The sequence below is a fragment of the Hypomesus transpacificus genome, chromosome 19 (genome assembly GCF_021917145.1).
Source record: "Hypomesus transpacificus isolate Combined female chromosome 19, fHypTra1, whole genome shotgun sequence".
In the NCBI taxonomy this organism is placed as follows: domain Eukaryota; kingdom Metazoa; phylum Chordata; class Actinopteri; order Osmeriformes; family Osmeridae; genus Hypomesus; species Hypomesus transpacificus.
In genome coordinates this window covers 2,600,284-2,741,751 of record NC_061078.1, presented here as the reverse complement: position 1 = coordinate 2,741,751, position 141,468 = coordinate 2,600,284, and the positions used below count along the sequence as shown (strand labels likewise).

At 42.9% G+C, this 141,468-nt stretch overlaps 11 protein-coding genes and 1 pseudogene across 20 annotated transcripts in view; 5 read left to right on the top strand and 7 right to left on the bottom strand.

Moving 5' to 3' along the window:
• Positions 1-24,311, bottom strand: part of LOC124481774 (insulin-like growth factor 1 receptor) — a 48,003-nt gene extending 23,692 nt beyond the window's left edge. The window contains exons 1-2 of the mRNA XM_047041978.1: positions 23,261-24,311; positions 19,887-20,447 (exon numbers count right to left, since the gene is read on the bottom strand). Coding sequence (XP_046897934.1) covers positions 19,887-20,447; positions 23,261-23,351 — 652 coding nt within the window. The 5' untranslated portion in view covers positions 23,352-24,311. The remainder of the gene's footprint in view (positions 1-19,886; positions 20,448-23,260) is intronic.
• A 2,297-nt stretch (positions 24,312-26,608) lies between these two features.
• ap3s2 (adaptor related protein complex 3 subunit sigma 2) lies at positions 26,609-32,414 on the top strand. Its single transcript, XM_047041836.1, has 6 exons — positions 26,609-26,782; positions 27,156-27,247; positions 29,925-30,036; positions 30,235-30,306; positions 30,972-31,079; positions 31,256-32,414. The coding sequence occupies exons 1-6, from the start codon at positions 26,714-26,716 to the stop codon at positions 31,379-31,381; spliced, it is 579 nt and encodes a 192-aa protein (XP_046897792.1). The 5' UTR covers positions 26,609-26,713; the 3' UTR covers positions 31,382-32,414.
• A 143-nt stretch (positions 32,415-32,557) lies between these two features.
• LOC124482199 (aminopeptidase N-like) lies at positions 32,558-42,386 on the top strand. The gene is made up of 21 exons (XM_047042626.1): positions 32,558-32,782; positions 35,335-36,076; positions 36,233-36,375; positions 36,535-36,677; positions 36,767-36,893; positions 37,028-37,182; positions 37,273-37,386; positions 37,546-37,689; positions 38,453-38,518; positions 38,650-38,715; positions 38,808-38,983; positions 39,096-39,172; positions 39,365-39,498; positions 39,587-39,642; positions 39,720-39,867; positions 39,977-40,068; positions 40,284-40,394; positions 40,474-40,641; positions 41,234-41,374; positions 41,594-41,675; positions 41,839-42,386. The coding sequence occupies exons 2-21, from the start codon at positions 35,475-35,477 to the stop codon at positions 41,989-41,991; spliced, it is 2,898 nt and encodes a 965-aa protein (XP_046898582.1). The 5' UTR covers positions 32,558-32,782; positions 35,335-35,474; the 3' UTR covers positions 41,992-42,386.
• A 404-nt stretch (positions 42,387-42,790) lies between these two features.
• On the top strand, positions 42,791-48,965 carry LOC124481725 (aminopeptidase N-like). Its single transcript, XM_047041911.1, has 20 exons — positions 42,791-43,437; positions 43,723-43,865; positions 44,137-44,276; positions 44,537-44,663; positions 44,752-44,906; positions 44,984-45,097; positions 45,203-45,346; positions 45,447-45,512; positions 45,698-45,763; positions 45,839-46,017; positions 46,114-46,190; positions 46,278-46,411; positions 46,590-46,645; positions 46,747-46,894; positions 46,982-47,073; positions 47,478-47,588; positions 47,845-48,012; positions 48,098-48,238; positions 48,349-48,430; positions 48,589-48,965. Exons 1-20 carry the CDS (start codon positions 42,833-42,835, stop codon positions 48,751-48,753), a joined length of 2,913 nt encoding a protein of 970 aa, XP_046897867.1. The 5' UTR covers positions 42,791-42,832; the 3' UTR covers positions 48,754-48,965.
• Positions 48,966-49,063: 98 nt separating this feature from the next.
• On the bottom strand, positions 49,064-55,771 carry LOC124481517 (UDP-glucuronosyltransferase 2A2-like). Of its 5 annotated transcripts, XM_047041519.1 has the most exons (3): positions 55,509-55,756; positions 52,546-52,716; positions 49,064-50,794 (listed from the first exon to the last, which is right to left on the bottom strand). In XM_047041519.1, exons 2-3 carry the CDS (start codon positions 52,645-52,647, stop codon positions 49,202-49,204), a joined length of 1,695 nt encoding a protein of 564 aa, XP_046897475.1. In that variant the 5' UTR covers positions 52,648-52,716; positions 55,509-55,756; the 3' UTR covers positions 49,064-49,201. The 5 variants fall into 5 exon arrangements, with proteins under 5 accessions (XP_046897475.1, XP_046897476.1, XP_046897477.1 ...); XM_047041520.1 differs by lacking the exon at positions 52,546-52,716 and having other exon boundaries at positions 55,509-55,771; XM_047041521.1 differs by lacking the exon at positions 52,546-52,716 and having other exon boundaries at positions 49,064-50,723; positions 55,509-55,755.
• Positions 55,772-55,827: 56 nt separating this feature from the next.
• Positions 55,828-58,653, bottom strand: LOC124481518 (annotated as a pseudogene).
• A 944-nt stretch (positions 58,654-59,597) lies between these two features.
• chrna5 (cholinergic receptor, nicotinic, alpha 5) lies at positions 59,598-65,311 on the bottom strand. Of its 3 annotated transcripts, none has more exons than XM_047041525.1 (8): positions 65,052-65,311; positions 64,619-64,768; positions 63,130-63,281; positions 62,802-62,846; positions 62,073-62,182; positions 61,700-61,877; positions 60,869-61,576; positions 59,598-60,600 (listed from the first exon to the last, which is right to left on the bottom strand). In XM_047041525.1, the coding sequence occupies exons 2-8, from the start codon at positions 64,689-64,691 to the stop codon at positions 60,442-60,444; spliced, it is 1,425 nt and encodes a 474-aa protein (XP_046897481.1). In that variant the 5' UTR covers positions 64,692-64,768; positions 65,052-65,311; the 3' UTR covers positions 59,598-60,441. The 3 variants fall into 3 exon arrangements, with proteins under 3 accessions (XP_046897481.1, XP_046897480.1, XP_046897482.1); XM_047041524.1 differs by having other exon boundaries at positions 65,150-65,311; XM_047041526.1 differs by having other exon boundaries at positions 63,130-63,248; positions 65,150-65,311.
• Positions 65,312-66,287: 976 nt separating this feature from the next.
• Positions 66,288-72,074, bottom strand: LOC124482307. Its single transcript, XM_047042840.1, has 14 exons — positions 71,958-72,074; positions 71,803-71,838; positions 71,366-71,665; positions 70,833-71,153; positions 70,647-70,745; positions 70,523-70,547; positions 70,402-70,454; positions 68,612-68,642; positions 68,463-68,512; positions 68,335-68,360; positions 68,157-68,175; positions 67,806-67,853; positions 66,735-67,419; positions 66,288-66,498 (listed from the first exon to the last, which is right to left on the bottom strand). The coding sequence occupies exons 1-13, from the start codon at positions 72,007-72,009 to the stop codon at positions 67,376-67,378; spliced, it is 1,104 nt and encodes a 367-aa protein (XP_046898796.1). The 5' UTR covers positions 72,010-72,074; the 3' UTR covers positions 66,288-66,498; positions 66,735-67,375.
• An 804-nt stretch (positions 72,075-72,878) lies between these two features.
• chrna3 (cholinergic receptor, nicotinic, alpha 3) lies at positions 72,879-79,976 on the bottom strand. Its single transcript, XM_047042838.1, has 6 exons — positions 79,822-79,976; positions 78,897-79,036; positions 76,939-76,983; positions 75,452-75,561; positions 73,920-75,096; positions 72,879-73,720 (listed from the first exon to the last, which is right to left on the bottom strand). The coding sequence occupies exons 1-6, from the start codon at positions 79,880-79,882 to the stop codon at positions 73,592-73,594; spliced, it is 1,662 nt and encodes a 553-aa protein (XP_046898794.1). The 5' UTR covers positions 79,883-79,976; the 3' UTR covers positions 72,879-73,591.
• Positions 79,977-81,714: 1,738 nt separating this feature from the next.
• Positions 81,715-87,403, bottom strand: chrnb4 (cholinergic receptor, nicotinic, beta 4 (neuronal)). Of its 2 annotated transcripts, none has more exons than XM_047042079.1 (6): positions 87,244-87,403; positions 85,161-85,306; positions 84,340-84,384; positions 83,951-84,060; positions 82,688-83,753; positions 81,715-82,297 (listed from the first exon to the last, which is right to left on the bottom strand). In XM_047042079.1, exons 1-6 carry the CDS (start codon positions 87,287-87,289, stop codon positions 82,202-82,204), a joined length of 1,509 nt encoding a protein of 502 aa, XP_046898035.1. In that variant the 5' UTR covers positions 87,290-87,403; the 3' UTR covers positions 81,715-82,201. The 2 variants fall into 2 exon arrangements, with proteins under 2 accessions (XP_046898035.1, XP_046898034.1); XM_047042078.1 differs by having other exon boundaries at positions 81,715-82,209.
• A 14,500-nt stretch (positions 87,404-101,903) lies between these two features.
• LOC124481716 (ubiquitin-conjugating enzyme E2 Q2-like) lies at positions 101,904-112,537 on the top strand. 2 transcript variants are annotated; one of them, XM_047041898.1, is made up of 13 exons: positions 101,904-102,516; positions 103,465-103,569; positions 104,699-104,821; positions 105,117-105,173; positions 105,342-105,482; positions 106,144-106,228; positions 106,344-106,404; positions 106,557-106,647; positions 106,785-106,843; positions 107,111-107,159; positions 107,256-107,351; positions 108,697-108,763; positions 109,027-112,537. In XM_047041898.1, exons 1-13 carry the CDS (start codon positions 102,358-102,360, stop codon positions 109,056-109,058), a joined length of 1,125 nt encoding a protein of 374 aa, XP_046897854.1. In that variant the 5' UTR covers positions 101,904-102,357; the 3' UTR covers positions 109,059-112,537. The 2 variants fall into 2 exon arrangements, with proteins under 2 accessions (XP_046897854.1, XP_046897853.1); XM_047041897.1 differs by having other exon boundaries at positions 105,342-105,497.
• A 22,265-nt stretch (positions 112,538-134,802) lies between these two features.
• The window catches only part of LOC124482184 (SH2 domain-containing adapter protein F-like), a 74,425-nt gene continuing 67,759 nt past the window's right edge, over positions 134,803-141,468 (top strand). For both annotated transcript variants that reach the window (XM_047042596.1, XM_047042595.1), the window contains exon 1: positions 134,803-135,500. In XM_047042596.1, coding sequence (XP_046898552.1) covers positions 135,066-135,500 — 435 coding nt within the window. In that variant the 5' untranslated portion in view covers positions 134,803-135,065. The remainder of the gene's footprint in view (positions 135,501-141,468) is intronic.

The window sequence follows — 141,468 nt, the reverse complement described above, 5'->3', positions numbered from 1 at the left end:
TTGTTATCGTCGCCTTCAAGGGAGGATACAAAAAACACAGCAATATTGTCGGATAATTAGGGCTTAAGGAAATGTTGAACCCATTTCTGAATTACTTGTTTGTTTCCCATGACAACAAATATCAACAATTATCCACAAACTGGAATCTTTTAAATCCTATTGTGTGGTTTATGATCATCTCGGAAAAATCTCAAATGATCTCTCCGAAGCAAAGAACAGAAACAGACAATAACAATCAATGAGAATGGTTTGACACTCAAGCGGGTTTACAGTTGCTCTAAACATGGAAAACATCTTTTGAAAGTACTGTGACACTAAAGGAGGGTTGTTTTTCTGCCCCAGATCATGGAGGGTTTGGTGGTCAGTGGCATCTGAGGGGTACTCTTGGAGCAGTGTGCACGCAACACCCCCTTGCTGGAATCCACACTTCCTTTCATGTGCAAAGCATGTGTTGACACATCCATGCAACGTCATGCTGCCAAAACCCTTTTACCAAAGTCTTTTGTGCTTACAATCCTAAAATCAGGAATTGTTTCCCACCCTATCCACCAGGCCAAGCACGGGATACCTGTGACTGCTACAGACTGTGTACATTTGGTTTGAAAATATAAAATGTATCTGGGACGACCCATGATTCTCACTTCATGAAAAGAACCCACTTATCAAGGGAGTGGCAAATTGTAACTTCTCTTGGAAACAATGTGCAGCCTTGCACTGTAAATGCTGAGAAACAGGGAAACATTTTGGCCTGAGGGTGGTGTAGAACAAACACATTCCTCAATAGTGTAATTCAAAGATGAAGTCATTTCAAATAAGCTAGACACGTGGACATCTATGGTGCCAGAAAAAAATGTTTATTTCATTCCCAGCAATGGTAAAAAAAAAAGAGGACAGAACTGCCAATCAGTGTCTTCCAAACTGCGCTTAGATGGATAGAGCTCAATACAAAGTACCTGGGAAGCAATAGCCTGGCCATTCAAAAGTTATCGAAGTTAGTTAAATTGGAAACCTTGCTTCTGCAGTGCCTGGGAGTTTTCAGCTGTGACTGGTTTTCACTCACCCTCATTAGAACCAGTGCACCTTCACTCTGCATCTCATTATCTCCAGTCTGCATCTCCCCTAACTGTGGGAACTCACCTGAGCCAGCACATTCTGCCTTTCTAACAGCCCCATATCTCTCAGTCAGTGAGAGAAACCAGACAACGGTGGGCTGAGCTGAGGCACAGTCACAATCAACCACTCATGACAGCCCAGTCAGCCAGCACACCACACACACAGTCTGTCTGGCAAGGTCAGTTGAGGCCATTATGAGAGTATTTTCGATGTGTGCTGCGGGCGGGCGTCCTGGAAAAAAGTTGACCATCACTGGGTAACAACTTGGCTAATTTCACCAGAGTCCCTCTGGCTTGCTATCCAGCTGGGGGGGGGGCACAGGTGGCATGCAGGGTATGCAGGTGGCATGCAGGGTACACAGGTGGCATGCAGGGTACACAGGTGGCATGCAGGGTACACAGGTGGCATGCAGGGTACACAGGTGGCAGGCAGGGTACACAGGTAGCAGGCAGGGTACACAGGTGGCAGGCAGGGTGCACAGGTGGCAGGCAGGGTACACAGGTGGCAGGCAGGGTGCACAGGTGGTAGGCAGGGTATGCAGGTGGCAGGCAGGGTGCACAGGTGGCATGCAGGGTACACAGGTGGCAGGCAGGGTACACAGGTAGCAGGCAGGGTACACAGGTGGCAGGCAGGGTGCACAGGTGGTAGGCAGGGTATGCAGGTGGCAGGCAGGGTGCACAGGTGGCATGCAGGGTACACAGGTGGCAGGCAGGGTACACAGGTAGCAGGCAGGGTACACAGGTGGCAGGCAGGGTACACAGGTGGCAGGCAGGGTGCACAGGTGGCAGGCAGGGTACACAGGTGGCAGGCAGGGTGCACAGGTGGCAGGCAGGGTACACAGGTAGCAGGCAGGGTACACAGGGTGACTGACCAGCGGAGGGCAGTACGAACAGGAACAGGCTCTTCCCACAAGTACAAACTGCTGCTGTAATGATGCCCCAGGCGTCGGTTAGCACAGACTGTGCTCACATTTACACAACTGCCAAATCAGCTGATGAAAACAGCACAAAGGAAAAGGGGGGAAAGGGCAGACGTCTAGACATGTCAGGCTGATGAAAGCATGTCAGTAGCCCAGAAGACAGTGAAGAGAAAAGGACTCCAGTCTTGGTTTCAGTACAGCAGGTGACGGCTGTTGCGAGTTGAGAAATATATATATATTTTTTTTTTAATCAAATTATTAAGAGCACCATGCCGCTGGCTGACAACGTTTAAATTTAGAACATCCAACTATAACACGTTCCTATTTAGTGCTGTGAAAATGGAAGTACTGGGTGTCCAACGTCTAGTGAATCATCCAAAGGTTGGATGCTGAGCCTGCTGGCAGCGCTTAATAAACGCACACACACGACGACGGGCAAGGGGGAGAGGACGAGACTGTGGCTGCGGTCCCCATGTGTCACCCAGGTCTCTCATTACTACGCAAACTATGTGGAAGCACATGCTGTCACCACGGGGACAGGTGCAATGGGCAAGGAGGGGTGGGAGGTGACCAGGACTTGCAACTAACTTTCCCCCCCCCTCACTGTCCCAGTACCATCCTGAAGTGCAAAATAAACTGAACTTGACCCGTCCCAAAAAGTAAATTCTCGTGTTTTAGCATTTTGACATCGGTGTACGTAGGTTATTTGCAACACTATTTAAGTAATCCATACAGTCGTAGGGCTCAAATGAATGTCTGAATAGTCACATGACTGTATCATTCACAGAAATTGTAACTTGAAATAAACAAGATGAATCTGTTGGGGGGGGTGAACAAAGAGAGGAAAAAAACAAGGTTGAACTTGGGACCAGACAAACCCTTTGAGACCCTTCCCCAGACACAACAAACCCTGTAGAGACTATAAGCAGTGTCTTGCTGCAACACACCACCTGACCCCGCACTCTCTCCACCCCTTCCCGCTCTCTCCCTCCCTCTCCCTCTTCTCCCTCTCATTCATAAAATGGCCGCTTAACAACTCCAGCTGCTGACATGGGATTTATGGATAAAGGGTTGGGGCACCGTGGGGACAGGGAGAGGGGAGGGATGTTTTCATTTTCCCATTTCCTTTTTTCTCCTTGTTCTATACATGTCTATGCCTGTGGACATATTATTTTCATCACTCATCTGAATAGTTCAACTCAATCTCCTTCAGGGCTGTAACGTCAACAGAATTTTAAACTACTGTTTTTGTTATGTCGGTTCATGACCCTGTAGGAGAAGATTACTAAGTTGGGCACATACAGTATCTAGTTACAGCGAGAGTGTTCTCATATCGTTATCATTTGTATGAACAAAACTTTTTTAATTAACAAAGATGTTTTTTCCTGACAACCCATTTCATTTAAGGGGGTAAAAACACAAGAAGCCTAATAGCCCATGCAATTTCAGTTTGTACGTCAGTCCACAATTGATTATGCTTAAGCCCTACCAGCACCTACCAGTGTAATTAACGACTATTCTACTCATCCCCAAATAAATATCCAGAAATATTCCTTTATCCTTGTAGTGTTCATGCATAAACATCACACTTGAATGGCAATTAACTGTTAGTGCAGGGGGCTAAATCTGTACTGAGAGCACATTGACCTGTTTGGCGTCCCGGTGACAGGGCCTTATGATCAATGGCCTTACGGCCGTGCTCCGCTGGGACAGTGCTAGGCCCGCAGGAACAGCACTACTCGACTGAGGCTTTGCCCCAAGTATGACCTCCACTACCATGCATCTGTGAGGCAGGTTCCCAAACATTGCATTCAGCACTGTCTTGCATCAAGCATTCAGCCATCGCTTCCACGTCCACACATTTTAAATTTTGGTGTAAAAATATTTGTATTTGGGGTTAGAAGAATAATATGATTCTAAATGGAAATACTGGGTGGCTTCTGTATCAGTATAGCCTAATACAGCATGGGTATAATACATCTGAAGTAGGCCGAGGATTTCTTTTTCATATCCAGAAGCGTGGCTTATTTACGAAGTGTGGAGCCTGAATCTTTGAGTGGTAGATGGAATAGACAGCAGAGCCGGGTAGCGCACGTACACACATAAACACAGATACGCAGGCACAAATACACACACACACACACATTTATGAAGCCGTATAAATATTTTAAGTACTAATTATGGCTGGGTCAGGCGAATAGAGGCAAGGGGCAGCTGTGTGTGTTTTCATGAACGAGAAGAAGGGGATGCCGGGAAGCGTGTCAACAGAATAGTGGGTCACAACACATTTAAAAAAAGCCATTTTCAGGCCTAAGGAGAGCGAGCAGAGTTCCGAAGCCTTTGTGGGCCCCAGTGAGGTCACACAGGTCCCTCTGTGTGGGGGAAACTAGGCCGCTTGTTCGTGTCACACTCAGATGAGGTGAGAGAGGGGCCTCGGTGGGGAGCCTAGCCAGAGGAGAGGCACCCCTTTACCCCTGAAATCGACTCTCCTGCCACATACCTCAGCCCACCTCCTCTCCCCTCAGCCCACCTCCTCGACCCTCAGCAAATAAACTGGTAGCATGCCATGTCTGCGAATCTATTCAAAATGTATTATGTTAGAAATAGCCTACCACTTTTACCATCTATGAAGATCTCTGTTCTGTGAGGCAATAAGACATGTGTGCACAAAAACACACACACACACACACACACACACAATCACACAGGTCACTGGTGACTGAGCCCATGGTTCTGCTCTCAGCCCACCCTGCAGTCTGTTTCACTGACTGCGACATCTCCACACACTCACCATTCTGCCCTTACTGGAAACAAAGGGGACATTCACTCACTCCATTGAGAAGTCTGCATGACTGAAGATCATTTATCCCGACAGCTAATCTTTCTACCTCCCAAACAGCCCACAGGGGGAGCGAACGCTTCCAGTCTGAGTGCAGTTAGGGACATCATCCTCCCTCTCATAAGCTAGTGCCATCTGAGGTCTTACTACAGATGCTCTGGAACATCGCCACAATGCATTTTTCTATCAGACACGACAATTGAAAGGTCTGTCAGTATTTATGGCTTTCCTGTTTGGTTGTGGCGACATAGTTCAACAGATAGATCCATCACTGCAGGCAAACGGCGTGTCACTGAGGTTTAGTGTCTATGCTGCAATTTCTCTCTGAGGTAATGTCATTAGCCATGGGGGAAAAACCCCTGGTTCAATCAAGCTGGGAAAGAGCAACAAAATGGATTGTGCCTGCGTTGTCTCGATACTGCAATTTCTGCTTCATCTTTTAGGACTTTAAGCCTTTTCCTAGCAGATAATTCTAGTGCTCCGGTCAGGTGAGGGGTCTATCCATCAAGAGAGAGCATGACACGTCTAAACCTTCTTGTTGTCAGCCTGTAAGACTGTGGTCCTGTGGCACTACCACTGCCTACTATCTGGGATGATACCAAATAGATATCTGAAAATATGGAAACCTGGCTGCCCCGACTCGACAAGTTTGTCAAGGTTAGGATGTGGAATAATCTTCGGCTCTTGGCTTACGTACTACAACTTCGCATCAGTTGTGCTATTGTATGGTTGCTGGTTTGGAGATCAAAGGACTGTTGGACCCTCTCCACCCTGTCTGAGTATGCTCCAGAGGCTCTAGCGACTAAGAGGTTTTTATTAAAGAGCAGGAGAGCTTCCTGGTGATAATTACAGCTTGTGGAGATGCTATAAATCCTTCCAATAGGATTTCTGAGGTGGAAGCGGAGAGAGAAAACACTGATCATTTAGCGTATCACTCCTTGGTGAATCTTGTGCTAAAGTATCTCCAGATGAAAGTTGGAGTCTGTGGGAAAACGGAAGCGGCGGGAACTGCAGCTTGTCCTCGAAAGGTTCACTCACATCGTTGATGTTCGTCGCAATTAGAAATACTAACAGAAAATGGATCCGTTTCTTTCGCAAAATGAAAACAAGACTCCCTTGCACACTTCAGCGCTGCAGTATGATAGCTGAGGGGAGTGGGAGGAAAAAGCAAGGTTAATAGAGCTCTGGCTCTATGAGGTGTGAAACTGCCACTCTGTGTTAATGGGCACATTCTCACGGGAAAGACCGGACTCCCCTGAGACTACAGAGTGGTCATGTGCTTCCGCTGAGTTCTGCGCTGTTGCTCAGAGCCGCAAAGGCCAGGCTTTCTCCGCCGCCACAGGCCTGTGGTTAGTCCATCTGGCCACGGGGCATTGGACTCCTGAAGTCAGCCCTGGAAACACGCCCATCCTGCCACAACAACAATGTGGATACTGGACACCGATAACCCACAATCCCCGCCCCATCAAAGAAAAGTCACAAAAAAACAACATTTTTATAAACAGACTATAGTTGAATAAAAAGAAAGTGTCATTAGGAACAAGCCCAGAGGTTCTGAATTAATACTCACAATTTATTCACAGGTGGTAAAAACTGAAAAAGATAAGAATGAAATGCCAGTGGGAATAACTTGGCGTTCAGGGAATGATTAAAGAGATATGAGGTAATTAGAATAACAAGAAATTCTGTGCCAGACACTTCTGTTACTCTGCATCTGTTCCTCAAATCTTCATGTACAGAAAAGCGCTTCTGTTCTGTGCCCTTTGTGAAGTGGCATCATGAATAGAGTATCACATTTCCCATCTCTGAGTCCTTCCAGTAATCTAGCTATATTGGCAAAACTGGTTATCTGCAAACAAAAGAAATTCTTAACCCTCCCCCCAAAGCCAAAAAAGACAACACAATCAAAACATGGATCCCCCAGGTGCATCCAGAGAGCAGGTATCAAAGAGTAACATGATGACAGTACAATGTACAGAGGAACTTTCAAGTTCTCTTTTTACCAAGCATGCATGTCCCATTTGAGTGGAAAAAGTGAACTCACAACATGACCAGATATCTTTAACATTCCAGCATCTTTGATAGGCTGCTTGTTTGGATTCTTATCTTGCAGGATATCTAAAAAATCTGTGGAATTTCTTGGAAATGCCAACTAGAAGAGGCTTAGGGCAAGATTAACATTAAACCCTGAGTAGCTTGACCTAGCAAGCCATGCTAATGAATAGAATAGCTTGAATGACAAAACATTAAATGTTATGTTCCCAACATATGTTGTTTTTATATCTTACATCATTTATGACCTGAGATAGAAGCTTAGCTTGACCTTCAGTTTCACACTTTATTGCAATGAACCAGGCATGTAAAGATGTCAAATGTAGTTAAAAGTTAAGCTGTGGAGGTACACTAATCATGGAGATTACTGAATCCCTGCTTGAAGTCTTTCCAATCTCTTACCTCAAGGTGAAGACCTATACAAGGCCAGTCCTGCCACAGGACATTGGGTAACCAACAGTTTAGAAGTAGAAGAGGGAGGGAGAATAGGGAGTCAGATAACTGAGCGGTAAGGGAGTCGGGCTAGTAATCAGAAGGTTACCAGATCGATTCCCCGCCGGGTCAAATGATGTTGTGTCCTTGGGCAAGGCACTTCACCCTACTTGCCTCGGGGGGAATGTCCCTGTACTTACTGTAAGTCGCTCTGGATAAGAGCGTCTGCTAAATGACTAAATGTAAATGTAAGAAGAGATTGAGGATGTGTGCCTTTTTATTTTGAAAAGGTACGCTTATTGCATGGAAAAGAAAGAAAATCACAAAGGCTAGCCAAAAACGAAGGGACAGAAAAAAAGACAGACATGATTGCTAGCGAACCCCCAAGGCTTTCTACAGCCACCAAAGCTCATCTCAATCGAATGTTGATAACTGTGCGGACAGTTACAGGGTACATAGACCAAATTACAGTGAGCAGTAAATACAGTCAAACCACAAAAGTTCTTTGGGGATTCCTGGAATGGGTGTGACAGTGAAAAAAGGAAAGGAAAGCTAGTCATAGATGTGCTTGTTTAACAATGTCATCCCTGCAATTATAGTCTCTAAAAGTCACAACCCCATGGTGCCCTTCTTGAGTTGTCCTTTAACTTTGGTGAGAGCAAGCTATGAACCCACATTTAAAATGTCTCTCACTAAGCAAATGTAAGTGTTAGTCACATATTGAAATATCAACAATAGTCTTGTTATCTCCTCACCAAATACAATTGATACACTTAGCTTATCACGTCCAATGACAATGATCTTGCGACCATTGTTTTAGGGGAATTGCATAAACGTCCTGTATTGTTGTCTGTTAACATTTTACCTTGGAAGATGTCGCAACGTGAAGCCAGAGGCTTCGCTTATGTGTGTGAAGTCACGGTGTGTTTGCGTGTGCCCGTACATGTTTGTCAGGCACTGAAAGAAGTGGGACCCCAGTTCTGTCTTGCACTGACCTGGTCCTTGTGCCCAGCAATGAATCACAGGCTAATGCACTGCCACGTACATGAAAAGACATTGCGGTGCCCCATTATTAGAGCTGGGGGGAACATTTGATTCACATTTAAATCGAGATTCAGTCTTCTAGCAATTCACAAATGTAAAAAAAAGATTTTATTGTATTTTCTTTTTTATATTTTGTTATTTTAGTTTTTTTTATTAAAAAAAATTTAAATCGCAAATCGCATACAATCGTGAATCGATTTTTAATCGAATTGTGACCCCAAAAATCGAATCGTGAGGTAGCAAAAGATTCCATCCCCAACCCATTATACACGTTCCAATCACTACAGAGACAAACTCTATTTTAGACTAGCCACTGCACCCCCAAACAGTACCCTCTCCCAAACCCTGGCCATTGTGCTGCATAACTCTGTTTCCATGACACTGCTGTTAGCTGATGCTATCTACATAGACAACGAGGGAGAGCTGCGCTGCAGGGCTGCTTCAAATGGAAAATAGCTGTGTTGCCGTTGAGGGCTTCTTCCCCGTCACCATTCTCTTGTCTGTTGGGATGACAGTTGAGATCTGGTTGACAGTAACGTGTTGGTGCACAAGCATCACACCTGTCAGTTCCTGTATGTGTGGCTTTCACTTTCTATGTTCTCCCTGGCTTTCGACAACCTCTCCGCAGAACATGACAGTCCATTGTTGGTGTTTCAAAGAGAGTCGGGATTAATATTTAAGATGTTTCCGTGAGCCCTCAAGACAGCTGAAGTTCTACAATTTCCTTGGCTTTAGAATGTTCTGGAGTGAGAGACTAGGCGGCAGGTGTCTCTGACTGAGCCCTGTGTCATCCATCCACAAGCCAGGTCAACGGTCTTTCACTGCCACCTCATCTAATAGTAGGAGCATCCACAGTCCAGCTGGCTGGCAGTTCACTCTTCAAATTAGCACCTCACAGTTATCTCCACGGCTCCTACCCCCGGATGAGATCATGTCCTTTAGCATTTGGAGTAGTACTCACTGTCTCTTTTTTTGTTTGTTTTTGAAAACTCAACAGTAAGCTTGTGGTTTACAGAACAACGTGGATATGATGATCGAGGTTCAGATTATTATCTATTTTAACAGGAAGAGGAAAACTATTCTTAGAATTGTCAGGGCGGAAATTCTCTATAAGGCTTAGGCTAAAGGCGGAACAGATATTATATTTACCATTATGACTCCTGCTATACAGGGCAGGTTTAGTTCAATGGTTTGTCATTTGTATGGTTCAGGTGAAAAGATGCACTACAAAAACAAAGTCCTCTTTGGTGCCAATATTCCTAAACACTGGGATTTATCTAAAAAATGATCCACGTTTCTGTGAAGAACAGATTACCTCTCTTGTCACATGAATGCCATACAGGTTATAAGAGTCACGACAGGAACTACTTGCAGGACTCAGTTTTGTCATGTCACAGCCCGGCCAAAAGCCTACAGTACACAACCTTGACTGTGGAGAACCCCTCTGGGGACGATGATGCCACCAAGGCTGGTGGTGTGCTTTAAATTAGGAGGCCAGCTACCTACTCTCTCCAAACCCCCTCAGGAACAGGAAATGCCCCAGAGACCAGTTACAGCTGACCTCCACTGGAAGTCACGTGAGAGACAGACAGACAGAATGAAAAGGGAGGATAGAGGATGACAGTAAGACAGAAAGTGAAAAAGAGCGAGAGAGACACACACACACACACACACACACAAAGCTGTGAAATATTTCAAAACAGCTAAGGCTAGGAATCACGAGACTCTAGTGAGTGGTTTCACACCACCGGACCTCGGAGATCCCCTGTCAAGTCAGAGCCAGCGGGCCGACGACAAGCGGGGAACACCTGCGCCGGATGTGCCCCCCCTGTGAACCTTAACACCTGTCACACCTGCTTCCAGACCACGGCAACAGGGTCAAAGCAGCCTCACACGTCATCCTTTGGGGCTTCTGTCGCAAAGAGACCTGTCAGTCAATGGGTTGACTCAATGTGTGGGGTTCCTTTCAGTTGTTAGGAGCTTTTGAAGACCTGAAGTACGAAGCCACACGATTCAATTTGTTTGTTTCCTTACGAGAAGGCAAAGCGTGACGAGTCAACTATGTGGGCACTCCCTTACACATTGGGAATTACAGTAATAGATTAGGCCATCGAATGTATGTGGGTCCTTTCCGAGTTGTGTGTGTGCACCAGTCTGAGGTGAGTTGACCGAGCTATGAAATGTTGAATGCTCTTTTTTAGTCCTGTCAGTTTGTGGCTGGGTCCACTCAGAATCACCCCCACTGGAAACTTGGCCACCAAAGGCATTCATCACAATCGGCTCTCAGAACCTTAAAACTGCTGTCCAAAAGCAAAGAATATAAAAAATTAACCGATATATTGGAACATTTCAGGAGGCCAAAGTATTGAAACACAAAATTGAACAGAAGATGGTGATAAGCCATTCTGGAGGCAGTTGCGTGAATGTGAACCTGGTTTATGTATGTGTGTGTGTGTGTGTAATTGATGTCCTGACGAGCGCGGGAGGCTCCACAGACTAGAGTTTCAAAGGCTTTCTCTCCAGCCTGATTAATGAGAGAGGGGCTCTCCTCACACACAAATGGATGCTCAGATGAAAAGCGGCCCCCTAATGCACCCCCCAGTCCGCTCTGGCCTACTCCATCAACACAGTCCAAAAACAAATGGATGTAGGCCTGCCGTCGGCGAACGCACGCACATCCACAAGTGGAGCCACACACACACACACACACAACACGACCGAGTCACAGCCGCATAATTAAATACAAGCACAACAATTAAGACCTCCGCCAAAGAAGCACGCGAGCCACTGTTACCGTCAAACAAACACGGAACTCAGAGACAAGCCGTAGCATGCATCTTCAGTCGCCTTTGTGCTCCGGAGAAGGCTGACTCGGATGTTTCGAGGATACAGGTCCTTCGTCACCCTCTCCTCAGGTGAATCCCTAGCCATTGACACCTGTAGATCCTACAGTACAGGCTGAAGAGAAGACAAATAAAGCTTGTTCCTAAGCAGGGGCTATTATCCAAGAAGACAGAGGGTACTTGCACCCTGTCCGGTTCAAACCTCTTTCTGTCCTGCTATAATGAGCTGACGTCTGTGCTCAACACAAGTGAATGGGGCCGGATGATAAATACAATCCAATCAAATCTGAGAGTGGACTAGACACCGTGGTAGAAATAGACTATGTGCACCGGTAGCCAGCAAAGCAGTCAGGCACCGCAAAATGGCACACAATACCTGAAATGCAATGATAAGAATGAGGATCACATTGGGAAGAACAGTGGGGGAAGCACAGATCCTTTAAGGTGTTTGCCCTCGTCAGAAGAACCGCTACCACGATGGAACAGGGCATTAGCGGGCTGTCCGGTACAGAGTGTACTCCAACTATATTTAACTGACACTAAGTCCTCACTTGTCTGATGATGAAACAGCAAAACACCCCCCCCCGATCCTCAATTAATCTCTAACCTTACTAGAGCCCATGTGACTAGAGTCACATCCGGTTAAAGGCTGCAAACTGCTTACTTTCACCTGTGGAATATCTCAGCTCAGACTGTAGGCTGCTTATCGTCCATCAATCCTCCCCCCCCCCCCCCCACACACACACACACAACACCACTCACTCCAAGTCACCCCTCCTTTCCCTTAATTTACTTTCAGCACAAGAGAATGGGCGGGGTAAGGTTCTTAATGACATAATACTGGCTTTGCTGTGCTGAGGTTTCCTGGGCTGGACACATGCTGCATTACAGTTGCTTCAGCTCACTTCAGCAAACAGCTCTTTGTATGGCTTCAGTCCTGTCTATCTACACCGAGGCTTCTGGTTAGATTATTTTGTTTCCTTGCTGCTTTGTCTGGGTATAGGAGAAGTTTTGTCTCTCAAATAAGGTAGTTTGAATAAGCCCCTCCTCTACTGTAACATAAACTATAGAGTTGACTCCAGAGTAGACTGTAGACTCCAGACCTTAAATAAGCCGGCTAGATCAGGGGTTCCCCAATTTTTTGCCTTGGGAGAATGACCGGAAATACTTTTTTCTTTCAGCTTTTCACTGGTCCTCGAGGAGCTGGGAACCTCTGGGCTAGATGACTGTTTTTATAAAGATTTAGAAAGTTCATCAACAGTTGTAAGAAGGGCTGCTAAGCCACTGAGAAATGTTAAGATATGAGCAGAATGTTAATACAAAAATAAGAACTAATTTTAAAAGAGGGCAACCGGAAATTGCTAGTACATGTTGAGCAAACAATCCGAGAACTACAAATTCTCAAGACAGGCTCCAATTCAGAGGGATCAATCCTAAGCTTTGGACAAATAAATGCATATAATACACACTGTGTGAGAACAGTGAACCGTAAACAAAAATGATACACAATACGCAGTGTATATTTATTTCCGGAACCAAATGTACAGAACAAGGGAAGTCTAAAAAGGGGGAAATGTGTTACACATGGTCCATACATGTGGCCTACTGTTCTGGTGTCCGCTGGGTGTGGTGCTGATAGGCCACCCTCCATTCCACTGCGGACTGATCTGGCATGGCCGACCACAGTCCTTGTCCCCTATGACCCCCAGAGAGCCAATGCATGATTGGCATGGAGCTTGAGCAGAAGTGCTGACAAGCATTTGTGTTCCCTGACCAAGAAAAGCTCCAAAACAAGGAAAACCCTAGAAAATAGTTCCACTTTTCTAAGATGGGAGCTAGTTGTCTTGGACTCTTTGAAATGGTAGTTGATGGTCAAACCTGCATGGAAAATCTTGCATGTTGCTTGGTAGGTTACTGAGGTTAGCTGCTAGTTGTGTGCCAGCCCAGCTCAGCCTGGAATGGACTGAGACTCGCTGCAATGCAGTACTTGCATGTCTGTGTGGGAGAGCTCCATTGTTTGAGTTGTGTTTGCAAGAGGCACAGGGTGCTGAGCCGAGCTTCCTATGCTGGGAACAGAGGGTTTTGTGCCTGCTAAGGGGGAACAGATAGAGCTCATCTCCCTCCTACACAGTCAATAGCCTGCTGTCACTAGCAGCCATTCTGACTGCCAGAGGGGTGTTGAGAGTCAGAGAGGGGAGCAGGCTGTCTTAGAAGCTAACCATCCAATCTCCATCCCTTCCAGTGAACATACGAAAAATAATTTTACCACAACACCGTATACAATCCCCAATTAGCATGTATTTACCCATGATATATTAATTTAAAAAGAAATTGCCTACTTGGTTTTCACATTTGTATAACTTTGTATTCATACCAAGTTTCCAACAAAGTACCAGGTTGAACTGTCGCTATGCAACATTGCCAAATACTGACGAGCCAACTGACAACATCCCTCTGTAGCCTAATCTGCAAAGCCTACAGCAAAGGGTTAACAAAACCAAGAAGTCATTCCAGAGTCATTTGAATTAGCTAAGTAACCCCGAAAGACCTCCTTTGTAATTTAATGATCTGCTTTTATCTCTACAACCCATACAACCCAAGAGAGAAAAGCCCTCCCTGCTGTTCGCTCTGTGTGTCCGTGTGTGTGTTTGTGAGTGAGTGTGTGTGTTGCACGCTTCACAACATGAACAGACAAGGCGCTCCTTCACGGTCTTGGCACCGCAGAAGCCTGAGTTATTATAGAGATAAAACACTTTAAAAGAAGTTCCCTCCACCCCACTCCAGAAGAGAACAAATGAGTGAGAGTAAACACAAGGGAATTGGTTTTCCACGCCTTTCCACAAGAGAATAGTTTGAACATCCTCGCCTTTCAGATCTTACAAACATAAAAGGCAAAACGCAACAGTTTTTTTCTGAATGAGCACTAAGACTAAAACATAAGCTCTCTATTGATTCAAATGGGACGCCGTTTTCCCTTACGTCATCGGGGTTGAGACAGAAATCAATAGGATGAATGAACGGAACGAAAACATAGATGGTTCAATACTCACTGAGAATGTTCAGGCAGGCAGGAGGCAGGGGACACTGTATTTAGTGGATGACTACTAAAGACTAGCCAAAACATCAACATCAAATCAAGCCATTTCAAACATTAAAACTATGATATATATATTATCTTTGATATGTGTAGCTAATGGCCTGTTGTTGATTGATCAAGTCTACAAGTAGGCATCACAAACAACCATTAAAGTCACAGATGGGATTAAGCCTTTTCCAGCTGCGTTTGTCCATCTCTTCTGCAGGTGACCACAGTAACAACGCTACATAAAAGAGGATGATTCCCGGTAAAGCTGTGTTTAACTTTTCCATCCGCGGACTAACTAGAAACATACAGACGTTAAAGAGGGGGGCTTGCGCAGAATAGCAGCCTTGTTGGTCTGTAGGTGGTCTCGCCGCTGCCAGAGGATGACCTGGGGGGTTGAAACCCTTTGTTTTGACTGCCAAGTCAACCATTACAGTTATCTGACTTCCTTCCTCTTATTGAGTTCAGCTTCACTGCCAGTACATTGCACCTATAAATAGTAATAAATAGCATAAGAAAGTGGGAGGTTTTGCACTGCAGCTAGGCAAGTGGGTTGTGGTCTCTGAAACAACAAGTTCTTTGAGAGTAATTCACTTTTAAAGGCACTGGCGATTGATCGCCCGTTTGCCCTGGGTAACACACTCCCTCAGGAACTTGAGAGGTTGGCTCCATTGCCCTTCAATGGTATTCTTTGAATCACTTCATTAACTCCACTTAAACTCACTGAACAACAAAACACTGGTTAAGATCCCAACCTCAAAAGACGTAACTCAACTTAAAAAGGTACAATAAGTAAGTATTGTACAGTAAAAAATAATATAAGGTTTTAACCCCTATAAACATGTTGTGTAAGCTAATGAGGACCGCTGTTGCTTAGCAACATATATGGCTTTGTGCCACTGGAATGTCAAATTCAAATTTTTGGACAAGAATTGGGGGTGCCGTTTCTCATATTTGAATTCAGTTTATATTATTACCAAGTGCAGCTTTAAGTCTAACTTGATGAAAAACAAGCTTGGACTTACAACTAAGCTCTGTAGTGAACACCATTGACAATGGTTGTCCAGTCAAACAGTTCCTAAAACATGTTTGTGTTGCGAGTGACAACTTTTGCACTTGTTTAATCCTAGTGGCGTTGTATGTGATGAATTTAAGGCGTTAAATGTACGGTTTTTCACACAAGGGAGTTACGCTTTCTCATCATGATCGCACTGCCCTCAGTCACCAGGCTGGTACTCGCCAGACATAGTGGGAGGAGAGAGGACAGAGAGGGGGTGGTGTTGGCCTGGCTGACCGGGGCAGCGTACACCCCGACAGGATAGACTGAGTCTGTCTGGCAGGGGAGGAAACTCCATCATTGCTACAATTTAGTAGAGACCGAAAGGAATCCACCACAGGAAGGGGCCAGCAAGCACGAGGGGAAAGGAAGAGGTTGCTTAGTAGTAGTTGTACTCTGGAGATTTTTATGAATGAGTGCTGTGAGTATTGGATGAATCACCACTCCCTGCAACATTAGTCAGCATGCAGCTCCACACCAGACCTAATTGCTTCACACACACACGCACCACCAGAGCACAGTGCAGGGAGGAGAATCAAAGTGTGCGTTTATATAGCCTAGCTCTCTCTCTCTGTTTGTCTGTGCAACCACAACCGTAACGCCATATCTGCTCATGATCTGGAATGATGGCTTCAGAACATAGCCCAGATGGAAACTCGATAAGACACCTAGCGTGAACATGCTGCCGAATTTAATCCAAACTGAGTTTTGTCAGGGCCGTGAGTAAAAGGTGAGGTAAAAGAAGCGTATACGAGTCATCCTTCTCTGAAAGAAGCTTCAGGTGGTTCTCACCCCGGCCCTCCCTCTACCCACCCACCCACCCACACAGGGACACAAAGTTACGAGCTTAAGATGCATCCTGTTTTCTCACCCTCACCTGTTTCCTTGGCTGAGACCATTCCATTGCATGTATGGGCAGAGGCTCGGAATTCTGTTTGGTTTTACTTAAGGCACCGAGATCACACGATACACCCGCTTTGCTGCCCCCCTCGCAGCAACCATCAGCACTGAACATTCGAACACCGCTCCAACACCCCTCCAGAGCACCCCCACTATTTTCACACACATTCTTTGACAATGACAGAGCGAGTCAATGGTGCCTGTAATGGCCGAGAGCGTCGCTCTACCCCCCGTTATGCTCCCCCCATCCAGCAATGACTAAGCCAGCTGGAATTCCTGCCTAATTATATGCCCACTTAAAGGGACAGCCACCCCTTCCTCTTCTCTCTACAACTACCAGAAACTCAGCACTAGCTGACAGTTGCTTCTGCAAGTTTGAAGAAGCTTACTCAACTGGTACAAATTTACTGGCCAAAATCTTTCCCATTTTGAATAGACCAAACATCCTGTCAGCTTCCGTCCCTTAGTTTTTGGCAAAAGTAAATATTCTGTCTTGTTTTGGGCTGTCTTGAGATGAGATATCAAGTCTGTACTGAACATTCGTAGAAGTGTTACAGACGAGCAAAGCTACGAGCTGTTTTGGAATAGAGGCCAGAGTCGTCTCGGCAACCCTGTTTCCATTGGGGGAGGTCAGCAAGAGGCCAGGCCTACTACAGGATACACTCGTAAGCAGTCGCTGTGACCTTGACTCTGGCATTGAATAACTCTGACACAGACACAATAACAGCTCAGGAGAAGGCTTTATCACTACCAGAGGAGCACTTAATGATGTGTGTGGGAGAAGCAGGGAGACAGACACAATAGCCACGTCACATCATTGTATCGCCCGTTGAGGATGAAACCTTGTCTTTTACTTTTAGCCAAATTAATGGTGGCAATAAAAATGGGAGGTTCATTCTGTTGTCTTTGACCACTCCCCACCTCCCCCTTATCTCTGTTTCCGTTTTAGCTGAATGTTTGCTCCCCTGGTGCCGAGCGGATGGGATCACTCAGGGCCACTTCATTAGTTGCTGTGTGCTTTCCTCTTTGCACTGAGGCCAGACTGCCTGAGTGGGCTTTAAGGCCTCATTCCCAGTCCCCTGACACATTTGTCTACTCCCAACACTGGGGGAGACTCCATGTCAGTATCCCCCAGCTACAACAGGCCAGGGAGAGAGTGTGTAGAGGAGAGGAGGGGAGGGGAGGGGATAAAGCGCCCAGGTTAATGGAGGGATGGAGTTGACTGAGTTCATGTGGACTGGCAGTTGTGTTTCCCCACTGGCTAGGGGCACAGCAAACAGCTCGAGCCTATCCCTTTACCTGCCAACCAGTCATTCTGGTTTGTTTTTCAGTGTGGCCACTGCCCCCCCCCTCCCTCCCTCCATCACATCTAGCAGCACAAGCCACAAGGGGGGAGGAGGGGGGAGGGGAAGGAGACCAGGCCAGTCCAGCAGCAGCCCCCAGTCACAAGACTGAAAACACCAACACGCAATGTCAGCAAGGCCATCCCCAAGTAAACAACTCTGTTAGCAAGAGACATACAAATCTGTCAAGCCAAAACATGGCTACTGTGCCGCAAGGCAGCCTCTAAACTCCAGCAAAGAAAGGAACAAAATTGTACACTAATGGAAGGCGGTAACAGTACTGAAATTGAGTAGCTAGTTAAGTGTGCCATCATCAAACGTTATCAGTCCCCTGATAAAGGCAGATGAACAGAGAGTTTCAGCAAGGAAATAGGAAACAAAATAAAATATGACAGGAGAAAGCGCCGAGCAGACATCATGGAAATCTTTTCCCGTCAGTAACTGACGGGTCTGAAAGTGCACACAACATGCCTTTTTCACCAGAACTTCGCATTTAAACATTGCATAGGCTAACATATCTTGACACAAACTCCCATTTTCTTTATCCAAAAAAGCAAAAGTATATATCTTAAAGATTGGTTTCTTAGACAGAAATATTGAAAAGGTATCATGGTCTACCTGAGAAAAACACTACCTGAAATGTCACCTAGGCCTGGCTTGGCAGACAAAACCTTCAGGCAGGGTAATTAAAGAGAGGCAGCAGAGAGTGAGTGCAGCTCTGGTCCAGACTGACTGGAAACTACCACATGCCCTTGAAGAAACATCTGTGTTAGGAAAAACAAGGCAATTATATGAAGGGGGAGGAACTGCTAGAGCATTTTTCCTTCAAAGCAAACCTAACCATCTACTGCTAAACCATCCCTTAGATGAAACCAAGCTCCGCTACTTTGCCCACAACACTGTCAGGAAGGGACTTGGCCACCCTCACCCATCCCACCAATTATAAACATTGAGCCGGCCTCTGTTTCTCCATAGCTGATGGTCATACGAGTGAGGCTAAAAGAAGCAGAACTAAAACTCATTACTGTTTATACTCACCACGACAATACTAAATTGGCTCGTCACTTCAAAAATATAACAACACCAAAAATATAACACGGCTGTAAAAACAGTCAGGCTGCAAACATAATAGGCTGTGGCACTGTTGGGTGAAGTGGGTAAAACCAGATCTGTTTGACGTGAACTTGGGCAATCAAGCACCTAAGGCTGAGATTTTGGAACTGTGGATGCACCAGGGTTGCATCTAAGGCTCCGGGATATGGTCAACTCTCCGGGGCAACATTTTAAATCTTAACGCAATTTACCTGGAAGTCGGTAAGACCAGAGTTGCGTGAAAAAGAAGTGCGCAAAAATGCAGAGATTAATTAATTCACGAGGCTGAGATAGAAGTTCAATCCTAACCCATAAAAATTAAAAGAATACATGAACATCCCCCATGGACACGTCCAAGTAGGAAACCACATTTAGGACAAATGGTCCCGATTTACCGGTGCTTTGGGTGCAACATTTGCTACGGGCTCATCTAGGTCTCCATTACATTGCCTACAGCCCAGCTGTGTCACTTTTGTAATTTCCAAGTTGCTTTCATTGCGCATTGCAATACTGTTCAGAACACAAAGGAAGCACTGGATTTGTAATAATATATTTAAATTACAACTCTGGACGTTGATAGTATTTATTGAATGCGTGTTGTCTCGAGAGGTGAGGTCAAAAAGGTGTTCAGGGGACAAGTTTGAACGATTTCCAATTTACTGAGGGATATTTTCCCACCAGTTTGTGGGCCTTGAGTGGGAAAAGACAGACAGATTTGAAACCTTCAAGTCTGGCGAGTTTATGTCCTCACCAGATTAAGGCCAAACTGGAGACATGTGGGTGCCAACTGCTTGTCTTTCCACAAGCATGGCAGGTAACATACAAATGAAAACCCCAGCCTAATCTATTCTCACCCTCTGCATGCTGTATTACACAAGGCGCAATACTCAAACATAATATTCTACGTGTGACAAATCCCCCCACTCTATGATACGAGCAACAGATTTATTGAATAAGCCACATGAAAAATATTTTGTTGTATTAACTACCGAACATACCAATAAGCTCTATCAGTATATGTAGGGCTAGTAAACAAACATCATATTTATTTACATTGAATATCTGTGAAGGCCATCTCAGTTAGCAGCATTTCTCAAGGGTTAGAGCGGAACTGCCTGTCGTGGTTAAATTAAATACAACTCTTCATAACCAGTATGTGGGAAAACTCACCTTTCTGGCAGTGGTTGGACGTCCAGCAACGGTAGCTGTAGTTATGGAAGTTGGTCTGCTTGCAAAGGGGCTTGTCCTCATTGATTCCAGGACACACATCCCCACATTCTTTGGACTGCTTATTCCCATCAATGTAGTTGTTAAATTCAGCGTCCATGATAAGCGACCAGTCCACCGAGTCCAGATAGCAGAGCTCCGGGTTTTTCTCAATCCGGATGGAACCTCTGGTGATGTTCCTCAGGTTGTACAGGCCGATGTCCTTCAGGCTGGTCATCTCGAAGATCACCAGGGCATAGTTGTAGAAGAGGTTGCGTCCTCGGATGACGGTGAGGTTGGGGAAGAGCGTGCTAAGGCTGTCCAGGCCGGACACCCTGAACAGGAGCAGGTAGTCGGTGATCATTGTGAGCTTGGGAAAGCTGAGGGTTCGGAAGACATCCTGGTTGGCATTATTGTTCTTGTCACCAATGAGGAGGATCTGCAGGTAGCCCTCAACCACCGTGCAGTTCTCCAACCGACTAAATTCTCTGATGTCATTGCCAATGTCGATGCTGGGACCACAGACTGAACAGGAAATAAACAAAAAGAAATCATTAGAATAGCACACACATAACTGGGTAGTAGTAATACGACAGGTCGGAATTTGCTTGCTATAAAAAGATCACTTGGCCATTCACAAGTTTGCCTGTGCATTTATTTTTATTACTAGCAAGTAATTCAAATGTGTGAATGTACTATGGGCATGAAGGTTTCCCTACTCCAATTACGTAAGCTAAATCTACACAATTACCATATCTATTTTGTGAAAACGTTTTCAGTATTTTCGCTGTGCACTCATTCTTTTGTAAAAATGTCCTATGACAAAGCAAATACTTTTTTACTGATTAATTGAGCCATAGGCAAATATCACCCTTGATAATCAATGTAGGCCGAATAGTAAAACCGTAATGAAATCCTACAAATATGACTGGAATCATATAAATATTTGACATGATCCAGGTAATGCTAGTAAGGTTGTTGTCCCTTTCTACACCATCCACTTGTCGTCACCTACTGTCATCACACTCTGCCTGCTGATGCCACCCAACACTCGCTGACCTATAAATTACAGGGGAGAGGGGTGATAGAGTGACTTCTGTACAGCAGACAAACATCTTAACCCCCTGCAATTTCACTGCATGTCATTTTGGAAGGCTTTCAAGAGGATGAGGCCGATCTTCATTACTGAGAATTTGAAAGTGGGGTCAAAATACACCTTTCCTTGACCATTCACACTGCTAAGCAAACAGAATATCTCTATTGCATGTATATGCCTCAAAATCACATATTTACATTAGATAAGTTTTCAGGAGGCTGTCAGACACTGCTGCAATGCTGTGAAACAGCTTTAGTGGCTCATATAAGACCTACACCCATCTTAATAGAGCCAAGCAGTTTATCAGTTAAATCTGACTTTGCGTAGGAACTTTCAAGTTAATTGCACTCTCAAGTTCCAATTGATAAGTCAGACATGAGCAGCCCTGGGCAAACATAGTCACACAAGGAATCTTTACATTGCCCAGTGCCAAAGTGAGAATAAACTTTTTCGGATTTCGATGGGAGAGCCTTGCTGCTACCAGCTTGTCCAGTAACCACTAGGGTTAACAGTAAAACCCAATAACACACACTTCACAAACTCCTCACTCTTTCCAATCAACAGAACCAACTCTGTTTTGCTTGTGAATGTATTTTTACATGTTCTATTTTAAAAGCCTGGTCTTTTTTCCACACACTTTGAATTGGATGAATCGGGCAGGCTTGTTTACAGTATACTTGGAAAAATTGAAATTTTGTGGTGACACATAAAAGGAGGTAAAAATTGCATGTTTTAACTCCGACCGACCTAGTAAAACACACAGGTTTGCACATCTACAAGGGTTTTGAAGATTGAATAATAACTAGACACAATGAGATCAATTATTTTTTATCAAGAATGCTGCCCATTTCCTCAATTAAATACAATTAGTCCTACCTTCCAAAGTTATATCTCCTCCATTTTAATAGCATGGCCAAAATAACATCCCTTTTGTGCATCCAGGAGTGTGCTTTTATTTGATAAGACTTTCCTAAAGCAAACATTTCAAGGTCCAAATAGACAGTGTTGTTCTTCTGGTTGGTTCTAATATTCGGAGATTGTGCTGTGCCCCAAGTAAACAAATACTTGTGAATGACACCACTACAAAAGGTCAAGTGTTAAGGTAATATTCTGCATATTGGATATTTGGAGTCTTTGCTGGCCAACAATTGCTGGCCATGCAACACCACAAAAAACTTGGCTGGATAGCACAGGCTACACTATAAAACTGACGACTCCTGTTTGCCATGCAACTGAAGGTCGTTCCCAATACAAATATTATTTAATATAATCACCCCCCCTCTCGCTCTGTCTCTCTCTCTCTGTCTCTCTCTTCCCCCAAAATAAAAAAAATCCCATTCAAAGTCGCTTGTTCTCAATGTAACTTATTAAACTTTCGCAAGCCAATGCAAAGTTGGAAACTGAAATTGCAGGAACGCAGTACATTCGTAGTTACAATACACCACGTCCATGTGCAGTCTGCATGAGCAAAAATAGGCTCTATTCATTAATCCTGTGGTCGTCTACCTGCATCAACCTAGCCTGCTGCAAAACCTAGCCGGCTATCCCTATAATACTCTCATTGGCTACCACTGCAAAACGTTGGGACAAACAAGTATTGTCTCATTTTTATACGACGTGATGTTTGATATCATGTGATGAGGTACTGCAATCGTTCACAAATACAATTGCTAAATAAAATTATACTCTACCTATCTACTACCGACACAAAAAAAGGTTTGGACCAGTTCATTGTGAATTCAATAAATGTTGCATTTGCGAGCACATTTCAGTGACTTTTATACAACCTCGGTTAAAGTACGTTGTGGTTGCCCTTGGGTCTCATTATATAAATGTGTAAGTAAAATGTACCCATCATATGATCTATGTTCATCACAAGCATAACAACGCTCTAGCAATGCGACTTCCCCGGCACGAGCTCCGAAGTCTGTGGCGATGCGTGGCTGTGAGCATGGGTGGTGTAGCCTACAAGTCCATGTTTGAGAAATGATAACATTAAAACGAATACAAATATATCCATGTGTTGGTTTGGATTGTTTTAGCAATTGGTATTTAACAACAAACCCATTGATTGTGATAGCTAACTATGGTATTTAAACTGATTCAGGACGTAGCCGAAGAAAGGCGCATTGCTAGCTTGCTAAGGTTATCTTTGTGTTCCCAATCCCAAACAGGGAATAACTAGCTAGTTGCAAGAGCAAGCCTGCTAGCTAGTAGTAGTAGCTAGCCATTATTCACTTACTTTCTCCATTCGCGGGCCAAACGCAGATCGTAGAGACGCACAACAGACCACAAAACAAGGTCAAATGGTCCTTTTCTGTACAAGACCTCATTCCTGTAAAATAAATCCTTCCCGGCCTGATAAATTAAAAAGGTTAATGTATAACCCGATTAATTAACAGTGCCAAAGACAGACACTTCTGGACATTCGCAACGGTCCACGAACGTATGTTCACTGATTTAAAGTAAATTTCTTGGGGGGGGGAAAAAACCTTGCCCAATGTCGTGTTGGTGCCACAAATTAACTTGTGGCTGGCTAGTAGCAATGGGAAGATGAAAATCCCAGAAAGAGACTGGCAACACGCAGGCAACCTAGAAGACGAATGTTTCTCATGTGCTATGGAATTTCTTTGAGTCCGCTGCAGGGTGAACTCAATCCAGCAGAAAATTGGAGATTTGTCTTCTTCGGCAGATAGTATATGATGATCATAATAATACATCAGTAGCCTATCTGATCATTCTTGAGAACCACCAATTGATGTAAGAGATGTAAAAAAACATGCGGTAGAAATGTCTACCCCTTGGTATTCCGCATCTTCAGACTCCATTTCTTAAAAACAAATGGCAATTTGCTCGTTAAGGCTCCTCACAAGCTAAACTGAAATTTTAACAGTCCTTGATGGTCAAAAACTATCAGATTCATATATGATGACCATATGCTTTCCTCGCACGTGAAAGGAAGAAAAACGCAAACACCCTCCCAGAGTGTAGGACACGACGTTTGATCCGAAATATCCGCCAGGACAAAAATGGTTTCAACAACTGCACCGTTATCTGCCTCCCACCCTCCTCCGTCTTCACACGCTCATTAAGTCAGACCACAATTTCAAACTGAATCCACTTTTGTCACATGAGAACATAATAATTCAATGTATCCGTCTACTCGAAGTACATTATCTGATATCATTGGTTGATTTAAGACTATCTTCTGGCTAAAATCATATTTCAGTCTGCAGTGTGGTTGTGGCCACCCTCGTCTGCTCCGTAGGCTCAACGCTGTAAACAAGGCTCGATTTCTCAGTCACACACACGACAGACTACGTTCTACAAGGCTGGAAAGAAAGACTGGAAAAAAAACTCCAGTATTGGGATTGTTTTCCAATTCCCCAAACCATAGCCTTTTATGAGAACTACTGTGAAAGATACACAGAATATCAAAAGCAGATCACATTTTAATGTAAAATTGGTTAATTATGCTATGCCATTAATACGTATAGGCATATAGCAACAACCGATAAATGAATTTAGCTATGCAGCCTACCTGAAATGCTTATTGGAAAATATAAAGAAATAGTGTGAATTTTAGAACGACCTTAAATGTTTAGTTAGTGTTCACCACGATAGTTTAGATCTACAGCGATTTGGGATTATTTTGGCAATTTGAGCTGAAAAGTATTTGGAATGTTGATGCCTTGATTTCAATTCCCTTGCAATCTTATGTTCAAATGTGAAGGCCTAGTCAATCATCATCAGCCAATCATGCGCAACAACATGTTGATGTGCATCAAGTGTTCAACAGCCTAATATATGAATAGGCCTACTCATTTATTCAATCAGTTGTTATGTAGTTTTGAGTAGATGCAAAAACAGTTGTCCTGCTTTTTACAATGTTATTGTGACTGTTGCCACCTTGTGGCATGAGCGTTCAAGATTGCGCCAACAGAGCACAAACTCTCTTCTAGATGTGTAGTGTACACCTGATTGCAGTAGTAGCCTAGGCAATGATTGAAACCAGTTAAGGTCAAAAAGCAATCTATAAGAGATGATTGCAGTACAATTTGAATACAGCTTAACTAGGCTATATAATATTAGTAATACATATTAGTAATATTATTAATTGACATTTTCCTAAATGGAATATTTCTGTACATTTTGGGGTGATGTTGGGCATTGGGATGTTACCAACAGCCAATTATGTTAACCAGGGTGATTTCAGATGTAGGCTATTCTAATCTTTTTCATTATAAAATCAGCATTTTAAGATGTAAAATTCATAAAATGATGTTACAATTTTCCTTGTTGAATTATGAATTTAATCCAACAGATTATTTGAGCAGGAGAAGAGGAAATGAGACAAGATACTTCTGACTGTAGGTGGTCTTTAATGCTGAGTGAGAGAGTAGAAGCCAGATAAAGCAGTCCCGTTGAAGAATCCCTGACAGTTTTGATTATCCCCATAATTATGAACTGCTTTCATCAGAGAGAAGAGCACAAAAGCATTATTTGAACGCCACCGATTACCTCAACTCTGGCGAGGCGAGTTAAGCTTCCGTCACATTCCTGCAATTACCGCACGGGGAAAAAAATAAATGAACTGAATATCAGTGCCCACCCAAGACTACAAATACAGTGAGTCACCCTTCAACAAGTACGCACTGTACCAACATGACCCCCTTTTGCCCAGTAAATGTTGTGCCTGTCCACTTCCATTTGTTAAGTCCTCATAAAAGTACCGGCAGGCCCACCTACCTTGACCGCCTCTGATGGTTTAATTCTCTCACTGCACTCATGTGGAAATAAACGTGTTTACCACCAATGGGTCACACATGCTAATGAGCGTCTGTTTGTTTTTCACTGTGTTCATGCAGGAGGAATGGAATTTTTGGGAAAACAGGGAAAAAATAATAGATGATGTTCACAGCCTAATGAACATGTTTTAAAGAGAAAATTGTGGACAATAAATCTGAGGACATTGTTGTTGTTTTGTTTTTCCTTATTTTGTGTAAAATCCAGATTTTTAGTGTGTACTGAAAACAATACAATTTAAGATCGGTTGAATACTTACCTCAATATCATTTAAATATTATTTAAACTGTAGGCCTATATTTGTAAATATTCAAAATATGAAGGTTTTTACAGATTACGTCTAATTCCACATGCAAATAATCTTTTCACCTAATAACAGGGTCTGTCTTTACGTGACTCTATTACATGCAAACAGTTATGGCAGAAAATATTGGTTACCAACACATTTTTTATATTAAAAGGTCGCTGAAAGATTTTATTTTTCAGGAGATGCATATTTCCTATCTTACCAATAGAGGTCCCTGTAAGCATTTAAGAAAACTTTTCATTACCTCATGCTACAATGTACAGCCCAGTTCACAAACGCATCCTTCTGTCTTCTCTGAGAAATAACACGTGTTTTTTTTTTTTTTTTTACTGGAGTGGATTGCTGACATCAATGTAATACCAAGCCATTTTCAATGAATTATTTTCATTTCAAGAAATGCTTTTTGATTCGAGTGGTTTGTGCGCGCGCTCCGCGAGGGCGTGCTTTTTCAGATGGGGGTGCATCTGGGAGCACAACACCGGAAACGACCGAACACATCCGCCAGCTGTCAGGCAAGCTACTACAGTTAGCTAACAACTCATCTCTTGTGACTTCTGAATTTATCTTACTTATCAGTGAAATATGATCAAAGCTATTTTAATATTTAACAACCATGGGAAACCACGGCTCATTCGATTTTACCAATATTTTGTGAGTACTGATATAGACGATGCTTTTGTCCACCAAGTCAAGTGAATACTACAGGCTTGCTAACGTTAGCTTTGCACACTACCGGCTCGGATGATATGATCTTTTATGAATGATGTGATCACCCACTGTGTTATAGGAATAGATACAGATATACTAGCTAGTTAGGAACTATCCATCTGTATGGAACAGATACAGGTATCCCGTGCTAGTCGAAATGCTAAAGTAACGCTAGTTAGCTGGCTTGCTATCATGCCGTTTCTTTAGATAGCACTAGCTAATTAGCTAGTTATTCATCTGTCATTTTAAGTTTTTGCTTTGACTGTTTAACCAGCAATCCTAGACATAAAGCTAGCTATTATTTTCGTTTGTTTAGGCGGAAGATTTGCAGCAACAGATCATTCGAGAGACATTCCATTTGGTGTCTAAGAGGGATGACAACGTCTGCAACTTCTTGGAGGGCGGAAGGTAGCCACTAACAATCTTTCAGCTCCTAGATAGACAAAGCAGTTAAACTGCACACGAACAAACGGTAACGTTATGAAGTTAACAAACTGGCTGTGTCGATCATTTCAGCAACAGTTCTCTCCACACTACTAGTCTAGCTATCTGGCAACGGTGTCGTACCCCAACAATCACAAAATAATCTTCTTGTACTTGGTTTAGAGTTCTGCTCCCTTCAAGTTGAAGGGAGCAGTGACTTAAACAATTTGCACTGCCATTAAATATCGACAGAGAGGCAGCTAAATCTTTTTTTGCGTTTTGGACGTCCATATGGACGTCCATAGACTGACGGCGATGGCTGCTGATCTTTGCATGGATGGACGGACGGCGATGCTGTTCAGAGTGCCGTCCATAGAGGGAGCATATATTTTGGACGGCGTCATAGCCGTCCATATGGACGGCGATGCTGTTCAGAGTGCCGTCCATAGAGGAAGCAGATATTTTGGACGGCGATGGATTAGCAGGGACGTCCCTCGTGCCGTCCATAGAGGGAGCAGATATTTTGGACGGCATCATAGCCGTCCATATGGACGGCGATGCTGTTCAGAGTGCCGTCCATAGAGGGAGCATATATTTTGGACGGCGATGGATTGAATGTTTAGCAGGCTGTTGAGCTAACAGAACTGCCGAAGGCTACCATAGCATGTAGCTAGCTACATTAACTTTGGATGACTCAATCTTTTGTCAAGTTAATTTGTATGAATTGCATGTTAGTGCAATATTTACGCCTTTATTCTGTTTTTTTTACATAATCAGCAGTATGATCTCATGACAATATAGACTTGAAAAACAATATGTTATGGTTTGGGTTTGCCTATAGGCTACATATATTTTAATTATTTCGAGAATTGTTAATAAAGACTCATTTAAAATTTTAAAATTTGGAGTGTTAGGCCCATAGGCTATTACGTTTTGCATTTGTCTCCGCTCAAAGTGGTTCGTGCGCAACATTGGAGCTACTGACTGGTGGCTCCAAATCCACCCATAAAACACTTTAAACTGACGGCTTCAAAGACCTAAAGGGCAATGTATTTCATAGGGTCATAACACAATGTTAAAATCTTAATTGAGTCTTTATTAACAATTCTCGAAATATTTAAAATATATGTAGCCTATATCTAGGCAAACCCTAACCATAACATATTGTTTTTCAAGTCTGTATTGTCATGAGATTATATTGTTGATTGGCCTACTTTTGTATGTTAAAAATAAAATAAAGGCGTAAATATATAGCCTTCACTTAAATGCAATTAATACAAAATAACGTGACAAAACTTATTGAGTCATCCACGGTTGCTGTAGCTACATTCATGGTAGCCTTTGACGGCTTTGGTTTGGCTCAACACATCGTATTGTGTTTTGCATTGGTCTCCGCTCCAAGCGAGTGTTTGTTGTTTTGCGTTTGTCTCCGTGCGCAAAGTTCGTGCGCAAGATTGGAGCTACTGACTGGTGGCTTCAAATCCACCCATAAAACACTTTAAACTGACGGTTTAAAAGACCTAAATGGCAATGTATTTCATAGGGTCATAACACAATGTTAACATTTTAAATGAGTCTTTATTAACAATTCTCGAAATAATTAAAATAAATGTAGCCTATAGGCAAACCCAAACCATAACATATTGTTTTTCAAGTCTATATTGTCATGAGATCATACTGCTGATTATGTAAAAAAAACAGAATAAAGGCGTAAAAATTGCACTAACATGCAATTCATACAAATTAACTTGACAAAAGATTGAGTCATCCAAAGTTAATGTAGCTAGCTACATGCTATGGTAGCCTTCGGCAGTTCTGTTAGCTCAACAGCCTGCTAAACATTCAATCCATCGCCGTCCAAAATATATGCTCCCTCTATGGACAGCACTCTGAACAGCATCGCCGTCCATATGGACGGCTATGATGCCGTCCAAAATATCTGCTCCCTCTATGGACGGCACGAGGGACGTCCCTGCTAATCCATCGCCGTCCAAAATATCTGCTCCCTCTATGGACGGCACTCTGAACAGCATCGCCGTCCATATGGACGGCTATGACGCCGTCCAAAATATATGCTCCCTCTATGGACGGCACTCTGAACAGCATCGCCGTCCGTCCATCCATGCAAAGATCAGCAGCCATCGCCGTCAGTCTATGGACGTCCATATGGACGTCCAAAACGCAAAAAAAGATTTAGCTCCTACTGTATCGACATCTAAAAGCCTTTATCGAGTCCATTGAAAACTATAAAATAAAAGCAAATGCAGTGGAGTTGTGGTGTTTACACAGTACTGATAGCTTTAGTAGTTACTCAAGTCATCCTGAGTTTGCCTAGTTATAAATAACAACTGTTTTAGACATTTAGAAACTTTGTGTGCACACAAGGAACAGCAGACAAGTAGGGGGATGGGCCTTTTGGCCTTGATTTTCAGAATGACATCATCCTAACCATAAACTATGATATGAGAGACATCTCATTGTACAGTTAATGAGCATTTAACTGCTGAGAAGGATGGTTGTAGCTCAGTGGTAGAGCAGGTGACTGTGGATCAAGAGACTCATTGCTTTAAATGAAAGGCCTTCATATTAAAAAGTATACATTATCACTAGTCACAGCAGACATGCTGTGTTTTGTCTAACTTTGTTTTGTCTCTGTCTACAGTCTAATTGGCGGCTCAGATTACAAGCTGATATACAGACATTATGCCACACTCTACTTTGTGTTTTGCGTTGACTCTTCAGAAAGTGAGCTTGGAATTCTTGATCTTATACAGGTGAGTTGCACTCCATTGCTGCTTGAGGCAATATACAAATCTGCTATCCTAAGACTTAACTTGACACAGGAGTAGGTTGTTGTGGAGTTGTTTCCTGCCAGTGTCGTTATGCATATTTTTGGAGTTTAAATAACAGTTTCATAACTGCAACTGATTCCAATTTTAAAAGCATGGTTTTGACATAGCCTATCATTACAGGTGTTTGTGGAGACCCTGGATAAATGCTTTGAAAATGTCTGCGAGTTGGACCTTATATTTCATATGGATAAGGTGAGGTCAAATAAATAAAATACATTCCTTCATCCTAAAAAGTTTGCTGTGTGGATACAAGGATTATTATGTGGTCCAACTCACATCTTTTCTAAATATCTGATATTTTTCAAATCAAGAAACCAATATGTCATTATATATATGTATTACTGTATGGAAACAGTAATATTAAGATGTGCATGGCTGTTGTAGAGTTCAGCAAGATAAGGTTAATGACAGTAGTTAACTATTGAAAAAAAAAATATATATATTTTAGACAATGCACAATTTGCTTCTCATAGAGGCGGTCTTTTTTTTTACTCTTCCTTACACAGCCTTGATGACCTAGTTGTGGGTAACAATAAAGGGCTGAGGAGGGCATATAAAACCCATCTTGATTTAATTGAACTCGGCAGGAAATTGAAGTCATGTGGCCCAGTGGTATTTGAGAGCGGTATTTGAAGTCAGTACTTTGAGCTGCAGAAAATATAAATGCCTTGTGGCGGAAACATGGAAAGAAATTACCCTGCTGGAAAGGGATTTAGGGTTACCCAGGACAGTGAGTGCTCTCAAGTGCAAGCATTGGTAATTCCAACCCTAGTATTAGTAGTATATTGACAAATCAACAAGTGCCTTTCTATCCCTTTCCCTATCAGCTGGAATTTGTTCATCTTTTCAATTTTCAGGTACACTACATTCTGCAGGAAGTAGTGATGGGTGGTATGGTGTTAGAGACCAACATGAATGAGATTGTGGCCCAAGTGGAACTACAGAACCGCATGGAAAAGTCAGAGGTGAGCATGGCCTCGTATCACCTGTTCTCCGTCAACCCCTTCTGTCATCATTAGTCAAAATGCGTGATTTACAATGACTCATTTCATTGGCAACAGTAGGCTAACCTTTTCCCAGATGATGTAGGTATTTTCTTGCGAAGAACATGTGTATTTTAATCCCTTGTGGTTTTGTTCAGGGGGGATTTTCTGCTGCTCCGGCACGTGCTGTCTCAGCTGTGAAGAACATGAACCTCCCAGAAATGCCACGTAACATCAATATAGGAGACATCAATATCAAAGTTCCCAGCCTGTCACCCTTCTGACCACAGAGAACAGCAGGCCATGCTGTCGGGCCATAGGAGAGATTCCTCTCTCACAGTCTGCTCTAAAGATGTAATGTGCTACTGATCAATCAGGCTAACTGATAATATTCTAGAAATGAGAGTATTGATTATTTTGTCTTTAAGATGAAACCGTAACCGCTTTTTCTGCAGTCATTCATTTATACCTGTGGGCAGGTGTATGTAGCATAATTCTTCCTGTACATTTCAATTCAGATTTCTCCAGTTTTGTGATTTGCACAGCATTTGCAGGTTTTGCTTCAAAACTTAGAGTAGCAAAAATGTCATTTTTGTTTTGTATTTGGTGTCATGTTAATCAGTTGTGGTTCATTGTACAATTAGTCACTGTTTTATAAGAACGGTCACATATGTTAGTGTGTTGGGTTGTTGAGCTTTTTTCTTTGTATAATTTGTCCAAAGCTATTACTGTGTTTCCAGCTTTTGTTACAACAATCCTCACTTTTGTCTGTTGAATTAACCTGATTTATTAGAATCTACTCAATTTGTGTCCAGACATAAGCCTGTACATTTATATTTAACTAGGTCAATGTGTTTCAACACTAACTATAATCCAAGTGGAACATATGTCATATTTTTCTTTTCCTTTTTCTAAATATTGACATTTTTCCCATACCATTTCAGTTTCTGCCACACAATTATGACAATACAATTTAGTCATGTCTGGAAAGATTTATTTGGATTTGAAACCTCCATGCAACATCGCTGAATAGAGACAACAAGCATACCTTTACTATGTGCTATTTAATTAGACAATTATATGCATTCAAGCCAGGGCCATGGTTGTATCTACTATACAATATTTTTATGATAAAAAAATGTATACTTTACAACATTTCTAGGAAAAGGTTATTTAAAATGCATGCGCTATATAAAGGTTCCTTGCATTGTAAAACTGACAGTTGACAGAATTCTACTGGTGAAAAGGCTCAGCTATATGATACAGTAAGAGTTATTATAATATACTTGAAAATAAAGAAGTTGTTTGAAGTAGCTAGTTGCTGTGCTGTCTTCTTGCATACTTGTTGAACATGTACAGTTGTACATTTTGTACCATATGGCGTGATTCCTTCTCCTTCCCATGGGTTACAATCTTTAACCACAGTGAGATCACTGGTTTGTTCATACATTCTTTCACTCCCCCTCTCACTGAAGCCCTTGTAGGATGGTGTTTTTTTCAATCCTCACATCTTTCTAGTGTAGTACTAGGAAACACTGGAAGCCCCCCCCCCTCATTCTCACAGATGGGAATTTAGGGAGAGAGTCTTAAGTATGCTTCACATCAGCCACATCATTTTAGCTTCATGTTCTTTTTAAAGGCATACTTGCATTGGATATCCAGCTGTAACTACAGTACAGGAACTGGTATGGGTTGTTTTCTAACATATAAGTAGGAAATCGTTTTGTTATGCACTCTAGCTTACATTACCTGCATGGTGTTTGAGGTTGAATTGTATAATTCCCAACTGAGTTAATGTACATTGACAGTATCAGTGTCTTAGCTGCAGGGAAGTGTAGTTGATTACTGTTAGTGTTCTAAATTAGATTTTCACTGACTCTTATATTCTGCTATAACTCAAAATGTCTGATGAACCATGTTAGATTTGACCAGTTCCACATGTGTTGCAACTGTGATTCTGTTTCATGTGTGAGCGGTTGCTATCGTAAACATGTTTGTTTTTGTTGAATCGAAGCTTCACGGGAACACCAGGTGTTAACAGTTACAATCAGTTCACTCTGAAAAGCCCCAGATTTCCTGGAATCCAGATCCCTAGAAAAATCATGGTGAACAGATCCTTTCTGAGGCAGTGGTCCCTCTGTTAGAAACATTATGGAAACTGCATACAGGACATGAACACACCGAGGATAAGGACAAAACTCACATTTAGGAATTCTTTGTAGGATAGCAAAGCTTTCAGATGGATATTATGCCAGCCATATATACATATTTCATTTGAATATAATCATACAAAAAGATATGAACAAAATATGTTCACATGACAAATAATATTCCCAGACGTTTATTCAAAACTATTTTTTGGTCTGTTTATTGAAAGTTTCAATAAAAAATAAGACACAGTTAAATTCAGAGATAAATACTATTTGATCTTCTTGACTCCATCTTTGATTTTTGTAGCTCAGTCAGTCCAAGAATAGCAATATTCATTATATAGTGTGCTCTCCCCTCTACTCTACAACTGACCTGTATTTGGTCTTTGGCCTGTGGGGATAGCGAAATGAAATGATTACTAGTGTGCAGTATAATACAAGGAAAATATTAAGACAATTCTTTCTCATCTCACAGTGTGCGAGTGACCTTGGGTTTTTCATTGTTTAATAGGGAGTTCACAGAGGGCACCAAATTTGAATCATGAGACCTCAGCACTGTTTTCTACCAAGTGATATATCTGCACTCACACAACATCCTCCAATGAAGGGGCAGAAAAATGTGGTGTTTAAGGAGTGAGAAGAGTTCAACTGGGTTACTGATCACACACCTCTCTCATTGCATTGTTTCTCTAAGGAAGTATTGTGACTTTTGTTCCTAAGAAAAACACTCCCACTCTCAAACCTGAACCTCTGTTTCATCAGCCCTTGGTTAGGTCACATGTTTTGGATTAAGGTTTTCTTACTTACCATCTAGGTAGTTGTATATTTATTGTTGGGATCTTAGGCAGTTTATGAAATGGAATGTTACAGTAGTTGTTCCATCGTTGTCTAAAACAACAATGCAGGAATTTCTGAAAGACATTCCCACATTCTTGCTAACTTTGTTTCTACTATCCATTCTTGTATTTTTATTTTGATGACATACAATGCTCAAATGGGTATCCGCTATAATTTTTTCGCTTTAAAACCTTTTTTTTGTGTGTGAACTCAGTGAACCAACCGGACCATGTTGGTTACAGTGTGTTTCTTATTAACTGGATTCTTCAGGGAGATGTTTGAACAGATCATTGACAACTACCCCTCGAGTTTGTTTAGTCTCAGCTAGAGACTGGATGAAGTTCTTTTCATTTTTGCCAGATGTTAAGGGTAGGTTAGCAAAAGGTTGTGAGGCATACTATTTGGCTGGCATACCATTCTACCATTTTGGCTACAAATAGCAGGAATTGCTGAATCATATACTATATTTATGATTGTTCATTAACCATTTTCCCCCCAACAACCATAGCTAATGTTTGTGATTTCTAGGGATTTCTGGGTGCCTTTGAAGCATTTTGGAGAGAAAGCTGTGCCTATCACACCTACAATAAGTACAAATTCAAGTTCAATAGGTCGGTTTACTTAGTATAATAAAAAGGATGTGGGTAAAATTAATGCATCCCAGTTTTAAACACTAATCTCTATTTATGTAACTGTGTTGTGCCTAATTAGCCTTTATCATTGTTCATAATTAATATGTACTGGATATGATTAATAGAGTGCCTACAAGATTGCTTTATGACATTATCAGAACATGAAATAATCTAATCAGTTATAAATGCTGCCTTTTACAACAAGATGTACTGTGTCATGGATCAAAGTGGCTCTTTAATGGTCAATGACTCATATGCTTGCTTTAGGAAGAGAAGATGACTCTACATGTGTTGTAGTGTTTCTTTGGTTTTCTGGTGGCTCAGCAGTAACCCAAAAAACAAAATGTTCACAGTCAGCAGATTGTGGCAGAGGATGTGAATCTTAAAGCAACATGTCCTTCACAGGTTCCTTGATACTCAAAACTCTTACTCAACTCCGGGAAATGGAGTCCATAATGTCTCATCTTCATTGGAACACACAGGTTTCCATGAAACTGTACATTGCGTATGAACGTTTACAACACTAGACACAGACTGGATAGAAAAGACTTGTAGTCATAAAGTTCTTACACTGCAATATTTCCAAATTTACTCATTTCTTCTTTTCTCCTCCCCTAGGCATTTGATACGGGAGAAAGCTTATTGGCCACCCCAAACTATGCCATGTTCATAGATCAACCATTGACTAAAGAGAGGAGTGACAAAATATCCAAAACATTAGATAGTCCTCCACATATCTGTGTTGACCGAAGCTGAACATGGGGAAAGGCTACTATATCAGCAAGAAATTTGGATTGGCAGGAATTGTGTTAGGTGGTGCATCTTTGGCCACCATTATAGCCTTGTCAGTTGTATATAATGAGGAAAAGGCCAAGAACAGTAGTGGACCAGGGGATGGAGCACTGGGGAGCACCCCTCTGCCAACAATCCCAACCCCAGAAAACCATGACGGAGTCTGGGACCGCTACCGGCTGCCTGACTCTTTAGCACCCGTCTCCTACAATGTAACTTTGTGGCCTCGACTGCAGATGAACCCAGATGGCCTCTACATCTTCACAGGACATTCGACTGTGGTTTTCAAGTGTGTGAAGGAGACAGACCTGATCCTCATTCACTCTAACAAGCTTAACCTGACCCTGTTTGAAGGACACCATGCCAAACTGACTGGGATAGGTGGAGCTACGGCACCTACTATACAAAAATCTTGGCTGCAACAGAGAACAGAGTACCTTGTTATTGAGTTAAATGGAAAACTGGCTGTTGGAAAGATCTATGTACTTAACACAGAATTCCAAGGAGAGCTTAGCGATGATCTGGAAGGATTCTACAGGAGTGAATACATTGAGGATGGCCTCAAAAAGTAAGAATACTAATGTATTTTACATTAAGCATTTTAAAATAATACAAATTTTATATTAAATTTATATTTTTAAGTCTTAATTGTGAACTTTTGAAACATTGGGTGGATGGATGTTTGTTCTATGTTCTAATATTTACTTTGGACTATTATCTACAGAATTGTTGCTACTTCGCAGATGCAGGCAACGTACACCAGGAAAACATTCCCATGTTTTGATGAGCCGGCAATGAAAGCAATCTTTAACATCACCCTTATCCATGACCACGGGACTGTGGCCCTGTCCAATGGAAGGGAGACTGGTTAGTTAATGTACTTCGGTCATTGCTTTCAAATGCAGTGTAACATTTGGCATGACTTGTTGCACAACTAAAGAACATAATAACTGACAGAAATAATGTTTACAGTTAGTTTTACTTTCCATCTTGAAGGGTTTTACTCTTTCCTCTCACTTCTCCTAGATGTTGCAAACACAACCAAAGACGGCAAAGAGGTCACTGTAACAACATTTGAGCCAACAAGCAGAATGTCAACGTATCTACTAGCATTCATTGTCAGTGACTTTGCCATGATTGATGGATCAACGAAAGACAGCCCTATTGTGGTAATACAAATCTAGTTGTTACAGGGCCTGGAAGATACATTAAGCAGTTATCACTGAGGTAAATCTACAAATCAGTTTGGCTTTTGCAGGTTCGAATCTGGGCCCGCCGAAAAGCAATCTTGGAAGGACAAGGACAATATGCCTTGCAAGTTACAGGACCAATACTTACATTTTATGAAACATACTACAATGCTAGCTACCCGCTCTCCAAATCTGGTAAGTTACATGTCGTGTTGTCTCCTCACTTAATAAATCACATCCTCCTGATGAACAGTAACTCCTTTGGTAGAGGAAACATCTAGAGTTGAACAAAGATGAACGAATACAGGGAAATGTCTTGTTTAATTCAGACCAGATTGCCCTGCCTGACTTCAATGCTGGAGCAATGGAAAACTGGGGTTTAGTCACTTACAGAGAGACTGCTCTCCTCTACGACCAAACCATCTCCTCTAACGGAAACAAAGAAAGAGTAGTGACTGTTATCTCCCACGAACTCGCTCACATGGTACTGTATGTTCTGCTAGTTGCAATATTTAAAATCCCTTCCTGTGGAGACACGTCTGCTGGTGACTGAGTGTGGTGTTTCCCTCTGCAGTGGTTTGGGAACCTGGTGACGTTGCGATGGTGGAATGACTTATGGCTGAACGAGGGCTTTGCCTCCTATGTGGAGTACCTCGGGGCTGACCACGCAGAGCCTACTTGGAACATGGTGAGACCCATCCGCCACCTCCATTACTCTCAGTCTGTACAAGTCGTGAAAACAACCAAGGTTCCAACACTTAGCAAACATGATCTCTAAAGTCTCTCTTTGAAGAAGCCATGGTGTGTGCAGACATTTATCTCACTTCGCCTGTGCCTCCCTTGACAGAAAGATCAGATCTTACTGAATGACATCCACAAGGTGTTTGCTGTGGATGCCCTGGCATCTTCTCACCCTCTCTCCCGCCGAGAGGAGGAGGTGAACTCTCCCGCTGAAATCAGCGAGATGTTCAACACCATCTCCTACAGCAAGGTTCTGTCCTCTTACACACATCCACTACAGCAAGGTTCTGTCCTCTTACACACATCCACTACAGCAAGGTTCTGTCCTCTTACACACATCCACTACAGCAAGGTTCTGTCCTCTTACACACATCTCCTACAGCAAGGTTCTGTCCTCTTACACACATCCACTACAGCAAGGTTCTGTCCTCTTACACACATCCACTACAGCAAGGTTCTGTCCTCTTACACACATCTCCTACAGCAAGGTTCTGTCCTCTTACACACATCCACTACAGCAAGGTTCTGTCCTCTTACACACATCCACTACAGCAAGGTTCTGTCCTCTTACACACATCCACTACAGCAAGGTTCTGTCCTCTTACACACATCCACTACAGCAAGGTTCTGTCCTCTTACACACATCTCCTACAGCAAGGTTCTGTCCTCTTACACACATCCACTACAGCAAGGTTCTGTCCTCTTACACACATCCACTACAGCAAGGTTCTGTCCTCTTACACACATCCACTACAGCAAGGTTCTGTCCTCTTACACACATCCACTACAGCAAGGTTCTGTCCTCTTACACACATCCACTACAGCAAGGTTCTGTCCTCTTACACACATCTCCTACAGCAAGGTTCTGTCCTCTTACACACATCCACTACAGCACATCTACTAAGATACACTCGTGGGTGTAGCAAATTATAAAGGAAGATGCACAATTTTGATGAACCGTCACACAATAAGTTGCTAAATTTTAAGACAAGCTTTCTGTTGTGTTATACCAGGGGGCAGCAGTGCTCAAGATGCTTTCTGAGTTTCTCAGTGAGCCTGTGTTTGCCAGAGGACTGAGTGTGAGTGTCACAACTCTTAACAAATTAACCGGATTCACACATTCATTAGAGAATCTGGACACACACACACACACACACTAACAGCTCTCCAAACAATTTAAATAGTTAATTGTTTCTCCTTCTCTCCGTAGTCATACCTGAATGAGTTTGCCTTTAACAACACGGTGTACACTGATCTCTGGGATCATCTTCAAAAAGTAAGATGAAAATCACACATAAATTAAACATTGAAATGATTTGACTACATATGGGTTGCTTTAAGATAATGATTCTGTCTGCGTTTTCACAGGCAGTTAGAAATACTCCTGGCATGAGTCTCCCATGCACCGTACAGGACATCATGAACCGCTGGACCCTCCAGATGGGCTTCCCTGTTGTCACCATTGACACTCACACAGGACTCATTACCCAGAAACACTTTCTTCTGGATCCTGATTCTGTTGTGGAAAGGCCATCTGAATTCAAGTATAGTTGATCTAGAGTACTGAAGGGGTTGCCTTTTCCCAAAATTTTACTGAGCAACTGAAAACAGAAGGTTGGTTTTCCTTCTATCTAAGCATTTCCCTTCTGTCTCTAGTTATACCTGGTTTATCCCCATGAAATGGATGAAAAAAGGAGGTTTTTCTGAGCAACACTGGCTTCTCCAGAAAACAGGTGCCAGTATCTAATGCCAGTATCTCTCATCTTCATGTCACATAATAAATAAAGTTAGAGGAAATTATTTGGATGCATTACCCCCTTCTCCCCTCTCACCCCCCTTCCCAGTCCAGATAATATTTCATCAACAGAATGTTTAAATGGAAACAGCACAAGTCATGGTTATGTGTTTATTTTTGGTACAAACAGGCACTCACCCTCCACTCAAGACCAATGAAAATGAATGGATACTGGCCAACGTAAACGTTTCTGGATACTACAGAGTAAACTACGACCCCGACAACTGGGAACGCCTGCTTAATCAACTGAGTACAAACCATCAGGTGACAAACTTGCCAAAGCAGAAAATACCTTTATTATCATAATTTTCTAACAGTATTATCATTCTTCATCCTACCATCTTTTCTGCAGGTCATTCCTATACTCAACCGTGCTCAGATAATAGATGATGCTTTCAATCTTGCCAGGTGCGGAAACATCTATTTACAATCCTCCAAGATCCCAGTTACTTGTATTACTAAATCAACCTTGTTTGTACCTCAAGGGCTAAGGTGATCAACACAACATTGGCTCTGAGAACCACAAAGTATCTTTCCCAGGAAAGAGATTATATTCCATGGGAGTCTGCGCTGAGAAACCTGAACTACTACATCCTCATGTTTGACCGCACTGAGGTCTTTGGGTCTCTGCAGGTATGGTCAATGTCATTAGACAAGGTTAGAATACATTATAACTGTTGTTGTATTCCTATAATATTTTTCTGGATTCTTCAATATTCCTAAATCATTATTTTCTCCGAAGGCATACCTCAAGAAACAAATTAGACCTCTTTTTGAACACTTCAGAACTATTACATCAAACTGGACAAGAGTACCTACAGGCCACAATGACCAGTACGATCAAAGACACTCATATTTTTCATTTATAGATACAAAGATCAATTATAGCATTTATAATTTGCACACATACAGTAACTGTACTATATTTATCTATTACCTGAAACTTTAGATATACAGCGAGTTATTCTACCGTATGTTGAATATGTATACGATGACAATTTTATGTATGGTCCTTCCTGAATCTATTCCCACTTGTTTTCATGATTTAGGTACAATCAGATCAATGCCATATCAATGGCATGCAGAATGGGAGTCGAAGGCTGTAGGAGTCTCACTCAAAGCTGGTTCAGACAGTGGATGCGAGACCCAGACCACAACCCGTGAGCACAAAGAATAATGATCTTGATAGACATCAGACAAAGCACTATGGGATATACTCTAATTCGATTGTGTCAACAGGATTCATCCTAATCTGAAGACGGTGGTGTACTGCAATGCCATAGCAGCAGGGGGAGTGGAGGAGTGGGACTTTGCCTGGAAAATGTCAAAAAAAAGCACGGTGGCCACTGAAGCTGCCAAACTCAGGTCCTCACTAGCCTGTGCCAAGGCACCCTGGCTGTTGAATAGGTACAGCACAGTTCAGATATGCACCTGTGATTTATGGATCCAGTCGCTGTTGTGGAAATTGTTGTCTGTTTCAGGGAGAAAGGTGTGACTAAAAGTTTGGGGTTTGGGGTTGCAAGTATTAGACAACCAGCTGTACAATAAAATAATAATGATCTGTTCAAACACATGGTGGTAGTAGCAACGTCTCTCTTTGAGGCATGAAAGTATTTGTGAAAAGAGAAAAATGAAGACAACACACAGCCAACAGATGTCTGTTATTCAATCAGTTGAACACTACATCATAGATATGTGTCTGTCATCAGTACACAAGATATGTTACAGTCAGAACATATTCTGTATATATCATAAATTAATGAAAAATAATACATTATCCAGGAACAGATAATAAGGCAATAGCTAATCTACTTATTGTGATTAACACAACAACTTAAAAAGTCTTGATTCCTCCCTTACCATAAATAATTCAAACTTTTTATTCACCTTCAGTATTTGAGGAAATTGAGACTGCGTTCAGGGTTTAATAAAATCACATACTATGTACTTCCACACAGCATGTACACAATCAAGACGTTGAACTGTGTTACAATTACAGATATCTAGGGTACTCCCTGAATCCAGCTATGATTCGGAAGCAGGATGCCACCTCTACCATCCAGTACATAGCCAATAATGTGGTGGGGATGCCTTTGGCTTGGGATTTCCTTCGCGCTAAATGGAAGCACGTCTTTGAACAGTGAGTGAGAGTTATCATGATTCCCAATGAGCTCACTCTAGCAGGTACATTAACACGGTACTGAAATCTCATGTCAGCATTGACTCTTATCCCCCCACATTTATCTCTCTATCTCCCCTGTTATCTCTCTCTCTCTCTCTCTCTCTCTCTCTCTCTCTCTCTCTCTCTCTCTCTCTCTCACACACACTATCTCTCTGTCTCTCTTACTCTCCTCTCCAGGTATGGAGGAGGTTCATTTTCCTTCTCCAATCTAATCAGTGGTGTTAGCAGAAGATTCTCAACTGAGTTTGAACTTCAACAGGTACTTATGTATACAGGCACGACACCGTGGACTGTCTCATGGACTTTCACCATTGTAGCCCACTGAGCACTAGGTCTATGGTTTATGCTAAGTCGGGGTTCTATTTTACGATACAGATCCATCATGTTATGATTGTTCATACATTGCTTTTTTGTTATTGCAGTTAAAACAGTTCAAAGAAGACAATGCCCATGTTGGCTTTGGCTCAGGCACTCTGGCCTTGGAGCAGGCAATAGAGAAGACCACAGCCAACATCAAATGGGTTGCAGAGAACAAGGAACATGTGTTGAGGTGGTTTATAGATGAATCCAGTTGAACCCTGCCATGTGTGCACTTTGTAAAGTTACTGATATGTCAAGGACAACATCACATGATAACATGACAGAGGTCAGAAGATTGTCCTTACCTCAAAGTTTGTGCTTATTATGTTGCGGGGAAGAACATATTATGCCTTCATCAGATATACAGGTACCTAAATTATGTGGTTCAAAAGGTTTCGTTATTTTTCATTCACAATTGTTTGTATATTGTGTACATTATTCTATTCCTTTTTATGCAGTGATTTTATTGAAATAACATCGTTTAAGTAATGTAACCAATTGAACACTTTCAAAATCAATGTTTTCATTTGATTTTGTACATTTCTTTCAAGATGAAAATATTTTGATGTAAAAAGCTGTATTTGAATAAAGCACAAGATTTATAACGTTACAGTTGATGGTCAATATCTACTTTGAACTTAATCGTGAAACAGATTTAAAGTTTATACAACATGATGGCTGTAGAATTTGCCCAAAGTCACAAGTTGCTAATTTGGTAAAAATAAATAATTGTTGTAACAGTTCACAGTCCCAGTTCATCGCCATATGTTGCCATCAGTGAGGAGTATTTAGATGGTCCACACATACCTACACAATCTACACCGAAATTATGCAATTCATGCTGTGACACATCAGGAAACATTGGAATAAAAAGTCTAAAGTGCAGGAGGTATTTCACTTATCTTGTTCATCTTTATGACAGCTATTTCAAACTTTTAAATGATCCGAGCCGTTTAGATCAGCTATTAAGTCCTGTGGTTCCCCAAAGAGAGCATAAATAAGAAACAGATTCAACTCTCCGGTGCGTTCGTTGTTTGGCTGCCTCTGCTCGCAGCCATGGGGGAAGGATTCTACATCAGCAAGGTTTTGGGAGTCACGTTGATCATATTTGGTGTTGGAGCTGTGGCCACCATCATTGCTTTGTCAGTTGTTTATTCTCAGGAAAAGTCGAACAATGGGGTTGAGCCCACTAATGGGGAAGTTACACCCACCACAACTGCTTCTACCCCTACCACCCCGACAACCCCAAAGGAACCATGGGACCACTACCGGCTGCCTGACTCTTTGGCACCCGTCTCCTACAATGTAACTCTGTGGCCACGACTGCAGATAAACCCAGATGGCCTCTACATCTTCACAGGACATTCGACTGTGGTCTTCAAGTGTGTGAAGGAGACAGACCTGATCCTCATTCACTCTAACAAGCTTAACCTGACCCTGTTTGAAGGACACCATGCCAAACTGACTGGGCTAGATGGAGCTACTGCACCCAGCTTGATGAAAACCAGGTTGGAGGAGAAGACAGAGTACCTTGTAGTTCAGCTGAATAGTAAACTAACTGTTGGAAAGTCGTACGAGCTCTATACCGATTTTGTAGGAGAGTTGTCAGATGATCTGGGAGGATTCTACAGGAGTGAATATTTTGAGGACTCTGTGAAAAAGTAAGCATTGTGTGGCAACTCTTTCACATCTGATTTAATTACAATAAGAAAATTATAATTGTAACCTAAAATGTCAGGATTACCCAAATTAATATTGTGTAATAAGTCAAGTAAAACCTTCCTAATTTAGGTTACTCTACCAACTTACCGGTAAGATCAGAAAGCAAGTCTTTGAAATTCAACACGTCTTATCTTTCAAGGTCAACTTTGGTTTGAACCTTAGAAAAAGTCAAATCCGATATAAATCAACTCAGTTGTGACAATAGCTTGTTTTTGTTTTGTTAGAGTTGTAGCTACCACTCAAATGCAGCCAACAGATGCCCGAAAAGCCTTTCCGTGCTTTGATGAGCCTGCGATGAAAGCCATCTTCCACATGACCATCATTCATGATCATGGAACTGTGGCTCTGGCCAATGCAATGAATTACGGTAAGTGTTCTTCTGGCTGTTTGGATTGTCCCTCTTAGCAATGAACTCTAAATGGACATTTTAAAAGACTTGATATTCCTTTCCACATTCTAGTCGTTGTCTCTCTCAGTTTACAACAAACACTATCAAAGCTGCATTTAAAAACAAAAAAACGGAGCTGACAAGCTCAGAATGTTTGTGGTAGTTGAAAGTGCTATGGGATAGGTTAGGAAAATATGCAGGGTATGTGCAACTTCAGTTTTCCCTAACCCTTTTTTCGTTTCTCTTTTAGAACCAATAAACGTTACCATCGGAGGCCAGTCTCTCAGCCAAACCAGTTTCGAACCAACAGAGATTATGTCCACCTATTTACTGGCTTTTGTAGTCAGTGACTTCAGTTTTATCGGAACACCTGAAGGTGCTAAAGTTCTGGTAAATGCATTCCACTCTTCTCGTTTCTTCCTGTTTTTTTTTTTAAGTCTAAACGTTTCCATCAGTGATCATTGTTATTGAGCCAAACATTTCTGTTATGTTTCGTCAGCAAAAATGCATTTAGTTAAAGTAACATCTAGATTAAAGTCACTGTGCCTTTTTAAAATCGAATCAGGGTGAAATATTTTTGTAGTATGCTCTGTACTGCCTTCTAGTGAGACAAAAAAATCAGATCCAAGAGCGCTTCTCTTCTCTTCTAGATCAGAATCTGGGCACGCAGAAAAGCCATTGAAGAAGGTCAGGGACTTTACGCTCTTAATAAAACTGGGCCAATCCTGGAGTTCTTTGAAAAATATTATAACTCCAGCTACCCTTTAAACAAATCGGGTAAGACTTTGTGTTCATTTTAGTTGATTAATTTATTAATTTAAATCAGATTGTTTATAGGTAATTTAATGTTGACTGTCCTTTGCAGACCAGATTGCTCTACCTGACTTTAGTGCTGGAGCTATGGAAAACTGGGGCCTCATCACCTACAGAGAAACTGCCCTTTTATACAATCCTACAATGTCCTCCAATGGAGATAAGGAGTGGGTGGCCACAGTTATATCCCATGAACTGGCTCACATGGTAAGGTCAAATCTTCAAAGTAGATTGTTTACTTAGGACCATGTGCATTTGTGTACATTTGAATTATGTATCCACAGTGGTTTGGGAACCTGGTGACCATGAAATGGTGGAATGATTTATGGCTAAATGAAGGCTTCGCCTCCTATGTCTCCTATCTCGGAGCTGACTCTGCAGAACCTACATGGAACATTGTAAGCCTTAGTTGCTTAACTTGTATCTGTTGACACATATATAAGCAATAATTGATCGATTTAGCTTGGACACATTGTGTGTAACTTTTGTCAATTTTTATACAGAAAAATCTTATTGTCCTGAATGAAGTCCATGGTGTAATGGCTGTGGATGCCCTTGCCTCCTCCCACCCACTCTCATCCAAAGAGGAGGATATCATGAGACCTGAGCAAATCAGTGAGCTGTTTGACTCCATTACTTACAGCAAGGTGGAGTCTTGTTTCTACTTGGGATCTTTCACATGTTCCAACAAGCAGCTGTTATTCAATAAACAGAACTGAAGCACTTACCCTATGTTTTTTTCTGCAGGGTGCTGCTGTGTTAAGGATGCTTTCAGATTTCTTAACTGAGCCTGTCTTTGCCAAAGGACTTAGTGTGAGTATCACACTGTGATTGGATGAATGGTTAGGAACTGTGATTAAATAAATATTTATAAGCAGTTTCGCAATGCTCAAAGTCAGTCATATTCTGTAAAGTTTTCCAAAGCAGTTTCATTTCACTGGACCATGTTCTGCTGAGACATGTCAACACACAATCTAACGTGCAATAATCCTCCACAGACTTACTTGAATGAGTTTCAGTATGGCAACACTGTCTACACAGATCTTTGGAGGCATCTTCAAATGGTAATTTAAATATCTGTTTAATAACTGCTTCTTGCCCTTCATGTTCTGATACTGAACCAGTGCTTACATTAACAGGCAGTGGACAGCACTACTCCAAGCTTGGAGCTGCCACACTCTGTGGAAATCATCATGAACCGGTGGATCCTACAAATGGGATTCCCTGTGGTCAATATCAACACCAACAGTGGAGGCATTACCCAGAATCACTTTCTACTGGACCCCAACTCAGTTGTGGACAGACCATCTGAATTCAAGTAACTGCAATTAATGTAGAGTGATCACTGATAGACTCTTCTGACTGAAAGTAACTGTGTTATTGAATTTGTATGTTTGTTTGTGGATTTCCATAGTTATGAGTGGTTTGTTCCCATAAAGTGGATCAAAAACGGTGTAAATCAGAAACAGCACTGGCTACTCACAAAAACAGGTTCGTTTTTTCCACCTTCAAAATGAGGAAAGAATCATTTTGTAAAAGGTTTGTAATATAACAGTTTGTGACGTTGTCCTGGAATAGGTACTCACACACCAATGAAAACCACTGGAAGTGAGTGGGTGCTGGCCAATACTGACGTGTCTGGGTTCTATAGAGTGAACTATGACCTTACTAACTGGGAACGCCTCCTTACCCAGCTGGACACCGACCACGAGGTAACCCCCCCCCCCCCCCAAACACACACCTACACCTCCTCTCCCGCTCTTTGTATCTTTTGGTCTGTTCATCTAACTGTGACATACCATTACAGAATATTATGTTTTTCAACTGTAAAAAATAATTAATTAACAAAAAAAACTAATTTTCTTTCCCACCATTTTTCTTTCTTTTTAGAAAATTCCTTTGATCAACAGAGCTCAAATTATTGATGATGCTTTTAATCTTGCAAGGTGAGCTCCTTACCATTCCATACATTCCATTTAATTTCCAGGTTCATTTTTGAAAGGGACTGTTCTCATTTGTTTTCATTCCTCGTCATTATCCTCTTCAGGGCAAAGATTGTGGAGACCACACTGGCTTTGAGAACTACTAAATTCCTCCTCAAGGAGAGAGAGTATATGCCTTGGCAGACTACCCAGAGGAACCTGGACTATTTCATCCTCATGTTTGACCGTAGTGAGGTTTATGGACCTATGCAGGTAGATTAACATGACAAAATAACAAACTAATCGTGGACACTTGTGTATGTCCTTTAATCAAATATAACTGTTTTGTATAACCCTCAGGCTTACATCAAGAAACAAGTCACACCTCTTTTCAACCATTTTAAAAATATCACCACAAACTGGACAAAAATCCCTGACTCTCATACTGACCAGTAAGAGAAACCATCCATCAGAAGCAAATAGCTTAGAGTAACAATGTATACAACTTTTCATGGAGACAATACCTAGACAATACAATATAAGTAATACCTTTAGTGAAAACATTGTTGGCAGTTTGGAATAAGTAGGTAAATAAATGTTAACTACATGTCTACATACTTAAATAGCAGTTCCTATGTTACTATAATGTTGTAACTAAAGGTATTGCTGCATAGTTACATGCCAGTTATTATGACCTTCACTTTGAGTATTGTCAAATGTATTACATTTGTTATCGAATTATAAAGACTACATTTCATGTGGCTCAAATAATAATATAACTGTTGTCAAGTGCAAGTGTCTGAACAAAATGTTGACTTACAACATTCCTTAATTCCTTTATGTCTTACCTCCTCAGGTACAACCAAGTCAATGCCATCTCTTTGGCATGCAGTACTGGTGTGGAGGGATGTTCTGAGTTGACCACAGGCTGGTACAAACAATGGATGAACAATCCCTTGAATAACCCGTAAGTTGTTCTTACAGACTTTTCTCCAACCTACGTTGAATGTAGAGTGCAAATTATACAATGACAATCGGGGGGGGTCAACCTTTTCTCCAGGGTGTGTATCGACGCCCCCGACCTGTTGTTTTGACCTCTTTTGGGGGGGTCCAAGTCTTAATTAGAGTGGTCAGACCCCTCCAAACCCCGCCATAATTCGCACCCTTATGTGTAAGTGATTCAGAACATGACCATGCACCATCTAAGCATGTGGTTTGTCTAGGATTCATCCCAACCTGAGATCCACCGTGTACTGTAGTGCCATAGCAGCTGGAGGGGTGAAGGAGTGGGACTTTGGCTGGGACATGTACAAGAATGCCACCATAGCCTCAGAGGCCGACAAGCTGATGTCCGCTCTGTCATGTACAAAAGTGCCATGGCTACTGAACAGGTACATGGCTAGACTTTTCATCTTTATAATAAACAATTGTGTTTTTGGTGGCTACAAGCATGGCTTTAATGCTGTTTTATTTTAGGTATTTGGAATATAGCCTGGATCCAGAAAAAATTCGCAAGCAGGATGCTACTTTCACGATTGTTTATATTGCTGGCAATGTTGTCGGGCAGCCCCTGGCCTGGGACTTTGTCAGAGCTAAATGGGACTTTATATTCAATGAGTGAGTGACATTCAGCTAAATTCAATTATCCTCCTGTATGCTTACTGTCCATATCATCATTAACAAATGATGTTTCATGTTTTCTAACTCTCTCCTTTCTTTTCTTCTAGCTATGGTGGAGGTGGACTTTCATTTTCAAGGCTTATCGATGGTGTGACCCGACGTTTCTCAAACGAATTTGATTTAAAACAGGTACATAAAGGTCATTTTGTGGTTTAACTGATTTTACAAAAGCTTTAGGCAATTGTTGATATAGTATGGCCATTTCATGTGTGTGCTTGTCAACTGATTATGTGCTGACAAGAAGTGTCAACCAGAAGTTCTAATAGTTTCTCTCTGTTGCAACACAGTTGCAGCAGTTCAAGGACGAAAACATTGAAGGAGGCTTTGGTTCAGCCACACTGGCATTGGACCAAGCCCTGGAGAGAACCAGAGCTAACAAAGAGTGGGTGACAGAGAACAGGGAGCAGGTGCTTAAGTGGTTCACTGATGAATCTACTTCAGCTGCTTACTAACCGCAGTAAGATCCCAACTTAAATTATGCAGTGACATATCTAATTTGTGGACCATGTTTCATACTTTGACAGTTATATTTCTACATTATTCCTATTCTATGGAGATGTTGGTTGCATATGAATATGTTTATACCTATTATGAATGTAACATTCACCCCAAATTCATTGTATGATTAGTTTTCTCCCAATAAAGTCTTTATTTTGACATGTAAGATATTAAGTATTTTTCCATGAAGATGTTTGTTCACTAAAACTATAAGCTATAATTTCTATTGACATTTCTGGGAGCGTATTTAAAAAAGTAAAATAATTGAACTTTGTTCAAATACTTTATTATGGAAGCATATGAAGACATTTGCCACATAAAGAGTACAAGAAGGTTAACGTGAAGTAATACATAACATTACTTTCACATTAATGACACGACCGTTCCAAAGGCAATTCAAGGTTACTCATTTTTATATTTTAGCTTGAAACACATTCTAAAGCAACACCTGATAAGGGGAACAAAAATCAACAGACTTATTATGAAAGCAGTGAGCAAAAACACAACAACATCAACAGAGTGGAAGGAGTACCAGGGCATTCTGTAGGACTCAGTACGGAGGTGAGCTGCACCTTTATGTCTCATGACAAACTCAATCCAGAAAATAGCAAGGTCCAAGGGTTTTATTGGCTGGTCCCTGTGCAGCTTGGAGAGTCTCTGCATGTTCATCCTGTAGGAAGGATCTTGAATAATTTCCTGAAGGCCCTGGAGGAAGATGTTTCTGTCCATTGTGAAAATGTCAACCACCTTTGCTGCTCCTCTTGCAGACATTTTTGAAAGATTGTCAGGTTGATCGAACATCAGGGGAAGTCCTAGTATTGGAACTCCATGGTACATGGCCTCTTGAACTCCATTGGTTCCTCCATGAGCAACAAACACCCTGGTCTTTGGATGTCCTAGAAGATCATTCTGTGGCATCCAGTCCACTAGTAAGGTATTGTTTCCCAGAGTAGCTGGCCTCTTTCCAGTGTGCCTCCAGATCACCTTCTGGGGAAGTTGGGCAAAAGCAGCAGCTATTTCATCAGCAAGATCATATGGAAGTTCTCCCACTAAGGTCCCCAGAGACATTATAATGACTCCATGTTCTCCAGAACTCTGAACAAACTCTTCCAGGTCTTGAGGAAGGGGCTTAGCAGGTTTACACTGGAACCCTCCCATGTAGATAACATTAGGCATGGTGGGACGAGGGAACTCAAACACAAAGTCAAGTCTCATGAGCCACAAGTCTGCAGCTTGAAATAATGTGAAATAATCAACATCAGGGCCAAAAAAGCGGTGAGCTAATACTGAATAGTGAGGGCCTATATAAACTGCGACCTGCAAGTACGAGATGCTGTAACTTAACACATTCCAAACCCTCTGAAGAAAGCTCATTCTGTCTGTTAACTCTAACCCTGGTAATGGAACATAGGATAGTGGTGAAGGAGCAATGGCAAAATGACCTTCACCCTGGCAGAGCCACCTCACATTGTAAACAAGAGGTAAACTAAGGTAATGGGCAAGGAATACTCCACCCCCCATAGCAGGGTCTGTCAAAACTAAGTCATAATTTTCATCTCGTAGAGATTGCATCAGTTCTTTGTTCTCAAACATGTGGGTGAGCATTCTGCATACAGTCACATGCATTTCAGTGATTTTTTCCATGGTTTTCAGGTCCATCATAAAACGAGCCCAGGAAGACTTTCCTCCTCGCTGAATCTCAATGAGATTTGACACAAAATTTTTAGAAAAATCCTCATCAAATCCACCTCCGGTGTCGATGGTAATTGAAGTGTAGAGGGATGACTCCTTGATGTACCAGCTATCCGAAGATCGCACAACTGTAATATTGTGGCCTCTTGATAGCAGTTCTTCGACAATGACTTTCATATTAATCCAGTGACTGCCATCGACTGGGAATAATAAGACTTTCCCTGCATGGGAGCTGGAGAGAAAGAGGAACAGGAGGGTGATGACAAGATGAAAGGAATGCATCTGTATACTGTTCAAGCAGTCCTGAGAAGAAAAAAAAGAGATTTCAGACATCTACTGCTGTTCCATGACTAAGGATCAGGACAAGCAGTCATAAATATTATGTAATGAGACACACTAGGTATTAAAGAAGAACACAAAAATGTGGTTATTGAATTTTTGTGATCTGAATTTTAGTAGTGGTAGTAGTAGCTTTATTGTCAATTTCTTCACGTCAAGACATACAAAGGAATCGATAGGACATTTCCCACTCTCCCACTGTGAAAAATATAAAGTGGACAGGAGGCACAACAGATAGGACAAGACATTTCCTAATACTAAGTAAACATACAGATTCACGTACAGCAGCATAAGTTTCTGTAAAGTGTAAACGTAATACAAGTGATACAAGAGCAAGAGACAGTTTGTTTCTGAGTCCTGAGTGATTTTAGGGGGGGGGGGATTTCATCTTCCTGTCAGACTGGAGGATATGGCTGGGGGGAGTGAGGGGGGAGAATTGAGCTTCCTGACAGCTTGGAGTATGAGGCTATTTCTGAGTCTGGTGGTGCGGTAACGGAGGCTCCTATACCTTCCTCCAAAGGGTAGGAGGCTAAACAAACTGTGGGGTGGCTGGTGTCACTCGCACTCGGTGTTACTGTTCAAATTTAAGCAACTTGAATTTCTGAACGTTGAATTTTTGAATCAGATTTTTTTTTTTTTAAGGTGAATTCAAAACCAACAAATTTGGTGGTGTTTGAATTTCAAAATAAAGTATTCAATGCCTTTTAAAATTCTAAACATTATGTCACTGATTTGCTTCCATATCTGTCTACGAATGTTTAAAATGTTCTATGTGCATCCTGTATTATTTATTTTGCAAACTACAGCCTGCTTAAGTATATTACATTGCCATTAATATACATAGTCATATTATTTATCTGTTATAGGATTTTTTTACATATAAATCTGGAATCTGTGGAAAATGTATAAACTCTGACTAGGCAGAAACATAAAAGTTTGTTTGGGGAAGATTGACAGCAAGGGGTCCTAGTAAACAATTATATGGGATGCATGACAACAGAATCGTTGTGACATAGGTGACAGGTCAGTCCTTTGTTCAAAGTAGTTTAATCAATGATTGATAGTGCACTTAACTGTGACAAATGATTGGAGTATGAACCTAATATGAACCTAATGCACAGATATCAATATGTAATTACAGATGTGATGTGGCACATTTTAGGTTTAAATGTATCTAATTATAAATAACATACAGAAATACGGAATACTAAATCATCTAAACTGTACCCTAAATTGTGCTCAATTGAAGGATTTATAGGAAGATATCTGAACATATGCCAACATGTTTTCCTTTTAAATCACTCATCTTTAACTTTAGTTTTATAACAAGTCCTACAACATAAATATCTAATAACAACTATAAAAGACAGTAGAATAAGGAGCAAAATGGCTAGTAAAAACACAACTACATCAACAGAGTGATAGGAGTACCAGGGCATTTTGTAGGACTCTGTACGAAGGTGAGCCGCACCTTTATGTCTCATGACAAACTCAATCCAGAAGAGAGCCCTATCCAGTGGTTTCATTGGCTGGTCCCTGTGCAGCCTGGAGAGTCTCTGCATGTGCACCCTGTAGGAGGGCTCATTAAGCACTTCCTTTAAAGCTTCCTCAAACACATCCCTATCTAGTATGGCAATATCAACAACTCTTGCAACACCCTTCAGTTTCATCCTTGACATGTTGTCCGGTTGGTCAAACATAAGAGGTAGGCCTACCATAGGAACACCATGGTATATAGCCTCGAGAATACCATTGGTTCCTCCGTGAGCTACAAACACCCTGGTCTTTGGATGTCCTAGAAGGTCGTTCTGTGGCATCCAGTCCACTAGTAAGGTATTGTTGCCCAGAGTAGCTGGCCTCTCTCCAGTGTGCCTCCAGATCACCTTCTGGGGAAGTTGGGCAAAAGCAGCAGCTATTTCATCAACAAGATCATGGGGAAGTTTTCCTACTAAGGTCCCCAGAGACATTATAATGACTCCGTGCTCTCCCGAACTCTGAACAAACTCTTCCAGGTCTTGAGGAAGGGGCTTAGCAGGTTTACACTGGAACCCTCCCATGTAGATAACATTAGGCATGGTGGGACGAGGAAACTCAAACACAAAGTCAACTCTCATCAGCCATAGGTCAGCAGCTTGAAACATTGAGAAGTAGTCTATGTCCGGACCAAAGTATCGATGAACCAGTGCTGAATAATGAGGACCCACTATCTGTCTGTAAAGATTAAGCCTCATGACATAAACAAGCAGGTTTCGGACCCTCTGGAAGAATGTCATTTTATCTGACAGCTCAGCAATAGGAAATGGAACATAGGACAGTGGAGAGGGTGCAATTGCAAAATGAGCTTCACCATGTACAGTCCATCGAACATTAAAAACAAGAGGCACATTTAAATAATGCGCAAGCACAACACCTCCCCCGTTGGCAGGGTCAGTAAGAACCAGGTCATATTTGCTGTTTTTAATGGACTTCATCAGATCTTCACTCTCAAATATATGGGTAACCATTTTGCATACTCTACTGTGCATATTTGAAAACTGGTCTTTCAGCTCCATGTCCAGACTGAAGCGAGTCCATGCGGATTCACCTCGTCTCTGTATCTGCACGAGTCTAGAAACTAACAAACTGAAAAAATCCTCTTCACTTCCCCCTGCAATATCGATAGTAATTGCACGATAGTAAGGAGAGTCTTCCTTAATATACCAGCTTTCTGAAGTTCGAATTACTGAAATGCTGTGGCCTCTTAAGTGTAGTTCCTCAACCAGGATCTTCATGTTTACCCAGTGGCTGCCATCGTGGGGAAACACTAAAACCTTCCCAGCACGCACGGCCTGCGCAAAGACAATCAAAAGAATCAGTTTGGAGGCGGCTATTAAAACCATATTCAAAATGTTCTTCAGCGTAGTCAATGGATGTTTCGCTCGAAAAACAGAGACAAAGAAGTGACAGTTTGAAAGCTGTTTCGGATGTGTTTCACACATATGTATTTCCTGGTTCCGCCTATCACCTCCCACAGCAATTTAGGGATTTCCTGCTCTTTGTACTGTGTTACACACAGGACCAACAAGTCTGAAAAAAAAACTATCCAGTAGATATATATTTAAACATCTAATTTAAAACTGATTCAAATTTGCTGTCACGTCTTTTGTTGCAGTTCAAAGAATATTAAAGTAAAATAAGACCTATCCCTTTCACAAATATAATTATTGACCAAATAGTGTTATGTATTAAATGGCACCCAGCAGATTACATCACCACGTCTTTTGGCAAGTTCTGATTTATATTGTTACTTGACATTTAGATTTTAATATTTTATTAACTAATGGTTTTGTAGTTTAAAGAATATTAGGGGCAAATAAAAGACAATTTTGGATAATTGGACAAAACTGCTTAATCTGACGAGATGCTACGCAGATTACTTTTTCCATTTCAGGATAATTGATGTATTCTAGATTATTCTACATCACAGCTATAAAGCAAAAATAAAATTACTAATTCTAAATTAAAATACAATTTACAAAAAGAAAACATTGCAATATTTCTTTCAGGTGACTCTGATCTGATTTTAATTTTTGTCCAGTGCATGTTAACCGGTATACATATTGTACTATGCACATTACGGTCAATATAAAAAAAATGAAACAACAGCTAGTAAGAACAACATCAACAGTGGTAGGAGTACCAGGGCATTCTGTAGGACTCTGTACGAAGGTGAGCCTTTGTGTCACATGACAAACTCAATCCAGATGACAGCCCTGTCATGCCAAGCATTTTTTAGTATCAACTTGAAAAAGCTTATCTGGTTAGTAAATCTTCTTTGCTTTTCAACAATTTGGTATGTCATTTTTTCCTTATTCAAGATTTTCTCAGTAGGAATGGTAATAGAGTTGTTTACCAAAGGCTCAAAATGATCGTAGGATAGGATTTGGAGGATAATTATTATCTATCTGGCAAGGCTGAGAAGGCAGTCGACCAATGACAGTTCTCTCTACAGTCAGAGCTCTAGCAAGAAGGTGGAATGTAAGGGAGATCCAAACTTTCCAAACTTGTAAAGGTTTAATAACTACTTTGTGAAAGACCCAGAGAAACACACGTATCCGACAAGGCAAAATCCCGGACGATTTTGGATTTCCCTGCCGGACGCATTTTTTAGGTCTCAAATAGAGGATATGTCCGGGTAAAAGAGGTCACTAAATTATACGTAACACTCTGCTGCAACAGCGAATGCCGAAGTCACCCTTTGGTCATACAGGGAAGGTCGTTGCCATGGAGTCAACATTGGGGGGGGGGGGACGAATTAGATTTTTTATGATAATTTCGGACAGCGTGGGTGGTTGCCTGTCATAGCGTAGCACATTATTATTTGTATTTATATTTTTATATCAATATATTGGGGGGGACATTTTGACCAGATTTGAATATATTATGATTACGGCCTTGATAATGTCATTCAATCAGTCAGATTGCACTAAATGTATCAAGCCGCCATGATACAGTAGGCTACAGTGTGTTTTTAATAATGACGTTTAGAAAAAAAGTTTGTAATGTTGAGAGACGTGCAAAAGTGGTACTGAAAAGTACGCTAGACATTGCATGAAAGTATATTATTATTATTAATAATAATGTCATAAGTACAAAAAGACATACAAAATGTAGACTAGGCTATTATTTGTCTACTTACTTCCTGCTCGATGCCTCTCTGCTCGATGTCTCAGAAAGCGGGGTAAAAAAAAAACACGTGAATGTAACCTCACTCACTCAAAAAAAAAACGAAGAAGGTGGTAGGCTCCAATTAGTATACTTTTAATGGAGAAAGCTCGTTCATCTAAGTTAATGTGACTCACAGGTTTTATGTAGGCTAGATTAATCCTACAAGTCGGAGTGTATGAACTACGTTTAGCAATGCAGGCTGCAGGGTGGTAAACAAGATAGGACTGAGGGTGCAATCAAGGGCAGTGGCGTAGATTTGTTTTCAAATGTGGGTGGAACTGCTTTTTTTATAACGAGTTAAGAGAGATAAGACTAAATGGTTATAAGGCAACTTCTGGGTCATGGTTCAGAACTTTGATTTGTTTGTCACGAGGACTGTTGTTTGCCTCGTTAGACTTTTAGTATTTAGTTGGAGATTCAGTCGGAAGGTAGGATACACTAGACACTACTAGACATGCATCTACATGTTATTGCCACAGGGAAACTTTGGATTGCAGCCTTCTCTCAAACAGTCTAATGTTGGACTGAGTATAGGATTACAGTATTTAATGTATGCACTTGGTAATTTAACAGGATTGTACAGTGAAATATCAACCCTCTATTTCCATTTATAATGCAGCTGGGAAACAGATCTGGTTAACTTATAGCCTGAATGTAAAGGGTGTGCGAGAAACTTTAACTTCTGAACTACAAGACTTTATGTATGTTAATGTGTATCTGATCTGTTTCCTGTAGGTTCGGGGGCCTGAGAGATAATGGACCTTTATAGGAATACAATCTTAATGGAGCCTCACTAGTTGGAACCACTTGGTAGTTAATCAACATATTTCTAACCAAAACCCAAATCCTTTAACTAAAATGTATTTGTCTGTTCTTTGTCCATCCTTGTGAGCATGGGCAGGTCTGTCATTTGGCATAAAACTAATATTACACCATTGCTGTCAACCTTTTATGCATACCTGACTAAACTTGGAATGATCGTACCATTGCATCCTGTAAAACTTTTTCTTTATTGAACCATAGAGGTCAAATCGTTACATGAGGTGTATACATTGACTTGGAATTAATTCAGATACATTACAATATATTATAACACCTAAGGCATACATTTACTGTGGGTATGTATGGTTTTACTACAAATTAGCTTGGTTACTGTGCATTTAGTATTGACCTAATTCATAGTTTTTTTTCATTTAGCTTGTAAAATATTTCTTCAAAATACACAGTCAATTTCTGCGAGAAAAAAAAAGATGCAATACTGCAAAAGCCAAACAACATCTGAGACCGAAAATTTAAACCGAAAATGTTAACTATAATCTGTCGACATTATAGTTCACAGAAACATATTACTCTGTTAAAAATGTATAGAGTTTAGAAAGTTCAGTGATCAGTGTTGTAAATATGGGAGGGACGGCACCCTTAACCAAAATGTTGCAGGTTCAGATCCCTCAGAAAAGTGTCTTCTAAATGCATACATTATTGATAAGAAACAGATTCTAGTAAATTATTGGTCACATTTACTCTATTTTTCTTTTAATACATTTCTTAAAACTGAAATATCTGACCACTGCAACAGGAAGTAGAATTAGCAGTAACATAAAGGTCAACAAAAACACAACAACATCAACAGAGTGGAAGGAGTACCAGGGCATTTTGTAGGACTCTGTACGAAGGTGAGCTGCACCGTTATGTCTCATGACAAACTCAATCCAGAAGAGAGCCCTGTCCAGTGGTTTCGTTGGCTGGTCCCTGTGCAGCCTGGAGAGTCTCTGCATGTTCACCCTGTAGGAGGGCTCATGCAACACTTCCTGTAAGACCTGGAGGAAAGTATTATCCTTATCTACTGTGGCCATTGACAGAATTCTTGCTGCTCCTCTTTTATTCAGACGAATCAGGTTGTCATATTGGTCAAAAAACAAAGGTAGGCCCACAACAGGAACTCCATGGTACATGGCCTCTTGAACTCCATTTGTTCCTCCGTGAGCAACAAACACCCTGGTCTTTGGATGTCCTAGAAGATCATTCTGTGGCATCCAGTCCACTAGTAAGGTATTGTTTCCCAGAGTAGCTGGCCTCTCTCCAGTGTGCCTCCAGATCACCTTCTGGGGAAGTTGGGCAAAAGCAGCAGCAATCACTCTGGTTATGTCTTTTGGAAATTCACTAACAAAAGTCCCCAGAGACATTATAATGACTCCGTGCTCTCCCGAACTCTGAACAAACTCTTCTAGGTCTTGAGGAAGGGGCTTAGCAGGTTTACACTGGAACCCTCCCATGTAGATAACATTAGGCATGGTGGGACGAGGGAACTCAAACACAAAGTCAACTCTCATCAGCCATAGGTCAGCCCCTTGGATTAACTCATAAAAATTAACACCTGGATCAAAATACTTATCGCAAACAGCTTGGTATTGAGGCAGGTAAAAAAACCTTTGTTGAGCTTCCATGAGCAAAAATAATAGGATGTTTTTTACTCTTTCAGTGAAGGTCATTCTGTCTGTCATCCCAGAGCCCAAGAATGGGATATAGGATAAAGGAGAAGGTGCAATGGTTAAATGTCCTTCTTTACTGACCACCCAACGGACATTGTAGACCAGGGGAAGCTGTCAGTTAGGACAAGATCATACTGACTATCCTTGAGAGTGCTCATCAATGCCTTGTCTTCAAACATGTTGCTTATCGTTTCACAGGCAAATGCATTGCCTTTATACATAGCAGCAGTCATCTCCATTTGTAGATTTATGAAGTTGAATGAGGAGACCTTTCCTCTTTCTATATCAAACAGTTTATTTAAGATTGGCTTGACAAAATCTTCATCGAATCCCTCAGTAACTGATACAGTCACAGAGTTGTAATAAGAAGAGTGTTCTTTGATATACCAGCTTTTAGTGTTCCGGACCACCGTAATCTCATGACCATTGGAGTGCAGAGCCTGGATAATGATATCCATGTTGACCCAGTGGCTTCCCTCCAGAGGCACAACCAGAAGCTTCCCACCATGACCGGCTGGCAAGAGACCTACCAGACAGGTCGCCAGAAGAGAGGAGGCTAATCTTGCAAACAAATAAGACATCTTTAACCTGTAAATTGACAGACATTGATTAAACCTTTCATGTATCTGAAAGCTCCAAATTCATCTTCAAATTGAAGTAAGTAATTAAAACACAAGAAATAAATGAAATGTATCTTATATGAGCAGAAGTGAGACCTATTTTTGATTAGACAAATAATCTTTGACAGTGTTACAGATACTTTATAATGGTTCCGTATCTCAATATTTTTCTTGGTGTAAAATGTCAACACATTAATAGAACATGATAGTTAATTTAAAAATCTATAGCAATAGTCTGATCACATTATAAACTGCTTATAAGGCCGAACAATGGATTTTGGTGTTTCAAAACCCATTGACACTGTATGACTATGTTTAGCTTGTGTTCTGCTCCTCTCTCTTACCAACCGTCTCTGGAGGAGGGGATCCCTCTCTGAATTGCTCCTCCCAAGGTTTCTTCCATTTTTTCTCCCGGTGGGAGTTTTTCTGGGAGTTTTTCCTCGTCTTCCTTGAGGGTTTAGGTTGGTTGAGGGGCAGTTCTATGGGCGCATGTGAAGCCCTCTGTGACATGCTTGCGTGTAAAAAGGGCTATACAAATAAATTTGATTTGATTTGAAATTTGATTTGATTTGCTTATCACAAGAGTTGAGTTACTTACACATGAATATTTCATGGATGTCAAAGGATCCCAAACTCAGAAGTTCGGTTTGATTTTGTGTTGGTTTTGTTCTTATCTCACCACAGGTCATAGTCCATTTGGTCAGTGGATCAGCTAAAAAATTTTTTTTAACCTAAATATTGTATTGACTTTAGAAGTCAAAAAAGGCTTTCTGTGATCAGTGAGGATGTTAATCAGGATGATAAGAAAAATGCAATTAAGATATGTTGACTCTTATAAATATTAGAATAGTTTAAAGAGTTAACACTAACTGCCAACATACCAATACCCCCTTGAAAAAAAAGCAGGAGATTCTTTACCCCTCATAAACACCTTGATAAAAAAGATGGCGGTTCCAGGTATAAATTATAGTAATTTATTTTCTTATTATCCTACACTCTACATCATTTACGATATCAGTGTGAGAATTTGAAAGAATTAAAAATGTACAAAGCGTGTTGTTCCTACAATTTATCATGAAATTCAAAATAGACAAGAACAATCATCAGATAACTTTCTGCATCGGCCATGGCTGTAGAAACTGCAAGCACAGTACATAACATACAGTATAGCACATATTTTGTTTATGTCTATCCACATATCTGTAGTACATCAACCAAACCTCAGATATCAGAATGTTCAGAGCAGAACATTTAATTAATTATATAAGACAGACTATATTATGAGCCAACAAAACTGGTTGTGTATAGGATTGACATTGTAAGAATGGCACTTTGTATCTTTGGCTCAATTTAGGTCTTGCTTCCCACCAGAATGAGTAACTTTGAAATGAACAATGAACTGAATGAAAAGCATTAGTTACTGCTTACTGACTGAGACATGAGTAATAGGAGGTTAACTGATCACAAGAGAGTATATTACATATTCACTTACTACTCTTCAAATCTGACACCTCACTGCAATTAGGAGTGACATAGACAGTACAATAGCCTATTGGAGAATAAAAAAAAACAAAAACAAGGTGAGAGTAGTACAAAATTGTTAACGCTCATACAATTATATACGGCATCATTTTTGTTTCTACATACACACATTATGAATCATGAATGCGTTTCTCCTAAACTCCAGTTCAGTTAAAGTCAATGAAGAATGAAAAAGTGAGGTTTCACCTTCATATCAGCATTCTGAGTAGAACTATAGTGCAGTTTGCTCAAATATGTTGGTTTCTGTGAGACCTTAGCCATTTCCTCCAGCGTGGTCGGGGACAATGATACTGGCCCACTTGTAGATGACCGGGATGAAAAGCAGAGCTGAGCCAAGGACTGACACCAGCAGAAAGGTCCACAGGAACACCCTATCGAGAACTTGTGCCACAAACTTCCAGTCCTGTACCACCTGCATAAAAAGTCAAACAAATATGTTTTGAATTTTGTTACCCTGTAACAAAATAGTATCAAGTATCAAGACTTGCAATTACATATGTTGATCTGAAGATGGAGTCAAGTTCAGAATATGTCAGCTCAAAGACAGAAAACAATTATGGCTATTTTGTTACGCAACAAAAAGAAAATGCAATGGATTTTTGAAAAATGAAAAACTGACTTTTTACCAGAACATAAATGTGAGGACATTTGATTTCTGTAATGTCAGCAAAGCGTCTCACCTCTCTGACCTGGTTCTCCTTGACCACATGCATGGTGATATAACGAATAGACTCCAGCGCTGCCTGCAGGTTATTCCTCGAGGACAAAGGATGGTTGTCGTCTGGGTTGATGCCCATCACCCCGACCCCTACCACTCTTCCTCCTCCTAGCAGTCCGCCTCTAGCAGCCCCAGGGCAGGCATAGCGGTCCACGTGGCTACGCATGCATAGCAGCTTGGGCAGCCGATGCAGAAAAACGCGCCTCACCCAGGGCGCCATGCCGTGGTGTGTGGAGGGAGAGCGGTGGTGGATGTTGATGGCGAAGACGGTGATGACAATGGAGAGGGTGACGAAGATCATGGTGAAGACCAGGTACTCTCCGATGAGGGGGATCACCTTGGAGGAGGAGGGGATGATCTCTTCGATGACCAGCAGGAAAACAGTAAGGGAGACGAGCACAGAAGTGCAGAGGGAGATCTTTTCCCCGCCGTTGGAGGGTAGGTAGAAGACCAGGATGGTGAGGAAGGACAGGCCAATGCAGGGGATGATGAGGAAGAGGGTGTAGAAGAGTGGCATTCTGCGGATGATGAAGGAGTACGTGATGAAAGGGTAGGAGCAGCTGTCGTCTGTCCTAAAACTACGACTGCCGGTGGCTTTCACAATCTCCCATTCGCCATTGTCAAAGTAGTCCCGCTTGTCCACATGGAAGTCCTCCAGGAGGATGTCCACCTAGGATCATCAAGGATAAACCTAATCATAAATATTTCTACTTCAAATATGTAATAGTAAATAAACAATGATTATCAGTCAATAATTGTGCACTGTCGATCTAGTCAGTACAGTGTCTCACACCTGAGAGCCATCGTAGGTCCAAGAGCCAAACTTCATGGAGCAGTTCTGAAGGTCAAAGGGGAAAAAGGTGACATCTATGGTACAGGCTGACTTGTAATTGGCTGGTGGTGTCCATACAATAGTTCCATCATATCTGACCACAGCCTTTGTAACAGTGCCCTCAAAACGACCATCTGCACTGCAAGAGGAAACAAAACAATACATGTTAAATACATGTATTAATCTATATCAAAACCCCAAATAATTAGATTTTTTGATTTGCTAGTGTTCATCATCGATAACATTAAGATGCAGCAACACCAGATATCTGTTTATGCTGATCAATGAAAACCTTTTTTTCCATACTGTTTGGCATGCATATCATGTCACTCACTTGTCATAGAGTACAATGTCAGGGATCCAGATGGAGTTGGAGGGAACTCTGATGCTTGTGATGCCCATGTAGTCTTCAGGCTTCCAGCGCAGCTTCATGTCCACCCACTCCTGGACACAGAAAAGAGGTACCAACCAGCTCCTTTAGTTTTCAATGTCAACTATGTTATTTGACATGAGAGCATTCGACAGGACTCCTGTGTGAAAGAGATCGAGTAGCCTCAATCATTTTCACATAGATGAAAACATTCTGACAGCAATTGCTGTATAGACGGAGAGAACAGAGGCCTTACACCCTCATTGCTTTGCCCTTTAACAGGCCAGCTGTGATGGATAGATGTGGCCATGGTTGCTGCTGGTCCTCTCTCTCTCTCTCTCTCTCTCTCTCTCTCTCACTCTCTCTCTCTCTCTCTCTCTCTCTCTCGCCTCATTTGCATGGTGCTGTTTGTCACTGTGGCAGGCAACATGTACCTTGCAGACCCTGGTCTGGCAGCCCCAGACCGAGGATTAAGTTGTTAGGGGGGGGGGGGCATAGGAGAGGGCTGTGGGCAGGTGATTTAAAGGCTGTGAGCTTCCTTTAAAATACCAGCTAGTAGAGACTGAGTGGATTGGGACTAAATTGTGTGTTGCCTCGATGATTGACTTATAACTGAACTCAATGCCCTGCTTCTGTATGGGGTGTAGTAAAATATGTTTGGCTTGTGTTCTAACCATGTTGCGAAATACTTTCCTGTTTCATCCACACATTGGTTGTCATCAGCTGGTTCTTTTCATCCTGTGTGGTAAAGCAAACACACTGTCATGCCAATGCTAAGTTAGAATAAACATGAACATGAACATTTGTTTCGGACCATTAGCTCAAAGAGCCTTTGATCTAGAGCCTCTATAGTCGGGAGATACTTTTTCCAAAACTTGTAATGAGGTAAAATCCCGGACAATTTTGGTGGTCTTGAAAAAAAGACATGTTCGGGTAAAAGAGGACGTCTGGTCACCCTAGTTTAACACATAAGCCACACCACTGTATACCTGTATGACATTCGTCCTCTGTCTGCACTCACCACATCTACTAGCTGGGAGATTGCTAGTCCAAATTTGACCCGCACCGTTCCATTGAGGTATTCCACTGGTCTCACCCATTTTTGATAGTTTCTGAAGAGGTGCTTGAACAACTTGTCTTCTGTTTTGGCATAAGAAGACAACTTGGGCATTCCTAAAGTAGATTGGAAACCACAGAGAACGCTTGTATTTAACCATAAAAATAAAATAATGTTAGATATTTTGATTGGTCCCTTGCTGTAAACCCTGTCGGTCCCTCTGACCTTCTAACTGAATTTGCCTCTTAGAGTTTCCAGTCTGGATAATGCAAAGGGGAGCCAAATGAGGTTTACTCTTCATAACTACATCACAGATGAACCTGACCTAGTGGCACACGTGAATCATGTGTCTGTCAGTGGAGGGGTTCAGTGTATTTTATTAAGGGCTCTGTCCCATGCTCCATATATTAGGTACAGTATTTCCTGTATTGTGTGATAAGGGCTCTGAAGGGCTAGCCTGGTCCTAACCGGACTCTCGCCCATTGCATTTGTACAGAGTCTTTGCTCCTTCCATTGACAAGCGTTAACTTCTTTGAAGATGGGTACTCTACTGAAGTTTAAAACTATTGTGTCTGCTCAGAGCTACTCTGGATCTGCCATAACCAATCGCTAGCGTTCGCCTTAGCCAACTCCTTCACTACTGTCGGAGCTAGCTGGAAAATCAAACGAACCCCGTGGGGATCAAACATTGTTCTTGCTCCGGCTCTAACTTCTGGATAGTCGGCGGCGTTGCCACAACAGATCGCATGGTTTATTTAAAATATCTGACAGAGAATCGCTGCATTTTTGCTAAAGCAGGTTGGCAGCTCGTTGGAGATAAGGAGAAATGTACATTGCATTGTACGGTGTTGCTAAATTTCTTGCAGCCTCACCCTAAATGATCGCTTCATAAGATACTTATGAGTGTATTTTTAAATGGGAGTCGTCAATTCTCCTAGGGGATGATAGAGTCTGAGCAGGGCTGACCACAGCAGACGACCCAGTCATCTTCTCAGGATTGAGATCAATAAGAATGTCCGTGCGCTCCTTTATTTCAACTTTGGTGTAAATTGAGGGAATACAGAATTCTCCATTTAGCAGCATGAGTATGTCCCAATTACGTAAACTGCTCACGGCACACAGGGGGTATAAGCTAGAGTGATGCAGTATTGGTCTCAATAAATATGAATATGCATAAATTCATATCTCAATTGATAAGGCTTATCATTAACCATCTGTGGTCCCACTATCACATCCTAACTACAGCATCCTCCAGACCGTCACCCCCCCCCCCCCCCTCCCTCCCCCCGTGCCCTGCCTCAACCCATCTTCTCATCTGTCTAGGTGGATCCAAGCTAGATTGACCACACTCATTCAGAGTGTGACAGCATCCTCCGAAGCAAGGGAGGAAGGTTATCCTTGGTTATCCTCTGTGGCTCCAGGGTGGAGGGACCACCTGTTGCAGAGGACTTACCCAGTGGGTGGCAGAGGTGGGAGCAGCACAGCAAGAGAGTGAGCGTGGTGGCAGCCTCCCCTGCCCTCTGCATGGTATCAGAGCTGGCACCAGATCCACACAGCCAGGGGACACTCCCTCAGCCAACCAGAACCATCACAGAGCTCCACCCTTAAACAGACAGACGGACACAAAGCATCCACACTGAGGTAGAATTCCCTTTGTGGACTCGTACACAAAGACTGACAGTCTTTTTTCGTGCAAACATGCATGGTTGAGCCTCCTTCACACAACACATTACATTTACATTTAGTAATTTTTAGTAATTTTTTTTATTTACACATTTTTCTCATCTATGGACGTAGGCTTACTCCGATAAATTCTGTATTTTTTTAAGTAAACAGAATCAAATCCACAACCTAAAATACAAGGATGCCCACAGCCCTCACCTCACCTTACTGAGAACACACAGACAGAATCCAAATGTAAACATGCTGAACACAGCCCTGTTCTTTGTCCTTCCTTTTTGTGAGCAACAGTATTGAATCTAACCTGTCTAGAGCATGTGGATGAAGTCTCTATTGTCAGGCAGGCAGACAGCGGTATTCCTTCATTCCACGCAGGTCCGCTCCCCAACCTCAGCCAGACAGACGCTGCTTCATTCCCTGCTCTAAAAGAGCGGAGGCAGCACACTCTCCTCCTCCTCCCTACACTTTCTCCACTCTCCTCCTCCCTCCACCTTCTCCATTCTTCTCAGCCACCCCCCCCCCCCCCCCCCACACACACACACTCTCCCTGGAGAGTTTGATCACTGATCACCATCGAAATGCTCCCCAGCTCCCAGCATCCAGTCTCGCCACAGTCCAGAGAACACACCGATAATGAGCCCCTTCCACAGCAATCCTCCCGCCACTGTCTACAGTACTGGGCTGTCGTCACTCCCTATTGTCCTCCATTGCTATTCCCAGCCAGTCGTAAGACACAACACTGCCTCACCACTGCTGCTAGGTGGACTGCTGTTTAGATCCTGGAGACAGTAAATACAGGTGTGTGGTATGTGGTAAATTTTAACTGTGGCAACACACAGCATATGTGCATTTAACTGTTGCGGAAATTATCTCTCTTGTTTATGGTGGCAATACCTTCTGAACCTCTAGAATTGGAGACATCTCTGTGAAGAAAAAATCAATCTCTCCCTGCTGATCCCTGGATCAGGGGCATTTGTGTGGGGACATGGTATTATGGTACTACCAGACACCCAATCCATCTCCCTCCCTTATCCCCTCTGTCCCTCCCTCCCTCTCTCCTCCTTCTCCTGGGCACAGCATCTCCCCAGGGTAAGATGATGGTGTCTGTTCATCCATTGTTCTGAGCCGTCCAAGCAGCCTGAGACGTTAGCCTACTACGCAGTGAATGTAGCCACCACACCTCTCCTTCCTTTGTTCTCTCATGTTGTACACCGGTGTATGCCTCAGAGGCACAACAAGCTATAAAAAAACCCTCAACACATTTTAATGGCTTTTCTTTTCAGTGCACACGTGTGAAGTTTTCTGAAAGATGAATGGTTTAATCACTCCCAACTGTCTCAACATGTGTCAGTCTAATTTATTGAGGTTTTGAAATGTGACGGATACACATTTTTAAGAACAATGTACATTTACATGTTTGCAGAGATGTTTACCTCTGTAAATATCGTGTAGAACAAATAAAAACAGTAAACAAGAAGGTGAAAAAGGTGAGTTCAAGTTATAAGGTATAAGCTTAATACCATCACAATATGTCAAACCGCACAATGGTATACATTTTGTTTCAAAACACTTTGCTGCACATAGCTTCTTGCATTGTTTCTTTTTCTGCTATCAACTTCCGGAAAACGTTTCAACACTGCTTGCTTCATGGTTCTGAGGGGAAAGTGTGATGATGATAGATCAACATTTTTTTTAAGAACAAACAACATTGGTGTATTTATAGTGCATGTGTGCACAAAACTGTGTCTCTGCTAACGTAGGTATTTCTATCTAGGGTTTGAGGTTAGCTTCGTAACTGCCTAAAAGAGTCTGTGGTTACATCTTGTCAAGTCATTTTAAGTATTACAGAAGAAATAGACACAGTGAGAAAAACATCTAACATAGCCTACCTTTGAAATGCTGAAGATCCTCCACTTGTCCAGAACAGATACTACATAATAAGTATTCAAAATTAAGTAAATGAAGGCAGACATAAAATACAAGTCTCACCATAGACCTGAATAACTACAAGTTCTCCAGTTGAGATCATGCTACTAACTTTGAGTTTTTCTTAGGTGTATACACAGCTGTAGTTGCCAGTCTTCTCGTTTTGAATCTTTATGGTTAAAATTGCATTTTCTCCCTTATGCACCTTCTTAATTTGCGTCCCAATTCCATTATTGGTAGTTGGCATGAACTGACTCATTATTTATTTGTTTATTTGAACAACAAATTGCATCTCAGAGGACGTTACAGTTTTCAAAGTCTCTAGTGTAAGCTAGTGATTTTTCACGTCAAAGTAATGGTTACTCCTGATACACTGTTCTTTTGCCTTCCAAAAAATCTATACAGTATTTTCAGCTTTTCTGTCAAATATGGAGAATATTTCTGGAAAACATGTATAAAAACAATGCTTGATATTTGGAATAGTTCAGATATCAAACCCTGAAATGCTTTGCTGTCCTGGTTGGTTAGTTTTGGAATTGACAGTGTTAGCTCCATGTACAGCATAGACTAGAAGAGACAGAAGAAGTGAGACCCCTTGTGACAGTTATTGGAAACACAACAGTATGTGTTGTGCTGCCAGAGAACGTTCTAGACAGTGAGGAAAAAGAGGTTGAGTCTTTCATCAGCACAGTAACCAGCTACAGATAGTTTGATATGACAAAAAAATATCACATAAATGTACGTCACTATATGTTTACAGTACAAAAAATCATAAATCATCATCAATCAATCATAAATGAAAGCATTTAAACAACATAATATTTGATTTCAAAAAGCTCCTCTCATGAGAAAAAGAAAGCACTCTGTCCCAACATTTGCTAAGTGTGTACAGTAACAATATTTGCATTTACTGGCTGTGTAAAAAGTGTTTGAAGTTAGGGATCAAGCCAACAACCCAATCATTTAATCATAACAATATTGCATCCTTTATTTGCTAATGCACTATTGCTGCTCTGAACAGTATTTTAACTTACTTGGCATTGCATACGCATCTATGCAAGGCATTGTTTGAATCGCAGGCTCTGCGGATAAGAAGGGTATTTATTGTGAGGTTCATTATATGTGTATGTAAGTGTGTTTATTTTTGACTGTAGGTTGGATAACTAAATTATTTTAAAAAGATGTTTCTTAATATCCGAGGTCAAAAATTTGTTGCCACAGTATATAAAAATAAGTATGTGCCAGTAAAAGAGGTATGTGAACATTCACATGCAAGACAGATCGTGTGTGGTTAGGAGAGATAATTTTTTTCTTGTACTTGATCTGACGGTATTATTGCCAGAGCTGCATGGTAACCTATGTTTACTTCAAGACGGTTTACATACCTTCCTCATATATTGCATCCTGAAAGGCACAGAAACAAATCAACCAGTAAGAACATGCTAATGTTAATTTACATCTTAGAACTGTATAATACATGTAATTAGACAACGGTGTTGCCAGCAATTAGTCACAAACATATTTACTATTTTATTTTGAGCATACTTAAGAGCCGTAGCTTACCCAGACTTCATGGTAGACACGATTGTCTGAATTCAAGAACATTTAACGTTTTGGTTATTTAACTCTGTTGATGAATTCTTTCATTTTTGTGTTACATATTGTAAGATTTGTAAAACATCCCCACCTACCTTCTATACGCTCACAGTCATAAAATTCATCCGAAGTGACCGGATGAGAACTGAAAAATAAACATTTCCATTTCAGACATGTTAGACAGACACACAGAGAAACAGTGAAAAATTGGAAACTTATCATGTGCAGTAGTATCAATACATACCATTGCTCCTCTTCCACGTTTAAAGCTACATCTAACAAAATATATAGAGATAGAGACAGTAAATCTCAGAGTAATCAACCAAACTACAGTGCCCTCCAAAAGTATTGGAACAGTGAGGCCAATTCCTTTATTTTTGCTGTAGACTGAAAACATTTGGGCTTGACATCAAACGATGAATGTGAAACCAGAGATCAACGTTTCAGCTTTTATTTCCAGGTATTTACATCAGGATCTGATGCACAAATTAGAAAATATCACCTTTTTGTTCGAACCCACCCATTTGTCACGTGAGCAAAAGTATTGGAACATATGACTGACAGGTGTGTTTTGTTGCCCAGGTGTGTCCTATTACATACATTATTCAATCAATAAATACCACTGAATGTCTACACTCAGTGGTTCAGATTGGGTAAGATAGGTTTTGTCTATGCAGACTGTATTCAGAGGTGAAAACAACATGAAAACGGAGCGCTGTCTTTGGGTGAAAAACAAGCAATTGTGAGTCTTAGAGAAGATGGAAAATCAATCAGAGCCATTGCAGAAACATTGGCCATAGCCAGTACAACCATTTGGAATGTCCTGAAGAAGAAGAAAACTACTGGTGTACTAAGTAACAGACGTCGAACAGGTAGACCAAGGAAAACATCAGCAGTTGATGACAGAAACATTGTGAGAGCTGTAAAGAAAGACCCTAAAACAACTGTTAGTGAGATCAGCAACAACCTCCAGATGGCAGGAGTGAAGGTATCACTATCTACTGTTCGCAGAAGACTTCATGAACAAAAGTACAAGGGCTACACCAGAAGATGCAAACCACTCATTAGCAAGAAGAATAGGAAGGCCAGGCTGGAATTTGCCAAAAAGTACAGAGATGAACCTCAAAAATTCTGGGACAAAGTTTTATGGACTGATGAGACAAAGATTAACTTTTACCAAAGTGATGGAAAGGCTAAAGTTTGGAGAAAGAAAGGAACTGCTCATGATCCCAAACACACAAGCTCATCTGTGAAACACGGTGGAGGTAATGTCATGGCTTGGGCTTGCATGGCTTCTTCTAGGACGGGCTCATTAATCTTCATTGAGGATGTAACACATGATGGCAGCAGCAAAATGAACTCGGAAGTCTACGGAAACATTTTGTCTGCCAATTTAAGGAAAGATGCAACCAAACTGATTGGCAGAGCCTTCATCATGCAGCAAGATAACGACCCAAAACACACTGCCAAAACAACAAAGGAGTTCATCAGGGGCAAGAAATGGAAGGTATTAGACTGGCCAAGTCAATCTCCAGACTTAAACCCTATAGAGCATGCATTTTACCTGCTTAAGAGGAGACTGAAGGGAGGAACCCCACAAAACAAACAACAACTGAAAGAGGCTGCAGTGAAAGCCTGGGAAAGCATCAAAAAGGAAGAATGCAAAAGTTTGGTGACGTCAATGGGTCACAGACTTGCTGCAGTTATTGAAAGCAAAGGATTTGCAACTAAATATTAAGTCTTATTCACTTAAATATGTTTTAAGTATATCTGTTCCAATACTTTTGCTCACATGACAAATGGGTGGATTCAAACAAAATGTGATATTTTCTTAGTTGTGCATCAGATCCTGATGTAAATACCTGGAAATAAAAGCTGAAACGTTGATCTCTGGTCTCACGTTCATTATTTGATGTCAAGCCCAAATGTTTTCAGTCTACAGCAAAAATAAAGGAATTCGCCTCACTGTTCCAATACTTTTGGAGGGCACTGTATATGGCTGTGAAGTTGTACTATTAAAAGATAATGTGTTACCATTATAGTCTCCTTCTGTGAATGGCAAATCTTCATTCACCACCACTTGTGTTCTAGGGGAAATATCCAATATAACCATTGAGGCACTCCCAGCATTTAACACTCTGAAATAACAACTTACCCTCCTCTGCACCACTGTAAAGCCCCTGTTAACGAATGTATGAACGCAGTTTTGTTAACGCCCAGCTGTTTGTCTTGTCACAAATAAACATTCCCAGATTAAGGCCTACGGTAAATGGTCTGACCTTGTTTTGTGATGTGTAGGTACAGACAGAAGACCAATATTATCAGTAGGATTACACCAATGGTACACAGAGTGCCCATGACAAGTCCCTTCCATACCACTGGAAAGGAAAGATGACGGTAAGGTGAGGTAGATGAGGATTTCAAAAAAGAATTCCGGCACCAAGTCATTTCATTTCAGATCTTACCTCTCTCCTTCACCTGAAGAGACACAGCAGTGCTTCCATGTAGCTCTGCGTCTTTTTTTGTCAGAGAGTCCAATAAGAGGAGCACACAGCTGTAGTTGCCACTGGCTGCGTTACTCAGAGCTTTAATGGTGAAAATGGCCTTCATCTTTTGAATGTCAAACACCTGCACCAGAACGATAGCCCTGTTCTTGATGAGGTAACAATGAACAAAACTGCTGTTTGCTACTTTTTGAGGGTCTAAAATTTGACAGGTAAATTCCACATCATCTCCCTCTCTCACAATGGATGGACCTGTTACGAGTTCAGCAGGGATCAAAGTCTCTGGATATGGAGCAGAGTGGGGAAATGAGTTAGTACCATCCATATACAAACATACAGTATATGTATCTACAGACATACATATTACTTGGTTTTGACCACACACATTCAAAAGTCAACCAATTAAACAGACAAAAACTCCTGTATTCTAGATACTGTATGTTGAGGTCAATAAATAATAAGTTGTAGAATAGAATGATACAAAAAGTTCTTACCTATCACCTTGATGTCTATTGAATTGTCCCCTTCCGTTTTTATTTCAGAGGATATAGATGTATTTGTGGAAAACATACAACTGTATTTGCCATTCTGATTGGTACTGACTCTAGTCAAAATAAATACAGTTTCATGTACGTTATTCTGTTTCTTCTTATCAATTTCAATGCCGTCTTTAAATAAATAAACATATACCCCTTCTGAAGTTTTCTTGAACCCAAATGTGCTGCAGGTTAATGAGATGTCACTGCCTGCTTTACATTGAGACGTAGGGCCATAGATCTTTGCTGGACCAAGTTCTGGAATTAAAAACAGAAAAATGAATGTTATGGAATCATTATCTCACTGCACAGGCTTTAAAGTTTAACAAATTAACTGAAAATGCCCACTGTAATGTTGATTTCTATCAACTGAATTGAAACAATAGTTAACTGACCTTCAGTCTTGGATGCAACCTCTTTTGCATAAGTGCCTTTGATGGGAAACACATTTAAACTGATTCAAATTATCCTCAAAACCAAGTTAAACAAGCGAGTCAACTGTAGCAATCAAACTGTTCCTCAAATATGTGGTTGTCAATAATATACTCACATAAGAAGATGATGAAGATTCTCATTGTTACTCGAATGCTTTGGGTTTTCATTTGCTAGCTCATGCATTAGTGGTATTGGCTGGTGTAAAACAAGTGCTGGTGGATTTACTGTTAGATGCTACTCATTCTAACCAATGTTTATAAAGGTCACGGTGATATTAAGGGTGGAGCATTGGTATAAGAAACCAACCAACAGACAACGAGTTCGGACACCCTAACCTTCGGCAAGGCCTGGGAAGTACCTACTCCTATTTCTGTAACACCCTCAAACCACAGTCTGTGCTACTTGCCTGTGTTTACGTAAGAAGCCCCTAGTCAAGACAGTACTCCTTAAGAATAGATGTCAACATAGACCACAGCAAAAGGCAAGACAAATGTGGTCTGGTGAGATAATGAACAGAACCTGGTCAATGATGTACTTTATCACCAGGTCTCCATATTGATTGTGATGTAATAACCTGAGGCTCGTGTCCCGAGGATGTAGCAGTGTCATAACCAGGCCCTTCTCTGCCTGGCCTGTTGTCTGATCATCCCATCTACATCATCCCTGCGTCGTCCTATGTGCTTCATCACAATGAGACATATTGATCTGTGCATGATGCAAGGAGGTTTATAGAAAATGACATTGATGCTCCATCGACTCTGGTGACTGCAGAGAAGAATAGTTATTTTAAAAAAGGATGTGCTAAAAGGACAAGGAGTGAAATTAGCACACAATACAATCTTTAGTTAAATAATAACCTATTTGGTTTCTTTAAAATTAAAACTACTTAACTGTATGTATGGAAAAACATGTTGCTTTCACTGAATTGTAGTTTTAAATATTGGCCACAAGATGGCACAATTTGCACTATAATATAAACACAAATGGTATAAAACCAACCTTTATTGTAGACCACTGAACAGTGAAATGAGTGACTCACTGGGAACATACTGCAGCTGTTTTTAATGATTATAATGTATGATCTTTATGAATACGTGTGTTTGCATTGACTTGTTTGTGATCATAACAAGGCGAGAGAACAGAAAGATGTTCACGGAACTGAATCACCATGAATATTTAACACGATAATTAAATCTTCCAACATAACATCGGCATGTATGTGCTAAATCACTCATTGTTTCCCAACATTGCTCCAAAGTACCTATTACAGGCTTTCAGAAATTCTTTTTAGCTGTTAGTATGTCCATGTATGTTGTCCTCTCATCTGACAGAAAGTTCGGGGCTCCGTGTTGTTTAAGAAGCAGAAGCATGGACCTCTGTATCGGTGTAACCATCACAATGAGATGTAAACAAAGCATCACAGCAGGAGATTGGGTGTGCTGTCCAGTGGTTGCCGTGGTAAAAACAGTGTCTCAACCACGGAGAAGGTCACAACCCCATTTTAGCCAATCAACACATTTAGATGGAGAGAAAAGACAGTGAACAGCTGGCTGGAGCTCACATCCAAGAATGGGTCTCCTCCTTCCTCCATGTTGCCCTGTCTGTTGGCTTCAGTGAGGAATGTCCATGATGTAGTTTGAACCTTGTATAGTGTAAACCTGTGCATGGTGTGGTTCTAATAGCTGAATCTTACTGTGTGTGTTCTTGTGTGGGGTGTGTGTGTGTGTGTGTGTGGGGGTGGGGGGGGTGTCACATGTCCCCTGCCAACAGGAGTGGTTGGAGGAAGAGGCCTGCTGTTCCCAGGATACACACAAGGACAAAAACCCACAGGAAGATTCTATCGATCACCATGGCAACATACTTCCAGTCGTCCTGTACCTGGAAGACAAGACAGAGAAAATACTGTTTAGCGAATCTGACACAAAATTCGATCTTCAATCCTACAGGCTGTACCTTAACCCTAAAAACAGTTCACTGTGGCTCTAACTCTGACCTTGCTACCACACCTCACCCTAGTCTTGTTGTTGGTAAGAGTTAGGGTTAGCCGTAACCCAACCCTAACCCTAACCCCACTCACCTCCTTGGCTTTGTTCTGCAGCTTCATGTTCTCTGCGATGTACTTGACGCTTTCGATGGCCTCCCTGATCTCTGGAGACAGCGGGTACAGAGACACGAGTCCACCATCCAGAGACTCGGAGCTGGAGCAGGGGCTGCACCCTCCTCCCACCCCGGCAGAGCCCCCTCCGCTGAGGGCCCCCACGCTGCCCAGGCCCCCTGTCCCTCCCCCGGGGTCTGCCGGGAGCCTGGTGCTCCTCTGGCCCCAGCAGCAGTTGCAGCGGCCCTCGCGGCACAGAAAGCCCGCCGGGCCCTGGACTGCTTCCCCTCCGAGGTCGTCGAGCTTCACGTTGACGAAGAGGCGCTGCCGCGGCGCCAGGCTGGACACCACGCCGGAGGCCAGGGCCTGCGGCTTGTGCTGCTGCAGGGCGTGGAGCGCACAGGGCTGGGAGGGCGGCAGCTGGGAAGCCCCCGTAGCCACCCTCTCCAGGTCCCTCTCCGGCCTGGTCATGAACATCACCCTGGGTAGCAGGCCCAGGAAGACGCTACGCACCCAGCAGGGCATGGTGTGGGTCTTGGGGGTGCGGTAGTGCACGTTCAGCACAAACACGGTGATGACGATGGAGAGCGTGACGAAGATCATGGTGAATAGGAGGTACTCGCCGATCAGAGGGATGACCAGGGACGTGGAGGGGATGGTCTCGGTGATGACCAGCAGGAACACGGTGAGGGAGAGGAGGACGGAGATGCACAGGGTGATCTTCTCCCCGCAGTCGGAGGGCAGGTAGAAGACCAGCACGGTGAGGAAGGAGATGAGCAGGCAGGGGATGATCATGTTGATGGTGTAGAAGAGAGGCAGGCGGCGGATATAGAGAGAGTAGGTGATGTCCGTGTAGATTTCCTCGCAGCAGTTGTATTTGATGTCGTGTTTGTAACCCGGGGCGTCGATGATCACCCACTCGCCACTCTCCCAGAAGTCCCTAAGGTTGATGGTCGAGCCAATCAGAACCAAGTCGATCTTGGCCTTGTCGTAGGTCCAGGAACCAAACTTCATGGTGCAGTTCTGGTAGTCGAAGGGAAAGTAGGTGACGTCGATCTTGCAGGAGCTCTTGAAGATGGCTGGGGGGATCCAGGTCACGTCGCCATTGTAGCGAAGCAGAGCCTTGGTTTTGTCATCCACCTGGAAATCTCCAACCGCACTGTGGCAGAGAGAGAGAGGAAGATAGATACAGGAAGAGAGAGACAGAGAGAGAGACAGAGAGAGAAAGAGAGCGAGAAAGGGGTAGGGTGGTGAATGAGTCACTGGAATCATACAGGAATTTATCAAAGCAGATAGATTCAACCCACTTACTCCAATGAGGACATGCCATGTATGTATGTATACCTAGACGTCTTACATTAAAACGAATGTCATATCAGATTTTGTGTGCTGAGTCCTGTCATTTGTTACTTTGTACCGTTCAGAGATCTCTGTACTCTGTGTACATATCATTATCATAATGCATGGATCAGTAAAGTAGTTTAGAGAACACTGGCATTTATCGATCCACTCACTTGTTGTACAGAACAATATCTGGTTTCCATATCCTGTTAGAAGGCACTCGGATAAACTCCACCCCTCCAAAGTTCTTGGGATCCCACCTCAGTTTGTAGTCGTTCCAAATCTATGGGGATGACACGAGGGTGCATCCCATGCAATATGGATCATTTACATCTTTCCCATTTGTGTGAATTGTGTCATAGATGAATTGCTGACAACCGGTTGTAGCAGAGATAAATAATGCACAGACAGAGAACAAACAAACAACGAGATTTATTATCGTTTTCTTCCAATTCTGCTTCTCAATCAAAGAAAATCTAAGTTGGCCAGAAAATAACTTTCCCCCCTCAGACAAACACACTTGGTCTTAAGTGCAGTCCTGCTAAAGTCATCTGATCAAAACAAGCATGCTTTGTGCTAATGGATTTCGTCATATCCTCATAGACACAGTATCTATAGATCGTCTTCCATTTGATCAGTATCTACTCAGCTGGCATATGCAAGCTTTGGCTGCAGGTAAAAAGCCTTCTAAAACGAACCATTATATACTGTAGGATCCGTCTACTAAGGAGGGACCATGACAAGACTTTTTTCACGAGGCTGCAGAGACAGTGGTTTATAGTGTTTCATGAGCTGGCCAGTCAGTGTTGCTAACCCTCTGTCCAGGGCAACAGCTATTTATTATCCCAGGTCCCATAAAAGACACAGGAGTACAGTCTGTGACTAAGGAAAACTATAAAAATCTGACCTATTATTCAACAGGAAGTGACACTGACAGGAGCTCCACAGGGATTGGCCAGGGACCATATTTTATGTCTGTTCCTTTTCTCGAAATAAAAAGGCAATAAATGTTTGACTTATTATCAATGACCTAACAAAAAATTAACTAATCCTTTCGGTTTAGCTTTTCCGTTCAGTGTTGCATTTGATTGACTAAGCTATGTTCCCTTTACTGGCCCACATGGCCACTTCATCCCTGTACAAATGTTGTTGAGCTACCGCATGTTTCTACCCGATGACAAAGTATCAAAGATGAATGTGACTTTAGCACCGACGTGTGTTTGCTCAGGGTTGTTCTCTGGGAGATCATGTGGGATCAATCATGCGATAAAAATAAAAAAACACGCCATGCAACATCAAATCCAGATCCTTATCTCCCCTTTCTGATGTCATATCGGAATTGAAAGACATGGTCACGGTAGGAAATATATCATCATCATACGCTCATGTCCAATCTATGTCCTCAGCATAAAATGAATACCAATATCTTTCAGTGACACAAAAAAAGATAGAATTGACACTGTCAGTGCTAAGGTTAAACGAAAACCTTTCGCTGACCATGCATCGCTCTAGGATCAATGATCCTAAAAGGTTTTGGTGATGAATAATATAGGATACCAGACTAGGCAGTTAGAATCATTTAAGATGGTGAGCCTAGAGGGTGACCTTGTCCGTATGACAGACAGGCAGAGAGCAGGAGAGGGATGAGGAGTGGACTTACATGTCTCAGCCACAGGTTGGTCTCCATGATCTGGTTCACTTCATCCTGAGAACAGAGAACAATGGATAAATCAACAGAAAAACCTGACAAACGACTGTGAGACAATTTACTGTGGGGACCTTGAACCATATGAATGTTTCAGAGGTAAAAAGGGGGCCGCGCTGTCATAAGCAATCATGTTCCATCTAGGGACGGTTAGCGTGAAGACAGCCGACAGTCCAGGGTTCTGTCCCTGGGTTTTCTATGAAGGGGTTTTCCGAGAGGAGCTGTCAAGTTCTTCAGCCCACAGAACAGCACCCAGTGTTTGGTAGGGTTTGTAGTGAACCTCAGCTCAACAGAGGCGTGGGATGAAGGGTACAGAAAGCTAGTTAGACAGACAGAGCAGGCACCAGCGTTGACTACCTGGTGAATGAAAAAGGGACAAGTCTAGGTTACTTGGAGCGTGAGTGAATACATCTCATGACCCAGTGCATATAATTAACCATTCATGTGGGTCTGGATTCCCGGCAGACTTTCCAGGGACTGCAGACCCCAGTGGAAGCTGCTGCTGATCTGCACAGGTATTTCTGTGACTGCCTGGGGCAACAGACTCGACCACGGTTCCCACTGTCTGGCTCTCCCTCCAGGTAGCCCGCACACACACGAACTTGGTTTTCAAGTGTGAGGCGTGGGGAGGAAATAACGGCCATCCATCAACAAAGGGAACCTTGCTTTGCTCGATCAGCAAAGCTTAAAAGAACATTAGAAATCCTCTTCATCCCTCTCTGTCATGTTCAGCTGTGGGCGAGTCTGGATCGGAGGCCAGTTTTTCTTGAAAGAAAATCTACTTCAGGGTTATTTACTTAGGAGGGATGGATACACTGTGGCTAGTCTTTAATTGTTTTTTTTTTGTTTGTTTGCCAGTGAACCCAAGCAATAGTATCTTGAGTAATTTAGTTGGCGGCTGTTTTGTAAGAATCATCAGTATCTTGAATAGCTCCATGCTCTGCTCACATCTTCTAGACTACGAACCTCCATGCTAAAGGTTGGTTGTGTCCATCATGGTGTGTATCTTTCATGTCCTTGCATACAGTAACACAGGGAGCTGGTTAACGCTCACAAAGATAAAACGGATATGACTTCAGCCTGAATATTAAGATCCTGCGATACAAAAGACATTATGGGTCTAATAAATCTGTTCATTTGTGAACGAAGCGTTCTTCCTCTTTCCTAAGAGCATACTTTTTTGTTTAATGAAAGCCGTCTACTCGGGGGCCAGTCGGAAGCAGCTGCCTCTGTCCTCAGCCAATCTCCTACTCACGGCCCGCCCCAGCCAAAACATGGCATTAAAACCAGGAGCGCTCATTTAAAGTGGCAGTGATTGAACACTGGGGGCTAGCTGGAGGAAGAGAGAAGAACTCAGAGAGCTGACATTTCACATCTCCTCTTGGCCTGTCACATACCCACATGGCCATGCTCTGTGATTCCACACACAGCCCTCGTCTGTGACTCCAAGCTCTACCGGGTCCAGCCCTGGGCTCATAGGGAGTGTTGCTGGTGACGTCTTTGAAGAACACAGACACATGAAGGGAGTATCTCAGGTGTACCTCGCAGTGCTCCAGGGTCTCCTCTATCCTCATTTTCGTCTCTCTTCTGAGATCAGCTAGTCTGATCCCCTCCGTCTCCCATCCTCTACTTTCCACATTCAGGATCGAACCCTGTGGGCTTTTGCCATCATAAATCAATGCGTGTTCCTTTTCAGAGAATTCCAAGAGGCTCTGCTTCTAATACGTTATTTATGGACAGATTTGTTTCATCCTACCTTGTATCCCTCTGCTCTCTCTGAAATGTGCAATTCTATCCTGGTGTACCGTAGAATGCATTGACATCCCATACAAGCAGTGTACAAAAGCACACACACATACCTACACACACACACACACAAATGTACACACACACACACTTACTCCGTTACTCACCACTTTGACCAGCTGGGACATGGACACTTCAAACTGGACCACCACTGGGTCGGACACATTCTCCACTGGCCGTATGTACTGATTGTAGCTGGAGAATATCACAGAGAACAACTTGTGCTCTGCTTCTGAACAGGTGCCACCTGAGTTATAGAGGTCCAAGTTAGAAACATGCCATAGGAGGTTGATAGTGAGGGTCGTTTTGTGTTTATTCATTGTTATGTTCAGTATTCTCACTAATCCTTGTGTGAAGGCTTACAGTAATAACTCATTCATTTCACTGCCAATGTCGACTGGTTGTCACGGATTAACTTTAAGGTCTACGATTTCTGATTTAGTCTCACGAGCCTTGTTTTGCCCAAAATCGATCTAATGATTTATTTGAAGGTCAGATTTCAAACTCAACAAAGTAAAACACCACTTGCCGCACCTACAGCAACAAAGTACATTTAAAATACAATGCTTGAATGAATGTCGTTACACCAAATATGAGCAACGTGGCTTTCCATTTAACACTGGATGAGAACATCTATCAGTACTGTAAATGCCAATTTACATGTTAAGCCTTTAACCTGCTTTGACACGTCCGTGTGGAGCTCTAGTCCACAAGATACTCAAAATCCACAGAATTTCAACAGGAAAACACAAACCATCAACTATTTAGTCATTTTATGGATACTTTAGTAGGCTATCAATAATGCTAAAACAACCTTTGACAATATTCTAGAAGATTATTATTATCTCACATGCGTGTAAAATTGTCAACCGGTTGGTTTGATAGGCTACAGGTTTTCGTTTAGGGATTTTTACAATTCCTTGAATTCATTTGATTTGGTTTCATTCAAACGCAACAAGTAGCTTAGTCGATTAATGCATTGGTCGACTTGCCATGGCATACATCGTCTCACAAAAACTGTAGCCCACTTACCAGACAGAAGAAAGAAAACGTAAAAACAAGTGTGGACAATGAGGGAAAAGTGAGAGTTCATGGTGAGGAGACAACGAAAATAATCCAGGGTTCATTTGGTAGTGGAAGTTTTAAAAAGAAACCAGACTAGGAGAAATATAGCCTGCAACAGTGAAAGCGCTCGCAGGCTAAAGATGCACGGAAGCAATGTAGCCTGCTTGAGCGAGAGAAAGGGTAGAGGGAGGGTGGGTGGGCGACAAGGGTAGTCAATCAATGAGAATGATGGCAGACGCTGTCGTAGACTAACCCCCCACCTGCAATCTCAGAAAAAGGAGTAATCAAATTGTTCATGAGATTTGTTTAGGTCATGTAAAAAAAAAAGTCTTAGTTTTGATTTCTGATCAATTTAGATGCAGTTCATCTTCCCAGTCGATAACCAATCGTTTTTTTCTATTAGGGTGCGGTTTAAGAGTCCTCAATCAAATTTCTTATTTTAACAACATATCTGTAGCCATTCCTTAAAAATAAAACTTGATTGCGTGAAAAAGGTTTGACTTTGGTTGACTAATTTGAAAGACAGCAAACGTACGGTACAAACGTGAAGAACAAAACTGGATTGTTTAAATCACCCGACCTGTTATCAAAGTAACCATGTGTAAGGCGGTAACAACTAACCCCCACCATCAGTAAGTGTTTAGACTTCATCTGCAAAAATATGAACACCACCACCATGCATTATCGTAGACTACAGACCCAGACTCTTTCTACTGGTTGTATTCACACTAAACTCAGAAGAAATATTTTATAAATGTATCATTTGTACAGAGATCAGTTATGTGGTGTTCACCAATGTGAAGCCAGAAGCCTGATTCTACAATTCCTTAATGCCCCCTCTGTGGTTCTCAATCCTGGTCCTCGGACCCCCCTGCCCTGCATGCTCTACGTTTCCCTGCTCCAACACACCTGATTCAAATGAATGGGTTGTTATCAGGCTTCTGTTGAGCTTGATAATTACCCATTTATTTGAATGAGGTGTGTTGGAGCAGGGAAATATCTATGCATTATAATGTTTAGTAATAAACCTCCAGGCCCAGTGATCCTACATATCTCTAGAACAGAATTTGCCTTGTCATTAGAATCTGAAGTGACAAGAAACATCTGACAAAAGTGGCCCTGGCAGTTCATCAATGAAAATATTTCTTCTTAGTTGACAAGAACACCCTCTAAAACAGTATCGTACAGCAGTGCTTTAATTAATAGGCTTTAACTCACTGATGACATGCCTGTGTTAAAACGGTGATAACTCAATATGTCCTCTTGTTGTTCTGCCCCCTGTTCTCTGATGGAAGACAATATGAATGAAGTATAGTGACAGGAAACGGAATAAAGACCTTGCTTTAAATTGATGTAGGGAAGCAGTAAATTGTACTGTGAACTGAAACAGAATGAAGCCAAACAAAACCGTTATTGGCACTGTGAGATGTTGGTGTATTTGTTTATTTAAATCAAGCTAACTACAGAACCAACAGTGTCTGCAGAATCTCTAACGAGCCCACTCAGCATCCTTTATTGGGCAGTAAAGGTTCAGCGTGTGCGTGTGTGTGCGCGCGTGTGCGTGTGCGTCTGCTTGCGTACGTGTGTGCGATTGAAAAACAGCGACAGCTTGTAAACCTCAGTGGATGTGAGTCTGCTCAGTGCAGCCAGTAGATGGCGCTATATGCAACCACTTGTGTTCAAAATGCATCATACAATGATGCAGCAGGTACCAAGCGGAAATGTTTAGACATGAATTTGTCCAACACTTCCATATTTTGTGCACCATAATTTCACTGAATAACCATTAATGAACCACTTTGAACATGTCATGAAGAGGTTTTATGGATGTCAATGGTTAATCAAACTAATTGACAAAGCTTGAAGGTATAACCATTTAATACATTCTTTAACGACACCTTTAAGTTGAACAAGTTGGTAATGCCATTCAACACAAAAATGTAATTACAGCCATTATTCGGTTTACTTTCCCTCAAGTACAACATGAGCCTTGCCTGCATCAGTCCTGTTAAACAAATAGTCCATGATATCTTAAACTCTACAGAGACAAAATTAGCTTCTCATACATAGGGCATGGATGTCATTTCGGAAGTACTGTACATGTCCTTCAATGTAACCGAAGCTGCAGTTGCTTGTATTGCTGTAAACCACTAGATCAAATCCCCTGACCTTCCCACCCCTCGTGTGGGCTCAGATACGAGGGGTCTCTGCATGAGCAGGCTGGATGGGGACGATATGGTGCTGAAAGAGAGGCTGAAGGAACAGTCCCAGGGTGCCCACGACGCACACGATGATAAATATCCACAGAAACATTCGATCAACCACCATGGCCACGTACTTCCAGTCCTCAATCACCTGGGAACACAGAAGGACGGACGGGGAACGGGAGAAAGCCACGGAGAGAGGTCAGGACGTGTCTGAATAAGTTGACTCTCTGAAAGAGCTGTGGATAGAGATAAATTATTCATTTAAAGTTCTTCACATGAAAATCAAAGATTTGTTTCAAGATTGAGGTAGAGGGAGAAAAAGGAAAGAAACAGGCTCGATATTTGCTGAGGTGTACATCGCGATAGCTATTGACCTTTTCACCCCAATCCTCTTGCAGTGTTTCAAGGTGGCCATTCTTCAGGCATGGTCACATCCTTATTTTATTGATTCATTTAAGTAAACAATCGATGACCATGGCTTCCATTTTCTGGGCCAAACAGGCCGTAAAGCGAACCTGCTAACACACCTCCTAATTAGGCTGCTCACCCTGCATCCCCTCAAGGCCAGGGGTGTTAAACAAATGTAGTTTGTTATTCATGTATTTTCTCAGACATGGAGTACTCACACTCTGGTCATCGTCGTCCCCCATCATGTGATCAGCCACGAAGCGGACCCCATCCACGGCCTCCTGCATCTCGGCCCCCCAGTAGGAACCGCCTCTTAGACGGAGGTCCTGGCTGGAAGGGAAGGTACCGTTGGGCAGGTGCTCTGTGGAACGGACGTCCCCCTTCCTGGAGGAGTGGCTGAACCCTGGTGGGCCTGCATTCTTGTTGTTGAAGTGTCCTGGGGAGGAGAAGGCGGAAGCGGTGGAGAGGAAAACAGAGGAGGAGGACAAGACCGGGGCTGTCTTACAGGGGACGGGGTAACCCAGACGCAGCATGGACCTGCGGGACCTGAGCTGCCTTTGCAGCCGCAGCTTCTGGCGAGCCGAGTTATTCTGAGGGCGCCTCATGAAGAGCAGGGCGGGCAGCTTGACCAGGAACACCAGCTTGACCCAGGTGGGCATGGTGTGGGTGCTGGGGGAGCGGTGGTGCACGTTGAGCACGCACACACTGGTGATGATGGAGAAGGTCACCAGTACCATAGTGAACATCAGGTACTTGCCTATCAGGGGCACGTCCAGCGAGGTGGGCGGGACGATCTTGGAGATCAGGAGTAGGAACACAGTGAGAGCCAGGAGGACAGAGATGCACAGGGTAATCTTCTCTCCACAGTCAGAGGGCAGGTAAAACACCAGTATAGCCAGGGAGGTGATGAGGACGCAGGGGATGATGAGGTTTATGGTGTAGAACAAGGGTTTCCTCTTGATGATGAAGTCATAGGTGAGGTCCACATAGGTGGCGTCCAGGGGGTTGACGGTCCGTCTACCCGGAAGGGCAAGGATGTCCCACTCACCGCTGGGCGTGAAGTCATCCATGCTGGCCACCTCCGACTTCAGGACCAGGTCGATCTCCGTGTGGTCGTACGTCCACGAGCGGAACTTGAGGGTGCAGTTCTGCTGGTCAAAGGGGAAGTGCTTCACTTCGATCTTGCAGGCACTCTTATAGATAGCAGGCGGGAGCCAGAAGATGCTGCCGTTGTATTGGACAATGGCATTGGTGAACACTGTCACCTCGTAGGTACCATCAGCACTGGGTTATGGAGAGGAAAGAGGTGCAACCGAAGATTAGATATTGGACAGAATCCATTTCAGCATCTTATTATGCAGTAATGAGAAACCATATTACAATGACACGCATTACTTTGAAAAATAGAGGCTCGTCATTCTCAAATTGCAAGAACGTAATGATCTTTTCTACCACGTTCTATTTGGCGAGGTGATGCTTACTTGTTATACAGCACAATATCAGGAAGCCAGATGTGTCTGGAGGGAATACGTAGCTTATCGATGCCTTCATAATCAGAAGGATCCCATGACAGTCTGTAGTCTACCCAGTGCTGGAGAGACACAGACTCAGTCACGTTGGGCCAGCCAGACAGCAGTCATTCTATATAATCCATCAGCACCAGATCATTCCCAATTACTCTCGTAATTATCACACCACTGGAGAACAGTCTTAGCACAAATATAGGGCCACTTTGTTCCGCATTAACCGAGGAAGAGGCATGGCTACGCTTTAATTCAAGTTGAGGGAGTAGGAGTGCCGAGATGGAGAAGGATGAAGTGGGCTCTGTAAGTGGCGATAAATAGAGTCTTACCGTGAGATTCATGCTTACCTGCGTGAGCCAGACATTGGTGGTCATAATCTGCTCTCTTTCATTCTGGGGAGGGAAGCAGTGAGATTTAACCTTCAATAACAACATACCACTTACTAAGTCACAGGTACGAAAAACAACAAGGTAACACAAGAAAAGTTTCTGTGAGAGAGAGAGTGATAGATGTGGTGTTGCATTGAAAGATGTCCTAGTTTAGTGGCTCGACGTTCAGATAGATAACAATATCACAGGGAACAGATTTGCTTGTTGTGGTGTACTGTTGGACCTTTCGATAAAGACAATGTACAGGACAGAGGACCTGACCAGAAACACGAGCAGTTAAGCGGGCACACACACACCATTCTTTGTTCTCCCTCGATAGTTTATGATAAAGCAATTACATTGTCATTACACGCAGTTCACACAACGCAATACCAAAGTTTCATTGAGCACAGCCACAGCCACAGCTACGACGACCCATCCAGTGTGTGGGTGGGTGTCTTTGTTTCACTGCAGCAGGGCAGGGAGGACCCTGTAAATCAGAGGACCTCCTCCAACACCCTCATAGCCCAGAGGCAGCTTTACGGCTCACTTTAATGCAATGTGCTGAAGTTTCAATCTGGACATGACAGACACAAAGAGATCAGCAAACCACATCCATCCTACCCATCACAATCATTAAGGTTTTGGGGCGCTTATTTGAATCTGTGAAGGTAATTAACTGGGCTGACTAGTTTTTCTAATCTGTGTGCATCTCTCTCTGTTTTTCTTTTGTTCTTTATCTTTATTTTCTCGCTCCTGGGTCCTGGTTGGGTTTCAGGGTGGAATGTTTACAGTCGTACCACGCTGATGAGTTGGGCCAGAGACACCTGAAGTTTAACAGTCACACGCTCCGTTCTGTTTATGGCCGGCCGGATCAGCTTGTTGTAACGATCCTTTCCCAGCAGCCAGTTCATCAGGCGTTCTTCTGAGTCTGCACAGCTGCCACCTGAGAATCCAACAACAGCTTCAGTAACAGGACATAGATAGTTACCCTTGCTACTTTATCGGTTCATGGTTACCCCACTGGCCCCGGTATTAAGGGAGACTTATAGGCCATGTTGGTTTAGTCACTTATTTAATGGCGGTGCTCCTAGGTCCACTTTTTTATACTGTTTCATGGAGCATGTTTTACTGCACAACACAAGGAATAGTTGCTGAAACAGCACTCTCCCATCTGTTCCTGTGTCAACCAACACCCAGGTAGCCCCTCCAACACAAAGGGAAGGAGAGCTTTCACAGCTATACTTCCTGTTTCCATGGAACATGGAGGACTGGAACACAACTCACAAACTGCATTATCAGGTATACAAGACCCTGAGGACCGAAAGAGGGTCAGGCTGGGTCTTTGTTTGGGGGATGTAAGATATATAATTATTGCAACTTTTCCACTGAATAACTGAGTTCTGGATTGAAAGAAGATTTCTTTCTGCAGTGTTAATTAACTTGTGGTTTCTTTGTCTGAGTCCATATCAACCATCTTTGCTCTTGTGTGGGGTAAATATCGACACATAAGTAACACCCCCAATGTTGTGATACATAGCCAAGTCAGGTGTGTGTGTTTGCGTGTGTGCGGGCGAGCGGGCAGGGGGAGAGGGATGCATACCATACTTGGAAGGTCTACACCAGTTTATTTACAAAGAGAGGAGACAGGATGCAGTTCAGTTGTTGATATCTAAACCATAATGTGTCAGGCAAGTTGATGTGCATCATCAACGTGCCGTTTTCTCCCAAACCCTGTGTATTATCACCAGGGGTGGGCCCAGATCCATGGAGGAGAGAGAGGTTTGGTTTGTATGACAGGTGTCTCCAAGGGCTGTTGCCCGCTGCCATGTCTGCCATCTTGCCCCCATCATCTGTCTTGCTTGGGCTGCCTTTAACAGATGGCATGTTGTCAAAGCTCTGGGAGACCACCGTCAAACAAATCATGCTGCACCCAGAGGTGAAGGGCACTGCCAAGTGAGGGAGGCAGCCTAAACAAACTAGTAATCACTACCTGCTGTGCGTGTGTGTGCGTGCATGCGAATGCCCTAAAAGGGCAATTCCTTTTAATAATAGCAATTTAAAGGATTGTTTTGACTCTTGGGTTGAGTGACAGGGGAGGACAACAGTTTTGATGCATTGGCTGAATCAGCAGCTGACTTGGTCAGTCTACTGTCACTTTAAACACTTTGCAGAGATTACAACAAGGATGATGACTAGATGGGACATTAAGCTCTGCATGTAGATAACTTCCAGCAAAATACTGTGTATTTAGTCTTGTGAGTTTTACCCCAGGGAGCAAACTAGTTATCGTCGATTACAAGACTTTGACATTAAACAACCGAGAATTGTCCCTGGATCAGGCAATCTGGAGGCCTTGGCATCACCACGGCAGCGTAGTGCGGAGGGTTTCACTCAAAAACTAAAACTAGACGAACGGATTATGTTAATAGGCAGGATATGCATTACTTTGGCGGTGACATTATATTTATTTCATGCAAAATAACGTTACATTCAGCATGTCCCCCTGTTTAGTAGCGTATCCACCGGTACAACCCACAGCTTTCACAACAAATGGCGAGTGACCGAGAAAATACATGCACTGTTATAAAAAATTTTACATAATAGACTAAATCGAGTGACAGCTAAATGCAAGCACTTAAAGCATTTTAGAACACCACGTTCAAACTTACTGTCCCAAATGTGTATACTGAATTGTTAAATAACCCTAATCGCAAATATATTTGTCTGCATTGAAGTGAAAGCAATCAGAAATTAGGGACTATAATACAAATATCGTACGCATGCTGTGAAGTCCATAATTGACCGACCTTTATATAATTTCCATACAACTAGAAATATCAGACTTCTACCAAACATTTTCCACAAGACATACATACTTACATAGAATTAATGTGAGAAAGTAAACGATTAGGAGAGTCCAAGTCATTTTGGCGTTGACAAAAGGTCCATCCGTGTATCCTTACTTGCAAACTCTAGAAAGATACAAAATCTAACGCTCTCATGGAGCACGCCGAACTCCTAGGCTCCATATGACTTTGTAGCCTCCTATACGAGCGCAAATGTTTGTGTTAACGGACGCTGCCTCCAGCGCTACTTGGAACAAGATTCTTCTTTAAAAGTCGTGGAGATCGGGGGTCAGCTCTATCTCACCGTGGGGATAAAGCATCCAATTGTCCCGTGCGGTTTGCTTGTAATTCGCGGTAATATTGGCAAGGCTATCCCATTGTATGTGCATAGATAGTCCTTTTAAGCCTTGAAAGCTGTTTTTCCACATCAAATTGTTTTATACACTCTAAATATTCTAAATAAAATAAGTAACTTTGAAGACCTTATTTTGTTTTGACAACGGACGATTCATTATCTGATATTCAGTCCATTATCTGTCCATTATATCTGTCCATTATAACATGCAGTGTGGAGTGCCACGGTGTCAAGTTCTTCCCCATGTAATGTCCAACAACTGTTCTGCCAATTTGAACATGTTTTACAAATTCAAGGCAAATGTGGTCTTACAACTGAAAATGTTGGTCTGCTAAGACAAACAGTCAGGCTTTCTGAGCCCTTCATGACAGGTTTCATTAGTGTATTGTGTGAATGCTGAGGTGAACTGGTGTGTGTTCTAACCAGATGGTTTGAGAGTGCTTCCATTAACCAACAGCTCGGTGACTCTGAGGATAAGGTCAATGCACTTGGTCTGACCTCCATTTATCTCTATGTCCCCTACATGCAACCCCGCCCCCCCCCCCCCCCCCCCCCCCCCCCCCCCCCCCCCCCACATACACACACATACACACACCCACACACATACATCCAACCACCATTAGTTAACTAACATATTTTTGTCTGGATGTCTGTCAGTCTCTGTCTATCCTTCAGGGTGCCTACTCCTCCCCTCTCTCTCTCTCTCTCTCTCTCTCTCTCTCTGTCTCTCTCTCTCTCTCTCTCTCTCTCTCTCTCTCTCTCTCTCTCTCTCTCTCTCTCTCTCTGTCTCTCTCTGTCTCTCTCTCTCTCTCTGTCTCTCTTTCTCTCTCACAAACACATAGGGTAACGTCGGATATTTTAGAGAAGACATGGTTATCTCCCCAACAGAGATCTACAAGATATCAATCTAAAAAGAATAAACCTGATATGGACAAATCATGGACATGTGTGCTCCAGTCTGATCAATACATTCAATTACCATTATTTGATTCCTGCAGCTCATCATGGCAGGCTACCATGGCTGATCTGTGGTCATCTGGTGAAGTCTCGTGGGTTTTGTAAAGACATTTGCAAGGTCCAGTTGGTGATAAATACGATTTTGCTGGTGGATAGGAGAGATTTACAGGAGTGAATTCCAGTCAAGCTCATGACAGTACAATCTCAGCAAGGTAGATTTATTGTCTGCTCACTGCTTAAACAGCCATCATCATTATGCCCAATGAAGTATCAGACACACTTGAACAAGGCAAAGAACTTCATGCAAACATCCACTCTTATTATTAATTATACATAAACATAGTTTTTTATGATGAGTTGTAGACAAACTAAAGAAGTATCTGTACATGCAACTGGCAGTTTGTTATCATGTCAGCCTTCATTGTATGACTGTTGGTCGTGTGTAAGCCTTCAGCTTTCAATATATATCTTTACTGTGCACAGACTGAGATGTACAGAGAACATGTTGGGTATTAAAGTTCTTCTGTACATTTGGAGGCAGCAATAAAGAAAAAGTCCTCATAGGGCGTTTACCTCAGCAATATAAAAATTCCAACAGCCTGTTTGGAAGCCTGTACCCAATAAGTACAAATGTCTCCATATTTCTTCATGCAGAACACTCATGACAATCTACAGAGACACATTATGCTAAATCTTCTATCTCAGCAGTATATAATCAGTGCTTGCATCAAACACTCTGGATTCATGCCAATGCTTCCCTCCCTAATTGTCAATCCACACATTTTATTATTTTCCTTTTCTCCTCCTTTTGCCTGAAAAGAGGTTGAAGTGGTTCTCCTTGTCACAGTGAAAATATTACCATGATCTGCTCATATTATCTTCTATTTGCCCTTGTTTTGGCATTGCTGTCTACTAAAGTAATGATATCCCCTGGTTTAAAGGTTGTTCCTTGTGATCCCAGTCAGACACTGGTCACTGGTCAAGAAATGTGTGCAATTAGATCTGTATGTATGCCATTGGATTCTGTATCTCCTCACTGGATGGTTCCTTTATGACTCTTTGTTAAACTGCTTGGTTTTTGGCCATGGCCCAACATGGTGTGGGGGGGGGGGGGAGGTAAAATGTACATGTCCAGCCCTTTCTGAGGTTGCTGTGATGATGAGGGTTTGGCACATCTGTGCTGGAGCACTCTGGGTTCTCCCTGAGTTAACCATATGCATAGCTTTGGCTCCCATCCTTGAACCCTTCTCATCAAACATGGGAGGAGTGCCAGCCAGGGAAGCAAGCTGTGGAGAAAACCTCTTTACCCGTGCCTCAAGTCAAATTCTTCCCGTGCTAAAGATGCATTTCTTTTCATGTGACACATGGCTCAACAGATAATCATTGACAGTCACTGAGTGGTGGATTGCTTTGACAGATTGCTCAGTGTTATCCTGAGGCGATGCATGAGGGGTCGTATGGGCTTGTGATGACCAGGCCGAGGGTAAGGGATGCATGTGTGTCGAGGGACGGTGTGGACAGGTGATTTGTCTTTTGTGCTGGGAAGCATGATGGAAGAGAAATGACTAATCAACGAATTGCTTCTGTAGCACGGCCGTGTATAGCTTGGGCAGCTGCAGTCCCACCCTGTGAGTATATCACACAGGCAGTTCATTACCTGGAGTGCTTGGCTCCTTTAGCCCAGAGTCCAGCCATATGTGATGGTATTGATCAGTGTCCGCCCATCGCCGGCAGAGGGACACCCATCTTATAGCTCTGCAGGGTGTTTCACTATTATTGTAACGTGTGTCACAAGTTTACAGAGAGTGTGGGTATCTGTCTGTTTGTGGGTGTTTGTGTAGAGATTACCTGTCAATCAATGTCTGTCTGAAAGTATTTAGATGACAAACTAAACAGATTTTGGTTCAAGGTAGCACATTAGTAACGGAGCGAAGTTTATAAAACACTCAATCCTTTCATTGGTAAGTGTCAGCATCTCTGTAGTTAGTGGGATTTCTGTGTCCATGCCCACTATGGTGTATGTGTGCAGGTAAAGTGTTGGACCCTACAGGACAGTCATGGACTCCTCAGTGATGGACAGGCAGGTGTGACCAAGCCTGGAGTCAGGAATCCATTACCCAGTCTTTCACACAAGGAGAGTTACTAAGAAAAAATGAATGGTCTAAAGAGGGAGCCTTGTGGGATACCCGCAGCGGTATACACCGCCCAGGAGTGGCCCTCAGCCGTAACCTGATGACTTGAGCTCTATGGTGTCATTTATTACAGCTCTGCTGTTCTGCACATAAACCTACACCTGCCTTGAGGCACTGTCCACAAATCCCCGAGGGGATCGATGGGTTCAGGCTGTCCCTGATCCTCCCTTCCCTGGAAGGCTGATTTAGAGAGAGACTTCCAGAGGATGAAATAATGTTCACGGTCATCTATGGAAAACCTTCTTTAGTCCCTGCCATCAAAGGCTTCTGTGAAGTGAACTGCCACAAAGAGGATTTAGAGTTGAAGGCCTGGTGGCTTTCAAACCAAATGATTGAAAAGTGAGTGTTAAGGAGACAAAGAAAAATGGGGGAAAAAGGGCTTTTCTTCATAGCAAATGACAACTACCTCAGTCCTCAGGGTGGAAGTTACAATGGTTTGAATTGAAAGAAAAAAAGAGCGAGGAAAGGGAGATATTGAAGGTGTAGTAGAGAGAGAGAAAGAAAGAAAGAAAGAGAGAGAAAGGGAGAGAGAGAGAGAGAGACAGAGAGAGAGAGAGAGAGAGAGAGAGAGAGAGAGAGAGAGAGAGAGAGAGAGAGAGAGAGAGAGAGAGAGAGAGAGAGAGAGAGAGAGAGAGAGAGAGAGAGAGAAAAGAGACCAGTCTTGGTTGTCTCACCGTCACGTACCACTGCCACATCAGGCTGACAAGCACATGAGGGAGATTCATTAGGAATCACTAAACTCATTTGGGATAATGATGGCTTCTTGTTCTATGGCACATGATTCTCAAGGACATTTAAATCATTAAAGAGAGAATGTTCCTTATCAAAGCAGTGGAAAATTACATGCACACCTACTAATCAACTGACCACCATAGACATGTTACCCCATAGAGCTGTGGAAACTGGATTGTCACCTGTTTCCTGAACTGTTCTTGAAGTTGCTGTTTTTTTTACAAGCATATATAGTATGTAATGTATTTCAAGGTCTCATTTGCTGCTGGCTATGCAAATAGATCCATGGCAATGTGGATTGTAAATATGTCAATAAAAAGAAGGTGTGAAGCATGGTGTGTGTGTGTGTGTGCCTGTGTGGGTGTGCGAGGTTCTGTCCATTTCCTTGAATGATGTGAAAAAACCTGTATACCCTACTGGTCCTTGACATTAACAGGCCTGTAAAATTGATTTAATTTGTCACTCACTGTGTTGTTCATGAGCTCTATTTTACTGACAGCCATCCTCCAATCATGGCTGTCTGGAATCAATCTGGTCTTCCCAGATGAGGTCTTAATGTGTTTAGAAGGGTGTGTCTGAGAGTGTAGACAGGGAGACAGAACAAGGGCATACGAAAGGGTCTCTCTATAAATGATGCATGTGTGTTGTTTTGGACACGGAGGAGACTTTGGAGGCACTGACCATTTCAATAAAATGCATTTGAGAATATTACAGTGCTTATTTCATAAGCACTGTAATGACAGTTAATGTCCTCCACCCCCCCACCCCCTCCTCCAACTAAATATATATTGTTGAACCTTTACACAAAGAAAACTAAAAATAACTGGGGTTATCCTCATTTGGCGCACGCAAACACACACAACCATAGAGCATGAAGGGTCAGGGTGGTTTGTATGAGAATAACAAGTGGCCCTTTCTCTCAGTCGCACAGAAACGCAGGCAAAGGATTGGTGGAAGGGTTGAATGGGACTTAGAAAGGCAGAGTGCTCTTCATAGCAGAACTCCCCCCCCCCCCTCCCCTCAGCTGTGAATAAACACACTGTGATGACCTGACAGGAAATGACAAGCTTCGTAAATCCATTGCTTAAAAATGCTGCATGAGACAAATGTGTGAAAAAGAGAAAACAGTATGATGATTAACCCCCCCTTCTTGGGATGAGGCTGTGTCATCATGGTTGGTGCATAATCCTATAGCCAGACAGATAGATTGAAACAGACGACTCCCAGGCAAAGATGGTGATGCTGGAGCTGGAAGGACTAAACTTTGGGCTTATTAAACCCAGAAAGCTATCCCTCTCTGGGGACATTGTGAGGTAAAAGCTGGGTAGATCTAATCAATGGGTGTCATTGCTGGACATGGTGACCTGCCAGGGACTGAGCTAAGGTGTGAGGGAGTGGTTTAAAGGCCTTGAGGGTTTTGATGTCAAACGTGTAGTGCCACAGAACATTTGGGGTCTGCCCATTGCTTCAGAGGGAATGCACTAGGTGTGGCGATCAATGCCCCCTATGAGCAAATGACAAGTTTCTAATGTGTGGATGATCCCTGACATGAGAGTTTGAGTAGAAATGCAAAGCCTGGTAGATCTCTGATATGCTTAACTTTAAAGTGAGAACAAAAAGTGGGTTTTTATGAAGCGCTGGAATTGCCTAATTGATTTTTGCTTGTATCTGCACTTTCTTAATTCCCTTTCTTGTCATGAACAAAGACATTGTGAATGGGGAAGCTGGGTGCAAATATCCTAAGGGGCATCAATTTAATTAGGTCCTAATCAAAGATTTACAGCAGTTAGACATTTCTATGATGAGGAGATATACATCATACATATATTACTCTTGACCTATGATGCTTGAACAGTTTCCATCAGTTTGGAAATAGTGAATAATTGTCTGGATGGATTCATTATTTTCTGGGTGCAAGACTACAGGCCTGGCTACATTTAATCCTGCCTATGGGACCTGAGACCAGTGAGGAAAATGCTGATGTGCAATAAAACGACTTTGTGACCGTGATTGTGTGACCGACCTAAGGCATAATAAACAGGAGGCAACAGCATCATTTCACCCCTTTGTTTACAATTAGCAAGAGCATGAGGTCAGTGAGAGTCAGTGACATCATCTGGACAGTGTTTCACATATCTGTGATTGAATTTGTCCTCCGTATTACCCATAAGCCTCCCTCTAGGGAAGGGGTGGAGGGGTTGAGGAGGAAGGGGCTTCAAAGCCACAGTAACTGGGAGACCACACAGACTTACGTCTCGGCCAGGAACTCCACGTCTACGCTCAGACTCATCAGAGTACTAGGGGCGCCACTGTCCAGTACTGATTACATACTATTGCGCGTGTTTTTGTTCACCTGTTTCTAATTCTCGTTAGTGGAGTATTTAACCTGGGTTTTTCTGTTACTTGGTTGTCAGTTATTATGCGTTACCTTTTCCTGGCTTATCTTGTGTCAAATGTTTTTTTTTTGTTATTCTGAGTTATGTGCCTCAGTTGTTGATATTCCTTTGTGGGTTATTAAAAGAACCATCGGATATGCATTTGCCTCTTCATTCCTCTAAATAAAGGGTGAAATGATGGTGTCTTTTCTCAGTAAACATGCTCTCCTGTAAAGACTTCTGGACCCATTTTTCTTGTCAGTTTTGATAGCTATGGCGCTCCCTAGTCTGTGGCCCTGAGTGCTGTGTGGACAGGTGTCGGATCAGTCACAGGTAGAGGTAAATTGGATGTGTCAAGGTTCTCTGAGCTCCAGATGGTAATCCACTGCCCCCGGGACCCAGCAGAATGGCCTTCTCCTCCTCAAAGTCTCCGCTGCGATCTATGTTATAGGCGGGAAATGATATCTGCCACATAGAGCTTTCCAGCACAGCCACCATATGCTCCTGCCTATCCTCATTATAGAGTATGTTACCCCCATCTCCACACACCCTCGGCAACATAGTCAAACTACACAAAAACGAAATCTTGACTTGTCTTTGAAACTTTATGCAGGTTAACTTGTGTATGTTGTGGCTGATTTTCCCCAACATTAAGGCAATACTGTGTGGCCAAAGAATGCTTCTGTTTGCACATAAGGAAACTGAATTTGCTGTATCAGATAAATAAATAAAACTGTCTCCCCAAAAAACCTTAGCTTTGTAAAAAATACTTTAATGGGAGTTGTGCCTCTCTCCACATCTCCCTGCCTTTTCACTGCTGCTGTTCTATTAAGCCCTACTGCAGTAGACATTAACAACACTGTGATTGACAGGGTGACCGGTTTACACACAGTTTGATCCTTGAAGTTGGCTCCTGTTCTACATCCTCTGCTCCTGGGCGTCTGAAGCTACAGGATGCGGTACGTTTGACTGTCAGCACTGCGATCATAACTCTACAGCCGGGCCTGAGTAAGCACTCTTCTCCGCCTGCTCCTCTCATTTGCAACGCCGCTGCCTTGGGCTGCGCTGGCTATGATTTAGATTATATTTGTCCTCTTAGCTAATTGATTTAGGCAGGGCCTCCTTTCCCCATTGTCAGCCTGTCAGGGCCTCTGCCCGGCCCGGTAAACTGCATTAACATTACAGCTGATAGATAGGCACTGCTGCTCTCCTCTCAACCCACCCTTAACTCTCTCGGAGCCCCCCCGCGTTCTCCCCACCCAAGCACAGCCCATTCCTGACCGGACCGCCCAGGTCCTGAGAGTAAATGGACTTTGGCGGAAATGCGATTAGGCTGCAGTTGACTTGGTTAGAGGAGCTTGCAGAGCAGCAGAGCCCACCATACGGATCCACAGATAACAGTTATCCAATTTGACTTGCAGAGCAGGGTCCATTTATTCATTACACTACAGACATCATGAAAAATACATTATGCATGAATAAAGGAAAGCTATCTTCCTCTATATCTATGTGGCGATGCATGCCTTAAAACAATATAAGCTCACAAGCTTACATTACATTGACGCTGCCTATACACTGTCATACTCAAGCTAGTCCTTTCATCATGGCTTCTTCCATCAGAATCTTTCAGTACAGGCATCAGTACTCACGCGAGATACTTGTCTTCATCCTTGATACCTTTGATAACAACAAAACTGTCTTTTTACTGACATTCCTTCTTCACCCCCCGACGCTTCTCATCATTGAGACAGTGGTGTCGCTCTCAGGGCACCATTAGCAATGCCACCATAGTTCAAGGTGACATTTTAGGCGTTGCTTGTGTACTTGAGCAGAGTAATGGCCCTCAGGGGTGCCGTTTAGAGAAGCACTTAAGTGAAGTGAATGATTAGTAGCTCCTTACTCTAATTATCTTTCTAAGGTGCTCTCATTTTAGAAGTACATATTTATAAGAGGTGTGGTGAGATCAGCACCTTGATTCCAGATTTTAAAAGGAACATTGTGTGAGTGAGTATTTCATGTGCCAACTCTCGGCAGTAACCTTCTCATGAAATGTTAACCTTCTTTACTTCTAAACAACTCACAATTTTTCAAACTATGAATGAATTTGAACACCGTGTATATGTGTTTTTTTGTGCTTTGCAGCAATTCTTTATCGGGCTGTCATAACAAAGTTTTTCCTTTCCAATCTGAAAATAGGTGATTCATGTCAATGAACAATTACTTATGTGGACAAAACGCATACACTTACTATCTCTGCCAAGTCCTTTTTTAGTGCTTAGTGATACTTGCTCTGTCTGTGTATTTTCATGTTCACCTGGAACTGTGCATCCATTCATGTTTTCAATTATAGTAGATCAAGAAATTTGAAAGGGAGATGCAGATTCGTCGTATTGCTTCAGTAATTTTTCCTGATATGGTTTGATGTGTTTCCCACCTTTTAGATACAGATGGGCAGAACTCCATCAAAGGTCGATGTTACATGACTCACTGTTTCTCTTACACCCAGTAACTTCCAAATTCACTGACCACATACATCTATTTACCAGTATTTCCTATGATTAGAATGGCGCCAATTGCTTCTTTGAGTATACAGCAATGGTTTCAGCAAGACAAATGAACGTAACAAATATATGGCAAATAATCATTGTATTGTTAAATAGTCATTACTCTGAGCATGAACTTATTTATCCAGGATAAAGTTATTGGTAGCAGATGGTAAAATGACTGCTAGGCCGACAGGGTGACATAAAAGTGAGTTGACAGTAATATAACTCACCTCTCTCCACGATTCTGTTTTAATGCAGTGTTTTCTCTCAGCAAAGTGAATTGCCAGTGTCATGTTCTCCCCTCATCCATTCCATCCTGGTTCACAAGGTGAGGTGCAATACTGTCGGAAATGGCTTTCCACCGTTTTACCGTGTCTCTCCTTGCCAAATAATATGGACATCCATCTCAAATATGTTAAAAGCCTGATGAGAACTGCTTTCCTGTTACTCTACAGTACGTGTGGAGCCATAGAGCTGGCATCTTAAGACACAGATGCTGGAATTCTAAAAGCTTTATTCGACCACCAAGGTGGACAAGGTAACCCTTAACCCTTTTGTTGCAGAAAGATTTTGTACCACAACTAAAGCATTCAGATTATGTTTTGTCAGAGGAGATCTTTGCCAGACAGAATAAGTGTAATTTGATTTGTAATACTGGAGAGAGTGTGAATGTCTTCAATGCCAAGAGTTTAGGGTCCTATTTAACAATATTACAAACAGATAGTGTCTTGTAATGCATTCAACCTCTCAACAGTTATTCACACCGCCAAGTCATTGTGCTGAATTGATTTCCATGTAATACATGCTTTGCAGTAAAATATTAACTTTCAAGGTCAATGTCTTGCATGTATAATGTGACATTAAACTAATTGCACAGCGTAAAGGGCAGCGTCTCCCCTTTGGTTAATTTCCATAAATTTCCGGCCTGGTGATGTACAGTCCTTCATGTAGGCCCAGTGGTGGTGCTGGGCCCACTGAGGAGGAGAGATAGGGAGCCTGTTTGTAAATGAGCTGCCATCTCTATCACCCAGCCGGGTGATGCAAGAGTGGTGCGGTTCCCAGCCCGCAGGGCCAGGATGCAGGGTACCATGTGTGTACAGTACTGTATGTCCTGGACGAAGACGCTGCTTGCTGCGTCTCCCTGAGAGATGTATTCTCACCGTTCCCCAAAAGAAAATTGGATCTTGTTTCTCCTTGCAGTAGGGAATGGTGCTGTGTGCTGTGACAAACTGCACCTGTGTATTTGGTGAGTCAGCAGGAGAGGCAACGGCAATTAAGACTGAGAATTGAAGGATGGCTTCTGCCGTTCAGTTAGACTTCGGAACACCCCAAAGTAGGCGGAGAGAAATTCTACTGCCGCAACTCTATAAGACCAAAGTGCTATCTGATCTTTCTGCATTTGACATGACCTGTCTGATTAAGTGGATATTAGCAGACAAATGAGTTTAAGTAGCCATGAAACAGTATACAGTGTCCTGGGTTGCACTGTATAGGCCTAGTATGCCAACATGGCAGTTTGTCCACATTATTAATCTCACTTAGTGAGACTACTGAGGCCGTTAGTGGTTCATCAAGAAAGGTGCTGGCACCTGATCACAAACTGCCCTTTAATTAGATTAAGAACACATACGACAACAATCAACCAGTATTTGTATAGGCCTTTGTATTAGCCTTCAAGCTAATGGTAAGGGATGTACTTTAAGCTGAAATGGCAGGGCCTTCAATAGCATAGCTGGGCTCTGTCATAAAGTAATAATAAAGACAGTAAATGCTGGGGTGTGATTTGCTTCCCCTGTCCAGGGTGGAAACGAGCCTCTGCCAGCTATAGGGTACAGGACAGAGGCAGGACAGAGGCAGGACAGAGGCAGGACAGAGGCAGGACAGAGGCAGGACAGCGGCACAAGATAAATCATAACAGACAACAGCAATCTGCCTCTTTATTAAGCTGTACAGCCGCATCCGCCTGACAAACTCCAGGTCAGCTCTTCAATCATAAAACAAGTCTGAAAGGACAATCACCATTTAAACTAAGATGTTTATTTCACGCTGTACAAGCTCCATTTCCCCCTCCTGACTCAAACTTCAAAAAGACTGGTCAGAAACAGGCCCACCTGGCACATCATTGTTAATGGAGGTATAAGACATGTATTACACACGGGGACGGAGAAAGAGAGAATTGTAGCTGTCATTAAACCTGTCTATTAGTTTACAGAGTTGTTCTCGCAGTCATTAAAAATGTCATCAGGAGATAAGATTCAAGAAGGTTAACTGTTTTGAGCAGAGGCTTATGTGGCTGTTTCATTCTGCAACATTATATCCTTGTCATAAACTCAGAAAGGGGGTAGGCCTCGCTCCTGAATGCCCATCTGCTCTCTACAATCGATGGTAAGTAATTACCCGGTAACAAGGAGTAGATGTTATTGATTTTACCTGCCACTGAAAGTCACCCCTGGTAAGCACAGGTCAGGTTAAACAGCTCTTGGACTTCGCATCAAGAGGACGGTTGAAAATGACAGAGCTATAGTATGAGTGTTGACCATGAGAATGAATGAGGAATCCTCCACTCAATTTATTCTCTTTTTGATACACAATAAAAACTGTACTTGGGAATGCAAATCAATGTTTTAGTTTCAAAGTATTTCAAAATGAATGGCTGTATGTAGGTGATGGACAATAAATGGCAATAGAGAAATAAATACATTGTCCATGATTCATATGAAAATAATAAATATCAGCAGCAGAAGGAAAGGTCATAATTAAATTGAGTTTGGTTGGTAAAGTTTCTGGTATTATTCTGTTTAATAGATATATGGGCCAATATTAAATGCCACTGCGAGCAAGTAGCTGAGCATGACAAAAACAAATAGCAAAATCATAGATTTATGATGTGTTTTTCCAAGTCACTGTAGTGCTGCTCTATTCTCCATAATAAAACAGGGTTAATGTTAAGAAGAAGAAAAATACGATTAAAATTGTAATGCTACTTATAAGAAAAAAACAATGTTTTAAAAACTGAACGACTGTCTCAGCTGACCCATAAAACCTATTCTAATTCTGCATTCTGCTCAAAGTGAATTATTGTTGTGGTGGTCTGACAAACACTCTGACCTCTTAAGGTCATTAATCACACACACACAGATGGGATTTTGACGAATAGATGAGATGAAACCAGGAGTATTAGTCATACCTCATGTTCACCACTCCACTCACAGAAGGTTTTATGAGAAAGAAACAACACCTTGGTCTGCTGTATAAAGTCAGAAACATGAATTACATTACATTGTGCACTGGAGTGAAACAATGGCCTTTGCAGGGCCACCAACGCATTACCCAAACCCGTCAGTGACCACTTGACCTTCACACACCTTGTTTAGTTGGGACACATTTGGTAGCATTGGTAATACAGAACAACAGTTAGTACTAAGTTGTCTGTGCATGTACAGCAGATATACATTGGAAAGGTGTGATATGTGTAATGATGTTAGTGATTGCTGTTTAAAACAATGGGACACCGGCAGGGGGGGCTGTAGTAATGCGATTTAGGGATAGGACCTGGTTTGTTAACGTGAATTATTCATGTCTTGCTACACATCTTCATTCAAGCACAAACTCGCCAAAACAGTCAAGTAAAGTTCATTTTAGTGAATTATTTTGATCTATAGGTTTGACTTTGATCATACAAGGCTATAAAAGAAACCCTGAGAAGTTGTTTTTTGTGAAAACTTTAAAACAGTCAATGTTAACTTACTGATAAGATGTCAAACCATAAACTTCCACATTAAGTAACAAGAATCAAATTTTTTCTATTTCATTTTGATCATACAAAACCAAAAATGTCATGCCATCATGTGAACATAATACAAAATGCATCAAGCACAAAGTCATGCAAACAGAAGCCAGTGATGCTCATGCTAGCCATGCTGATTCAGTCATGAAGGAAGGTGGGAGGTGCAATAGTGACAAACGTTTCAATACAGCTTGTCTGCATTGAAATCACTATTCATGTGGAAACATGCCATGGCAGAGATGCCATAACCACATTCACAGTCATTACTCACTGGAAGACGCCCCTTTAAATCTGCATTTGTGCAGACAGATTGTGTTCAGGAAAATAAGCAATAACAAGCATAGGTGGCTATGAAAACGCCCCCCTTCCCCTCTAGTTCATAAGACAATTACAAACAATTCCCACTGTAATACTCTTGACCATGCCCTTAAGCAGGGTGCGAATTATACAATGACAATCGGGGGGGTCAACTTCTTTTCCAGGGCGTAAAGTAATATCTATGATTACAGGTCAGAACGATACATAAATGTATTGACCGCCCCAAACCTGTTGTTTTTACCTTTTTTGGGGGGGTCCAAGTCTTAACTATGGGGGTCAAACCCCCCCCCCCCGTAATTTCAAACCCTGCCCTTAAGTCTTGAACCACACCATGCATACTTGAACTGACACATTCATCATGCTAGTGTCTACTACCATCTGGTGGTCATTCTACCACACTTCAGAAAGTTTGGTATTGTGGAAAGTTCCATTGATGAATACCAGTAATACAACACTCAGGACAACAATATACTCTACAGCTCATACTTTTGTTTCCCAGTTAAACTCATTTCAGAGCATATTACAGGTAGCTGTGTTAGGTGCCTGGTACTCTTAAAGTAACTTGTGCTACAGATTCCTGACTAAGTAAGTTTAAAATTAAATGTGCTCCTTTTGGAGTACACATAGACTACACTCAATCATGTTAAAACAGATGGCAACACATTTTAGTCATTGTTAAATATAAATTAATGTTTAAACAATACGTTATAAAATTATGTCTAGGAATGGCAACCTTGACCACTGGGGTCAGAGTTTCTTTCATATTTCTTGTTAAACATGGAAACACCTCTCCTCTCTATTCACTTTCTTACAGGGGTACACCAAGTCCTTATATTAGGTTACAGTACTTCTGTTTGTGACAGTGTGATTAGAACACAGCATTATTTGGTTTGCTACATTTACTCCTCTCCGTGTAATAGGCTTACTGTCAAGGGATAGCATGCTTTTGAATTTTAGAATGCTTTATGAGCCCCCTCATTGGGTGTCCAGTTAAATTAGTGGTCTTTCTGAAAGGCCCCTTTTTTAAGCACTTTGAAGACTGATTGAGGATATCCAGCGTTTTAACACACTATATCTCGACCATAGCATTTGTGTACTCTATCCTAACATTTTATATTATCACACGTGAAGAAATACAATGGAGATAGTGCGAATGTCTCAAGAGGACAATCGCGAAACTGACATCTACGCAATTAATGGATGCAAATTTACTTTACTATTCCTCTCGTTACAGTATGTGTAATTTTGGGGGTGCATCCTAAAAAATAAACAATAACAGCTACAGTCAAACTGATATTAAATCAACTATTTATAAATAAGCACAAATGTATGCATATTGTCCAAGGTTTATCAATATGGAAAAAATATGTTTTGATGCTCTAACCTCCGCCCTAAACTGAGCACGCGCTGAATGCTGGGATTCTGCGGGTTCGGAAAAACGCCATCTTTAAACCCCAGAAGAAACCTCTGAACAGCAGGACCAACGACGCACAGCGCCCGCGTCTGGATCAAGTTCTGCGGGCATCTTCTGTTTGTTAAGCGGTGAAACTAAAACGTTTTCATATCAAGGAACTGTAAGAAAACGATTGAGACACACTTTATAGTTTTGAGACTATATTAACAAAAGGACAGCCAAGAACGACAACAACAATAGACGGAAAGAGACACAACGGACGTGCATTCAAGGCGTTGTTGTTGAACTAGCAAGCCTGCTAGCCTCGCTAGCTAACGTCAGCTAGCAGCATCTTTGTTTTTAAACGGCCACGTCTTGCCCCCTTTGTTGTCGCTTGCTTTTCTAACGTTAGCACCATTTGGACTCGATTGCGTGCCGGCAGCAAGTCCCGACTTTTCCCCTCCCCAGCGGTCTAGCCGGAGATGCGTGGAAGATGTCGGTTTCGGGGCTGAAGGCCGAATTGAAGTTTCTGGAGTCCATTTTTGATCCAAACCACGAACGCTTCCGAATAATTGACTGGAAACCGGACGAACTAAGCTGTCAGTTCAATGTAACTGGAGAAAAACTTCTGATAATCCACTGCAACATAACAGTAAGATGGCAATGATTGTTTAGCCAAACGAAATGTTGGTTTGCCACTACCTTATCTTGCTAGCTAGCTACTTATTTAGCTAGGTCGCTAGCAAGGTACTGTAGCTCTACGTCGTTTAACTTGATTAGCTAGCGTACCTAACTGTAAGTTAGCTTGGTTGCTAGCAATGGTTAGCTGGTTAGCGAGCTAAGAGAAATTGAAAGTCAGCCAGTGCGACGGCGTACTCGGAAAAAATCTGCTTGCTAGCTAACACGTTACAGCTTGCTGCGTAGTCACTTTGATAGCTTAGCTAGACTAGTCTAGCTGACGAATAAGCTAGCTACGCTAGCTAGCTAGTTAAACTAGGGGGAAAGACTGGCTTGAATCCTGTCGTTACGTTATTTGGAACATTAGTGTAACTAAGATTCTTAGTAAGAATTATAGTTATCAGAGGACTCTCGGCCCAAGACATGCAAGAGACCCGTATTGTTCGACATTGATTCAATTTAGCAAGCATAGTTAAGTTAGCGGTTGTGGCGATAACTACTGCTAGTGTTGGCTAGTAACTAACCCGTCAACCTTAACCCACACTCGTGTTTGACATATGTCAGCTCGTCAATTTGGCCTACTGAATTCCAGACTTCACGCTTTTGCTTTTTGACTAAAATCACCATTACGACCTAGACCTAAACTAGATCTAGCTCATGACGATGGGTGGTGTTTTTGGAAGCTAAAATCCGCATTGTCGTAATGATTGCGCAGTTATTTAACTTGGTAACTAGCATTACAGTTTTCAGACGGTATATATATCTTGTTTAGATAGCAGGGAAACGTTAATCGCTACAGTCACGTAATATAGATAATTACATATTTAAAATACATCTATTCTAATTTGCGTGTATCTGTGAAGGGTTAGTTTAAGCTCGACGATTACAAAACTTAATTCTACGCTCATCCTCATTCTTACAGGAGTCATACCCTTTAACACCACCTATATGGTTTGTGGACTCTGAAGATCCAAGCCTGACACAAGTGTTGGAGCGCCTTGATGATGTGAGAAAAGGAAGCACTCTGGTAAGATATCAGATTAACTTGATGTATCAGCAAAAATGTGTGTACTGGCTAACATAGCTTCGTTGGAAAACATGGTTACCTGCCCCTCCGTGAACCCACTCATGCCTGTCTCATAGGGTTTATTAGTCAAGATATATTGGATATTTGAGTAATTAATGTATTTTCACAACGGGCACAACGGGATTTGTGTCTTGTGAAAATGGGTTGAATTGGAAAAAGTGCTTTGACGGGCCTTGTGAGTCTGGTTAAGAATTAATGGGCCAGGCTTTATCTCAGCAGGAGCATTCTCTCTGCGTTATGACAACAACACTAGCCTGCTGAGCCAAGCTTTATCCAAAGCAGGCAGATAATTGGTGCTAATTCATCTTTGCCTCTCTTTTTTCAATTACATCCTTTAGTTCACATTGCACTAGAATAAGGCAGCTCACTGTACATGCAATATGATAGTGTACTTCAATGGCCATACACTTTTTCGTTTGCTCTGCTGAGTGTTTAATTCAGGAAGTTTGACCGACTCATTGTTTTGTACTTGTTGACCTCATGAGTGCACCCTGTGCCATGCTATCTAATCCCCAGTTATATGGCTTGGGGTGGTCAGTCACTGGAGTGTTACTTGAGTCATAGCTTTGTCACTATAACCTTATTTCACAGCTCTTCTACATTTGCTGTGAATAGAAGCATTCATGCATACTAATACACACATAATCCTACATATATAACAAAAAGGAACATGTCTTACTATTTTTTGCATACAAAATAAGATCTCAACACATTTTGGTTGCTTGGATCAGAAACGTTTCTTTCAGCCAGTTGTGGTTGGATGACAGTTCCCAGCAGCAGAAGACAAGAGGTTTCCCTTTCAAAGTGGAGAGCTGTGTTAACCTCCCCCTGTGTGTTGTCCTAGAGAATCAGCGTTCTAGATTTCAGGAAAAGCCGTGACTGGTTGTATACCATGCACGTCAGGAAGACGACGCCCATGTGCACCCGAAAACAAACCTTTGGTGCTGTATGGAGGGTGTGGAACATGAGGAAAGCTACCTGTGACACGTCTTCCCTGCTCTGTCACGGCACTGACTTGTGTGTTGATGTGGTCTGTGGGTTTCTCTTTCCCCGTTTTTGCTGCGCACAGCTCCTGCAACAGCTGAAGAGGCTCATCTGCGATCTCTGCCGCCTGTACAACCTACCCCAGCACCCAGATGTGGAGATGCTCGACCAGCCCCTGCCTGCTGGGCCTGTAGGGCAAGACCGCAAGGCAAGGCTAAAATGCACCAGTGTCTTTTTTGTTTGTTGTTGTTTTTTTACATGACAGCGAAAAGTTGGTTTGAGGACAAGAGACAGAGGACGAATGTGCTTGGCTGATGAAAGGCTGTCCTGCATCCCTGCTACTGAGTCCCTGTCAAAACTGTGTTCTCTTCAGTTACAGTACCCTTTGGCTCAGTGTTTGTTTCATTACATTACAAGTCTTGATTGCTGAACCAGAGCACAGTAATGATGTATATTTTGCTGTCTGAACACGTTTCTTTATATTTGTTTTGGTGTCTCTTTAGCATGGAACCACTGATGAGGTCACGTCAGAGGAGGAGGAAGAGGAGGAAATGGGAGAGGTATTTCTCCCGTTCTGATGCCTTTCACATAAACACCCATACCCTCTCATTCTCACTTGTGTCACATGGAGAAAAAATGGTTCTGGATTATCACAGCGTCTCTTTGCTGGCTTTGATTGTTTATGTTGTTGTTTTCGTGTGTGTGTGTGTGTGTGTGTGTGTGCGCAGGACATCGAAGACCTCGACCACTACGAGATGAAAGAGGAGGAGCCAGTGGACGGGAAGAAGTCTGAGGACGACGGGATCGAGAAGGAGAACCTGGCTATCCTGGAGAAAATCAGAAAGAACCAGAGGCAGGACCACTTGAATGTAAGTGCTCATTCGGTAAGGCAACCTTTTCATACTTTTTTGGGGTGGGGCGCATGACGGGTTGTTGTTGTTGAACTAACGATGTAACGGCCATGAGTTGGTTAGTTATGAAATGGGCTTAACTTGCTCAACGATTACTCATAGCAATGCTACGCTCACTCATGATGCATAGCTGTAGTGACTTCTGACGGAGGAAATTCTCTCCTACTGTAGTGTTGATCAAGATATCGTAGTTTTTTTTTAACCAGAAAGCCTGTGTGTCGTTGTGTTTATCTGCATTTTTATCTCCAGGTTTTCTTTGAGCCTGATTTCTGAGAGGCAGTGCACAGTGGTGAATAAATGAGTTTGTGTGACGGGCCTGCCCTCCATTCAGTGCCTCAGCTGCGTGGTCATCTAAAATCTGTCAGAAATTCTTAAACTGCCTCACTGGGAAACAGCAGTGGTGTTTCAGTCCAGTCAGAGGACTGACCAGGCGTAAACAAGAGGCTCTATTGTTCATTTAGGAATGAACTTCGGTGTGGAGAATGAACATACCTTTTTGATCATTTTAGGCACTGTTTCACTTGTGTTGCTTACCGGTTTTAATATTCCCCCCCCAGTGCGGAGACCTGAGCATAGTGTGTCAGGGTGTTATAATGTCCTGCTGTGTTGGACTCCACAGGGTGCTGTTTCTGGGTCAGTGCAGGCCTCCGACCGCCTGATGAAGGAGCTCCGGGAGATCTACAGGTCCCAGAGTTACAAGACCGGTACGTCCTGTCACCCCCCCACCCCCACCTTCCAGGACTGTATCCTCTTGATGTGAAAACACAGAGGTTTGATGCATTGTAGCGTGTGTCTTATCAGACTGGGTGTGTCTTACAGGGATTTACTCTGTGGAGCTTTGCAACGACAGCCTCTATGAATGGCACGTGAAGCTGAGGACGTGAGTAACCCATGTGTCTGGGTCCAGAAGGTCCACATAGTTAGATTTTAGATATAAATAGCATTTTCATCATACATTTACAGCCTGTTCATTATTATAATATTTTTGGTAAATATAGAAGTTTACCTTTTTGTTTTGGTATGCTTCACTAGGGTGGATCCTGATAGCCCTTTGCACAGTGACCTACAAGTCCTAAAGGAAAAGGAGGGGATGGATTACATTCTGCTAAACTTTTCATATAAAGTGAGTGGGACTTCTACAAAGCATTCATTTTGATCGTTGATTTTTTAAATCCTTGTGAATCAAGGATCATGTTTGGACTAAGCTCTGGGTGTTGTGAGGCCGTACTAATGTTGTTTCTGCCTCTCTGCTCCTGGCAGGATAACTTCCCCTTTGACCCGCCGTTTGTGCGGGTAGCGTCGCCTGTTCTGTCCGGAGGGTGAGTTCTTTGTGTGTGTTTGTGTGTGTTTTCACAGACATTGTAGTACTCCTCCCCTCCTGCCTGTAAAGGAAAGGGTGGTCTTAGCCCAGACTCCCCTCTCTGTCAGCAGCTCATGAAAATCTCAAGGTCACACTGGGCGTTTGGCAGTTTAAAACGGGTGGTCTGTGATTGCGGAACAAGGAGATCACCAAACTGCTGTGAACCCTGTTCCAGTTGGCCACCGTCTAAGTACCCTGTTCTGTTTTTCGAACCTGTTCTCTGTAGTTACGTCCTTGGAGGGGGAGCCTTGTGCATGGAACTTCTCACTAAGCAGGTTGGTTAAGTGGCCTACCTTTCAGACTCAGTGGTAGTTCCACCTTCTGTCATGGTGTAGCATCAGCTTCTAATGGACTTGTTGTTCTGATTGCAGGGCTGGAGCAGTGCCTATTCCATAGAGTCTGTCATCATGCAGATCAATGCCACTTTAGTCAAAGGAAAAGCCAGAGTGCAGTTCGGAGCCAATAAGGTAAGGTCGAGGGAAACAACTAAGGCTGAATCCCAATACTCCCCCTTCCCCTTAGTCTTGCGCGTTCCCGTGAGAGCTAGTGGTGTCCCAATACTCTTTTTGAGCAAGGGGTAGGGCTAAGACGAAGGGGTATACACCCCTTAAAACCAAGAAAGATCGGGAGCTTACTTGAAACCTAGGGCTATGTGAATACTGAGCGACCGGCAACAATGGCGGCCAGATCATCCAGAGAGTCCGATAAATGTAATATTTTCGGCTGTTATACACAGTCCTGAACATGTATATTTGCAACCATTTTCCTAATTGAAACGTTTCTAAAAATCGCTAGTTTGGTACGCTAATGTTACAGTGCTGAATTGCACAACAGTCCCATATTTCTTTGACTAGCATGTCTACAGTTTTAAGTAAACTCCATTAGCAGCGAATTTCGTTTAATATCAGTGCACAACTCTATTTGCTTTGGAGATATCGATACGTGCTAGATGACGTACCTGTAACCAAGTGGCGTCCCATTTCTTAGGGAAATGTAGCCCTTACACCTCAGTGCCAAGGGCTAGTGGTAAACTAAGGGCTAGGGGTAAGGGGAAGGGGGAGTATTGGGATTCAGCCTAACGCCCCGTTTATTGCAGTGATGTGCACGATACTTCATGTTGATACTGTGGAGTAGAAAAAGGTGGGGGTTAAGATCCCAGCTCTTCTCCGCTTTGTGTGTGGCCAGCTGGTTAGCTCTCCTTCCATGCAGGTGGTAGCAAGCAGCAGGCAGCTATTGCTCTGATAAGCCTCTAAACTCCACTCCTACTGGGTGTGGTTGCGTGGCACCCTCTGGGACAGGGCCAGCAAGATGCTGATCTCTTAATTCTGCAGCTTCCGATGAGTCCACTTCATGCTGTCACTTCCAGGCTCGGCACAACTCCTGGCAGACACTAATCTGGCTCTAGGCTCCCATTAGAATTTAGAGCAGACTGACCAGTCTGGGTTATTTATAGCCAAGCGTCAGCCCCTGCGATTCCAAGTAGGAACGCACCACGACTGGTGTGTTGGAGCACTTTGAAAGTTATCATCTTTGGCTAAGTGGGTGTGAAGTATCCGGACAGGACTTGGTAATCAGTCCCGCTGATGAGGGCTGAATCAGTGGAAATGAGAAGTCAGATAAGCGGAAGACGCTGCAGGGCAGATGGTTGAAGATGGCCCAAACCATTATGTCAGGAGTGTTGCCAGAAATTAAGCTATTTTAAGCCTTTTTTCTTCGTGTAACCCGAGGCATTTCTTTGTACGTATGCACAAGAGGTTTATCTATGTTCTGTCTTTTTTTTTTTGGTGTATAATTGTTGTTTTTTGTTTTCAGAACCAGTATAATCTTGCCAGAGCACAACAGTCATATAAATCCCTGGTCCAGATCCATGAAAAGAATGGTGAGTGTTCCCATCTCCAGTTACACCCAGTGAGCATCTCTGACCTTGTTTACTGATATTTAATCCCTCTATATATCACCTGGGGGGGGTTCAACCAATAGTTTTTCTGGCAACAATCTCATGTTGGTTCTCATTGCAGATAATGTAGATAATCTAGCGCAAACCAAATGTATAAAGGAATTTCATATGCAGATTGAATGTTTATGTGCAGAAGCCAGATGTCCCTTATTTTCCAGTTAATCATGTTTTTTTCTGGACTTTAGGCTGGTACACACCCCCGAAGGAGGACGGCTAGATAAGGATTGTGGCCATGTCAGTTCTGGGACCACCCTGTCTTAGGATCCATACCCTTTTTTGTTTGTTTCTTTTTTTCTCAACCATTTTTTCCCCTCCTTTTCTCCTAACTGGAGTTATGTTCTTCACTGGATGTTCAACCCCTACACCAGTTCCATTTGTTCTGTGACCAAACTGATGACGACTCCCTTGAAAAACCACCTCAGCCTAGCCTTCAGTACAGGAACCTCCCTTTCCAACTCCATTCCTCTTTTACTCTCGCCTGTCATTTCCCCCCTCTCCTCCGTTGCGACATCTCCCTTACCCCGTATTTGACTCCATATCATCTGCCTCCGGTGATTCCCACGTGGGCGAGCGAAGGAGTGGATTCTGCCAGTGATTCTGGTCATGGATGAGGCACGGCTTCTTGTACCAGTGGAGGCTCTCTGCCAGGACATCCATCTCGACCAGGCAGGGCCCCGATGGCCTCAGACTGGAACTGACTAACCAGAGGCATCCCCCACAGAGGGGCAGCAGTGGCTGAAGCAGACAATTAACTGCTGATGGTGGGAGATTTACCCCACCCCACCTCACCCCCCACCCCCTCCCCATTCTGGCTTTTGTCATGTCCGTGCTTGTGTAATATCTGTATAATGCCAAGATTCCTCTTCCTCTGGACGCCTGTGCTCCATAGGCTAGCGTGCTTACACATACCCTGGGTCTCCGGAAGCCAAACTCCCTGCCTGACTGGAGAAGACGAGCAACACAGACTCCTGTGGCCAGGGTGGGACTGCTGCTCTGTGAAGGATATCCTGTTGAGATAAGTGGTGGTGTTGGGGATAAGGGGGGTGTTCCAATGCCCTCCATCCCCCCCACCCCTCCATCTTTCACCTGGGCTGGAGTTTTGGGCAGTGTCAGCAACATACTGAGACATGACCAGGCTTAGCAGTGGCAAGTTGGAATTTAATCACTGTAATGTAGTTGAATTTAACTCCACATGTAAAGTTGTATTTCTGAGAATGGGTTCTAATTGTTTTTAATGTAACCTTGTGTGGGTCTTTGGGGTGGGCAGGAATTGCATTAGTATACCCTTGACTACTCATAGCAGGGCCATCACAACTTCTGAAGACGTGTCACGCTATAGAAATAAGTCAAACTTTGCTACACTGATACTTTTACAGATGTACACACAAAAAACACACACACCATAAACCATGTTATTTCGTAAGCTTAATGACTACTACTGTTGATTGATTTCCTGTATGAAGTTGAGTTCTGAGGTCATATTTGGCAACAGCCTATAACACACCATTCCTTGTTCTAGTGGTACCTCATTCTTTACCATGCGTTGTTGTTATTGCACAGATGGTGCTGTTTTGGCATTCCAGACATTGAATCTATTTGTAGCTGTCCCTTGAAACTTGATGCACCTCAGTAAGGCTATACAGAGAAAGGGACAGCATTGTATTTCCCAGTAGTGACGAGACCATACCAAAAGACAGGTCTCCTTTCACGTTTCTTCAGTCTCCAAGTATAAATCAACGGGGTCCACAGGTCCCAGCCATTCCCTGGTCCTTAAGAACTGCCCATCACCAACCCACGGGCAGGGATCTGAGTGGCTGGAAGGGACATGGGGTTGGACTTCTGGCCCCGAGAGACTGTGGTGTATTGGTCAAGTCGCTTTGAGGCCTAAGGTGTTCAGACGAAACCTCTCCTCCAACCATAGCCTCCTCTATGGTACCTAGTCATGACCCTTAACCTCAGCTCTGTCATACCATCAGCATGCTGAGTCTTAAGTAGAATGTGAATATTATGCAGAGAAAAAAAAAAAAGTTTGTTGCATTGCTTTTAATGCTCTTACATATGACTCCATAGGTGATTGTGAGCTCATGCTGTTCCACATTGTATGTTGTCTGAACCCCCAGCATAGGAACTAGTATGTTCCTAGTTAATATCCTGCTTTTACTATCAATGTTTTGGGTCATCTTAAAGCGAACCTAATCCAGAACACAGGTCTCCTTGTAAAACGGCCATGTATCATGTAGGTCCGATTTAAGTTCCACCTGTATTTGTGCAAGTAACAGCCACCTCACTAGTTTCTCAACACATCTTTGTTGATCTTTACAGTGTCTCTTTTTTTCTTTTCTTTTTCTCTCTCACACAAGACTTGTAACAGTCATGACATATGGCACTATTCACTCCATTACAGTATAAGTACATAAGTAGCTGTTGTCATAGGCATGGATGTTGATGGTGTTGTTGGTTTCCTCTTAGTCACCTCCTGGGTCCAGACATGCCCACTTATAACTACCCCTGCCCCTGGGTCCAGACATGCCCACTTATAACTACCCCTGCCCCTGGGTTCTCTGCAGAAGCAAACTCAGGAATACATCATGCACACTTGACTTTGCAAGGGATTGCTTCACAAGATGCAAGTTTAATTTGTCAGTTTATTTCTTTATAACTGGTTTACCATTTGATTCCCCTGTAATTACAGTAAGCATAAGATAGCTTTTTTTTTTGCTTTTGGACTGCACACTTTCTGGGTTGTATTCTGACAAACATCCGTCAGGTTGTTTAGAGGGGAGCCTGCTGTGCTAAGGTTGAAGTGATGGTTTTTGGGCAGACTTTGCCATTGTTGATATCTAACCCCTCTCCACACAGATATAAATAATCTATCTCCACAGACGATCGGTCCCGTGCTGAAGGATGTTTTGGTGAACACTGACTCCCGACACACTCATTTACCTCAACCAGTGCTGGTCTACATGGGTGTTTACAGGACAGACTCCAACTTGTCCCTTTGGTATTAATTGTCCCTTTTCGCATGTAGATATAACAAGTCATTTTGCTCTGTTGTAACTGTGGGTATAGGGTTGATGTCTAAAGATGAATACTGAATAGGGTTGATTTGTTGAGGGGGTTCCTGGAAAAGGGATTTTTTACGGCAGTGTAAACCTGATTAACGAGATCAGGTCAGCGAAGAGCATCGACGCGGCTGCATTCGGCGCATTGCTAGAAATACGAGACCAAATAAATTCTCATCCGTAAACAAACACACAGCAGACTACTGTTCTTTCCACCTTAGCAGAACACCTAGTGCAGATGATAGGACTCTCTCCACCTCTCTGTCCAGGTCCCTGTGTCCCCCTCATCACGAGACGGTCTCACCTTGACCCGAGGTGGAGACTCTGCTTCTCCTTGGCCCCTGTGTCTGTAGTCTTGTCAGTTGTGCAGTGAGTTACAGCTTCTTTTACACCTATTTAGATTGGGTGTTTAACATAACAGTCTAGGGGTTGTGGGAATATTGGCTTGAGATAGAAACTTGCCTACTAATGGGTTCCCTCTCTGGCTTCATTCTGTGGTGGGTGGGTTATAAAGTTATGCACTGTTAGCATGCTTTGGTTTTATTTTATATTTTTCATTGCAAGGGTAATTTTGACCATGTACAGTAATTTGTAAACTTGCATCAAGTTTATGAATAAAGAATTTTATGAAATACTTGTCTGTTGTGGGCTTGTCACTGGTTTGTTTTGTTTTTGTCTGTTTGCATAGTCATGTCAACATTGCTGACCAGCCAGCAGGTGGTGTCTGATGTGCTGCTGTCGTTCCATTTCTGTTGCCGTTGTCAGTTAAATTATTTGCCATTAGAGGGAGCTGTTGCAAGTGGACAGAATGTCTTGAATGGGAACTCAATAGTACACATTCAAGTGTTAGGTTGATGGAATCTCATGTCACAGCATTCTACTGTCTAATTTGAGCAAATACAGACTTTACTCATGTTTTAATCAGTTCTGTCGGGGCAAATAGAGGATAGATAACCACGTCTTGTCGTTCAGAAGTTGTTCGATACCTAGATTTCAATCTCCAATGACTTATGTAGAGCGCTGAAGCTATAATAGAAAACCTAAACTCTTATTATTCTGGACCTGTCCTCTATTAACTCTGCTTGCTTGTTCTCATTCCTCGATGGACACTAGAAACCACTTAGGAAGAACAAAGTGCATTTGGAAAACCTTTAAAAGTAATCTACTCTGGAAAGTGGGCCTGGATAAACAGTCACTGTTCACTTAAAAGGTATATCCACTCCAAGAGACTATGACATAGACAATAAAACCACATTTTCCATTTTAAACCATTGACAGTTTCAATTGCCTTTCGGGATCACAATCTTCTATGCAGGGCAGACAGTGGCATTTGTCTGAAAGGAGGGAACAGAGAGAGAAAGACAGACTGACTATATCTGTACCTCTACGGTTCTCCTGTAAGGGTAATTGACCATTATTGAAACAATTTTCATTTACGTCATTTTTTAGTTGATTTGAGGGTTTAGTTTGCCAACCCCAGGCTTCATTATACTGCATGTCGTCCTCTTATCTCTCCTGCTATCTCTCATCTATTGCTGGCCTGTACGTCGACCCTGAAGCCAGACCTAAGCACACTGCGGCCTGCTCTGAGGATCAACTGAACTTGATTGATAGCCCGTGGCTTAACAGTCGTGTCCATCAGAGCTTGACTTGCACTGCACACCACATATCAGTAAAACGCTCAAGCATAACCCTGGATCAGGGGGTACATCAAGAAAGAAGCTCAGTTTCCAATAACTCAGGCTGTTCGGCATTGTACTGCAACGAATGGAAGTTGAAAACATGCTGGCAAAGTTTAGGACGAGAATATTAAACTGTCAGATTAGATTATAAATTGTACATCCATTGCTCCCATTGGCTGTGGCCGTGAAGCGGGTGGACTGCAGTGTTCATCACTTTTCTGGTAGTCTTTTGAGAGTCTACCGTCAGGCCATTGAAGACAGAAAAATGGGGCAGCAACAGTAACCTCCGGCTGACAAAGAGGGCCATGAAACGAGACCAAGGAGCCAATCCCATTGTGCCTTTCAGAGACCTTCTGCTGCAGAGGAACAGCTGGACAGCAATCAGGCAGGTGTCGACCCCGCACAACAGACCCATCAGACCAAGGTAAGATCCTGTCCAAGGCTCAAGGGCCCCAGGTGGCTGTAAAATTAAAGTCACATGTCTTGGCTAAAGCAAACCTGACACATAAACTAGGGCTGGAAGAAACGGAAACAAATGGCGGTTGGCAATGAGGGTAAAGATTGAATAACCTTTGACAGTGATTTAGTCTTTCCTCTTGATTCTATTATACATGTGCCTAAAGTGTATGTGAGAAACCACTGTTTGTTCCAGATGAAGTATTGTGGAAGAAATTGCTGAAATGGTCCACCTGACGATAAAGTAATGCACATTATAAACAGACCACAAATGCACTCAAATGAATTCCTTGTTTGTCTTAGAGGGACAAACAAATGTTGTATCAGTAGATAGATACAATTCAATATTAGATCACGTTGATTATGTATGACCAGAGGACAGTGTATGTGTGTGTTTGTCACTAGAGGCACTGCCCTTGCAACTGAACGTCTCAATGCACCACCCATGACAGATTCAGCCCTCCAGGGCTTGGATATCAATCCCAAGTGAATATTGGACAAATGCCTGGGACACAACACAGAATCTCAATTGAATCGCATGACCTAATGCCAAGATAGAGAGAGAGTGAGAGAGATGCGGTAAGTATTTTCGGTAATAATTATTATTTAGCTTCCAGGCTGCTTTTTATCAGCAACGTAAGGGATGGCGTACTTTTTATGATTTTTATTCCTGTTGCATACTTCCACACTGGAAAGGATGTGTGCCCTATTACATTATGCATACCCAAATCAGCTGTTTAAGTTTGTGTGATTGTAGTTAACATCTTTCAGACAATGACCTTTAAAAGTGTTTTTCATGTTGCTATTCTTGAAGTTATTTCAAATGTATTCCCGGTTTGCCTCTCCGACTGTCTGGAAGATAGAATGCATAAATTACACTAAAAGGCAATCAGGCAATCCCATTTGCTGATTGTGTGTCATCTATTATACTGCTCCTTTCTGTTCATTTCATATGCATTTCAAACCAGACCAGTCTTTGTAGTAAACACGTTTTTTGCTGTTGTTCACACCATTCAAAGTCATCTGTATGGGATAGTCACGTTGACCCTATCTGTCTTTACCCCTCATCTTAGACTGTCCAATGATCAGAGGTTTCCCTGTTGAGATGTGCTTCCCTGCACAGGCTTCGACTGGGCTAAACCAAATAGATTTCCACTGTTGGGGGGTTATGATTCATTTTAGATGCTTACTCAATACTGTGTGAGGGTACTGTAGCAGAAAGTCCCCCCCTCCACCTCCAGGCCCACAGAACAAAAGGATCCTATTCCTGAACATCCTTCCATGCTTTGGTGTTCTCTGAAGGTTCCTGACTGCACCTTTATTTGGGTGTTTGTGAGGTAGCAGGCTGTGAGTGAAGGTTATTTACCTGCTACATGATGCGGCTCTGTCTGGGCTCAGGCTACAATTGAACTGGCAGATCAACGAGAAGGGCGATGAGCTCATTGGAGTAGACTATCTGTCTTATTCTGATTCCCAATGCCTAAACCACAGAGCATAGAGATAGAACTGACTTATTGTTAGGACATTGATTTAAACTGGAGATATGGCCTTCTTTTCTCCCTTTCTCAATGCACCTCAGTCCGATAATGAAAAAAGCTTATTCGCGAGAGATAAGCAGGAACAAAGCCTCTTTTCTTTTACATTTAACCCTCCCAGTGTTTCCGCTCTCACAGAGAACAGCTGGTCCCCCAGGCCATTCCACCATGATGACTTGTGGCCCTTCACAGAAGAGAATTCCAAACCTGGACTGTTCTACCGGCCAGCTCTAGGGCTATCCCTAGAATCTAGAATCTTATATTCCACTAATGAGGCATAGCATCTGGAATCGGGGTCGGTTGATGGCTTCATCAGGTTGAAGAGGGCAGGGGGTGGCGAGTTGGGGGGGGGGGGGGGTGGAGGTCGTGGGGCTCTTTAAACTCCCCCAACCCCTTCTCCTCTTCCTCTGTCTTTAGTCTATTTTGAGGAGCAGGAGGAGGAGGAGCAGGCTGGGAGATGAATGGTGTGCACTGAAGAGCACTCATATGACTGATGAATGGGAAGGCTATGTTGGTTAAAATGGCCTTTGTGACACAGCCAGAGCAAAAGACAAGTGCGGCATCGTCCATCACTGAAGAACAGCAAAAGAGGATCTGTTTTGTGTGTAAACCAAACATAAACATATATGTAGGATATTTCTGAAAATTAATATACATTAATTGAATAATGCAGATATTTCTGTACATAGTGTGATGCCCAGTATATATCCTTAGCATTCAGGATGGAACTGTCTTTACTGGGTGTTATGACACATCAAATCAAATTTATTTGTATAGCCCTTTTTACACGCAAGCATGTCACAGAGGGCTTCACATGCGCCCATAGAACTGCCCCTCAACCAACCTAAACCCTCAAGGAAGACAAGGAAAAACACATCACATCACAGGGTACAAGCACCACGTCAACAAATAAAAACAATACTGTTAGCTTCCTTTCCTCACTAGTGTTGAGATTCCAGCGTAAGTCACATTGTGTGCCTGGCCAACAGCGATAGAAGAGATAAGTCTATGTGCCATCAGCAGAGATAAGCATCTTATCAGCCTGTCTGGCCGTCCACACCAACATCCAGAGGAGACCTGTTGTATTACAGGGCTGTTAGACATGCCCTGACACCTGCAGATAAAGAATCTTCAGTCTCTGCCTTCTTAAAGGAAAAAAAATACATTTTGACACTGTTTCAATTAAAGCAGCTATCATTTCTCACGAGCAAGAAGCGAGGCATGGGGCTGAAAGTTTATGCAGGGCCATTTGTTGTTGTGTAGACATATGGAAGGTTTTTTCTTCCTCCTATTGTCAGTGTTATGCTGTCTTTTAATGCCTGGAAATGCAATATGCCCTCAAGACAGAGCAAATACTGTATATACATTACTTTGTGTTACCTGCCCCCCAATTAAATCCTCCAGGCTGTTTTTCTTGAGCATGAAAAATGTTAACATTATACTAGTGCTCTGACAACCTGGCACAAGCCCTTCATTTTCACATTGATATGAATTATGCCTCCAAATAAACCCGCCGTTAAAGCCTTTGGGCGAGATGGAAGATGAGGGTGGGTCTGCTTCACACCAAACCTAGCCATCGATAGCCAACCTAGTCATCAATCTCTTGAGTTCATTCGGTTCACAAAGGGGGTCCTCCTTCACTGAAGGCAGTCGATAGATCGGCGCTCCCAGAATGAGAGCAATCCCATTAAGAAGGCTCTTCTCCTCGGGCCTCACAATGGGTGCTCATCAGAGGCCAGGGAAGGCAGCGCAGCATCCATCCATCCTCATACTGAGGGAGGTGGGGAAGGAAAAAGAGGATGGCTGGCAAATCTCTCTATCTCCTTCCGCTTCTCCAGAGGAGGGGGCGGGCGTCCTCTCTATCTCCCCTGCCACCCTGTGCCTCCACTCAGCCTCCAGAAAACAGCTGTTTGGCTTGATTATGGATACCACGAGAGCCAAGAGATTGGTAGGAAGTTCTATAACCACTGACAAGCACAGCTGTGAATAGGATTCTCAGTTCAGCGGATATGTGCTGAGGAGATTTAGTGTGCCGTTTTCTATTCTCTCACTTTCTCATGGGCCTGTTTATAACTCATGTATCCAATGATACCTACTTAACAGGCTTATTGTGTAAACATGCTTTAGGGACTGCTCTACATACATTGCACCAACTTTTATGGTAGACATTACACAGGTTAGCTTTGTAATATGCAAGTTTGAGTTATGCCATCTGATCTTTGCATTCAGTGTTCCCCTGTTTCTTGATGCTAGTTATATTGCCAGATGATGGTGAATGTGTTTCTCTCCCTAAGTACAAACCCACAGGTTCCCCTGCATAAACATCCCTAACAAGCCACTGTTGCCATGACAACCTGTTCAGCCAATGTCAAGACCTGCTCTTGACAGCAGGAGATTTTAAGTGGCCTAGGCAGTATGGGAATGTGCAAGCCAACCAACCAGCCAGCCAAAAGCATGTTACCGTCCGTTATTCAGCCAATGGCCAACGTCGATCCAATGCGCCCAAACAGGGCCATTTTCCCATCCGCTCTTTCTGTTCCTCATGGATGAGACCCTAGTTTCCCACTCTGCAGAATGATCAGCATGACTCACATCCAGCGAAGAGGAAAGGAGACCGGAATCCTGATGGATGGGACACGAAGGCCCATGATATTTAATTTAACCCATATTTAATGACCCGCTGTCTGTGATTTGGATAATTAGCTGGGCGCTGGATAATTCCTTCCTTTTGCTGGCAAGGGATTGGCCATTCAACTGTCTTCTGATGAGGCTCCGTGGCCTTCCTCGGGTGATTTAGTACGAGGACACCTCTCTCCTGGCTGGACACGGAGCCCTCTCAGAGACAGGAGAGAGAGCAGCAGAGAGTTTGATTACCGGGAGCCTGTCATATGTGTAATGAATCTGTGGGAAAGTGTGTCACCCCAGGCTTTATGTCTGTCTGGGCTTTGACACCCATTCCTGCCACCACGCCATGACCATTTTTGTTGTTTTCCCAGATACATCCTCTCTGCTAACTTTTACTGGTGACATCTACGATGGATCGGTTCCCCCATCCACCAACGTGAGAAGGGGTTGCACACTGGGTGTTGCTTCCTCCCAGCATGGCTGTCATCTTTTAGGGACCTTTCCACGTAGCGGAGGAAGGGGTGAGCGTGGGTACGATGTAGGAATGTAAACACCCCCCTCTTCCTGCCACCCTGGCCCTTCTGCCTCCCTGCCCACCTGCCTTCCTGCCTTCCTGCCTTCCTGCCTTCCTGCCTTCCTGCCTTCCTGCCTTCCTGCCCACCTGCCTTCCTGCCTTCCTGCCTTCCTGCCCACCTGCCTTCCTGCCTTCCTGCCTTCCTGCCCACCTGCCTTCCTGCCTTCCTGCCTTCCTGCCCTCCTGCCTTCCTGCCTTCCTGCCCACCTGCCTTCCTGCCTTCCTGCCTTCCTGCCTTCCTGCCTTCCTGCCCACCTGCCCACCTGCCTTCCTGCCCACCTGCCTTCCTGCCTTCCTGCCTTCCTGCCCACCTGCCTTCCTGCCCACCTGCCTTCCTGCCCGACACTGGAAAAAAAAAAGAATGGGAGTGGGAATCTAATTGCTAGCCACTCCCCGTAGTTTTGTGTTAATGACCGTCTCCCCCTTAAGTAGGCTATCTATATGCAAAGTCTGTTTCAATGGATTTCCTCATTATTTATTGTTAATGTATTAATGTGCTCGGATGATGAGGTGAGGGGGATACTGACGCCAGGCTCTCTTGCTGGGGCTCAGGGAGGGAGAGAGAGACAGGAAGGATGACACAGCATTGAACCATCCCCTTCCTGGTACAGAAAACAGCCAAACCCAGATTAGCGGAGGGAAGTCTACTCTCATCCTACCCCTAATACTGCCTCTTCTCAGATACTTACTGTATACTTACGCTAAACTCTATTTCTTAATGTACTGTAAACTACATATATACCAGTTTTTTTGGGGTTGCACCAAAGCAACGGGGCTTCTTAAGCCTGCTAAACCTAGCTCCCTCACCTTGAGTCTGCCCTCTAAACGCCGTCCCCTGAAACGAGAGCCAGCCTGTGGTGAGAGGAGCACCTTCGAGTCGTTCCACTCACGCTGCTCTCTCCTCAGTCAGAAGGAGAACCTGATCCACTGGCCATGCACTCTATTTCCTGACAGAAGCCATTTGGGCCAATCAGTGACTGGGGGTGGGGTGTGTGAGTGTGTGTGGAAGTGTGGTGAGAACAGAGGGACCAGACACACACACACATAAACACTGAAGGAAGGGGTGGTGTAAGGCAAGGACAGCTCCGGTTATGTCTGATCAGCCTTTCTGAACCTCCTCTCCATAGAGGGGGGGTGGATGAAGGATAATACACTCCTTCCCGCTCTGGGTTCGATTACAGCTGTAATGTTTCCTCCTCCCATTAAGTGTATTTGATTTTCAGGCGGGGGGGTTCTGCGGCAGGGATGGGGGCCAGAGGGCAGCTCCTGCAGGCATCCGTTATGCTGATGGCCCCCGGGTGGAGACAAGAAGTGGAGGATGCTCATGCGATTAGACCGAGGACTTTGTCAAAGCTCATTTCTGAAAGAGGTTCTCGGTGTAAACCCCAAGAGACTCATATCACTTCACTGATGCTGTCCAACCTTGGGAGAGCCAGTGGGTGCATTACACAGCGGTGGTGACACATTGAGAGCAGTTGGCAGTGCATGGACCACTATCAGGAGGATGTGCTGCTCCATGCAATGGCACCGCAATGGCTCGAGATCAGGAGGCTAACTGTTTTCATGTTCAAGTGGAAATAGAGTATGTTAATTGAGCCCATTTCCATCGGTGTAATAACTGCTCGTCAAAACACTCACTGGGACCATTAGTCAAAGATGTCAAGTTCAATCTGGACCACATGTCAAGCAACAGAATGAGACACATTCTATCAATCTTTGTGGTGGGTAGACCCCTGACAGATTGACTCGTGATTGATCTTTTGACAACTGAAGCCTGAGAGTTTCAGAGTTTAGATAGGCGGTGTATGGATAAAGAGGGAAGAAAATGGGATTTGTCGTCAGATGGAGTTAAGTAACACCAGGACTTTCAATTAGGTACATTTTAGGACTCAGCTCACGTCATCTACAGAGCAGCCGCTTATGTAGCAGGGATAGAAAGGAAAAGAGAAAAATTGGGGGAGAGACAGAGAGAGAGAGAAGATACAGACAGACAGAAAGAAAGACAGAAATGGAAAGGGAAAGGGGTGATGAATAAATGAGAATGTTGAGGCTGACACACTCTGGGCTGGCCTGCTGACAGTGGTTCTGATTGGCTCTGCCATCATAGCCACTCACAGGCCACAGGCTGTGTACATAGAGCAAGCCTGACAGAGAGTGATGACTAGACACGGCACCACCAGCATCAAGGGAAATGTGTGTGTGTGTGTATGCACTGTTATAGTAGTTGTTTGTGTCATCTCATTAATAACTGGTTCGTTTGTGTGAAGCAAAAGTGTGTGGGTGCGAGCGTGTATGTGTGAATAAGAGTGTCGGCGTGTCCAACCCTACAGTGTTGCACTTTATATGTGTGGGCATGAACAGGTGTGTGTGGGCATGTGCGCAAGAACATGAGCACAGGCTGTTCATTAACAGAACGATATCTGCCTTCCTGCCTGCCTGTCTTCCTCCCTGTCTGCCTGTCCGACCACTGTCTGTTTTCCTCTGAAGCTACCTCTCCTCCTTGCTATCTGCCTGTCTGCCTCCCAGCTGGCACTCTCCCTCGCCTGCCTGCCCTGTCTCCCTGCCCGCCTCTTCCCTGCGGCCTCAGGAGGGGGTGTTCAGTGTGCAGAGTGACGGCTGCAGTCTATCCCGGTGCCTGAGGCCGACTCAGACACACCTGCAGACCCGTCGAGGTGGAGGGACAGGTAAATAGGAGGAAATAGGAGAGAGAGAGTGTACCAAGCTTGCACAGGAACACCGAGACTTGCCAGTGTACACACCGTATGTTCCACCGTCCCCACGGAAACGGTGCAGCACTTTCGTAAACAGGTGTAGATGAGGATCGTGATTGATTCTTACATAATTGCAAACATATTCATCTATGGGAATACAAGCAGAGGTAATCACACAGCTCCTATGAAGAGGAAAGGCATTGCCGTCCCCTTTAGTTGCTTATGACATCATGCAAGCTGATTTATTTGTTGTAAATGGGCTTTTACGCCAGATTAAAAACCCGATGCCAGGACTGCTAGTCAATTGCCTATTTGAAAGAGTCACTATAATGAGATTGCTAATAAAAGGGAAGGGACTTCAGAGGAATACTGATTGGTTTTGATTACTTTTCGGCTTTATTGAAATGGCCCACCAAAGTTTGAATCACATCACCAAAATAGATGGGCATTTTACTAGACCAATAAAAGCCCTTACAGGTATTGCTTTTATCTATGATGAATATTCATGCGTCATCCTTATTGATCGTTGTTTTGTTGAGTGGTGAGGTAGTGTTATTCTTCATCTATGATGTGAATATTCCTGTATCACCATCACAAATAAACATTGTTTTCGTGAGCGATAAGGTACTGTAGGAATAAGAATACAATCTCTGCTTTGTTCTTCTCCTTGCTCAGATACAATGTGTGACATGAAAAGCAATGTCAATCTCTCCGAGCTGCAAGGGTAATGAAATTTCAATCTCTGCGCCAGGAGAGGAGTCGTCAGATAAGGTTAGGAGAGGGAGCCTCCGACCTGGAGGCTTGATGGCTGTCTGGAGTGGCTCGTAACCAGGGCAGAGGCAGTCAAGGGCGAGGGGCCATGATGGAGACTTGGGGAAGCCGGTTGCACCGCACACAGATGGAACATCAGGAAACTGGTTCCCTGCCTGGTGCACTTTCATCGAGCCCTCATCTCATAACCCAGCAGTCACTCCCTCCTTTCACTGCTCCGGATGGTAAAATTGATTGCTCTCCTTGCAGTCGACCAGTAACAGTCACTTTGGGATTCACTTTGCTAGAGAACATCCATCTCTCCACAGTCTGAAGTCTAAATTAATTTATAAAACTGCAGCCTACTGACATTTACTCATCATCAGGGAATTGATGTCTCTGTGTGTGTGCGCATTCACGTGCATGTGTGTAGGGATACTGTAGTAGAAATAGGTCTGATAATTGACATTTTGCCTGAAAATAGCACAGATTAAATAAATTGACCTATCTTATTATCGGCCATTGTCATTGAGCCCTATACGTTGACAAATAATCAATCTCTAATGACAAAATGCAGTTCATTGCTCAATTACGTATACCATATCCATGAAAGAAGGACACATTGACAAATAATCAATCTCTAATGACAAAATGCAGTTCATGGCTCAATTCAAATATACCATGAAAGAAGGGAGGACAGGGAGGCAGATTTGGAGAGCACTGCAGGTGAGCGCCACATTGTGTGTTCTGCTCAACATGCAGAGCATCAAGTCGTGTGAACCTGTCACTTGTACAGACCTCTGGCTTCACCCCGGCCCCATGCTGTCACAGCAAGAGCCCTTCGACAGACAGGAGCTGAGGACAAAGTGAGAGGCGTGCTGCTTCACAGCTCGGACGCCCCCCACCCCCCACCCCCCGCGGCGCCATCCCCGAGCGACCTGAGAGCGGATGAAGGTTGTGCCTGATCTGAGAGCTCCATGCCAGGCCTCTCCATGCTTATTTACTGTTTATTCACTGGGGATATGCCACTACATAGGGACGCCTTCAACAAAAGGTAATCCCACTGCATACACTCTACACTGTCGTGAAAAAAAACAACCTTCCAATGAATATATGTCAAGAGAATATAAATCTGTGTGTGTGTGTGTGTGTGTGTGTGTGTGTGTGTGTGTGTGTGTGTGTGTGTGTGTGTGTGTGTGTGTGAGTTTACGACTCCCTTGACTGCTTCTCTGTTTTTTGTCCACCCGTTGGGGCTACCACCAGCTTGCCCTGGGGTGAAGTGTGGTCTGGTCAAGGCCAGGCCAACTGTCTGCTCCCTGACACGCGTCTTCTCTGGAAACAATCACCAGAGCCTCAGAGATGGCTACACAGACTGAAAGGGGGAGAAGGCAGGTGAAAAAAGCGTGGAGTGGGGGGGGGGGGGGGGGGGGGGGGGTGGGGGGGGATGGAGTGAGAAAGGAAGGGGGGGATGTCTGTGGAGAAGGTCATGCCATAAAGCTTGTCTCCCTGCATTTAGACAGCGCTCTGGCTCTGCACACTGCGCTTTACACTCAAATGCCACAGAGCGGAACCATTATGGGTTTGCAAGGCTATGGGCTTGTAGACGACAGGATGGTTTGTCTTACAGAGACTCCAAACATGGAGAATCTCAGATATGTATCGTAGGTGATGTTTCCTTTGCAGCTGACGTCCTGCAAGGGCACAGAGGCGTGCTTCTGTGTTTGTGTGTGTTTTCTCAGGGTCCATATGGTTGCAGTCTGGTAGAGAACAGGGTCTATATTGCAGTGTAGGGGCTTGTGTCAGGTCCACTTACCGCCCCTCTCCAGTCTGGGTAATTACAACTGGAATAGAGCCGGCCATGGTAACGCCATTCTTGCTCATTCCCCAGTGTCTACACACACACACACACACACACACACACAACTATCTTTCTATCCCTTATTTCCCCATTGTCATCCCTCCTACCAGTCCTCTTCCTCTCTCTCACCCCTCCACCCCCATTTCTCTCCGCTCATTCTTTTCTTCATCCTGTGGCCTTCTCTGTACCTATTAGGCGTGACATTCTATTCTGCTTTTAATCACCTCTCAGCTCTGGCCTTCTGGAGCTAAATAACTTCATAGATGACAGTCACAAAACCCATGTGCTCTGTCCAGACAGGCGAGCACGCACTGGCCCCTAAATCTACTGTTTATCGACCATTGGACATGGTCCAAATATGAACGCCTGTCCATAGATTTATGCACACCACATGAAAAAAGTATGGCAACAATGACATGACACCCCTCCGAGACCCTTCTGTTAGCGGCTAGGCTAACACTGTGTCTGGCCGAGGGTCTTTCACACTGGGTGGACGGGTTGTGATGTGACAACTGTCTCTTGCTCTCATTGGCATCCACTGTTAACCATGGTGTCTGACAGAAGTCACTGAGGCAGGATGGCCAATATGGATGACTTTCAGCGTGTGAAGTGTGTCTGCGGAGGGATGGGGGCTGTGTGTGTGGGGGGGGGGGGGGGGCAGTCAAACATATGCAGTTAAAGTCTCAATCACAGAGCTCCCGCCACCCCCACCCCTGCCACACTTGCCCGCATCGCCTCTTATACCCCCCCCACCCCCCCACCCCTATCTCCATCCCTCGAGCTGTGTTCTCCATCATGTCTGCATCCGGCGAAATCACATTTCTCTCATTGAGGGGGATGTCATTGCCTGTCCTTGGAAGAGAGCAGCCAGGGATGGGAGGGAGGGAGGGAGGGAGGGAGGGAGGGAGGGAGGGAGGGAGGGAGGGAGGGAGGGAGGGAGGGAGGGAGGGAGGGAGGGAGGGAGGGAGGGAGGGAGGGAGGGAGGGAGAAGAGAAGAGGGGGCTGTGCTCTGCTTCAGGGTTGGGAATGGGCAGTGGGGGGGTTGGTTTGTATTCCTCTCTCGCCTGTGACAGGGTGGGAAAAGGTGTTGGGGGCGTCGTAGGGGTGGGGGGGCGTCGGAGCGACGTGCAACGGGGCTTGGCAGGGCTTTGGAGTCGCTGAAATCAAAGACACCCTACACTATCTCACTTTCTCTCCACACCCTTTGGTCTGTGTGTGTGTGTGTGTGTGTGTGTGGTATACTTGTGTGTGTCTCTGAGTGTGAAGCTCTGAGGGTTCTTTTACGTGATGTACTTTGCGTGACAAATGAATGGTATTGCCCTGATATAAGAAGGACAATTCCATTTATTTTCGTGCTAAAATGTATGTTGTCATATTTTAAAGTACCACGAAAAGCATTCACAACAGCTAAAGGGCTCATTTCGTCTAAAAACACAACATGCCACGTATTGATTTTTCAAAATGATTCAATTTACATCAACCCATTTAAAATGACATCCACGATGACTCACCCATCACTTTACGCAACTGACACCCTAAACTGCACAATAAGTACACTGAACCCACTCTTTGACCCCAAATCATTGGTCTGGTCGGCGAAGCTCTTCATGCATTTACTGATAATTGATGAGAAAAAACATGCTCTTTGCTGTTTGGAAAATGTTAATAATTCCAAAAGCCCAGACTATTGATCTGAAAGCTAGACACTAAATGACCCCTAAGTGGCACAAAAAAGATTGCCTGACACCTACATTGCATTATCATTAAGGCACTTAAACTCTGACTGTCAGGGAACCTCTCACTGTAAGCTACAAGATACGACATGAACATACACACACAAACACACACAAACACACACAGACAGAAAGCTGATCCTCTCCTCAGAGTGGGAAGCCAGAGGTGGTTGGGTGTTAATGTGGGCTCTAGAAGGTGCCTCAGACAGCCACAGTGAGTGGTGAAGGCTGGTGTGAGACTAGAAGGGTGTGTGGGAGGTGAAGAATCAGATCAGGAGTCCTTCGTTCATGACCAGAGGGGGGATCTTGGAGGAAGAAGGTAATGAGGGCGAGCACAGAGACCAGGTGTGAGACTCACTTTGACCTGCTCCTGTTGCATGTACCTATACTGTGTGTGTGTGTGTGTGTGTCTGTGTGTGTGTGTGTATGTGCAAGTGTGGTTAAGTGTTAGGTAATCTGTGTGTGATCTGTGAGGTGTGTGTGAGTATGTTCTGGGATTTTCTGCTTTGGTAGTTGGTGGATCCCATCGAGGAATTGGGGCTACCTAGTAAGAGGTCATTAGCATGCACACACACCCTCAGGAGAGGTTGTAGCTGTATAATTCCCTTCACAGCCCTCACAAGAGACACCCATTATCTGATGAACACTAAAAAGAATATTACCGTGCCCTTTACAACAGTTTGATTGAACTCTCTCTTTTTTTCTGGCAAGCTCAATACTACTCACGTTTAATTTATCCCTTTATATCATTTAGTTCAATTAAATATATTGTGAGAGGATAGCTCCCTTGAGACCTATTTTTATCACTGAGTGCTAATTATGGTAACTCAGAAGAGACAGAAACTGTGTCTTCTGGAAATAATGCTGCAGAGCTGCCTTGAATGGTACTTTCCTCTCAGAGAGCTACCGTGTGCAGGGGCTTATCCATTCCTCTGTTTCTGAGTCTTGGTTTGTCTCCCTCCTCTGTGCTAGACAGTTTTAGGTGTTATTAGCATGTTTCAGACACTGGCGTCTCATGGGAAAAGTACAGAGTGCCGAAGTGTCACAGCGATTGGTTCCTGGGGGAAGAAGAAAAGGTATGTATCCTTCCGTCAGTGTAACTGTGTCCGAAGTAGCCTGGTACTGTGAATGTCAAGCCAGTCAACACACATTTATATGCTTGTGGCTAGATTTTCCCCTTGCACTCTCACAATCTGGCTCTCACTGCCAAGGCGTACACAGAGCAAAGCATGTTCATCTTTAAGAGAGAATTACTTTCACTTTAGTCCAATTACATCTTAACTAGGTAACATTCAGAAATTTCCCAGTAAACTGCTCTATGTAAACGTTCATGTCACTGGGGTCTTAATTGGGCTGCACTAGCCTATAGTATCCCTTTACTTCATTCAGCTGCTACATGTTTTTGGAGAATCATTCTCAAAGCCATCTGGTAAAAAATCTGAAGTCTGTGACTATAATTGGTGGAATACGTGATGAAATTACACTGCATGAAATGCATTTCCACAGGTTCATTATCTACATACAGACATGCCTTCACAGTAGTCATTCCTATACGTGGTACGCCGTAAGGAACAACGCTTGTCAGACAGACATGTGTAGGGTGGAAGATTCACCGTTGTATGAAGCACAGAGAGCTGAATTCTAAAATGTAAGCCCTCCCCAGACTGCTGGTAAGTAACAGTGCTAGAATTATGGCCAACCCTTGTCAGTATTCAGAGAGAAATGGAAGTCTGAGGGAAAGCTGGTAAGAACTGCCTGGAGCTTTTTCCAGAGCTTTACTGCACATAAAGACACGTCCAATAAACTGCTGCTAGTTACAGCTGAGATGGCTGTGACTCTGTAAAGCTAAGCTCTGGGTTTGCAGTTAGAGGAAATGTGTACCTTTACATCAGGAAAACATCCGAGCACACTCGCGTGAAGGAGTCGGACATTTCTGAGTGCTTCAGTCTGGAATTGCATTTCTACTGATGTTGGCTTGGCTCTTTGCCCTTAGGCTGGAGTAGTCATGTTGTTTTTGTTTTGCTTTCATCGTTAACTGTAGCTCACTGTCTGAATGGTCTATGATGCTGTCTCTCAATGTGCTCTTGGGACTGAGATAGCATACTGGGAAGATATTCTCAGTCAACGTCCTGACACAGATCAGTAACTGCATTAAGCTCATCCACAGAAGGTAACTGGTCAATTCTTAAATTTCCAACCAATACACTTTACTCTTCAGCAAAATCGGTTCCCTTCAGTGAAATCCCTATGGTCTCTTTATAGTACCTGCAGCACATCTCATCCTTGAATTTCTTAACACGTTTACCTTCCAATGGAGCTTCTAATGGGCTCCCTCTATAACAAGGGGTGTCGGTGATGCTGTTCAATCGAGCAGGGCTAGAGATGGCCTTTCAGTAACATGTCACAAGATAAAGAGTTTAGCCTGAGCTGTGAGTTTAATGAGGCTGTGGTTATGGCCGCCAGTAGTGAGTCGTCCGGTACTGAGAAATCCGGACATCCCCTGTCTCCAGGATCACACTTCGTCCATCCATCATCCTCACCATCTAATCATCCCTCCGAAAAAACTCAGCTCCGATGGAGTCGGAAGGATCCGCTCCCTTGCGTAGACAAACCCGCTAGGAAATTACTTATTTATCATTCACGGCCGGGTGATTGTCGAGCACTCGCAGTCTCTGGCAGTCTTAAGATGAGGTCTTAGATTTTTTTATTTCTTTTCTTGACGTTTTTTCAGTCCTTGCCCAGGGAACATAAAACCGAGATGAGCGCCACATTGCCTCACGATAATTTCCCAGGGGTGAGTCCCATTGAATACTAGTGAGCTGTGTCTAATTTGTCTGGAAAGGTGTTAGGAGGTACTCAAGAATGTTCATGTTTTGTGGCATGTGAAGTCTCACCTCAAATGTGTTTAGCTCTTACAATTGTTTGGAACTTCACACAGGGATACGAGGACATGCCATTTTTAATGCCTCAAAATATGTCCAGTTAAATCAATTAGTCCTTATGAATCTATTTTTTTTAGCTTATTCATTTCATTAAATAAGCTTAAGCAACATTGAACATATAAAATAAATAATGATTGCAGACAGTATGCTCAGTTTGGTATGGCATTTTAATGGTACTCTCAAAATACTAAGACTAACCGTTTCAATAAATGTGCTGAATCAATACACAATTAAAAGATAAACAAGGTACGGATATACACTAAGAGTTTACAGTCAGCCAACCAGGACCATACGTAAGCAAGAAATCAATATATGATTAATAAGAGTACAAATCAGAGCAAGCGATCCCTGAAGCCACCCGCAGAGTTTACCAATATTTAATTAATAACGAATCAATGAGTACTTTTTCTACTCAAAATGTACACACTTTGACAAATATCAGTGAGGAAGAGTTATTTGTTCTTCAAAAACTAGAGAAGCTAACTTCTTACGAGGACCGACCCGAAACATAACCGTCCAAGCCTGTGCCAGTTATGATGAGGTGTTCTTCATTCACTGTTAAATCTCCAGCTTGTCAGCGTCCTCAGTCATCTCCTGCATCCTGTCAGCCCGGTGCCCTTGCTGAAGATAATGGCGCTGTCCTCTCAGGGCTGGAGTGATGAGCACTCTAGTCCTCTATCTCACCATCTTGGCTGCGGGAAAAAAAACAAAACCCTCTCAGTGAGGGAAATGACTTGGCGTTAGGATGAGGACATTTCCGTCTCCGGAGACAGGAGAACGTGGTGTTCCGTCACCGTTTCCTTTTTTGTGGCGGTTGGACCTGGCAGTTTGAGGACCCCAATCAGCCGGGCCTGCCGTGGCACATGCTAACACACTACGGAACCGTTAGCAAGACAGTGATAGCAGTGCCACAGAGTAAGACAGGGCCATCGGGTCACATTTCTCATCTTCCATGACTCAAAATTGCTGCAGAGCACATTTCCCAGAGAAGGCCCATGGGACTCTCAACACTGCTCCTTTGCTGCTCTCCCTAGGATCACGCATTAAACTGAATCCCATTTATATACTCCAGATCAACTCTAACCAAATGCACTGATCATACAAGCAACACAGTTTACCTGCACAGTTGGAAATGGCTGCCATCAGAAAATGCAATAAAACAAATGAGAAAATGAGGAAAAGGATGGTGGGGAATGATTCAGTCACAGTGTGTCCCCCTCACGTGGCAATCAATGTGAATCTAACCAGCAGCAATTCTGGCTTTGGTAATTGTGCTTCAGAATAATGAAATTGTGCTCAAGGAGGGGCATGACAAACAATGATAATTTTGTTGATGTGAACACAGGTTGGAGTGAATGAGTGCGAGAGAGAGAGAGAGAGAGAGAGAGAGAGAGAGAGAGAGAGAGAGAGAGAGAGAGAGCAATTACAAGTGGAGAGTATGCAGAGCTATCTAGTCCATTAGCAAGTTCCCAGGGATGAGCGAAGCTGTGACCCCCATATTTTTAGTAAATATGGTGTCGCATACCAGCTGTGCATTAAAAGAAGATAGTGGGGAGGTGGAACGAAGAGTTAGATGCCTGTAAACGTTCATTAGTCTGCGGCCATTGCCTGTGTCTGACAGTGCGGGGAAGCTGGGCTATAGACCATGCAGCTGTGATCCATCACAGTCACAGCTCACAGTCACAAGAAAAGAGTCTGAGTATGGGTGTGTGTGTACTACCCCTGCTTGTCATAAGCACCTAGCCACACTTACTAGAACAATCATTCACAGCAAGTGAAAAACACTCCTACCCAAACAGGCAGGGATGTGCAAGGATTATATTGAAGTCTCAGGGAAGTGACATACCAAGGAGGGTTCAATAGGTAACATGTCACATTTTGTGTTCCACGTGCCAGCAAATACAGAAACTTGGCATGCACGGAGTGGCATGAGAATCAGCAAACAAGGCCAGAAGAAAGTGTTTAAAGGGAATTTGAGATGCAGCTCATGAATAATTGACTAGGCTGTAAGTTTGACTGTGACATGCTGTCAGATGTGTAACGAGGGGAGGGAGAGAAAGACAGAGAGAGAGGCAATAGGAAGGCAGAGAAGTTGGGTGTTGCAGAGGGAGTGTCAAACCTGAACAACATTGCATAACTAAATGGAGATCAATTCCCCAGTGACTGAGGCTGCAGATTCTGCCATACAATAACCCATTTCTTATGATTTGCACATCTGACTGATCTGTTTTAAGTGGTTGCGGGTTTGAACCCTAATAACCCTGAGAAAAAAGTAGGCCATCTCAGCTAGTAGCCTGAGAGGTTATCCTAAGGTCCGACATGGTGCATTATCACTTCAAAAAGGCAATATTGGAATAATTTGATATTGCAGAGGCTCAGTCCTATTGATGAAGATTTCTCTCACATAGAGGGTAAAAATCTTCAAAGATAAAAGAGAGGATTTGCAAAATGGGGTATTATGAGCCTTTGCACATTCACCCTCACAGATACAATAGAAGTGATTAATAACTGTTCCTTAATGCGAATATTTAGCATTTTAATCTCAAAGGTTTATACAATTATTTGATAAGATTGTTTGATGTTGATTATTCTTGAAAAAAGCTAGGGTAAAATGCTGACAGTGGGAGAGGGTGTGAGAGGATGTGAGATGGTGACATGACTGACAGATCCTGTTGCTAACTCTACAACTGCCAACTGTATGTGTCTGTGTGTCCTATCAGAGTGCATAGCATACACTTTCTCAAAACAGTATCAAAGTAGTAATCATGTGGGTAGGGTGCCCATATGTTTTTCATCTATGCACCACTATTTTACATATAACCACATAAAGTATACGCTTTGACAGGAAAGATGTCAAGCTTTCTGCACCTGGTTCCACCGATCTGAGATGACCTCATAACAAACGCGGAATATTATTCTGAGATCATACTGTATCTATGCACACCTGGGTCCAAAGAGTGGCCACAAATAAATCACGTTTGAACTCCTTCCATGTCCTCCTTCAGAGCACAACCGCCATTAATGCTGATTTTCATCTCCCTTGCTCAGGGTCTTTGTATTACGGCTGCAGGTGATGGCCACCGTGGGGCTTGTGAGTGGCAGGAGCCACCTGCTTTTTGTGGATGGGCTGTGTTCCACAACTCTTTGATTGACAGGTGTGGGAAAGGAGACAAAACAATGCAATCAGACTGCCGAAATGGGGGAGTGGTACGTGAGGTAGTAGGCAGGGAAGTGCACCAGAATACACTGAAATATTGATGATTTTACTGTGGGAACAGTGGGCATGGGGACATTGCTACTTTAACCTCTCCATGTGTGTTGGTGACTCTGCTGTGCTTTATATCATTTTATATTTACAGCTTCTGTACCTCGACGTACAAGGCAATGTTTCTACCACCTAAAGAGCATTCTGGTGGTGAATACTGTTCACAGGGCTCATATGCTAACCTGCTCTTCATGGTTGATGCATATGTTAACAAACAACCTATTGAGTGGGATTACATTAATACATTTAAAAGGGATTGTTGTGTAAAATAAAACAGTTCAGGAATATGAAAGCTGTGTCATCAGCCATCAAGCACCATTTGAATGTCTGACAAAGTGTTTTACTTGGATGATACGATTGTGCACGTGGCAGATGGAACTTACTGCTATTCCTCATGCTCTACTCTGAGTCCACGCCAAATGAGTATTTGGGCTTGTGGATGCCATCAATGCCTTAGAATGTATACTTGGATATCTGAGCTGCACTATTTACCTGGTAAAAATGTGTGATGAATTATTGATGTTTTCAAAAGAGCTCGATTTCTTACTCTTTTTTTTTTTTACTGGTCTGGTGCCTGACTTGAAACTGAATTGCCAGACAATACCCTGGGTACACATGAGAACCCTTTGATGTGTGAGTGTGTGTGGGCAGTTGCTCTCTAAACTCTATAAAGCATGTCATGTGCTGTAATTTCCATGGCTTCTCACAGTACTTCTCTTCACCTCTGTGAAGACAACGGCTTTGTTTAGGTACCCGGAAAAGACAAAACTACGTGGATTAGCTGTGTAAAAAAAAAAGAATCCAAAAAACTATGCCTTGAACTGAGGAACGGAGGAGGGGAAATCATGGATGACCATAGACTATTTTTTATAATCAATTTCAAGCAATGAAAATACAAAGCTTGTCCCTGTACATTTGGTTTGTTAAATGTAATGGTTGATTTACACCTGGGTTGTCCTAAATAACCAAAAACCATAGATGGAATTTGATATGGATATCGGATATAAACACATATAGAGCTTTTGGACAGCGCCATCTTCCTTAACCTAATTGACGGCCTTTTGTTTCAATCAATGTAACTCAACACAGCTGTGAAGGATGACGTACTGATCAATTTTTATGAAAAGTGCTGAATTAAATCTTGTTCAGGTGCAACAGTTGTTCCTGAGGTAGAATTTCGTGCATTATGGCCTCTAAATATACACATGTAGCCAAGTACACACTTCGTATCATGTCAGACTCTTGTAAACTTACTTAAACTTATTTTTCTGGCATCGAGCGCCGAAGTATTTCTTGAAGTCTGCTTGAAGAACAAATCAATGTCAATTTTAAAAGGCATTGAATAGCTACGTAACATTGACATTTAAACACCGCCGAATTTGTTGGTTTTGAATTCACCTCTTTAAAATTTGAAATGTGAATGTATTTCAATGTAAACAATTTCAATGTAAACAAAAAATTCGAGCCGAGGAAATTCGAGCCGAAAAAATTCGAGCCGAAAAAATTCAGATGGCAAAATCCGGGAATCCTATATCCTTCGAATATTTTTGTTTCGAAAATTTTCCGCTCGACTTTTTTCATAACATTTTAGTGATCTGAATTTTACTGTTTGAATTTGAGCAACCTGAATTTAAACCTTGAATTCTCGTATCTGAATTATTTTGTCTGCTTCCTGTGGTTCAACCCCTGGCCTGGGTGCTGGAAGCCTGGGTGGTGGTAGTAGTATGAAGCAGTTGGCGAGTGAGGTCCTAAACAGTGCCTCGAGCTTGGTGGTTTGCAATGCATATCTTAAACTAATAAGATAATAACTAACCCTAACCCTTTTATGCAGGCAGTCAAGCGCTAATATTCAAGCACAAGGTGTTATGGAGTCAGTTGTCTTTCAGAGACCTCTCCCGGAGCCAAACTCTACATTCAGAAACTATCAATGTCAGCTCTGATCTAAATGATTTACCGCCCATGTTTAAGCGCTTTTTATTTGTCTTTTTAATATGTCCAGTTTCACTCTATGAATATTCATGTTTTTGCTACATTTGTGAATGGAATATTAAAAGGATGTCTGACTGAAATTATACTTCCGACCTTCCATCAAAAGATGGCATATTTGGGGAAGATAATAGATGTTTTATCTTCAACACATGGGAGTTCATTTTCCCAGGGCTTTGTCATGGTTAACCTGAGCAGCACTGTGCAGTGATTTGAAATGAAATATTGCTTCATAAAAGGCCATGCGTGTTGCTGCTGGTTCCTGCTAATATTGTGTCAAATGAGTGGGTTTGTCTTGAATTGCAAAGTTAGTGTTGACCACAATACAAGGTTTTCCTTGTTTAATATAGGCTTTGGATATCTTTAATGGCTATAACTTTAATTTTGTGCCACCTCAGCCTGTGATGCAAATGTTTGGAAGGTGACTGAATATCAGCTTGGTTAAAGGTTTTTGCTATTTACAGATGCGTTTCCAGTGGTCACACAGAGATTAGTTAGCCTAATTGTAAATGTCATGGATGCATCTTCCTTCAGTTGTACTGGCATGAGTTCCAATACTGGAGGGAGTAATTATGGAATAATATAATTTTCTCGGCGGTCCATGAATTATAAATTAATTTCATTTAAATTTCTTCAACACCCATACAAACAAAAACGCTGATGACAGTAAAACTAGGTTGAGCATAAGATGCGGAACAATAGTCCGGTAGATGGCAGTGAATGTTCTCAGGTGAGGAGACAGGGAAGTGCCTATTCCTTCTTTGCACAAGCGCTCTCCCATGTTGCGTGGGCTAGAGCATGGGCTTGGCGTAGAGAGCGGTCGGGCTGTCAGAGCGACAGTAGTGTCAGAGTTAAGGGAGATCAGAAAGTGCCTGTGGCTGCGCGCGCTGGGTTAGCGCGAGGTTCTCTGTCGGACTTGGAGCAAAAGAGGTACTCCGAAGCAAGTCGGAGTGAGCCAAGGATCCTAACGCTCACAAAAAAAGAGTAAGACCAGGAAAGGTAGAACAAAATATCTCAACTGACTTGTGAGCAATGCACTGGCAGCATGGCCAAATGGTTCAAGGAACACCTAGGATTCAAAACTACCAAAGCACCACCTCCGGCGCCTCCAAAACCGGACTACAGACATTGTCGACACGAAGCTGTGTCCGGTACTCCTGGCTACCAACAACCAAGCTCTGGGGCCACTTATCCGAGCCCCGCTCAGCCGGACATTCTTGCTGCTTACAAACTACAGAAGGAACTGGACTTCGAAGACCCGTACACACCAGGCGGAAATATTTCGTTTGGAACAGGCTTGAGCTCTGTGGGGTCTCCGGACATAAAGTATGTGTCACCAAAGCACCGGCTCATAAAGGTGGAAACAATCGAAAAAAGCAACTCTGCCCCGGGCAGCTGTGTTATAGCAGCCCAAGCTGTTGCTGTAGGGAGCGTTAAATCTCCTACCTCGCCTCCCTCGGATCATGAAAACAAGGAAAAGGTAAGTAGCCATGCAGGTCCCAAACACATTGCTAACCTACACAACTTTTTATGTAGAGTAGCTTACTTGCCCTCATTGAAACTGAATATGTTTCCAAACTATAGTCGTTAAAACTGGTTGAACGACATCGTACAGGTGTAAGTCTTGGTCCCCTGTAGATTTCGTGACAGACACTAGGCTATTAGCACACGTGGTATTAACTAGAAAGGTAGGCTACACATTGATTGTTTAGTCTACCTCATTTGGACACATCGGGACAAATAGATTTTCGTTGATTTCTGTCATTATTGTTAAGAAATGTTTACCAAAAGCACAATTGAGTAGTAAGAAACTGCAATAGACAGAAACAGATGTAAGCAGTTTGAACCCTTAATTAACATAGACGTTAGTGATTTCAACTATACTCTGCAAATTGTTATTTGTAACAGCAGTTGGCCTACTATTTTTAAAATTATTCAATTTCACGTCTACCCCGTGGGGTTTTACCATTGGTAGAAAAATGTAGAGACAGACGGCAATAATGCTTGAAGGCAATGTGTTCCACCATGTGCCTTAAAGCTCAGTGACAAGCTAGACTCTCCAGGAATTCATACACACTGTGTTCATTTGAAGAAACTTGAGATGTTCAATGTCAGTGAGGTTAAGGACGAATGAAGTGTGATTCTGCTTAGGAATGTAGCCTACCAGCTTCTCAACTCACACACTGGAGGAAGAGGTCTGATAACAGCGTAGCTGCATAACTTCACTCCATGTTTTATTGTGGCGCTGACACAGTAATGACAAATGCCAGGTATTTGTTTTCGGAGCTTCTTGCATCACAACACAATCATAGTATTGTGTGGGGAGATGCCAAACCAACTGTGTTGTATGACATATTAAAACACTGTACTGATTTTACCTATAAAATGTGTGAGACCCATATTCAGCCTTCTTCCTGTTTCCTGCATGTACCTGCCACTCCTCTGCTTTCAGGTGTGGTCTGTTCACATTGAGTTCCATTCCAAAGAGGTTCTTTTTATGTCAGGTTAACAAATAGCCATAAAGTTGTCTGTTTTGCTCCTGCTCGTGACACAACCCGTTACACAATAGCCAAGGCTTGTGTGTGTTGGGGTTAACAAGCATTTGTCATCATGCCTGAGAACTAAATCAGTTGTCGGAGGAAACAGTTGTAGTCATTTAGGCTACCATTGTACTATCCCTCATACTGTATATTGCAAAGAAGGATTGTACAAATTGGCATCTTATATTTGGAATGTGTCTTTGTTTAACTGTCTTGTACCAGTATGTTTTGCAAACCCATTGATGATTCTGATGGTAATGCAGGGATTTATGTAAAGAATAATTAAGTTGCCGTGCTCCTTTTAGAATAAAACAATGGTAAAGTCAGGACTCAACATTTATTTCTTCTGCAACAGCTTCTGTTTGGCTAATTAAATGGATTACTTCTGTCTCCTGTTAATTGGGGTTTATTTTGATCTCAGCAGTCAATTAGGCATGGCATTCTCAAGCAGGAAAATACTGTTGCCTCAACCCCCCTTTCTCCACTCTGGGCACATATGGTGCAGCAAGCAGACGTGCAGATCACTCTCTGGCATGGGTTAAGTGACTTCCTTCAAACAGGAACATGATGTGAAGGAATAGCATTTCAATCCAAGTTGATGGGTGATTCAGAGCTACATTTTAGAGACCTGGATTTTGAAGGTCTAGATGTTTGCTGAACACGCTGATGACTTCTGGTGGAAATTTGTGTTGTTGGTGGGGGTGGGGGTGGTGGTGGTGGGGGCCTGCAATGCAATAAAGAGAAAAAGCAGCCCTTGAGATGGTTTGGTCACCAGGCAACACAAGCGCTCAACCTTAAAAATGCTTCTGTATCTGACAGGACAAGGTAATGTTCCAGAAGGAGCTATTGTCTAGTCTCCAACAAAGCTTACTCAGACAAAAAAACTACCATTGATATAAAGCCATCTGAACAACATGTTAAATCCCTGCTTAAAATACATGTTGGCTTAAATTCAGTTGCTATGCTCCAGACCAAATACATTTTAATGTAATATTTAGCAATTTGAGATATTTGTGGCAATCTTCAACAATTACATATGTAAAGCCTACTAAAGGATTATTTCCCTTAAAACAAACTGAGAATGTGGAATGGATGGAGCTTACAGTGTGTGGATATGATCCTGTAGCTTTGTGTTTGATAACGCTACTTTTTGAAACAAGTGATTTAAGAGTTTTGACCATCTTTAAACTGACAGAGTTTTGAGGGTTGGTGCAATACCAGTGTTGCAACATAACCCCCCCCCCCCCCCCCCCCCCCCTCTCTCTCTCTCTCTCTCTGTCTCTCGCTGTATCAATTTTGCTGCCTCAAGAGCAGTATGCTGACGAGAGAGAGACAGTCTATGCTGGTGCCTTCTTGTTACAGCATGAGCCCCATTGATGTTTTAATTACTTGACTGCTGGATGCTAATTATATAACTGCTTATCTAATGCCTGGGCTGTCAATAGCATCGTATAGTGTTTAGTCCTAATCTCAGTCCTCAAAATCACTTTCATTGTATTATTAACAGTTTACATAGAAGAAAGCAAGGTAGGTGAGGGGCTGTGTTTCATGAATATATATATATATATATATATATATATATATTTGTATTACAAGAGACCTCGGTGAGAGCCATTATCTCCATGCTGATGGAAGTGCCGTTATGGCAAACCCTTGTTGTTTTTTGTTTGTTTATCATGGCGGGACCTTCATGGTAGAGCGAGTTGAGGGAGATGATCAATTATTAGCCTGCCGCGGTGGAACTAATTAAGGGCCTCATCTTTTAAACCATCCTCCTGCTCAGCTGAAAATAACTTCTCAAGGACACTTGAAAGTGATGACGGACACAACTTTGGAAATGACTTTGGAAATATGTCAACATAGACATAAGTGCAGAACCATAACTTGTTTTTACTTAGTCATACCTTCTCATTGATAGCACTGAAGGCACAGCATTATATTGTATTCATTATTGTGTTCTGTTCTACCAACCATGTCCTTTGTTACTAGAGCCTGTACTATCGACATTATGCCTAGCTCCCCACAGCCAGAGTAGCGAGGACACAAGGACGGCTCATAAACCAGTTTACATATCTATGTATAGAAGCATGCAGTTGGATCATAAACATATACAGCTGTCGTACGACCGAGTGAGATATCTGGCTTGACAGATTTCTTGCATGGTTATTTCCTTATTCTCTTCCACGTCCTTTTTAATAGCTCCTGGCTCAGCACATCCCTGAACATGAAAGGGATGACTGGCAGTTTAGCATTTAGAATGATTATGTTGTTAGTTAGAACCTTTTGTTTCCTAACCGTCTCTCCCCCCAGGTGATGGAAAGCAGAACAGCCAGCACTATAGAGCCCAAAGTGCAGCAAAGCATATTTGCACCTTGAGAGTCTCAGGTCTGCTTATGTTTTTTTTTTTCTTCTGGCCTGTGCTTAAGACCCATTCCCACCTGACTCGAATAACTATCTCGGAAACCAATTTCCACTTCAGACATCTCATGTATTGTCTTTCCTTTTTTCTCTCTCGCTCTCTCTCTCTGTGTCTCTCTCTCTGTGTCTCTTTCTCTGTGTCTCTCTCTCTGTCTGTCTGTGGAGAGTGTGTCTGTCTCCTTGTGTTTGAGATGAATGCCACAAGTGGGCATCAGCTGCCTCGCCTCCGCAACTCAGATCACATTTCTGATAATGGAATCAGAGGAGGCGCTGGGAGCCAATCAGGTGTCGTTTAGCAGAGTCCTTGAAGGGACAGTTGTGTGTAATTGGCTTAGGAGTGCCTTTGAACAGCGCATGGGGGTTTAGATGCTCTTTCATTTTCTCCTGCAGTAGACATCCATGACTTGTGAGGTTTCCTTTACACAATGGCGTTATGCTCAATCTATTCTGATGTTTTCTGGTATGATTGAATTTGATTCTCTTGATGCGGGGGTACAGCACACTGCGGGTGTGTACCTGCTGAATTATGGCACCCTTCTTCCAGTTGCAATCTCCCAGGGTGGGTAAATCCAGTGTGTTTGACTGGTCTGGCATAGTGAATGGCTGAACATTCTGCAGCTTCACTCTCCCCGCAGTCGTAAAGCCCTTTTTCTTGAAAGCCCTGGCTCCTGGCATTCCGCTCTGTAGGGGCATGTGATTAGCGAATCCTGCCAGCTCTTAGTGTTCTGACATCCCACTCTCATCTCTGCTGGCGATGGAAGAAATGTCAAAGCTGAAGTAAACATTGCTGTCTGACCACCTCGTGGCTGGACGGACGCAGCAGAACCCATCCTGTGAGGCGCGCTTGTCTTTTGAGAGCAGTCCCAAAGCGTCTCGCTATCAGATGAAGGTGGGTAGGTGTGATAGCAAGCATAGTTGAATGTCACTACAGAGTGGGAAATGCCCTTCACCTCCACAAAGCATCAAACAGGCTTTCTTGTTTTAGCAGTGTTATGGAAGACATTGACAAATGTTGCCTATAAATACTCTTATGCCAGACAGAGATTTAGGTGCTTAAAGTGAACAATGTGGCACATACTGTATGCAAACAATGAGTTCAGGTTATCTTTCAGTAGGAGTATATTAACTTAATCCACAGTCAAGTATCCTGTGAAGGTTATGGCATAGAAAGTGTTCAATTATTTTAATAGCTTTGCCACATACTGTGTGAAAGAGCTCCCAGTCATTGACTAGCATTTGTTGAGGTCATACCCACGAACTGTCTGCATCAGGTAATTTGAACTTTTCCTCTGCTGCTAAAGCTATTTTGGAACAGTAACATAGCCTTTAAACTGAATACCTTATAAATTATGATTAATGATTCATTCATTGTTACATAGTGTACACTGAGTAAATTAATCATTCCCCCCCGCAATTATCATAATTGCTTTCAAACGCCACAGTAGTTGTGAGTTGCTAAGGACACACTGTCCATAATTACAGCTGAGGCTGGTCTATGATTGTTCTGGCGCTAGCACTGTTTGTTCTTCTGGGATAAGAGTTGCATATTCAATGTTTGATGTCAATCGTATTGTTCTCTGAGGTGTTGTAGAATGTCATAGAACTTTTTGAGGATGTTGCACCAGCTGTACTCAAGCCACTGTTTTTCAAGTTTATGAGGAATTGTTCAAGTGCAATCAAATACAATTCATTCAGAGAAAGATTATGAACATGACTTGGTTCTGGAACAGGAACTCGTAGGTGGTCGTTTCCTCTGAGACAGGAATCCTGGAAGGTTGCTCGGATAGGAAGACAGTCAGTTGGCTGTTGGTCCAATGCCAAAAGAGTTTTCTGTTTTGGGAAGGATGATGTCATCCAGGCGGAGATGACCACAGGATTGACTGGTGGAATGACTAGAGGACAGAGCTCAGAAATGTTCTGCTCTTCATTTGAGTATCAGCTCAGTAAGTGATTGAAGACCCTGATCACCATCAAATGTTCCTCAAAATGATTGACAGAAAGCAGTAGCAAGAAGTATCTTTTAACATATGTTTGATGTATTTTAACTTGTGAGAGGAAAAAGCAGGCTAGCAACCTGTAAGCTGTCACATTTTACAATCTTTTGTTTCTGCTGCTGCAGTGGTGACTCTACTAATGATCAGGTCCCCGTTAGCCTATATGCTATAACCTAGTAGTTAAAGACACTATAGCTTTGAGAGTTGGCGACACATGGCACTGTTTAGTTTAATGACAGTGTGTAGCAGTGCATACGAGGGGGAGTCCTGATGGGCAGGGAGATCGTCAGGGCACAATGATTAAAAGGAAACAAATTGTTCCCTGAGGTTTCATTCCATCCCCTGGCTCAAAAAGAGAGTCTGAGTGAAGCCTGAGTATTTTTAACCGTCACTCACTGGAAACAGTAGGACTGCATTCATCCCCTGGGTACACACAACTAGGCTTTGGCCGAATCGACATTTTTTGCTTTTCCAAGAACTGCTCTGGTTTTCGTCA

Bases quoted from the DNA above. Each gene is read 5' to 3' on its own strand.
- LOC124481725 (XM_047041911.1), top strand. From the start codon at position 42,833: ATGGGGGAAGGATTCTACATCAGCAAGGTTTTGGGAGTCACGTTGATC. The intron at 45,098-45,202 runs GTAAGCCTTAGT...ATTTTTATACAG, and splicing joins CAGAACCTACATGGAACATT to AAAAATCTTATTGTCCTGAA. The intron at 48,239-48,348 runs GTGAGTGACATT...CTTTTCTTCTAG, and splicing joins TGGGACTTTATATTCAATGA to CTATGGTGGAGGTGGACTTT.
- LOC124481716 (XM_047041897.1), top strand. From the start codon at position 102,358: ATGTCGGTTTCGGGGCTGAAGGCCGAATTGAAGTTTCTGGAGTCCATT. The intron at 105,174-105,341 runs GTATTTCTCCCG...GTGTGTGCGCAG, and splicing joins AAGAGGAGGAAATGGGAGAG to GACATCGAAGACCTCGACCA. The intron at 106,648-106,784 runs GTGAGTGGGACT...TGCTCCTGGCAG, and splicing joins TGCTAAACTTTTCATATAAA to GATAACTTCCCCTTTGACCC.
- chrna5 (XM_047041525.1), bottom strand. From the start codon at position 64,691: ATGCAGAGGGCAGGGGAGGCTGCCACCACGCTCACTCTCTTGCTGTGC. The intron at 63,282-64,618 runs GTAAGTCCTCTG...AATCTACTTTAG, and splicing joins CCACCTCTGCCACCCACTGG to GAATGCCCAAGTTGTCTTCT. The intron at 61,577-61,699 runs GTGTGAGACACT...TGATGATCCTAG, and splicing joins GGACCTACGATGGCTCTCAG to GTGGACATCCTCCTGGAGGA.
- LOC124481517 (XM_047041518.1), bottom strand. From the start codon at position 53,808: ATGTGTGAAACACATCCGAAACAGCTTTCAAACTGTCACTTCTTTGTC. The intron at 50,795-52,545 runs GTAGGCCTACCT...TTTTCTTCTCAG, and splicing joins TATACCATGGTGTTCCTATG to GACTGCTTGAACAGTATACA.
- ap3s2 (XM_047041836.1), top strand. From the start codon at position 26,714: ATGATCAAAGCTATTTTAATATTTAACAACCATGGGAAACCACGGCTC. The intron at 27,248-29,924 runs GTAGCCACTAAC...CTCTGTCTACAG, and splicing joins AACTTCTTGGAGGGCGGAAG to TCTAATTGGCGGCTCAGATT. The intron at 30,037-30,234 runs GTGAGTTGCACT...CTATCATTACAG, and splicing joins GAATTCTTGATCTTATACAG to GTGTTTGTGGAGACCCTGGA.
- chrna3 (XM_047042838.1), bottom strand. From the start codon at position 79,882: ATGAACTCTCACTTTTCCCTCATTGTCCACACTTGTTTTTACGTTTTC. The intron at 75,097-75,451 runs GTGAGTGGATCG...TCTCTGCCACAG, and splicing joins GATATTGTTCTGTACAACAA to TGCGGTTGGAGATTTCCAGG. The intron at 73,721-73,919 runs GTGAGTGGGGTT...CTTGTCTTCCAG, and splicing joins TGCAGAACAAAGCCAAGGAG to GTACAGGACGACTGGAAGTA.
- chrnb4 (XM_047042078.1), bottom strand. From the start codon at position 87,289: ATGACTTGGACTCTCCTAATCGTTTACTTTCTCACATTAATTCTAT. The intron at 85,307-87,243 runs GTAAGTATGTAT...TTGGATTCTCAG, and splicing joins CTTTCTCACATTAATTCTAT to GTGGCAGCTGTGCAGACTCA. The intron at 82,210-82,687 runs GTGAGTACTCCA...CTGTGTTCCCAG, and splicing joins GGGACGACGATGACCAGAGT to GTGATTGAGGACTGGAAGTA.
- LOC124482307 (XM_047042840.1), bottom strand. From the start codon at position 72,009: ATGAAAACCCAAAGCATTCGAGTAACAATGAGAATCTTCATCATCTTC. The intron at 71,839-71,957 runs GTGAGTATATTA...TTCCCATCAAAG, and splicing joins AATCTTCATCATCTTCTTAT to GCACTTATGCAAAAGAGGTT. The intron at 68,643-70,401 runs GTAACACATTAT...ATATTTTGTTAG, and splicing joins CACAGAAGGAGACTATAATG to ATGTAGCTTTAAACGTGGAA.
- LOC124482199 (XM_047042626.1), top strand. From the start codon at position 35,475: ATGGGGAAAGGCTACTATATCAGCAAGAAATTTGGATTGGCAGGAATT. The intron at 36,376-36,534 runs GTTAGTTAATGT...CACTTCTCCTAG, and splicing joins GTCCAATGGAAGGGAGACTG to ATGTTGCAAACACAACCAAA. The intron at 38,716-38,807 runs GTAAGATGAAAA...GCGTTTTCACAG, and splicing joins TCTGGGATCATCTTCAAAAA to GCAGTTAGAAATACTCCTGG.